The sequence below is a fragment of the Ahaetulla prasina genome, chromosome 1 (assembly GCF_028640845.1).
Source record: "Ahaetulla prasina isolate Xishuangbanna chromosome 1, ASM2864084v1, whole genome shotgun sequence".
NCBI classification, from domain to species: domain Eukaryota; kingdom Metazoa; phylum Chordata; class Lepidosauria; order Squamata; family Colubridae; genus Ahaetulla; species Ahaetulla prasina.
In genome coordinates this window covers 308,755,118-308,899,296 of record NC_080539.1, presented here as the reverse complement: position 1 = coordinate 308,899,296, position 144,179 = coordinate 308,755,118, and the positions used below count along the sequence as shown (strand labels likewise).

Genomic DNA, 144,179 nt, shown 5'->3' with positions numbered 1-144,179 from the left:
TATGTCATTTTTACCATTTCCTTGGATACCATTCTGTCATATTCACAACCCACTCATCTAATGTGAGTATTTCAGTATTTCTTGTGTGTATATTAGTATCACTGCAGTTACTATATACAAAACCAATCTCAGAGATGTCTTTTCTAATTGGCTACACTGAATAATCACAATTTACATCTGTTCCTGGACAGACTTTTGGCAATGGACATTTACAAAGGATATTTACAAAGAGACAAGACACTTGCCATCTTCACTGAGCCATCATCCACCAATTTCTAGCTTTCCTTTAGTAAAAATAAAAGTAGATGAAATGGTGTTAGGTAGCTAAAGGAGCTCAAGGAAAACATTAGAATTCATTCTGGTTTTCCATTCCAAAAGGTACTCACAGAAATTAGCAATTCCTAAACTGCTTTTTGAGTGATCAAAGGCATTTCTATCTAATATACATTAAGCAATAATTTCTGGATTTTTTTCTGTTGGAAGAAAAGTCCATCTGGGTTCAGTTCCAAGTGGGGAAAAAGACACTGGAAACATGGAGACTGCTTGGAAAGATGGTTTAATGGAGGACAGGTTCACATGGTTTGAGTTCCTGAACAGAAAAGGGATGAGATACTGACCATGCCTTGGTTTTATACTTTCTCTGAGCTTTGAACTTCCTGGGACACAGGAAGAGTATCTTGATTGGTTGTCAGAACCCCAGGGGGTGAGGGTCTTAGCTAGTCTTGCTGGCTGATGTAATCTTCCCAGGTGCTATGTGGTGAGTTTCTGTTGCTAGATGGGTCCTATTGTGTTGCAGATGATGGTCCATTGACAAAGGTGGGGAGAATGAGTTTCTGCCTCTGGCCCATTGACAAAGGTGGGGGGAGGCAGGAAGCTGCAGGGAGCTACTTTGTCCTTAAAACATGTCTCTCCATTTCTCATCCAGGGAAATATAATATTCTGCCCTTTTTAATATTTTCTAAAATATTTCATTCTTCTAGGAGAGGGGTGGGTCCTAACTTCCTACATTCCCATGCCTGATTAAGGTAAAAACATACTGAAGGAGAACTAGTTTTTGGGGGGCGGGGTGGGGGGAAAGCATAATAAAAGCAGTTTGCCATTAAGTTCTTTGGAGATTTTTTTTTTAGTTTCCTAAATCAAGCTTATATGACTGATACTAAGTTCTATTTTAAGATGAAAACTTCATTTGGATTTCTGCCCTTGAGGATTTTGCAGTGTTTTATGACAATTTATCAAGCAGTATATTTGAAACCATTTGCATATAAAAACTACAGTTAACACAAGCCAGTGTGGATGAGTTTGCAAACTATGCTGAACTACTCCTATATCTGTTTTCCAAACAGTTGCCAATTTAATGGATCAAGGGAATGCTTCATAGTATACCTAAACCTCAACAAAGCATTCAACAGAGAGCATCATATTATTCCCCTTCAAAAAGTGATTTAAAAATGGCTAGATGATATTAAATGGACTTAAGTTGGCTAAATGACCATACTCCCAAGGTATATTATGCAAGCTGTCAGCTAATGAAGTAGGCTGCCACATTAAGAGTCCTTCATGATGTATCAGACTGTGAAACCAATGCATGCAATATTACTTTTATTGTAAAGTGATAATATAAAATCTTTCAAGGTGGACTACTCTTCTACCTCCCTTCCTTTATTTTGTGTGATCTAGGGAGGAGCTTGTTTAAAATCTTGTCCCAGACTTTTATGTGACTCTTGCCTTGATAGCAGCTCTTCCTTCTATCCAAAAAATAGCTAACTTCCACAAAAGTCATTTTTCTTAAAGTTACAGCTTCTATAATTGAGAAACAACGGCAGAATACACAATTAAATACTCCATGCTGATTACATTAAAAGAAAAAAAACCTTACTTTTCTTTGTGGCAGGCATCATATGGTTTCAACCTTTGATCTTTTTTATTTATCCCTGCCATGACTTTGATCTAATCTATTGCATATGTAGGCTTGCTAGAATGCATATTATAATCTTAAATGGGATCTATAAAGTGTATCTTCTCCAAAAGGAAGAGAAGCGGAAACTCACGACTGGGTTTTATCATTCTATTTTAATGTCAGTAGTAACAAATAAAAGGTTGACCTCTCTAGTCTTTATATGTTTCATTGTCTGGGATTCTTCTTCAGCTTGATTTATATAATTATTTACACTCCATTTTTTCAGTTTGATGGGTCCCATGAACAGCTTACACTTAAACTAAACCATAAAAACAAAGTCATGTAAACTTGGTAAAAAAAAAAACATCCTGAAAACATCAAAAAAAGTGCAACAAACTAGTGTCACATTCAGTTTGGTCTCAAGAGCAAAGGCATTTCGTGAATCAGCTTTCCTTAACATATTATTTTCCAGATGTTTTGGAACTATAATTTTCAACTGGGAATTCTGGGAAAGTAGACCCCAAAACACAAATATTCAATCTATTAATCCAGAAACTTTGGAAGGAAGTTTACAATATACAAAATGACACAAGTGTTTATATTCTTCTGAAACTAAATTAAGTTTTTTACAAATATTGGTTATATCAGAAATAAAACCTGAATTTTTATTTTCATAATCTTTTAATACCTGATTTCATAATTGTCCATAAAATTATTCAGAATTTATTCCTCTATAGTGATAATTTCTCTAATTAAGTCCTACATTTTTGCTTCTTTTACAGTTTCCTGAAAGCTGAGTAAATATTCAGTTTGAAGATTTGTTCTGAAGAAACAGTTGTTAAATTACCCCTTCAACATAAATGTTCAAATCATATCAAAAAAATCCAGATCCAGTTCATGAATTTGGACAGATACTTTCCTATGTAAAAATACCCATTTTCCAAGCTATTTCCATAGTTTGAAGAAAACCAATTCAATTCAAATATTTAAATGACTTCAAATTTCTGAATCAATTTTTTAAAAAAATCCAAGGGTCTTGGATTTTCCTAATTTTTATTTTGTTTATTGTTTATTTTATTTTGTTTATTTTATTTTGTGATGCCCTGGCTTTTCTGTTTAGCAGACATATGTTATACAGATTTAGATTTAGGCTTTAAGGAGCCTTCATCACCTTTCCTACAGTCTAGAATATTTGAGACTCTTTAGCTTGGAAAAAAAGAAGCAGAGCTATAATTCAGTAGGGATGTGACTGAGACATATGAATTCTTGCCTCATGGAGCAGTTTCCCCTCACTTTTTGGGGACAGGGTGCCTTCTACGCAATACTGACTCCTGGCAATGGCCTAGATTAGTCCCTGCAGTTTTTCCAACAGCATTTTCAGAAGTAGTCTGCTATTACTTTCTTCCTACAGCTGAGGAAAATAACTGAGCCATAATCACCCAGCTGGCTTTGTGCCTAAGGCAAGATGAGAACTCAGAAGTCTCTAGCCCAGGGGTATCAACCTCACATCATCATGGCAGTGTCAAGAGATGTATCAGGATTTTTTTTCCCCCTTTGCTAAATTGGGCATGGGCGTGGCCAGCACATGGCCAGCACATCTGGCCCGTGGGCCAGGAGTTTGACAGCTCTACTCTAGCCTGATAACTTAACCACTAACAAAATTGCCTTTATCTCCCTCACTAAGGATGGATGATTATTATTATTATTTATTCAATTTTTATACCGCCCTTCTCCCGAAGGACTCAGGGCGGTGTACAGCCAAGATAAAACAAACGGTACAATATACAATTAAAATACAGATTAAAAAACTTATTATATAATTGGCCTAAAAACTTTAAAATATATAAAACTAAAAAACCCCTTAAAATTAATAATAGAAAATTTAAAACCAATAAAATTTAAGCCAGCCCCGCGCGAATAAATAGATGTGTTTTCAATTCGCGGCGGAAGGTCCGAAGGTCAGGTATTTGGCGTAAACCCGGGGGAAGTTCATTCCAGAGGGTAGGAGCCCCCACAGAGAAGGATCTTCCCCTGGGGGCCGCCAGCCGACATTGCTTGGCGGACGGCACCCTAAGAAGTCCCTCTCTGTGAGAGCGTACGGGTCGGTGGGAGGCATGAGGTAACAGCAGGCGGTCCCATAAGTATGAGATGTCAAACATGGTCTAGTGAATTCTGGACTGAGCAGGGAGGTGAATTAGATGATCTCTAATTCCTTTCTAATTGGTATAGTAGCCTACTACTATAAGTAGGGCTCTTGTGACTCACACTGTTAAGACAGTCTGTTATTAACACAGCTGCTTGCAATTACTGCAAGTTCAAGTCCCACCAGGCCCAAGGTTGACTCAGCCTTCCATCCTTTATAAGGTAGGTAAAATGAGGACCCAGATTGTTGGGGGCAATAAGTTGACTTTGTATATAAATATACAAATAGGATGAAGACTATTGCTAACATAGTGTAAGCCATCCTGAGTCTTCGGAGAAGGGCGGGATATAAATGTAAAAAAAAAAAGTACAATTCTTGGAGTGTCTCTTTTCAGAAAGTTCCACATTTATCAAATCTGCTAAGTTTACCTCTGTTTTTTTCTGCAGCTGAATCTGAATCCCTGGATTCTTTCCCTGTTCCCTTTCACTCCTTTATCACTTTGTTTTAAATATTTACACGCTATCTGTCATGCAATGCATCTCCAGGCAGTTTACAGAAACAGAAGACTTTTACATAAATACAATCATGTAAAAGCAAACATGTCCACCAGTATAGCGGTAACGCTGTATAGCTGTATATCAGTGCCTCATAAATATTTCATCTCTGCTATCATGAGCTCTCAAATGCTTAGGTGGGTTTAAAAATAATTAACAACCCTCTCCTCTGAGATTCAGAAGGCCCTACCCTTTTAGATTTCCAGAAGACTAAAAAGAGCTGATCTTCCCTAAGTGCTGGGCTAAGATGAGACTGGAGTTTAGCTAATGCATTGGGGAGTATGATCTTTGAGGCACCATGAACTGTAGTTTTGATGTTAATGTTTTTGTTTTCTTTTTATGTTTTATTGTTACTATGAACCTTCCAGGATTATGTATATAAGAGGGATGGTCATATAAATATTGAAGAGAATGAAACCAAACACTCAGCTCCACTCCTGCCTTTTCTCCAAACTCATATTTAGAAGTTCCGAATGGGAGCTTTAGCTGTGTTCCTTCAAAATGAGTGCAACTTCTCAAATGACCTGACATCTGAATTAAGCAAGATCCAAAAATTTGTCCATAGGTGTTCTCACCTTCAAGTGATTAAAAGTAGATGTTTTAGATCTGCATTGCAATATGTGGTAAGAGCCAAGGACATTGCCTGCACCACGTTTTATTATGTGATACGTTTTATTGTTTTCCACTTTGAACTTCTTTTTTATTCAAATAAATGTCAAAATGAGATTAGTTCTTGCTTTATTTCTAATAGTGTGCTCTCCAAACGTACTATTTAAAAAAGCCCTATTCCAAGTAACTCTGTTACTAGAATCAGCTTTATACATCATCTTTTGCAGTTCCCTAAAAACAAATAAAATATGTAAAATCTTTATAAGATATATATTTAATTTACTACAATTAAAATAGTGTTCCAATCCACTCCCTCTGGTTGTAAAACAAATCCAGTCACATAAGGTTAAAGTAGCCTAGGTTTGAAACTAAAGAAGATGACCCTGACAGAGATATGCAGGCTCCATTGCTAAGCATAAAGGGTTGAAGCATTTTCTAGGTTTACAAGAAGATAAATTTTGAAGTGGCTCAGGTAGGCATTCTCTATAATTCACTAGAGCATAATAAGGAGCAAGTACAGCACAGTCAGACTTTCAAGATTCAATTATGATAGCCAAGTTCAATAAAAATAATTTTAGCCTTCCTATGGAGTTTATTTCCAGGCCTTTTCTATCCTGTGCATCTAATAATCAATCAAAATCTAGTTATCAAATGAACTAGAAGAATATGTAAACTCAATTGTTCGTATTCAAACTGTATATATGGTACCTTGCTCAATAGTAGTAACCGTCAGAGGGATCTTGGAGTCCTAGTGAACAACCATTTAAATATGAAATGAATTTCCTGAAACTATTGTATGCGACCTATCATCTAACACCACACTTCGATTCATACTATGCTACAGAGCTCCTGACTACGACATTACTCATGCTAATATTTTAACCTCACTACTAACATGGGCTACCTCTTGCCCATATCCCCTCATTTTCCTGGGTGACCTAAATTTACCTCTCATTAACTGGACAACAAATGAATGTACAACTGATCCAATCCATAGTACAATATACAACGCTGTTACAAACCTAGGTCTTGAACAACTTGTAACTAACAGTACAAGACTCAACAACTGCCTTGACCTCATCTTCTGCAACAACACCAATACCATTTACGGACTACAAATAAAAGAACCCTTTTCCAACAGTGATCACTGCATGATTGACTTTCGTCTTAATATACGTCATGACTTACATCGTCATATCAATAGCATTCCTAACTACAACTTCAAAAAAGCCAACTATGACCTTATAAACAATGATCTTTCATCTCTGGACTGGCAAAATCTGTTCTCAACCTGTATAACTGCTGAAGACCACTATAGAGTTTTCCTACTTGAAATCAATAGAGTCATCAAACTATACGTACCACAAACTACCACCAAGATCAGGAAAAGCAAACTACCCATTTCAATAAAAAAGCTTCAATCTAAAAAAAAATCCCTCTGGAAAAGAAACAAAAAGGGCTATGTAGCAAATTTTAAAAATTGCTACATAACTATATGCAACCAAATAAAAACCGAATGCACAAATTACCACACCAAGCAAGAAGAGGATCTTCTGTGCACAAATTCCAGTCGTGCCTTCTATAATTTTGTCAACAACAAGCTTAAAGACTCTAGATCTATTCCACCACTAAAAGATTCTAACGGCAAAGAATACAATAACAAAACAACTAAAGCAAACCTCTTTAACAAATTCTTTGGCTCAGTTTTTGTCAACAGTGATGACACATATCCGACATTCCCAAATCGTACAAGAAATGAGTATGACGACTTAACAAATATAGATTTTACTGAAGATAATGTTGGAAAAGCTCTTCGCAACTTGAAACTATCTCTATCCATTGGACCTGATGGACTTTGTGCCTACTTCTTAAAAAAACTTTCTAGTAATTTAGCAGAACCCCTAAGTATAATCTTTAATAAAACTTTCACAACCAGTTCCCTTCCCAATCTCTGGTCACTAGCCACAGTCATCCCAATTTTCAAAAAAGGCGACCCCAGCTTAGTTGAAAATTATAGACCAATCTCCCTATGCTACGTCGCCTGCAAAGTAATGGAATCTATCATCAACCAATCCATTACCTTGCACTCAAATAAACAATTTGGCTTCAGAAAAAAATTATCATGCAATTTACAACTTCTCCAGTGTAAAAACCTATGGACTACAAATCTTGATCTAGGTAAAACAATAGATGCAATATACATAGACTTCTGTAAAGCTTTTGACTCAGTAGTACATGATAAACTTCTCCTAAAATTAAAATCCTATGGCACTTCAAGACCCTTACACAACTGGATATCTGCTTTTCTGTCAAACAAGTGGTTAAGGTTGGTAGTGCTATATCAAATCCTGTTCCTGTCAAGAATGGTGTTCCTCAAGGTAGCGTTCTTGGACCAACTCTCTTTATAGTATTCATAAATGATCTTTGTGATCACATCTCAAGTGACTATGTTCTCTTTGCTGATGATGTCAAACTTTTTAACACCACTGATAATACATCTACAATTCAAAAAGACCTTGATCATCTAACCGCTTGGTCTAAAATTTGGCAACTACGAATCTCAACCAGCAAATGCTCAGTCCTATATATTGGAAGAAACAACCCAATCACTAAGTACATGCTTGATGGACATTATCTCACAGATGACCCCCACCCAGTCAAAGACCTTGGAGTTTTTATATCTAACGAACTAAGTGCCAAAGCCCACTGCAACTATATAGCAAAAAAGGCTCTAAAAGTTGTTAACTTAATTCTACGTAGCTTCTTTTCTAAAAACACCACGCTACTGACCAGAGCATATAAAACTTTTGCTAGGCCAATTCTTGATTACTGCTCGCCTGTCCATACCATATATCTGATATCAATACAGTTGAGCGTGTCCAAAGGTATTTTACGAGAAGAGTTCTCCACTCCTCCATAACCAATAAAATACCTTATTCCACCAGACTTGATATCCTGGGTCTAGAAAACTTGGAACTTCGTCGCCTTCGACAGGACCTGGGGTTAGCTCATAGAATCATCCGTTCTAATGTCCTTCCTGCCAATGACTACTTCAGTTTCAACTACAATAACACAAGAGCTACCAACAGATTTAAACTTAATGTCAACCGCACCAGTTTAGATTGCAGAAAGCACGATTTCTGTAACAGAATTATCTATGCTTGGAATGCATTACCTGACTTTGTGGTCTCTTCTCATAACCCCAAAAGTTTTATTAAAAATCTATCCACTGTTGACCTCACCACATTCCTAAGAGGATTCTAAGGGGCGTGCATAAGAGCACAAATGTGCCTACCGTTCCTGTCCTATTGTTTCTTCCCCTATATATATATATATGCTTATACTACCTTGTTTCTCCTCATATATATGTTTATATATTGTATAATCTTTTGTGTTATGCTTGTTATGCTTGTGTATATTGTTATGACAAAATTAAATAAATAAATAAATAAATAGGGCCGCGGTGTGGCTCAGGCTGTAAGATAGCCTGTTATTAAACACAGCTGCTTGCAATTACTGCAGGTTCTAGTCCCACCAGGCCAAGGTTGACTCAGCCTTCCATCCTTTATAAGGTAGGTAAAATGAGGACCCAGATTGTTGGGAGGGCAATAAGTTGACTTTGTATATAAATATACAAATAGGATGAGACTATCGCCTTACACAATGTAAGCCGCCCTGAGTCTTCAGAGAAGGGCGGGATATAAATGTAAAATAAATAAATAAATAAATAAATAAATAAATAAATAAATAAATAAATGAATGAATGAATGAATGAATGAATGAATGAATGAATGAGCCAGCAGTGTGCATCAGCTGCCAAAAAAGCCAACACAGTTCTGGGCTGCATAAACAGAGGGATAGAATCAAGATCATGTGAAGTGTTAATACCACTTTATAATGCCTTGGTAAGGCTACACTTGGAATATTGCATTCAGTTTTGGTCGGCACGATATAAAAAAGATGTTGAGACTCTAGAAAGAGTGCAGAGAAGAGCAACAAAGATGATTAGGGGACTGGAGGCTAAAACATATGAAGAACGGTTGCAGGAACTGGGTATGTCTAGTTTAATGAAAAGAAGGACTAGGGGAGACATGATAGCAGTGTTCCAATATCTCAGGGGTTGCCACAAAGAAGAGGGAGTTGGGCTGTTCTCCAAAGCACCTGAGGGTAGAACAAGAAGCAATGGGTGGAAACTAATCAAGGAGAGAAGCAACTTAGAACTAAGGAGAAATTTCTTGACAGTTAGAACAATTAATAAGTGGAACAACATGCCTGCAGAAGTTGTGAATGCTCCAACACTGGAAATTTTTAAGAAGATTTTGGATAACCATTTGTCTGAAGTGGTGTAGAATTTCCTGCCTAGGCAGGGGGTTGGACTAGAAGTCCTCCAAGGTCCCTTCCAACTCTGTTGTTGTTGTTGTTGTTGTTGTTGTGTTTCTGTCTGCCAACTGAATGCACACAACTGAAAGAATGAATTTTCTTTCCTTCTCTCTTTAGCTTCCTAAGTTTATGTTGAAGGATGGGAACCCCCTTTGCAGCAGATTTGCAGAAGGAAGTATAAAAAAAGGGTAAAAAAGAGGAAGATGGTAGAGCAACAGGAACTTCATTCACACAACTATGGATATCAGCTAATAAATGAAGTCCATATTTCATAAATAATTCCATTAAAAATAATGAGCATATAGGTAGAAAACGCAAGGAAATGAAGCATTTGTAAGCAGATAAAATTTTAAATAATTACCTGTTTTTCATGTCTAATACAATTGCAAGGCTAAGGTTAGCTCCAAGGAAACAAGTAAACTATGGATAGAGAGCAGCATACAAATCTATTCAGAGCAGCAAATCAGCCAAGAAATCTCAACCAAGGGCCCATAACCAAAGAGGAACTTCAAACAAATGCATTTAGTCAAAGAATTAGCATGCATATACAGCAGCTTGATAGCACAGCAAATTTGCCCAAACAGTACTTGAACAAATTAGCTGAATATTTGCCTTCTAAGTTTGTCTTTCCACTATCCAAAACATTAGTCCATGTTCTTTTTAGAACAATATCAGAATATTAAAAAACACTAACAAATGAAGATACAAGCTAGAGGGGGAAAATATATATTTTGAAACATGTCTGTTATTAACTTTAATTTGACCAATTTGACCTCACACCACTCTCCCCTATCTGTCGGGGGTGGGGGTATCAAAAATCAAATCTGGGATCAAATTCAGGTTTGTTTAAAACATGGACAATCCAAAAGAGCAACTGACTTTCATGAGCCAAAGTCTTGTTCCTTGTCCAGGCTTTTAAACTTCTGTTTGCATCTCCAAGTTTTCTTAGGGGAAAAACCATTGGGTAAGGAGAAAAAGAGAACAATTTTTGTGATGCCCAAGGGTTAGAAGAATTTTAAAATCAGGATGGTAGTCACCCAATCAAAGCCTTGCTGTCATGTCTTTCTGAGATCAAGAGGAAATTGTAACAGATATACAGTAGTGCTGGGTACTCTTAGATATCTCTCTATTACTCAAAGCACAAAACCACTGGTAATCTGTCTTTCTTTGATATAGTTATTTTGATCTTTCCTGAAAGAAATGACCTGGTGACAGTCCGTTGTTACAGGCCAAGTCAGAAAACAGACACAGCAGGGGTGAAATGCTCCTGGTTCAGACCGGATCGCTCAATCCGGTAGTGATGGAAGCGGATGGTTTGGAGAACCGGTAGCAAAAATTCCTGCACCCACCCCACTGCCCCCATGCCCAGCTGATCAGCGCAATCATCAGAGGGTTTTTTTAACTTTTAAAAGCATTTTTCTTCCGCCGAAAAAATGCTTTTAAAAGTAAAAAAAAAAGCCTCTGATGATCGTGCAGCTCAGCTGGAATCACCAGAACTCTTTAGAACCTTTAAAATTGCTTTTAAAGGGATCAGGCAACTCAGCTGGGATTGCCAGAACCTTTGACATGTTTACATTCTGCACCTATTAATTCTAAGAAATAAATTTAAATTTCATTCTTTAATGAACTGTAGCTCATATTAGGAATCTCCCCAATACAGAGTTTTTGAGCCAAGTGTTCAGATTACTGCAATTCCATCCTGTGATCCTAAATGGGCATTAAAAGATAGGCAGGGATTGAATGTAAAATCAGGCAAGAAACCAGAAAGTTGCTATTGCATGATTTCTATTGGTAGCCGTCTTCCTGAAGAACTTCTCAATAGTATTGCACATTCCTTATTAATATAATGTACAAATGGTCATGAGTTCGATAGTAAATGCCAGATAAATAAAGAGAAATCTTCCCTGTGACCAGACATAGGATTGTGTGTCACATACTGTAATATAAAGTTTTTATAACATTTAAGAAATCTGGTTAAAGGTATTTGAAATACAGGTAGAAATAGGACTGCATAAGTACTCAATTTACTTGATTAAAAGACTCAAAATAATAATACAAAATGAAACTTTGATTTTAGGTTTTGGTGATTAGATCAACTTTGTGGTTAAAGAAATGTTTTATATCTACTAAAAATGTCAAGCAAAAAGTTGAGGAAGTAACTTTTTTTGTTCTCTAATGTACTGGAAAAAACAGAAATCACTGCTTTTTTCCTTTTCTCTATCTTTGCACTCTTTCTTTTCTTCTTTTCTTCTTTACCCTTTCTTTTCTGATTATTGTTTCTATTTGTATTTACAATTATAATAAACTTTTATAAAATTCTTGGGGAGGGGAAGGAAAACCCTTTAACTGCTTCTTCCCCAGAAATGTTTTATTTCAAACTGCTCGTTATACACTGGACCACTGTTCCCAATTATGGAATGGTATAGCATTGTTCAGAAAATAGATGCAACTGGTAGATTTTAAACAGCTTTCATATTTTTATTATCTTCCATATATACATATGTTCTTCATTCCAAGTCTAATGAAGGCCCAGTAATGAAAGGAATGAGTCCATCAATCTCTAAATCATCAGTCAGTTTGAGGAAGCTACCCATGAGATATAACTTTAAGATAAATCTAAAAAAACAAAATTTTCCGAACCTAGAAGAAAAAGGCAAGAGTAGACTCACAAGCTGCTCTTGCTGTGAGTGAGTAGGCAGCTAAAATAAATAAAATAAATGTCTGAGGTTGACCAATGGTATGCCAGAAAGCAAAGTGACTCACATCTGTAGGACCTTCTAAATATAATGTCTTCTGAATAGAAACACCAATCATCAGGAGAAATATGTCTACTCAGCAATACTGGGCCACAGTTGCTAGAAATAAGGACAAAAATACTTACCAGCAAGATCAATTAAGCTTTGACACTTTACAATCAACCTTGTTTATTTTCCTGAAAAGAGTCGCTGATTACACTTCCAAATTCAATACTTGTAATCAAATTAATAACTTAGGGAAAACCAATAAAAACAATACATTTTTGGAACATAAGGTCACAGTAATAATACATATTTATATTTCTATCCCACAATAATAATAATTTAATAATCCTGCAAGAACAACAACAAAAAAGCAATCTGTCTAACTTGTAATCAGTGTGGATTGAATTTGAGGTTAGACCTCAGACTATCATTCACTGCTATCGACCATGGGCAGCTCTATTTTGACTCTGGGCTGCAAAAAGTCAAATAACTGTTTGTTCTTTTGTAGATAACTTTTCTGAGAGGTGTAAAATATCACTACTAACTACGCAATTCCTATGTTCAATTCAAAGTATACTTTAAAGCCTTACATGACACAGGTTGTTTATTGGTGAGGCTACTTCCTTCAAAGGGCATCTAGGTCAAATAAACTGGGATTATGCCCAGGCTCTTCCCTTAAAGGTTATCGTATGATGAGGCTCTTTGCCACAGCTGCCACAGCCCTTTGCATATGAAATTTGAAATATCTGAAATTCAAGGGCTCCGTTCCGTTTTGGCCTTCTGAGAGATCATGAAGACCTGGGTCTTTGTCTAAGCATTGAGCTAGCTTGGAGATTGAATTAAGAGGCCAATAGTTTGATTGGTCTACGCTGGTGCTAGATGGGAGTGGTTGTTCAATTTTTATTGAATTGTTTTTATTGGTTGTTGGGAGCCACTTATGAACACTATGTGAGATGTCAGCCATATAAATTCTTTAAATAAACCTGAATGGAAAGATGATTAATCACATCTAATTATAAAGGCTCCTGAAGAATGTAAGAGTTTCCTTCTTTCTTCTTAAGAATTCCACTCCATAGAATGGAAGTGAATAGAAATGAAACAGAATAAAATAGAAATAGAATCCCCTTAAAGACAAATATGGGGGTAGGCAAACAATTGGCTTCCTACCTTTGTTTAGAGCTTCTTACATAGCAAGTAGGTGTGTGTGTAAGATATCTGTGTGGGGTTGACTTAACAAAATGTCTGTATCACATTCTAAATGTTATAACACCATTCCACAGTTAATTCACTCAGACTGTTGTTAATATAGTCAGATCACGTATTTAATGGAGAAAGGGAAAATCCAACAAAATACTAGAGATTTAATGCTGTGCCCTCTTCTTCTTCCTTCTCCTCTTTCTTCTGCCAAACTGTACAAACACAACCTGACACAAATCTTCATAGTTCTTATCTAGACTCCTAGAAGATACCATGTTTTGGACTCCTACCTACCAAGAAAAAGCCCAAGGAAGCACTCTTGATTCGATGCCATACTTCAGCATTCTAACAATAACATGGCCCCAGAAGGTTGCAGACTTCCAAGGAGAGACTTCCATGATCCAAATTATTTCTCACAAGGACAGAGATTGACAGTGGCAGGCAAAAGGGAATGAAACGCTTTTTGCAGAGCAACATTGTTCTATTAGACTTCTTACCACACATGAGATTAAATCTCTTGATTGATTACAGCTAGCTGCAACTTAGGGACGCAGTAGCTCAGGGGCTAGGACGTGAGCTTGTTGATCGAAAGGTCGGCAGCTCAGTGGTTCGAATCCCTAGTGCTGCCATGTAACAGGGTGAGCTTCCGTTACTTGTCCCTAGCAGTTTCGAAAGCACATAAAAATGCAAGTAGAAAAAATAGGGACCATCTTTGGTGGGAAGGTAACAGCGTTCCGTGCGCTTTTGGCGTTGTCATGCCGGCCACATGACCACAGAGATGACTTCAGACAGTGCTGGCTCTTCGGCTTTGAAACGGAGATGAACACCGCTTCCTAGAGTCAACAACGACTAGCACGTATGTGCAAGGGGAACCTTTACCTTTACCTTTTTAGCTGCAACTTGATCTGAGAAGCAGGTCTGAACCATGTTCCCTTTGCTGAAAGCAGTGCCTGATCTCTGGTTCTTGTGTGACATCCTTGTTTGTGTAACTTTTGGAGTGGCTGATAACCCTGACCCAGCTCTCAGAACTTTGGACTATTCTGGACTAGTTTTCTACATACTCCTTTCTGCAAGTAACTCATTCAGGCAAAGATCTGAGACTCTGTTTTGGATTGCATGCTATTATCTCTTGACCTTGAGTAAACTGAAATATATATCATAGCAACTGTTAGCTTGGAAGCCATACTAGGATGGAAATTGTATGTGAGTTAGTAATTGAAACCTGAAACAGGACAGAGAAGAGATATATCAGCCCACAGAAGGAACGGGGCCAGAGAAAGTGTCTCAGTAGGGATTCTCCGTAGTTCTCTGGACAGCAAAGGCAAAGGGGATGGAGTGCTTTCAAAATTTGCAAGACTCTGTTATGTAAACTTACAACAAAGATGGTATTACTACTTATAGTTTTAGTTTCTTGTTTGGACCATCTCAAAAAATGAGCATATGGCTTCGTCAGATTTCCTAGTGTTCTGTCACAGCAACATTTAGTGATTTGGATGAACTTGACAAAACTAAACAAAATTATTTTTTTAATTAATTAATATTTGAATGGGTGGCTATCAAGGAATCTCAGAATCATTAAGCTTGATTAGAAAGCCAAAAAAAAAAAAAAAACCATCCTGGAAAGTAATGACAAGTTACTTCCTTACCGTTTGCAAGAAAGCAACAGAGATATGTCCATGTAACCACTGTGAGTCGAGTTGAATGTGAGGAAACATTTTAAATATGAACAATTCTCTCAGTCCTTCTTATTCCTATCCATCATAAAATATATTCACAATAACCATATTATTAATATTAATAATTCCCATCACATTTTTGGCTTATTGTGACATGTTTTTTACTCTAGGTTTGGGAACTGAAGATGATAAGGTAAGTGATGAAGGAAACAGATACCATTAAATTGAGCAGATCAAAGTGGCTGTATTCATACTTTGAGGAAACTCTAGGCCTCAGGGTTTTGATTCCTTTGGGTCTGTTACTTGGAATCCTGACAGTGGCTACTTTAAGTAAGGAGTCCCTGTGGATTTTATTCTGCTACTTTTTGCTGACTACGGGGGAGGTGTTCATCTCCATTTCAAGGCCATTGAGCCAGTGCTGTACAAAGACATTTCTGTGGTCATGTGGCCAGCATGATGTCATGTTACCTTCCTACCATAGTGATACCTCATATTTGCATGCTTTTGAACTGCTAATTTGGCAGGAGCTGGGGCACAGGTGGGAGTTCACCTCATCATCTGACCCTAGGGTCTCAAACCTGGGCTGCCAGTTTTCCAGTCAACAAGCCCACTGTCTTAACCACGGAGACATCTCGCCATCTCTGATATTTTAAGAGAAATATTGACATTCTGCAGCAAATCACAACTACTAGATTTTAAAATTGTCATTTTGAATTTTGGGGGCCCATAATTAAAATATTTAACTATGTTACTTAAACATAGTTACTTAAGTCCTTTGGGAGATAGGGCGGTATATAAATATAAACAATAAATAAATAAAACAATAAATATTTTTGATGCAGTGTTCAAGCAAAAATTACTCCAAACACTAATTATTTAAATAAAATCGTTTTAATAAAAAAAATTGTTAAATGAATGGTCACTTAAAAATGAGAAAATACAGCATATGTATACTGTAAGGATATTTATTTGTGTATATTTATATATACACAAATTTGTGTATATATTTGTGTGCATGTGTGTATTTACAAAATGAACAAATAAAACTAACAAATGCCATAGGGTAAACCCAATACCCAAACACCTTCCTGCTGAGAAATGTATTTGTACATTTGTATACTCAGTACAAATTTCTGCCACATAATTACAAAAATTATGCAGAATCAAAGAGCAATTAACAGAGATGATATTGTGTATAGGTTAAAAAAAGGAACTTTAACGATGATCCAGCCAGATCAACTCTTAAGGAAATTAATGGAAATTATTTAAGTACATTAATCTTTTTTCATAGCTGTACCAACTATTTTTCAATTTTTATTTTAGTATTCCTCTTGTTTTGAAAGAGGAAAATTGTGCAAATACTCACACAATTTACCAGGCATGTGATATTATAAAACACCTTATAAATAAATCCACTGCTGGAATCAATAAAATGCTTGACAAAAGTAAATAAAAATTACTAGATTTGTTTGATTCCCTTTCGTCTCTTTTCTCTGACATTTGGGAAGAGTAGTTAGACAAAAGCTACGAGGACATTTCGGAAGAAGTCATCAGAAAACAGATACTTAGCAAGTTCATATAAGGTAGGTAGGCTGGCACACACCAAGTTCTTGGCATTGTGCAGACAACTCTACAAGGTACTCCAAATCTATCAATCAGTAGAAAAATTAGAAGCTTTGCTGGAATTCTGCCTTTCCAAATGGAACATTTTTACTTAATGGTTTTCATAATTCTGCAAATGGGCACAAAGTAGGGATTCCCCTCCCCCCTTTCATTCAATCATGTCTGTTTTGTGAACACTGCCTGGACAAATCCCAGCAGTTTTCTTGGCAAGGTTTTTCAGAAATGGTTTGCCATTGCCTCTTTTTCAGGCTGAGAAAAAATGACTGGCCCAAGATCATCCCTCTGGCTTCATCCCCAGGGTGGGACTAAAACTAACAGTACATTATGTGTTTTGTTTTTGTTATGTTGTGTTGTGTTATAAATAAAAAACTTATTAATAAAAAAACCTCACAGTGTCTCTAGCCCAATACTTACACCAAACAGTCTCTCACGAAGTAGTTAAAATTTCTGCAGCTTATTTTTTGTGCCTTAGACCAAATCAAAACAAGTAGTAATTTACACAGCAATATTAATCAGAGTGCTACAACATTCCTTATTATCAACTGTTTAAGAGAACCTCTTTCATCAAACCAGAAGTGTACTGTATATTGTGAAGTTTTATAAGTACTCCATATTATAATGTGACCACTATTAAAAACCTGTTTTTCTGTGTTACATTTATTACTTTAACATTTTATATCCAACCTTTCAAGGAAAGTTCTCAAGGCTCCACATCCCAAAGAAAATAAGACTGATGTTTATTATGTTTCATACAATGCTTTCCATTCACATATCGTTGAAGGACCAGAGGAAAACAGAGAAATGCAATATCTTTCCTAATGTGCATTGCAAGAAGGTCTATTGGGAAATACAGAATTTACTTTTCACTAAATAATGGAAATTGGGATGAAAATATACCACTATTTAAGAGTAGCCTAGTGGGAAGAAGCCACTGCTTAAATAACCCTACAAATTAATGGCTACATATTATGTTCTCAAAACAACACTAATCCATTGCAACTAAACTTGGATTTCTTTAACCATTTTTGTACAGAACAGGCCTTCGCCTTCCATATATTCACTGGTGTTGATACAGCCTAAAAGGCAAGGGCTTTAAAACATTTCTGACCACAAATCTTCATTGATGTCATATTGTGCTCACAAGCAGCCTCCACTTATAATCAAACACAGCAGCTTTATTCTACACATAGAAGCTAACACAAAAAAATTGTTGTAATACCTTTGACCGCACTGCTTTTAACAAACCATTCAGGATAGACCCAAAGGTACTTTTTCAAGAGGCAACTGGACTTTCTGATTTTTCTTCAAAAACATTTCACTTCTCATCCACGTTTTGCTTCTCATCCAAGAACCTTCTTCATCTTGAATAAGAAGCGAAACGTGGATGAGAAGTGAAACGTCCTCAAAGAAAAACCAGAAAGTCCAGCTGCCTCTTGAAAAAGCAACTTTGGGACAATCGTGACCTGGATGACTGAGAATCTCCATAGACATTCTGGATAGAAAATTACCTCCAGATCAATGAGTGCATATTAAGAGCGTATCTGCATAAGTGAATAGGATAAAGAAGACCCAGTTCAAGCCCATCCATTACCAGACAAGTTCCCAGGATGACACAAGATCAATTATTATTCCTAGCACAGACAATATTGCAAAAAGGGGCAGCAGTATATACTGTCTTCCACTATGGAAGGGGAAAGGGGATATAAATCCAGGGAATAAAATTAGAAATAAAAAAGAAAATGAGCCTCTCTTGAATTATCAGTGTGAACATTTATGCAATTGAGTCATTTTTCCAAGGTCTTCATTACTGCCCCACCAAGTGCTAGTCTCTGCTTTCTTTTGAACTGCTGCTTCTTTCCTTTTGCTAATCAATCCTAAAAGAAAGATAAAAAAATATCCACCCAATGTCACTTTTGGTTGCTGTTATCTGTTGTCATTAGTTTGGTCTTTTTAATATTTAATCACAGGTTTCTTTCACTGTATTCCTTGACTTTCATTATTAGATATTTGCAGATCATTTGTTTCAGTTATCAGAGTACTGTCACCCAATCAAGCAGGTTGATGCTTTTTCTTTCCCATTTTGAAACTACACTCAGTTTCTTGCAATCTGCCTTCCTCGATATATATATTCAGTATATAGTTTCAATAGGTAATAGAGTATACAACCTTATCTCACTGTTTGGGCTATGATTTTATGACCTATGTGTACATTTTGTGTCAGGACAATGAGATTTCATTTCATTTACTAAATTGTCTAGCCAGTCAGCACCTTGTGACTCTGGTTGGTGTACAATAGGAAAACAGTTTAATAATACAGACAACAAAACAGTAAACATCTGGAATAGAGTGGATCAATAATCCCACAACAATACCCAAGCACACAATAGATTCAAACTTAAAGTGAACCGCTCCAATCTTGATTGCAGAAAATATGACTTCAGTAACAGAGTCGTTAATGCCTGGAATGCACTACCAGACTCCGTGATCTCATCCCAAAATCCCCAAAACTTTAACCTAAGACTGTCTACTGTTGACCTCACCCCATTCCTAAGAGGTCTATAAGGGGCGTGCATAAGAGCACCAGCGTGCCTACCATCCCTGTCCTAATGTTCCCTTTAGCTGTATCCATTTTATGTATTCAATGCATGCTTATACTATATATATTATTTAATATGTATTTGACTAAATAAAATAAAATAAAATAAATAAATAAATAAATAATCTCTAAAAGAAGCCATGTGACATAGTCCAAACTGACTTTCCCTTGCATTAGCCCAAGACCCAGGGGAAAACCCGTTTTGAGAGTTTTTAACAAATCTTTGGGGGACATGTTGTTTCAGATAGCAAGCACTTCAACAGAGAAAGGCAAACTTGCTGGGTCCTATCAAATGAAACTCTTTACTGGATAGGGCCTGAAGTATGCCTAATCATGTATGTTCTAGGATTTTCTCATTTTCCTAAGGACAATTGACATTTTAACATGGTCAGTATAACCAAAGGCTTTCTCTATTAATTATGTATTAATTTCCTTTTGGGATTCTTCAGCTTTCCCAATTATTCAGCATTATGTTTTGGTTCCTCAGCCTTTTCTTAAGCTATCTTGAATATCTAGCATGATTGGGTTGTAGAAATCTTGGATAAGTTTGTTTTGGAACCCAATTTATTTCTATTTTTGTTAATGCAGATGTTCTTTCACTCCCTTTGCTAACTGCCTGTTGATGCGGAGGAAATGTCAAGGAAATGGATCATCAAAAAAATCAATCCAGAGTTCTCATTGAAGGCAGAAATGACCAGACTCAAGCTATCCTATTTTGGATATACTATGCAAAGTCCTAGCTCTCCAAAGTTCTAAATATGAGAAAGTTGGAAGGAAGAAAAGAGGAGGATGACCAGGAACTAGTGGAAGTCAGTTAAAGTAGTGATAGGTACAGCAATGGAGAAGCTAAAGGACCAGTTAGGGACAGATGGTCATGGAGAAGACCTATCTATGTGATTACTGAAAATCAATGTAGAATTGATGGGACTGAATCAATCAATCAATCAAATTTATGAAATAAGAAAGCACTTATGTGTTCTTTTTCCAGAAATACACTGCTTTTTTATTAAATTAACAGCCATACTGAAAAGGGAGTTTTCTTAAATTTAGAGAAAGTCTGTCTGTCTATCTAATCATCTATCCATCCATTCTCTAGAGCAAGATTCTCTGGTCTGTGGCTGGCACTGGTCTGTGGCATGCCAGAAACTGGGCTGCACAAGTGAAGCCCCATCTGTGGGATGCAGGCTGCGTGCAAAGCCAGCCCCCCTCCCCAGTCCGTGGAAAAACATCTCTGCACAAAACTGGTCCCTGGTGCCCAAATGTTTGCTCCAGAGGTATTCTGTATAATACTTTAATAAGCCAAATGACCGAAATCCTGATTGTAAATCAGGTGCTATTCAGTTTAATGAGATTTATTCCTAAAATGCACAGTACTGTAGTCTTAGAAACAATATAGTGTTGAGATACCACCAGAAAACCAGGTTTCAAAAGCTTTAAGATACAAAAAAAATTTATGAAAAATACTGAAGAGAGCTGCCACTGCCAAGCAATACCACTATGCAGGAAGTCCAAAATTGGGGGGAGGGCTGTTTAAACATGAGTTTCAGGGAATGAAGTGCCCCCGCAATTATGTCAGCAGGTTGCCAAGTGTTCAATTTTTGATTACACAATCATGACCATGGGAACTTTGCAATAGCTACAACTTTGGGTATTAGACATAGGTACCATTTGTTCAGTACTACCATTAATTTTGAACAGAAGCTAAACAAATGATTGTAAGTTGAGGATTACCTATATTAATTTAGAAGCCTTACTCTTAAGAATATTTTCTGAAGATTAAAAGTAAAATATTCCAAATATTTATTTATTTTACAATAAACAAATTTGGAGGCCCATTTAAAACATTTACGATTCATCACTCAGAATCTGCATCATAGCATTACCACTACATACAATTATTATTTTTAGCTCATTGCAATATCATTTCTGGGATCCATTAACTTGTGATGGCTCTAAAAAATTGTGATTTTTTTTTTTTAAAAAAACTGATAATCGTTTAAACATTTTTCTAACATGATCAGGCTAATACAGGTGGTAAACTGAGAGCTACCTGGGTTTTTTTGTGGGGGTAAGTTTTAATTGTCCAGACATTGTTGCTGGCTTCATGTTGGCAACGAACCTAAAGCAAGCTGTGTGACTCAGTGACAGTTGCAGTCCAGACACTAGAAAGACAAAGAACTAATACACTGGAAAATTGTAGCCATGGATGACTTTAGTAGTAAGAGATGCTGTGTATTTCGATTCAAAATTAATGGATTGAGTGCTCTTGCTTAAAGTAGCTATTTATCTTTATTATAGCTGAAAATATTTCTTGTCCATCTTTAAGGGGCAAAATCCATTCTAAAGCAACTTTCCCATTATAAATGGAGCAAAATATGAGTAAATCAATCTTAAAAGCAGACAATTCTATGCAATTAAAATGCCAAAGTAGTAAACATCCAATCACAACTGTAATCTCAGGCTGAGCAATTTGCCAATTCACACAACTTGATTCTGTCAAGTTAAAGACCCAATAGCTGCATACATTCAACACGCAAAACTTTGTACATTTTAACCTTGGTTAGATTTTCTCTACTTGACGGTCTTTGTGTGTGATGAACAAACCCTGCCTAGTTGTCTATTTGTGGTTCACTGTACTGTGAAACTGGAAAATGGGTTAATTCAGTAATCCAGTTAAGTGTCTTGTGCAGATCCATTCAGGGAAAAGTTTGGGTAAATGAATGGATCTTTAGAGCTTTCTTACAACCTGGAAATAATAGGCCCTAATGAATTCCAGATGGCTAGGCATTTCCTAAGTACAGGGCCACTTCAGAAAAGGTAGTTCTTTCATTAAAAAAAGATTGGGTTTATACATCACACTGGAGTATAATATGATTTGTTTGAGTTTGGCTCAAGTCTGTTGTGTGAACCAAGCCTTTATATTTATAAGAATTAATTTGGTATGTTTTGTGAACGTAGCCAATTTGGTTTGTTTAGTAAGCCATGGTTTACCAATGATTTAAGTAATTGATAATTGACATAGACATTTCTCTATGCATGACATGAAATTTCACTGGGCTCCTTTGGGAGGAATCGAAAATAAACTGAAGATAATTCAGTTATTCCTGAAGTTATTTCTGAAACTGGTAACGTTAAGGAATAGGACAAAAATTCTTTCCTATAATGGGCAAAAATAAAACTCTCCTTTGCCATGTAATCATTTGCTGCTGTGGACAAGCAAATTTCCTATAGCTGCTGTTTTTTTCTGGCGGAATGGACCAGGTGCAGGTGCAATCTCTGAGATTTTCAAGAGTACAATGACTGTTCCATGTTTCTCTTGCAGAAGTACCCAGCATAATTTTCATATCAAACCAAATTGACCCATGATCCTAAATACCAGCCTTTGCCTGAAAATTCTACTAGGGGAAATCTGGCACCTTTTTGAAGTGTTGAGAGTGCAGTTCAGAGGATTTCCTAGCCAGGAAAACTAAATGCCATGCTGGCTTGGATTTCCTGGAGTTACAGTCCAGTATGAGAGAGGCTGGTTTAAGTATCTAATTCTCTAACAGTAATCTTATTTTCTCCATAGAACATTTGTACACTGAATCCTGTTTAGAAATTTAATCAACAAGGTATCATTGAACTAGTAACATAAGCAGCTAAATACAACTAAATCTGTATTAGCAGAATCTGGGTACTGGCCAGTAAGTGGTAACAGCCAAAGGATTTTTAACTATAGGGAATAAAGTAATATTAAGGATTCAAGTCTACACAGAGTTGGGCTAATTACATCGCATCAAGGTCACCAAGAGTTTAAAAGGAATGGGATTGCAGCCGCTACTAATCATTTTCAAAAGACCATGCAGTAAAAACTATCAATCCTGATACAATAAAATAATACTTGATTGATTATCCAGAAGGTCTCTTGATGGAGGCCTTTACTTATAAGTAAAAAATGAATAAAATATTCATAATAAAATAACTACAACAAAATAATTTTCCTAAAATGGTTTAATAAATAAATAAACTACTAGATTACATGGATCTAGTAGTTTATTTGTGAATGGAAAACGTATATTCGGAACAATTCACTTACCCAATTAGGCTTTTTGTCCATTTGTATACTTCTCAAACAAGAACATGCCTGTAGGGCTAATAAACCAGTGGAATTAATTTTGTTATCAATGTTATTACATTTATCAGTAGACCAGAATGGTTGGGTGGGATGGAAGGGAAGTAAGAGTCAAAGATTGAAAACTGAACATGTGTTTTTAAGTTTTGCGTAACCTGGTAAGGAGAAAGCAGCAAATCTCCAATTTAAAGAATGGTACAGAGCAGTGATAGTTAACCTTTTCCGGACTGAGTGCCCAAGATGTGCGTACGCGCCCGAACCCCCAAATGCAATGTGTGAGCTACCCCTGCGCATGCGTGCCCCACCCCCTGCACATGTGTGCCCCGCCCCCCACATGCACCTTCTTTTTGGGCAGAGACCCAAAGAACAGTTGGCCAGAGGGAGGCACGTGCACATTCACAGCACAGCTGAACTGGGACAACAGCTTGCGTGCCCACAGAGGGTGCTGCATGCAATCTCTGGCACGCATGCTATAGGTTCGCCATTACAGGTATAGAGAGATAATTTGGAGTGAATTTGCAACTTTAGTTTGACGAGAATGTAAGAATGAAATTACTCATGTGATCTTGTACTGAAGACCTGATCTATGGGATTAGCACTTGCATGATGTCTCATGCTAGTTGTTTCATTTTTATACAGGTAGTCCTCAATTTAGGACTGCAATTAGGAATGGAATTTTTGTTGTAAATTATGATGGTTGATAAGTCAAAGTATCCACTTGACCAGACCTAATTTTACAAATGTCTGTTAACATGGCAATTAAGCAAATCACATGGTCATAAGTGCAAACTTATTCTCCTGAATGGGTGTTGTGGTCATGTGACTCTGGAAAAGCAATGGTGTGATATTTTACCACAACCACAAGTGCTTTATGAGTCATCAAACAGCCTTTCTGAGACTATCATAATTCCAAACTGTTGTTAAATAACTGGTCATAAATCAATAACTATATCTGCTTTGACAGAACAGATACATGCTTCCAGGAAAGGATTTATCTCTGTTAAAGTATTAGCAACCATTGGTAAGAAAAATTCCTTCTCCTGAGGACATCAGCTGCCTGAGAGAAACGCAATTTAGGTGCCTTTAAAAGAAAACTACAAACACTAGTGGATCACATGCAGAACAGGGCTATCAAGATGTACCATCTTTAAATGGTTTCAAAAGTCTAGCCCAGAATCAGACAGAAAATACCTAAAGGATCCAGAAAACATATATGATCCTTATGTTGTCCGTATGCATTCCCAGATGCATCTCATTGACAAAAAATGTTGACTGAAGTAGGTCTGATCCGGCAGAGGTTTTTCTTTGTAGAGTTTCATGAAGAACCATATGGTCTAGACCAGGGGTGTCAAACTCAAGGCCCGGGGGCCGGATCCAGCCCACGGGGTACTTAGATCTGGCCCATGGGGCCACCTTGGAAACAGTGAAGGACCAGCCCACAGTGCTTCTGCCAGTGAAAATGGGCTCCCAAGCTCAGATTTTGGCTGCCATGGCCTCCTGCAACCCTCTGCCAGTGATAATGGAACTCTGTTTTCACTGGTAGAGGGTTGCAGGAGGCCGTGGCAGCTGAAAACAGAGCTCAGAAGCCCATTTTTACTGGCAGAGCACTTGGGCCACCATAGGCCCCTCACAGGAGTGATGTCAAGCTGACCACACCCACTCTGGTTATGCCCCCCCCCCCCCCCGAGGACAAACACAACCCAGATGCGGCCCTCAATGAAATTGAGTTTGACAGCCCTGGGTTTTTTTTTAATTTTATTTGAATTTATATCCCGCCCTTCTCCGAAGACTCAGGGCGACTTACACAGTGTTAAGCAATAGTCTTCATCCATTTGTATATTTTATACAAAGTCAACTTTTATTGCCGCCAACAATCTGGGTCCTCATTTTACCTACCTTATAAAGAATGGAAGGCTGAGTCAACCTTGGGCCTGGTGGGACTTGAACTTGCAGTAATTGCAAGCAGCTGTGTTAATAACAGACAGACTTAGTCTGCTGAGCCACCAGAGGTTTGGACTTTATGAGATCTGTCACTGAATTTGGTTGATCAGTGGGAAGAAATGGATGCTCTCAGAAAGACAGTCAACATCTGGGCAGGCCATTAATATGAAGAAGTCTGTTTCTTCAACAGATAAAGATCAACTTGTCAAACCACATCCCTGCTGAAAAGATAAAGAACTGAAACATGTTTGTCAACCATTCTTTAAACAATCTGAATCACAAGAAAAAACATTTAAATATACAGAAATATTTTGATAGGATTGTCTTCTATATGAAAAATCTGAAAATGAAGCAAATATTAGAAAACAGTCTTGTTCTCGCTAGCATGAACTAAATCCAGTATGATTCTTCCTGCCACTGTTCTACACCTTGTGAGAATGTTTCTTCTGGAAATTCCAAAATTCTTCATATATGCTCTTTGCTTCTGCTGTGCTCCTTCTCCAACATATTGGATGACAAAAAAATATGTGATTTTCCCTATCATAGGAAGTGCAAAGGACTCACTGCGATCACTTAACAGTTGCAGTGACGGACACTGCAACCATCATAACTATGAATGAATTGCCAAGTACCTGAATTTTGATCACATGACCATGGAGATGCTACAACAATTATAAGTGTGAAGAACACTCACATTACATTTTTCAGTGCCATTATAACTTTGAATGGTCACTAAATGAGCTGTTGTAAGTTGACTATTCAGAGATAATTATTTTAGTAAGTTAGGAAAACCATGCCAAACAAGGCCTCTGGTATTTGTTCTTAATCTGATAAACTCTGGGTCATATGACTGAGAGCCTTAGAATGAAGAAGTCAGCAATTTTTGAGCCCTTGCCCAACTATCCCTCTCAAAGGGAATATTTTTTTTCTGGATTTTTCTCTTTATCAAACCTCAATCTTTCCCTTCCCACCAAAACTGACACAGCTAATAAACACTTCTCTGATCTCAATTACTCATGGTCAACTGGATTTCATCTCCAACATGACAGTGATGCACAAGAAATTGTATACTATGCTGCTGGGAGTCAGATGCCGTCAGCTGAGAAAACACCATTTTCACATCCCAGTTAATTGACTTATATCACAAATAGTCAAGTCTCACTCACAGGCTAGAGTCAAGATGAAAACACATCATAAGAACCTAGTAGGAAAATAGCTGTGATATGACTCTTCCATGGTTAAGACCACAAGAGGAAAGTTTCTCAAATTCATTGTTTTACACCAGTGTTTTTCAAGTTCAGCAACCCAAAGATGTGTGAACTTTAAATCCCAGAATTGAAACTGAAATCCACATATCCTATATGCTAGCTGGGGAATTCTTGAGATTTGAAATCCACAAAAGTTGCTGAGCTTATAAAAGACTGGTCCTACACACAGCCTCTGGCATTTATACCCAGCATATCCAGAGGTTGGGGATTTGGAAACAAATGAACACCACATTAGGAATGCTAGCAAGGACTTTAGTATTCTTTCAGTCACTCCTTAGAAATGCATGCCAAGAGTTTAGCAGCCTCCTCAATTCTAACTTCCTGTAGAATTGAGAAACGCCTCGCCACCCCACGTGGGGAGAGGAGAGAAAAATGCTGGTTACTTGAATGAAAATCGGAATGCAAGACAGGAATGCATGGCCAGGATAGGAAACTCAACCATCGCAGGGAAACATTGCGTAACGATTAAGAGCGTCCTACTCTCATCCCAGATCAAAGACAACTGCTTAGTTAAGCGTCGCGGCTGATCCACATTGCACCACTCGTCTTCAGCAGCAAAGCAACTTTTTGACTGAATTACGTGATTCAAATTACGAGATTTCTAGAATAGTAGCTTGTGTAACAGAAGGGGAAGAGTCGCTCACGTCCCAAGGGTGAGAAAATCTTCTCAGCTTTTGGACAAAAGGGAAGGACTTCAAGAATGAATACGGTTTTGGGGTTTTTTGTTTTTGCAAAACTTTGCTCCACTATTCCTGATTTCCCGTTCACCCCCACCACAACCACCCTCGGGTACATGAAGTACTCAGCCGCTTCAAAGTCTCAAGAGCCTCCCCCCCCCTCCCCTTTTCCCACTCCGGAGAAGAGCGGGTGCGCGTTGAATTGTACAGAACAGCAGATATCCCTCCGCTGCTTCCACAGTGCAACACTTCAACAACACGCACACATACACACACAAATACCGAGGGAAAGGCGAACTATTTTCAGGAAACTAGCTCGTACCAGACCCCGGGCGGTGGAAATCAATTGGCCGTCCAGGAAGGGAGCGGGGATTAGAGAATTGATTTGGATTGTCCTTTCCCTGCTCCTTTTTGGCCTCCGGAAAGCTACCCCCCCCCCAATGCACACACACAGACACTCTTATGAGAAAATTCTTGCGGTGTCGGCAGGCGGCCGACTCAAGAAGCTTCACCGAAGAGCCTTCGTAAACTGATAATCCGAGATTGATTGCCGGAGCAGACTCGGGGTCTCACAGCTCCTTTAAGCTCCTCCCTTTGGAAGTCGGCTCGGCCCGATCCATGCGGGCCTACAAAGCCTCTAGCACAGGGGTCTCCAACCTTGGCAATTTTAAGCCTTGGCGGACTTCAACTCCCAGAATCCCCCAGCCAGCAAAGCTGGCTGGGGAATTCTGGGTGTTGAAGTCCGTCAAGGCTTAAAATTGCCAAGGTTGGAGACCCCTGCTCTAGCAAGTTGAGGGGGTCCGACGCCAGTTCCCTCCCTCTGCGCTTAAGAGCAGTGCACTTACTCAAGACCCCTCCACTACCCGAACTAAACGTGCCTGAGCTACAGTACTGAGCTTTGCGGGGCGGGAGGGGGGGACGCAGCTCGCTATCCCTTCAAGGGTTGTTGGTTGCATGTGCTCGGGGAGCGGAAAAGAGCTCTATTCTCCCCCCCCTCGACGGTTCCCCGCTACTAAGTACAGGGGACCAGCTACGGACCGTGCCCGCGCGCTGCTCTGTGGCACTTTTTTGGGGGAGTGAGCGAAGCGGACCGGAGGTGCCTCCTCCTCCTCCGCCCCCCACAGCGGTCTGCAGCCGAGGGCTCGCGCCGCTCCCCGGACAGCGGGTTCCCCGTCGGCCCTTTAGCCAAGCCCGAGATCGCCTTTGGCCTCCCAGCCTTGGCGGCGGAAGGAGCTTAAAGTCAACGCTTCCGCCCAGTTCTCCCGAAGGAGGGGGCAAGGCAGGCGCTGGGGAAAGCGCCGCGGTTCCTTCTGGGGGTTGGGGCGCCCTTTGCTAAAGTTGCTTTCCTTCTGCTCCGGAGAGGGGAAGAGAGTTCTGCTCGTTCGTCCGCTTGGCTTCTTCTTTCTCAAGCACCAGCTGCTGGTGACGCATCCGCCCTCCCTTCGTCTCCGGGCTTTAAAATACACCCTCCCCCACTTTTTTTTTCCACCTTCCCTCCTCCCTCTCTCCCTCCCTCTTCCTCTCGCTCCGGGCTGAATTAGTTCCTCTCCCAGTGTGGCGTCTGCTTGCTTCCCAGAGCTCGTTTCTTCTTCTTTTTTTTTTCGCGCGCTCTGCGATTTGGGGCCGCCGGTTCCTGCTTGGAGTCTGGAGGAATTTCTGTGACTCTCCTTTTCCTTTCTGGCAGCAAGAGGGAACGGTGGCGAAGGCCGGTGTGCAGATGAAGGACCTGCTGCAGTAGCGGGCAATGTGGGCTCCTGTCCGGGTGCAGCTGCAGCCCCACAAGGACGTTGGCCGAGAGCTGCGCTGCAGCTGAGCCAAGGGCTCCTCCGCTCGTCACTCCCGCCGCGATCGGCCACCCTTTTCCAAGCGGGGGAAGAAAAAAAAAAGCAGAAGCTGCGATCGGTGCCTCTGACGGCCCCCCCCCCCTTCCTCCCGCAAAAGCCAGTCTTAGTCTCCGGAGGAAGGCTGCTGTTTTACACACACACACACCACTCAAGGATTGAGGCCATTCTGGCGGAAGGGTGCGAAGGGGGGCTAGATCTGGGGTTTAACAATGGTGGGGCTTCTGGTGAGCTCCTGCTGCGCCCTGGCCGCGTCGGTGCTGCTCCATCCCGGTTTCGGATCTCGGTGAGGAAAAAATGAACGAAGAGACGGCGAATTCTAACCATGAGTAAGTTGCCTTTCATCTCTACTGTGAATGGGTTGGTTAAGAGGACGGTCTCTTTCCCTGGTGGCCCTCGTTGCCCTGCAGCTTTTTTTCTAGCCGAAATGCCTGTCTTTTGCCTACTTAATTATCTATAGGAAATCTCGTTTTATTCGCTTGCTTTTGGAAAGTCACGGCAGTCTGGGATATGGCGGGGGTGGGGGAGATGTTTATGCTTATCCCGGATTAGCAATGGCCTATACTCCGCCTCTTGATTAATCTTTTTTTTCTTCAAGTGTATGTTTTATATTTCGAGTAAAGTGTGGGAGCTTCTTCATCCTGTAGGAAACTGGCCCTGAATTTTAATTAGATGAGTCAGTCAGTATAAATATTGTTAAACCTTCCCCTGAAGCTTAATTTTATAATGAGCTGTTAAGACTTTTCCTCCATTAACTAGAAATTGGAATAAAGAGAATGTTTAACATATTTACAATAATCGATTTCCAATCGGAAGTAAGCCCCTTTGAGTTCATTCCCAGATGAGCGGTTTTTAGTATAGCATTCAAGGGTTTGCAGAATAGCAATTTTCAAAACATTTGTTGAGAGCAAAGTGCCACATGTTTTATTTATATATAAATATATAAATATATATATATTTTGGAAAGCACGCTAGCCTTGCCACAGATCCTGAACTTGGCCAATTCTTTTAGGCAATGAACAATGTTGACATTACTTATGACACTTACCTATTTAATAGTTACTGTTATTTTAAGGAATGAATGTCATTTATTGGATATAGTTCGAATTATGAAAAAGCATTCTTCTGGTAAGGGTAATTCTCCCCCCTTCCCCAAATGTCTGCGGTAGTTAATGTTAAACATAATTCTTGGGTTTGGGTGGGGAAGGGACACTTGTCACTTACAGATGCTCTTCCGAATAAAACAATAATCCTTTTTAAGATGTGTCAGTCAGAACATTCTTCTTTTGTTAATTATGTGCTTTATTCTTAAACTGAAACAACAGAGGATTGAGCCTAGACTGCAATATATAAAGTACAAAACATTGTACCCAGCTAGTTGATAAGGTGAAGTGTTGCAATACTGCTAGAACTGCGAGGAAAGCAGCGGCCGCCATATTTTCTTTTTTGTGAATTGTTCTAATTTGCATACCACAGTTTTCATTCATAAAAAAATAATTAAACCTTCGCCACGTTTGCCATTGCTGGTCCTGCTTGACAGGGAGCGGACTTTTTGTAGAATAGTAGAAAAAGATGATTAATCGGTACAAGAGTTAGGATTCTCTGATTTTTTGTGTTGAAAAATGCTGCTTCTCTGGTTGTTGACACTGTTATGTGGGAAATATCAGCTCGGGAAGTGCTGAGAGCACGTGATCCACTCCATTCATAAAATACCTGGCTGGCCATTCACAATGCAGTGCACTGTCTACATGGAGCAATTTCCAGATCAAACCTGATATTTTTTTTGAGGAAGATAATACATCTTACTATGTACATCAGCATTACTTTTACTGGCAATGCATAGAAAGTAGTATGCTTTGAAAATAAAATTTAAGGGAATTTCAGTAAAACAGTAATGCCACTGGGGGTTGCTGCTCTTTATTTTAAAGTGCAGAATATTCCAGTATATGTTTCACTTTTAAGATATGGCACATCTAAAAGTAGTTATAAATGAGGGACAAACGGTTGCATGAAAATGGCTTAAAGAGTTGTTAATTAAGAATTAAAATGCTTGACTGCAATTCCGCAGCTCTTGACTGATATACAGTTTATTTTACTTTCAGAAATTTTAATATATTTGGCAATGAAAATTTAATAAATAGTGGTGTTTATGGCACTCTCAATTGTCAGTGAAGCATTTTCATTAAGCTGGAATGTTATAAGCATAAATCTTTTGACCAACACTTGAAATTCTGGGGTAGAAAAACGATTATAATGTAAAATACGACGTTGATTTTTTTTTTTTGTTAGTTGCACATTTATTCTTCTTTTGTTCTTACAACATACAGATGTACCATAGCAGAAGAAAATGCTAGAAGAGCCTGTTTTGGATGTTGTCAGATTGTATCCCTTCATGTGTCATTAGTTTGTTGGTCATATCCTGAGTTGTTATTCTGCTGATTCTCCAGAATATATTATAGTTAAAAGTGATATAGGTTGTTAGTTATTCCATCCATACTTAAAAAGACTGCTCTTTTTCCCTGAAATGTGGCAATCAATGATTGTAGTTAATTTTCACATAAATTTTGTATTGAAAAGCTCATATTCTATTGAATTGCACATATCTATATTGTTGGCACTTCTTATTAAAATACATATCTATTATTAACCAATATTAAATATTCTAGTAGGCACAGTTTAGCAGAATTAGGTTCTAATATAATAAATGTGTGTGTGTATGTGCACACATACACACTTCATCCAAAGAATTCACCATGAATAGCCAGTAATATTTTCCAGTGAGCATATTTTTTATTTTTACTTTTCTGCTATTTATTTATAGTTATTCAAGGTTTTTTTAAAAAACAACAACAGAGAACTGCCAGAGCATTTTACTCAGCCAGAGAAAGCATTTTATGGTTGAATAATGCTGTGCATTATGTGCGCAGAATTGACAAATACTTGCTAATTCAAGCTTGCATTGTTTGTTTAAATATCCAGATCATAGTGATTTTTTTAAAAAAAAAATACTGCTTGCTTTAAAGAATCATACTACTGGCAGTTTTAGTAAGTATTCTGCCATCGGATTCATTAGAAGCTAATATTTTTCCATAAACTGCAGATCAACTAAATACTTTTGCTTATGAAGTTAAAATGGGTCTGTTGATTTTGAATAATTGATGATATGAAGGCCATTTTAGGAAAAACATTTTATGTTTTTCACACCTTTAACTGGTTACTTTTTAGTTTCACTCCAAGCTGTCCCAAAGTACCATTCTAATTCATTCAGACTTTATTCCTAAAAACCATTTTATTACCAAAGTATAGTATTCTTAGGTTATGAATGAGAGGGTAAAATTGTAACTGTTTCCCTCTATTCTTTCAGCAAAAATCCTGAAACTTACTATTCTGTTTTCTTGTTGTCACATAAACCTGGTTGTGTACTGTTAATGATATACAGTTAACAATTAGTGAAAGGACAGCTCCTGCTCTCATTTTGATCGAGTTTGCTCTCTGATTTTGCAATGTGTCAGAAAGTCTAACTTTATTATTAAGGGTCCGATATGCTTTTTTAACATTAACTGGCTCAGAATCACGCAAGGGTCTGAGGGTAAATGAAAGACTTAAATGTTTTAAAATGAAGACAGCTATTCGAATTACTGTTGTAGGTTGGAACTATGTAGTTTTGCCAGCTGTACCCCTGTGTTGATGGCCTACATATATGTTTCTTGATTTTATGATCCAGCTATTATTATGACATGACTTTCAAGAAGTGTTTATTGTACATTTACAGAAGAACTAAAATGTTGATATTGCAGACATTTCATTGATAATGAAATTTAATCGACATTTACATTTCGTGTGTTCACTGGTTGTATGAAGTTTTAGATTTCAAGTATAAAGATCTGCGTACTTAATAAAGTTCTTCCAATAATAAATAGCAGCATATGTATAAATCATATTTAATATATCAGTACATCTTTTTTGTGATATAGACAAATGAAAAGTTCTATAATGGCAGTAAACACTCACATGTATCCATATTGACTATTAATTTGCATTATATGAGGAGAGAACTTACTTAACTCTTGTATATTTATTTATTTATAAAAATTGATTGGCCGCTGATCTTACCATAGGATAATTCTGGGCAGTTTACAATCTATACATATACGTTTTAAAAGACCAAACATTAAAATCTAAGGACATATATAAGCCTAATATATAAGGAAAACTCAACCTTATGGTATGTATTGTTAATACAGCTATTGCAAGATGTCTTCAGAAAAATGGTTTAGTCAATAAGTGGCAAAAGGGACATTTGCAATGAAAAGAACATGAAAATTAGAAAGGATGAAAGGTAAAAGATAAGTAGCACTAAAATCAGTATAAGCCGAAGGAAAAAAATAAATGGGGAAAAAATGATCTGTTAGCTTGAAGTAAGGAAACTGAGGCTATAAATTGCAGGTTATAAATGACATCAATATATGTCATTTCATGTAATTATTGTAAGGGGACATTTATATTAGATGTGATAAATTTTAAATTTTTAACATCTTCTTAAATATTTAATTGGAATAAACTGATGAAGTTAGTACTGTGTTATAAACATTTTTGCATCTGAAAAATATATAAATACGCACCATTTTTAAGAATATTTGGTATTTATAAATTTGGCATTCAAAGCAGAGTTCAGGTGCAGGATGAAAACAATCACATTCCTACATAAACACCATTTATTTTTACTGAGTCCTTCGGGAGAAGGGCGGTATAAAAATTAAATTATTATTATTATTATTATTTATTATTATTATTTATTTTTTATTTGAAATGTGCTTTTCTTGTATTATAGTATGGGATCATTTTTTTTCTGATATTGATAAGAGTCTTATGAATACCTTCTATAAAGGTATAAAATAGGAAATAGTAACTTAACCACATTTAAATATTTCTTCTTTTTTGAAATGGAAAACAGTAGCTAGAGTGGTGACATAGCCCAGTATGGTTTCAATTGCTGTGGGAGATGCAATTCCAAATATCTCTTAACAACACTGAATATTGTAATATTTACTTTTGAATATTGATAGGACTGTGCATTAAGTCTGCAGTTTTATTTAAATTTGTAATACAGGTAGTCCTCCAGTTACGAACACAATTGAGCCCAAAATTTATGTTGCTAAGTGAAACATTTCTTAAGTGAGTTTGATCCATTTTATGACTTTTCTTGCCATATTTGTTAAGTGAATCATTGCATATGTTAACTTAACAACATGGTTGTTAAGTGAATCTGGATTCCCCATTGCTTGTCAGAAGGTTGCAAAAGCTTCACATGACTCCAGGACACTGCAACCATCATAAATAGGAAGCATCTAGATTTTGATCATGTGACCATGGGGATGCTGCAATGATTGTAAGTGTGAAAAATGGTCATGCCACTTTTTTTTCAGTCCCGTTATAACTTTGAACAGTCACTAAATGAACTGTTGTATGTCAAGGACCACCTGTATAAATAAAAGACTGATTCGATTCAAATGAAAGTAAATTCAAATCTTTATCAAGTCAAGTTTAATTCCTAGCGACAAAAAGTATGGGAAGAACTCAAAACAGGCATTTCACAGTGTTACGTGCTTCACATGTTGCATCCTTCTACTTCACATGAATACTTTTGAATTCCTTGCACAGCAAAGCATAATCCTGACAACAGAGACATAGCCATGTTGTCTTTTTGATGGGATGATGGAAGTGGTTTGCCATTACCTGCCTGCAGGATGTTTTTACCAATCTTGTCAACTTCGTAAGGATTTTGTAATAGTCTCTCATTCAGACATCATCATCATCATCATCATCATCATTATTATTATTATTATTTATTCGATTTTTATACCGCCCTTCTCCCGAAGGACTCAGGGCGGTGTACATCCAGGGTAAAACAAACGGTACAATATACAATTAAAATACAGAATTAAAAAACTTATTATATAGTTGGCCTAAAAACTTTAAAATATATAAAACTAAAAAACCCCTTAAAATTAATAATAGAAATTAATTAACATTAATCTTGTGTGACCCTGATTACTGTTTCAGGATCACCCAAGATTGCCCAAGTGCTGCTATTTGCTGAAACGGAAGGATACTCATCTTCATTGAACTTAAAATAAAAGAATTGGGGGAAAACCGTTTCTATTTGTTTTTAGTTTGTTAGAGCAAATTTAATAAATAAAACCAAAGAGCAAAATGCTCTTATTTCAATCAGTCAGGTTTTAAAACATGCTGGCTCGTTAAAAGGAATTAAAATGAATACTTTTTAAAAAGCATGAATTTGCCATATTGATCGTGTAATCACTAAAATAACTGTTGCATAAGTCTTTCATTCAGGTTTTCATTTAGAACATCGGCTTCTTATTTATAAAAAAAAATTAATAAAAATGATCATATCAGAATGTCTGTTGCTAAGCAATGCTGTCGTAAAGTGTGCAATCACGTTACTGTGTTGCTTACGACGACAGTCTCCATTGCCACTGTTAAATGAATCCCACTGATCATTAGGTGGGAATCCAACCCGAGCCATTCCCGGCTTGGTTTCTTACAACTCTGAGCCTTGGTAAGGTAAGGGGCTGCCTTGTCTGCTCCTCTTCCATTCCCCTCCACCTGCCTATATCCTTTCCATCTCTTTCCTTTTGGTTGCTTGACAAAGCAGTACTTTTCAGTGGTGGAAGCACAGGGTCTTCAGCAGTCTTTTGATATGACATGTTGGAAGTGGTTTGCCGTTACCTTCCTGCAGGTTGTTGGCCACCATTGTTCCTGGGCCTCTACTTCAGCCCCAGTGCTGCTGCCATGGAGTATCTTAAGTCCTGTGCTGTAGCACCTGTCACAACACAAAGCGCCAACCACACTGCACTTCACAACCTTGCGGCACCCAGCTGATCTTTATCGTCTTCTCAAAGCATCATGAGCATGAAATGCACAAATTGGAGAAAAGAGGATGTGGCCTTTTTTGCAAGACTTCAAAAACTTTCCAAAGCATTGTGAGAATGGTACATGTGATTTGGAAAATTCTCCAAACGTTATTTGGGCAATGGTGTGAGCAATTTTGGGGAAAAGGCTTGGCATAGCCATCAGCTATTTCACATGGGGCCAGGCTTGCCAGCAGTGGGAGAATGACGGTAAAGGGCAGTAGGGCCTGAGGAGGTGGCGTGGGCTTTGCGCTGCGGCACTGGGATAGATGTCTGCAGCACAGAGCTCCTTGGTGGAGCTGAGGCTGAAGTAGAGGCCTGCGGCTGTGTTGGTGAGCTGAGACTGCTGAAGGCCATAGGCCTTTAATTCAACGTCAGTTTGCTGATGCAGACAAAGGGTGCCACTGTACAGGGCATCCAAAGGACAGAGATGGGGAGGAGATAGGTGCGTGGGGCGAGTGGAAGTGCCCCTGCAGTTGTAAGTATGGGCGGGCTGCCAAGCACCCAAATTTTGTTCATCTGACCACAGGAAGTGCTGCAGCAACCACAACTTCATAGGTATTCTTTGTTCAGCACCACTGTAACTTCAAGAGATTGCTGAACAAACAGTCATTAAGTTAAGTGAGGACTACCTATACTTCTATCTTCTTTGGGTAGAAATAGGATCCATTTCTATTCCTTTGGTTAGAAATAGAATCCGTTTTTATCAATGGATGGAAACTAATCAAGGAGAGAAACAATCTGGAATTAAGGAGGAGCTTCCTAACAGTGGAAACAACCAGTGAAACAGCTTGCCTTTCAGAAGTTGTGGGTGCTTCATCACTGGACGTTTTTAAGAGGAGACTGGATAGTCACTTGTCTGAAATGGTATAGGGCCATGATGGCAAACCTATGACATGTGTGCCACAGGTGGCACTCAGCGCCGTCTCTGTGGGCACACGAGTTATTGACCCAGTTCAGCTCTACCATGCATGCACACAGGCTTCCTGCCAGCCAGCTGGTTGTCAGGTCTGTGCCGTACATACACCGGGGCTGCTGTGGGCAATACTGGGATTCAAATCCCATCGCTACCAATTTGCTTGTGGGAGCATGCACGCTTGCACGTGGGCGTGATGCGCATGCGCAGAGGCGTCCGGGCAGGTGGACGGAGCCTCCTGCCGCTACCGGTTTACCTGATCTGGGGCGAACCGATAGCAACCCACTACTGGTGTGGGAGGGCTGCACACGCATCCACGGGGGCACACACACATTGCATTTTGGCGGTTCAGGCACGCGCGTGCACATTGGTGAGCTTGCTTGCTCTGGCCACTCCGTCCAGAAAAGGTTAGCCATCACTAGTATAGGGTCTCCTGCTTGAGGAGGGGATTGGACTAGAAGACCTTCCAGCTCTATTCTGATTGATTAAAAAAACAGATTCTCTAAATTATCAGTTTCCTTGCCACAGTGAATTGACAGACATGATTTATTTTCATTTTAGCCACTATAACCTAATGACATAACAAGAATATTTTTATTGTTGGAAACTATATTTTGCAGTCTTTCTTGTTTGATGCCACAAATAATTTAGCTGGAGTTACTGTCTTGTGAAAACTGTTTTAATTAGAATAATCTTACTCTTTTAGGTATAAATTTCAGCTAGCTTTACAAGGTAAAATTCCATATTTTAAAAAAGGGATAGCAAAAATAATGAAGGGAAAAAATATTTTTATTTTGTCCTCAGTGTCAGGTGATTTTTGCATGCTAAATAAAAGGCACTTGTCACAGTTTATTGGACTTTGGATATTCCAACTGTCTAGCAACAGTTGCTAAAATTCTCTGCTAAAATAATTTTGCCATTGAAATGCGAATTCTCCTATTTTAAGAATAATTGATCATCTTATACCTTGTCCTTCAAATCCAGGACTATGAGCAAAGTGAATATGCCATAATGAAAAACTAAATTCTGAACCGGATTACAGTCTGAATCTGAAGCCTATCTCCATGTTTCATAAATGAACTGAAGTATGCCATTTCATTCCTTATATCATCAGCTTAAACATCTTTTTTTTCAAAGCCGAACCACACACACCTATAAATGCTCACCCAATGTTGCTATGGCAATGGAAACATTTCTGCATACTTAACAAGCCAAAGTCAGGTAATAGAGGCTTTGCGAAAATAAGTTCAGTTAAGTATTTGCCTAGGGCATTGAAAAATAAAGTTGCTCATAAAAGCTACTTATCAAAACAAAAAAACCGCAGTAGATTTAATAAGATTTTTATAGTTTGGGCAGTCCTCTGATCTGCTAACAATATTATTAAGATTGGAGATTTCTCAGCAAACAACAGAGGTAAAGATATTGCTGCAGAATAACAGTTTCTTTGTTAAGAAGGTGTTGTGCAACATGGGTGATGCTGCATACAGTAATGAGATTAAATTCAATCCAGCTATCAAAAGTTGAATTACAGTTACATTAAATAAGAAGTACTTTCATTTCTGTCTATTTGCATGAGCAAGCTTTGTACAACTTGTGGTTTTAACCAAGGGCAGTAGTGTTGTTGTTTTTTTCTTTTGATATTTACCAAGACTTTATTGCTGCCTGTAGAAAAATATATTTCCAGGAAATTCATCAATCATTTTATTAGAGCTTCCCATTTTAAAAGAAGTGCTTGTTTGAAGTCTGACCTTGATTAGAACTAACCTTGGTTCATTAGTAACCAGATGTAATGTGTTTGCCTGCTTGCTCTGGTGATCAGGCTGTAGAATTCATTTTAGCAGAGCAGCAAGGGGCTCCCTATCAAGGGATCCTGAAATCCAACCAAGTTTCAAAGGAAGTACTTTATTATTAGAGGGACACGGTGGCTTAATGGGTAAGAGACACTGAGCTTGTCAATCAAAAGATTGGCAGTTCAGCGGTTTGAATCCCTATTGCCGGGTAATGGTGTGAGCTCCCGTTACTTGTCCCAGCTTTTGCCAACCTAGCCATTCGAAAGCACGTAAAAAATGCAAGTAGAAAAATAGGGACCACCTCTGGTGTTGAGTCATGCTGGCCACTTGACCACAGAGACATCTTCGGACAGCGCTAGCTCTTTGGCTTTGAAACGGAGATGAGCACTAGAGTCAGGAATGACTAGCACATATGTGCCAGGGGAACCTTTACCTTACTTTATTATTTCTTCCCCTACTGGTGCTTTCTGCTTTTAAACGTATTCTGTAGAAACTAGAGTGTGGCAAACTAAATAGCAGGCTTGCAGTATATTTTGGTTATTTCTAGTTCCCATCACTGAGCGGTGGCTCAATGGCTAAGACACTGAGCTTGTTGATCAAAAGTTCAGCAGTTTGAATCCCTAGTGCCACGTAACAGGGTGAGCTCCTGTTACTTGTCCCAACTTCTGCCAACCTAGCAGTTTGAAAGCACGTAAAAAAAGCAAGTGGGAAAATAGGGACCACCTTTGGTGGGAAGGTAACAGCGTTCCGTGCGCCTGTGGCATTTAGTCATGCCTGCCACATGACCATGGAGATGTCTTCAGACAGCGCTGGCTCTTCAGCTTTGAAACAGATGAGCACCACCCCCTAGCGTCGGAAATGACTAGCACATATGTGCCAAGGGAACCTTTACCTTTAGTCCCCATCAGAGGCCCATTTCTCCCTATCAGAATTAGTAGCAGCAAAGCTTGCTATAGGAAGGCCCGTAGTACTGCATCTCTAGTCACCAGTCCTGGAGAAAATTCATAATAACTTGGTAATATCTTCCTCAGGAACTTTCTTTTTGCTTTCATGATTGGAAATGAGACTTAGGGAGGGTTCTCAGGATTGTTTTTTTCAACAGGCATTGAAAGATTGATATACTAAAGGGTTTCTGGTTAATAGTTACAGGGATGGGAAATTGACTCATTGGTTGTATTTTCTTATTCAGTGTGAAGATGTGTAGTAAGGGCTAGTTCAGCTATTGCTGGCCCTTGAACAAATTGCAATTACCTATGTTTCCTTATTGCCTTTTAAAGGATTTGTCTCAATATTGATAGGATGAGTGTGTTCAACATTTTGGACTAAGCATTCAAACTGTGAAACTCTTGCAAATGTCCAAGCTTTATAGTAGTGAGAGAACATTTATGTCGCTGTCTTGTCTCTACTAAGTTTGAGTAATCAATGAATGGAGAAGTATTTCAAATGTAAACAGACATTCTGCAAAAGTAGCTGTAAAACTTTATTGATTGCTCTTACTCACTGAACTGCATTAATCCAGGCATTTCCTTGCCCTGGAAACCTCAGCACTGAATAAAATCACTATGCTAAAATGCTAAGATTTTACACGGCATTTGAATGGGTTTATCTGTACATAATCCTGCTTTGTTCCTATCCCTGTTTCTTTTGGCTATTGTAGGGGCTTCCTGTTTTCCCCCATCTCTCATTCATTACATGTGTTGGGTGAAGACAGTTCCCGTTTAATACTTGCTTTTCTTCTGGTTTTCACTTCCTGGTTTTGTTCATACTGCATTTTATCAACTCTTTTATCACTGGAATACAATTTTATGGTTAAATTTATGGTGGCCTTTAAAGTCTATTGTATAATATTTGTTAGAAAATATATGTAATATATTTTAAGACCACGAAACTGATCTTCTGCCCTGTACTGTGCAAATATAGTACAATAATTTTGTCTTAGCTTTATGAATGAACTATTTTTGTTAAATTATTTCCTAATGAGGATTCTGTTTTCTAGTACTCTGGTTTATAGTGCAGATCATATATCTGTGCCATGAAATAAAAATGCAACAATACCACATAAAATAAATCTTAAGTCTTGTAACTTACATTTAACTAATTATATTAAAAATGGAAATCCAGAATTGCTAATATTTTACATGTGATTAATGCTGAAAAATTATGTTTAAATAAAATGTACTACAGAACATGTTTTAAGAAGTATTTTGGTATGTTTTTCCCTACTAAATTCACATCATTAAATATAATATTAAAATCTATTCAGTTTGTGAAATGGAAACACATTTTGATTTTTAATTGTGGTGTTCTTATTTCAGATAGGCATATGCCATTCAAATCAGACATAATAGTTCTGAAGTTCAGTTTCAATTTTATTCTTTGAAAATGGGTTTTAATGCACACAAATAGAAAGTTGTGATTGAACTAACCCCTCCAATCATTTGTATTTTTAAAAAAAAATAAAACTACATAAACTATACACATTTTCATTCATCTGTTCCTATCTAGCAATTGGCATTGGTATTAGGATATTTACTAATTGAATGTACACACCATTGTATCCTACACATACAGCCACAGATATAAGAAAATAATACTATGGAGCGCCCCTATTTAGAAAAAAGTAAAGTGAAGATTACATTGAAAGAGGAATATTCTATCAATTCCTGATTTAAAAAAAATGATTTTTAGGATTTTAGATATTAAGGTTGTAGAATCTTAGGCTGCAGTTAGTTCAGAATGCGGCTGCGCGGGTTATAGAGGGAGCCCCTCGTGGCTCCCGTATGACACCTATCCTGCGCAGACTGCACTGGCTACCTGTGGCCTTCCGGGTGCGCTTCAAGGTGTTGGTAACCACCTTTAAAGCGCTCCATGGCATAGGGCCGGGTTATCTACGGGACCGCCTACTGCTACCGAATACCTCTCACCGACCTGTGCGCTCTCACAGAGAGGGACTCCTCAGGGTGCCGTCAGCTAGACAGTGTCGTCTGGCGGCGCCCAGGGGAAGGGCCTTCTCTGTGGGGGCTCCCACCCTCTGGAACGAACTCCCCCCAGGACTCCGTCAACTTCCGGACCTCCGAACCTTCCGTCGCGAGCTTAAGACGCATTTATTCATCTGTGCAGGACTGGCTTAGATTTTAGATTTTAAATTTAGATTTTAAATTTATAGATTTTTAAATTTACAGGGGTTTAAATTTGGTTTTAAGATTTATATTTATATTTTTAATATTTGGCATTAGAATAAGTTTTTTAATAGTTATTTTAATTGTATATAAATGTTTTATGTGCCTGTGAACCGCCCTGAGTCCTTCGGGAGATAGGGCGGTATACAAATTTGAATAAATAAATAAATAAATAAAATAAATAGAAAAGCACATATGTTATAAATTACCCCAGGTTTGCATAGTTCTGCATAATATAATCTTAATATTAAACAAGTTGATGACAATAAAAAATATTTTTTTCAACAACAATCTTTTAAGTTTCTTTTTTCAGCTTTAGCAGAATGCAGAAGATTGCAGATACAATATCTCAATATCTCCTAGGATTTCTCTACTGGAATCATATCTGTTCCATATGCTCTGATAAGATACTTTGAGCTCCCTCTTTGAAACAACATATAAACTTCCTCTGGAGCTATGACTAAGGTGTAGTTCTTACCTAGAGTATAATGTGTTTAGTATAGTACCCTTCAATTTTATTTGTTATGGTTTAAATTATATTTTGTTTCTTATCACCCATATTAAATCTGTTTTAAAGACCCAATGTTTGTCTAGAGGTATCCTTGTACAAAATGGTATCTAATCTTAGAGAATGAGATCTGGATTTTTCTTCATAAGCTTAGTTTAAGGAAGCAGTTTGACATGCCCTTGTTTTGTGAGTCCAGACAATTATCATTCATTCCAAAAAATACCATGCTTATTTTATTATATCTATGATTCATAAAAGTATTAATGGAGCTATGGTTAAACAATAACTTAGTATGCGTGACAAATCAGACTATGAAGTGATTCCTGACAAAGTACATTTATATATGTGTTATATTGCTGATACTACTGTTACAGCATCACTTGTAGGAGAAATCTGCAAAATTGTTAATTTAAAAACATATTTTTAATATTCCAGAAAAAGATACAAAATCAATTAAAAGTGTAAATTGTGTTGTCCCACAAATATATTTTCACTGCAAAAATATGCATTCTTTAGCCTTTTTTGCCTGGGATCGATAATATTTATTAATGTAAATGTTAATATTTATTAACTTTCTGGAATAATGCCTCATATCATCAAAGTTCTGCAAATTATTCAGATTAAATTAGAATGCAATTTAATGTGGAGTAGTCTTCCTACAAATTTCTTCCCCTGTCAGATTTCGGAAATGGGAATTTAAGTAATGGTTTCTATTTCCACGCAAATGCCACTTTTTATTCAAAAGTATCAAGAAATTCCAGAGCTGTTAGTTAGATTGAATGATTGAAGAAACAACCTCTAAAAAGTAGTGTCATACCTTTACTGAATTATTGACAAGAGGACTTGTGGCAATGTCCATATAGTAATATACAGGTAGTCCTTGACTTGTGATTACAGTTGAGTCCAAACTTTCTGTTGCTGAGGCTCCAAAATTTGATCATATGAGCATGGGGATGGTGCAGTGGTTGTAAGCATGGAAAACAGTCCTAAGTCACCTTTTTCAGTGCCATTGTAACTTCAAACGGTCATTAATCAAATGATTGTAAGTCATCTACATATGATCTACATATCAGTGGTGAAATCCAAATTTTTTTACTACCGGTTCTGTGGGTGGGGTTTGGTGGGCATGGTGTGGCTTGGTGGGCATGGCTTGGTGGATATGGCAGGAGAACAATACTGCAAAATCTCCATTCCCTCCCCACTCCTAGGGGAAGGATATTGTAAAATCTCCATTCCAACCCCACTCTGGGGCCAGCCAGAGATGGCATTTGCCAGTTCTCTAAACTACTCAAAATTTCCGCTACCGGTTTTCCGAACTACTCAAAATTTCTGCTACTGGTTCTCCAGAACCTGCTGGATTTCACCCCTGGTATATACTATAGTAATCAGGAGCTGAGTTTGACTTGTGAAACTTAATAGTTCAAAAGACAGCAGTTGAAGCTCTGGTGGGAAAATTAGGAAAGGCTCTTAAAGATATTTAACTAGAGATAAGTTGAAAATAATACTTCTGTTTTTAAATTACGGACAGTAATGGAATTGAACCAGTGTTTTATCAATAATAGAAATATAGGGTAGACTTTAGTGTCCCCACTTAGAAAGGTGAGTAGCAGGTATCAAATTCAGAAGAGCTGTTTTTCATCATTTTGAAATAATATACTTTACTATCTAAAGAACTTTAACCTGTTCAGTAAAACCATGAAGTCCAAAGTAAAAAATTATCTAACAGCATCAGATGCTTCCATTAAATATTTGACAGTGATTTAATACACTATAATAGTTTGGGCACAAAGCACAAAGAAATTTTTAGTTTTTAAACATAGCCGCCCATAGAATAATATTTACATTGTAACTTGTATTATATAAAGTTGGCCTAGTGCGTATTTACCATATAGTATGAAGTCATGAGATTAAAATGCAGTGAGATTAAAATGTCAATGTTCTGTAATGGTTAAATTGTTGTATTAGGACCAAAGAGATCTTGGTTGAAATCCAACTTCAGTCATAGAGGTTATTCGTATGACTTGAGCCAACCATACTCTTTTCAGTCCCTTCTATTTCGCATGGTTATGGCTGCAGAGATAAAATGGAAACAGGGAATTGTGTATATTGACTTGATCTCCTAAGACAGGGTCTGCAAACTTGGCTCTTTTAAGACTTGTGGACTTCAACTCCCAGAGTTCCTCAGCCAGCTTTGCTGTCTGAGGAACTCTGGGAGTTGAAGTCCACAAGTCTTAAAAAAGCCAAGTTTGCAGACCTCTGTCCTAAGAGAATAATAGGATAGAAATCAAATCTTTGGGTCTCTGGTCCAATTGCATCAACCAATAGAAAAGGTTGCCTTTATACATATACCTTTCTGTGTTCTTCCAAATCTGCTCAAGTATCTCAAGCAGATTTTTGGGAACATACAAGAGGAGGAGGTATTGGGAAAATTCCACAGTACCAAAGCATGTCTGTTCATGCAGCGTTGGATATAGTACATAACTTTTAACATTTTGCAAAGTTGTAGGTATTATGGGGACAATTATACATCTCGTAGGTGATTGCTGCTGATTTTTAAAATCCTAGCAGCTGGAAAGCCTAGTTCTCTTGTTGCAGAATGAACGTCTAGTTATTTGTTTGAATAAATAAGGAAAAGCCCATTGAAGTATTTGCACGCATGGTGGAGAGACAAGGGGATAAATGTGCCTTGTTAATGATTTATTGTGTCTATATTAATAAGGTATGCAGATTTGATGAATGATGGAACCATAATTAAGCCCCCTTCAAATGGATTAAGTTTTAAGACATAAAAGTGTATTAGCACAAGTGAAGCTCTCCTTAAACCACCCCTAAAGCAGCGATATGCTTTAGAAGAGTTATGCCACTGCTTTAGAAGTTTTCCCCAGCTTTCTGTATATGTTGTGTGAACAGACGCTTTACTTCCCTGGTGATCCCAATGGAACTATTGTCTGGGCAAATTGTTGGGAATATTCTTCAAAGCAGCAGCCTCAGCCTTCCAGAGACATGATTGTTTTAACACTTTGAGGTTGTTTTATTTATGCTAATGCACTTTCTAAAGCATCACTTTTGAATGCTGTGCAGGGCTGTTAAACGTACTCTTTTATTTCAGTCAGAACAACAGGCTATCTTTGAAACAAAAGATCTACCCATTATTTAATATAATGGGTTTTTTCCAGATTTTTTTTTTATCCTGCCTTTTTTATCTTTATAAATGACTCAACACGGCGAATATATCTTAATATTCCTTCCTCCTCCTTTTTTCTCTGTAACAACTACCCAGTGGGGTGAGTTGGTCTGAGAAATAGTGACTGGCCCAAAGTTACTCAATTGGCTTTCATGGCTAAGGCAAGATGAGAATTCACAAGTCAGTTTCCTGGTTTCTAGACTGGTACCTAACCACTAGACCAGTGGTTCCCAACCTTTTTTTGGCCATGCCCCATCTAAGCATCTCTAAAATCTTGATTGCCCCCACCCCTCCCCCGTGACATATAATTCTTACTATTCAAAAAGTGACTCCTACTCACACGGAGGAAGCCTAAAAGGACATTAACTTGGTTTAAGCAAGGTTCCAATTACCCCCATTAAAAATCAAGTTGCCCCCCCCCCGTGGGGCATGGGCTCCTTTTTGGGAACCGCTGCACTAGACCAAACTAGTTGATCATCTTTTCTCCAAAAGCTTAGAGCAGTTTATTATATGGTAAAAGATATGTCCTTGTCTGTCTTTGTAGTAGAACCAAAATATATTAGAAATTGTGTTTTGGGTGATAAAATAACTAGGCGCGTACATGGATAAAATAGAGTGTTCCTTCCCACTTCCTCCAACCTCTTGCAGCTGCTTTTGAATTAAATCAATAACTAGCTTCACACATTGTTCTGGTCCATAATGTTGTTTAGTTGCTTTAGATTTAGTGGTGATATGTGAACACAGCTGTTGTTTATAAGATATGATTTATGGTTCAACATTATGACCAGGCTACTAAAATTTGTTTAGGAAACCATGGTTAATCTGATAGGCTAACCTATCTGTGTTAATACTGCCAATAAATGAGGGGAAACCATCTAGATACCTTATATAGTTGTAGTATCAGGATTTACAAATACAGGTAGTCTCAGGGTAGAAAAAGCCATGAGTGCCGACTGTACGCAAATACTAGAACTTTTCAGTATATCACCCTTGATCTAAAAGATTGATTCTACCTCCTGACTGCTATAATTTTCAACTAAAGATAAATGATATGAAAAATCTGAAAAGAGAATCTGCTAAACGGATGCTGAAATGCTGAAATAAGTTGTGGGTAGTTTATATTCTGTATTTTTGAGAGACCCTCGGTGTAATTTATTTTTAAAGCAGTCAAATGCAACAATAGAGGAACCTTGCAACAGCATAACCACTATAAATGGAATAGCACTAAAGCAAAGTCAGAGGAGGCTGGATGGAACTGAGGGTCTCAATTAAAATAAATAAAATTCTTGATATCGGTGCTCAAAGATTTGTGTTTTGTTGCACATATTCCAGTGGTGGGTTGCCACCGGTTTGGACTGGTTCTTGCGAACCGGTACTAAAACCGGGAGGGAGGCTCCACCCACCGACCCCAACATGATCAGGAAGCTTCTGTGCATGTGCAATCCCGCTGTAAAGGTAAGCAGAACCCACCCCTGACATATTCAGCTGTATATTATTTTCTACAACATGGTTGTCCAACTTTTTTGCTTGCGTGGGCTGCATAGAGTGAAGAAGAATTGCCTTGGGTTGCATATATATAATAGATTTTATAGTTAATGTACAAAAAGATACATATTGTTAAAAGTTTACAATCTTGTAGGGTTGCATTACTAGCTGTCGAGACCTAGATGCAGTCCATGGGCCATGAGTTGGACATGCCTGTTCTAAAATCTTTTCTATGTTACTTATGGAAAAGATTTTATGTCCTGACATGCTACCCTTATTAGTGGAAAAATATTGTTTAAATGTGTCTATGTTGCTTTTATATTTGATAGTGGTATTCATTGCTGCTTTATAAAAGTTAATTGAGAAAACCTTAATTCAATTCAATTTCCATGAAAAAGAAGTCATTCTTATTTTTGTTAATGAGTCTTATAATATATAATGCTGTGGTCTTTTGTCTAACCTTGCATATTAGTAATGAATCTGAAATGAGGACTCAAGATGAAACCCAATTATATAAGCTGTAGTAGTATTTCATAATAGCCTTTGATTTTCAGAGCCATATCAGTATGCAGGATGCAAACAAGTCATAATAAGAACCAATCTGTCATAGAGGAATCTTAACTTTCACCATAGTTTTATTTGGGAAATAGTGGCAAACTCTGATTTTAAATTATAAAAACTGTACACTGCACAAAGCTTCTACACTGCTTTTAAGCATTGGTCAATAGTGGACTGACTTTTCTTGGAGCTAGCCACTTCTTCCACTAAAATATTTTTTGCGCTACTCTCAATTTTCAACACAGAGTTTATGTCTCATCTACATGAATAATGAAGATAAAATAAAATCAGGGCTTGGGCAAAAAGAGTGCATTGTGTCTGTATGTTTTTCATGGAAGGAGGGGAGAAGTTTCAAATCTGGCGGAGTTGGTGGGAACTGTTGCCAGGAAAGTTTAGGTTACTGAGAGAAGGGGGGTGTTAATTTTTTAAGCTTGAGTTATGCATTTTCCAGGCCATAAAAAATCATAGCACTCATATGGGTAGAAAAGAACTTTTTGCTTCCTTTCTTTCTGTGCTTCTTTGGTTTTTAAAACTGAAAGATGCCTTTGGAATGGAACATGCTGTTTTCTGTCCCCTTCCGACACATACATTCAACAATGACATGCATATTATGACGAGTACGTAAGGTCAAGCAACTGCAAAAAGGGGTTTTGCGTCCTTTTCCCTTTCTGGAATCATGCTACTTCAAGGCCTTTCTCCTGCTGACATTTTCTGTTTGCATTACAGTCTTCAAGTTAATAAATCAAATCCGGTCATAAGACAGCACAGAAAGACAAATAACATTTGCGTAGCTAATGTTCCTTTCTTAAGAATGAAGTTACATTTCAAAAAGGACTTTCTCTTTTTAAATGAAGAAAAGAGTTGTGCAACATACTTTTATTCATTCAAGAAAAGTCTGACTATTATGAGTGGCCATGTGTTTTAACGTACATGTGCAGAGTAGTAAATGTAAATTTTCCCTAGCATGGTGTGATATAGTTGGGTTTGGCTTAAATATCTTGTTCCTAAGGTATCTTCCCTAGAAATAGACCACAATATTTTTAAAGTATTTTTTGGAAACTGATTTATAAAAGGTAGGAACGATGTATAAAATCCAATTAAAATGAAGTAAAATTAGTTTTTGAAATCCCATTTCCTTGATCCAACAATACTGTGTTGTGTTAAAACCAATAGTATGATTTTAAATTGGTACAATTAACAGTTTGGTTATAATAACCGAAGAAATATTGTCTACATTGAAGGCAGAGATACTGCTTGCATTCAAAATGGTTGTAAGGATGTGGCATTAGAGAGGATTTAAAAAAATAAACTGAATATGCTCTACTTCTTTCTATTTATAATGATGATGAGAGTTTCTAAATTCTCCAGCAGGGCGGGACCAGCAGCCAGGCATGGGGAGTGACTCGGTCTGTATCCAATGGGATCGAGTCTGCTAGTTGAAAAGCACCTCCTCCTCCTGGTGCCTTCCAGCTTTCAGACTCGATCTGATTGGGAACAGACGCACTTCGGAGCTGCTTCCCTTTGAATTCTTCCCAAAGTAAGCTTTTCTTAAGTAATTAGGAGGGCGATTCAGCCCTATTTATTCCTTCCCAGCTGCTGGTATAGGGGTTGAGGCTCCCATTGTAGGTGAGCTCTCCCCCTCCCCAGCGAGAAAGGGCGATTCAGCCCGATACCGCTGGGGACAGCATAAGAAGCTGCTGGAAGAACGGGGAGGCTGTTAGGCCTCAATTACGCCTCCCCGTGGCTGGCAAATTCGGCGGCTGCCGAATTTAAAACACAGCCGCGTGGCGGCTTTAATTAATATTAAGTTTGGGCGCTCCCGGGTGCTTCCCGATCGCCTCGGCCTACCCATAAAAGGGTCTAGGCCGGCCAGCCTGCCCTTACCTGAGCTCTGGGGCGTCTTTAATCAGGCCATTGATGGGCCTATTTTCCAGTCACCGGATCTTCGTGGGCGCTCCCGGGCTTCATTCCCGATCGCTTGGTGACTCAGCAGGGCCTCTGCATCGATCTTCGACTGAGGCCTTCAGTCTGTCATTTCTGTAATAGGCCTTGGCTTGGGCCTCTAAAGGCTCATAGGCCTCGCATCCAGGCCTTGTCCACGTGGGGTTTGAGGCCTAACTATCGGTTAGGCCTTTCAAGATGGCCGCCGTTCCTCCAGTCCGGCCTAGTAAAAGGAAGCAACATCAGACCAGTCCAAGCCCAGGGCCTAGTGCTTCGAGCTCTCATGCACCCACAAGGTCAGAGACACTTCAATCCTCCATTTCTAAGCCCCAAAAGGCTATTTCTAAGACTTCTGAAAAGAAGGCCCTACAACGCCAGAAGGCTATGGATAGGGCCATTGCTAGGGCAGTGAGGGAATCTGCTGATACTATACAGGAACAGCAATCCACCTCCTTACCAGTTCAGCCTCCTGTGCAGTCTCCTGGGGCTCCATTAACTTTATCTCCTGATATATCTGTAGACTCATCCCAACCTCTGCCCAATTCTGATTTATTCTGTCCTATTTCTGTATCTGAAATGGAGGTTTTACCTGCAGCCCGCCAGTACTTGAGTCAGCAGAGGTTCCTTCTAGTGCCACTATTCCAATGGGGCCTGTGAGTCACCAGGCAGTTGCCCCAGTGGCTAATGACCCTGCAGTTATGGCAGAAATGATTGCAGCTGCTGTTCAGAGGGGTATTACTGCTTCCAGGCAGACAAGAACCCATTCATGGGTTTCAGAATATGTAGCATCCCAAACTAGTCACGATTTGGTGCAGGACTACTCCACACCTCAAGCTGAAGATTTCCAGGCTCATTCTCCATCTCGGGCCTCACTGGGGGATGAAGGGGACCTTAGGGATGAGAACCTCTCTGAGGATGAGGATTTGGTTCCAGACCAACCCTCCTTTGTGGGTCTCTTCAACCCACAATTATTTGATCTTTGCTACACAAGGCCAAGGTCACTCCCGGCTGGGAGTGGCCCGACCGGCCCCAATTCCCACCTCAGAGACCACTGATCCACCCATGGACTTGTTTTCAGTTCCGGTGGTCGAGTCAGAAGAGGTGCCTGCCCCCAAGCTCTTTGTGGAAGTAGTCGATAGGCAATGGAACACTCCTATAACTGGTCCTAATCCTAATGCCTTGGACCGTCGCTTGTATAATTTGGAACCTAACTTCCTTAAATTACTGCAAATCCCCACAGTTGATGCCCCAGTAGTTGCATTAGCAGGGCCATCTGTGGTCACAGGTCCTCCAGAGGAAACCCTTCGCCCGGAAGACAAACGGGCCGAACAAACCCTGATTAAGAGTCATCAGGCGGCTGCCTGGGCCGTTAGGGCCTCTTCCTCGGCCTCTTTCTTTAATAGAGCGGCCCTTTTATGGTTAAAACAGTTGCGGGACCGTTTACCAGTCACTGACTCCCGGTCACATCAGGACTTAAACAAGATTATAGCTGCCATCGAATACTCAGCCGATGCCACCCTGAATGCTTCTCGATTTGCTGCCAAATCGATTGGTTCCACAGTATCCTCACGCCGCCTTCTCTGGCTTAGGCGTTGGCAAGCCGACGCCAAAAACAAATGGAGGTTGGCCTCAGCCCCTTATTCGGGGACCTCACTCTTTGGAGCAGCCTTGGATCCTTTACTTATAGAGACCAAGGACAAGCGCAAAATCCTTCCAAGCATGTCCCGCCGTTCAGACTCCAGACCAACCCCATATTTTCGTCCCTTCAGAGCGGCTGATTCTAACTTTGGAAACCCCAGAACCCAAAGACCCTTCTCCCCCAGACAGGGTAGACAGGATAGGCAGGATAGACAGGCAGGTCAAGGTCAGAGGGGTTCCTTCAAGCGGCCCTTTCGGGGGGGGAGAGGTCGCCCATTCAGACGCTCACGTTGACTGCTTGCCCGTCCCTCCCATTGGGGCAGACTGGCGCTCTTCGCCAGCCAATGGGAGGAGTCCACCTCGGACTCCTGGGTCAGGAGACAATCAGGTTCGGTCTATCCTGGAATTCCTCTCCACCCCGGGCCATTTCGTCAGGTGCCCGTTATCTTGCAACCCGACGAACGGCTGCTCGTGGCATCGGCCATAAAACATCTTCTCTCAATTCAGGCCATCCAAACGGTGCCACGAGATCAGCACGGTCGGGGGTTTTACTCCCGACTGTTCATAGTTCCAAAGCCCTCGGGGGGATGGAGAGCAATCCTCGACCTGAAGGCTCTGAACCGCCACATAGTCTACAGGCGGTTCAAGATGCAGTCACTCCAGTCCATCTTGGAGAGCATCAGGGAGGGGGACTTCCTCACGTCAGTAGACCTGACGGAGGCATACTTACACGTCCCTATCCTTCCGGCTCACAGACGATTCCTCCGCTTCTGCCACGGGGGTCTCCATTACCAATATTGTGCCCTTCCATTCGGGCTCTCCTCGGCCCCCAGGGTCTTCTCAAAGCTAATGGCCGCTCTCACAGCGCATCTCCGGGCTATTCCAATCAGAATCCAGGCTTATCTGGACGATCTCCTTATTCAATCTCGATCAGAGACCCTGGCGGCAGCGGATTTGTCCACAACCATTCAGGTTCTAGAAGCCCACGGCTTCTCGATCAACAAGGCCAAAAGTCACTTACATCCTACGAATCGAATCCAACACTTAGGGGCCATCATAGACACGATAGAGGGCCGGGTCTATCTGTCACAGGAGCGTCTCACCAATTTACAGAATCTAGTCAGGGGGGTAACCAAGAGACGCCTTATTCCTTTAAAGACCCTTTCCCAACTCTTGGGGAAACTGGTCTCCTGCATCGGCATTGTACCTTGGGCTCGTCTCCACTGCAGGACACTGCAGTGGTTTCTACTCCCCTATCAAAAGGCACACACAGCTACGTCACCAATACTTGTCCAACTTCCACAACAAGTCAGACACTCTCTTTTATGGTGGATCTCCCAGCCCTGTCAAAGGGCAGAGAGTTCAGGAACCCCAACGCCTAATCTTGACAACAGATGCCAGTCTTCATGGCTGGGCGCCCATCTGGGATCAAACATGGCTCAGGGTCAGTGGTCCCCAAGGGACCTGACCCACAACATAAACTGGTTAGAACTCAGGGCCATTCATCTGGCCTTACTATCGTTCAGGACATTGTTCTCAATCAAGACATTCTAGTATTAACGGACAATGTGGCGCAAGGCTCATGTGAACCGCCTGGGGAACCCATTCTCAGCCTCTCTTGCAAGAGGCAGTGCAACTGGGTCTCTGGGCGGAGGCTCACCTGAGGTCCATACGGGCCTCTCATATATCAGGGTGGCAAACACACAGGCCGACTGGCTCAGCCGAGTCTCAGTCGACCAGGGGAGTGGCGACTGAATCCGGATATGTTCCTCGAGATCACACTCCGCTTCGGGAACCCGCTGGTAGACCTCTTTGCCACTCGAGACAATCGTCAACTGGATCGGTTCTTCTCAAGGTACCCAGTCCAGGGGGCGGAGGGCATAGACGCCCTGCGCAGCCCTTGGCCCCCCGGCCTCCTTTATGCCTTCCCTCCCATTCCGACAATACCCAAGGTTATCAGGAAGATGCTGAGGGAACAGGCGGAACTCATCTTGCTGGCTCCACACTGGCCTCGGCGCCCGTGGTTTGCGGACCTGGTGGCTCTCTCAGTGGCTCCCCCGTGGAAACTTCCTCAGACCAAGATCTCGCTCAGCCAAGGGCAGCTGACTCATCAGGACCCTCAGTGGTTCAAGCTGACCGCCTGGCGCTTGAGCGGAGCCTCCTGAGGAAGAGACATGTACCTGCCAACGTCGCCAACACCATCCAGGCGTCTCGTCGTAGTTCCACCATTCGCATCTACGGCTCGACGTGGCGCACCTTCTACACCTGGTGTTCAAGCAAGAACATAGACCCTACCAACGCTTCTACGATCACTATCCTGATCTTCCTTCAACACGGATTGGAACAAGGTTTGGCAGCGAACACGCTTCGACGACAGGTAGCTGCTCTCTCTTCTATTTTAACTTGCGGTGCTAAACGCTCCCTAGCCCACCGGCCCCTCATCCGTCAATTTCTGAGGGGAGCAACCAACCTTTGTCCTCCGGTAGTCCACAGGTATCCATCTTGGGACCTCACGAAGGTTCTAACATCCCTCACCAAGGGCCCCTTCGAACCTTTGCGGGAGTGTGGCCTGCAATATTTGACATATAAGGTGGCCTTTCTAGTAGCCATTACTTCAGCTCGCAGAATTTCTGAACTTGCTGCCCTTTCCACCAGGGCGGATCTCTGCGTTTTTCACTCAGATAGGGTGGTCCTCCGGCTAGATCCTACCTTCCTGCCTAAAGTTAACTCACTGTTCCATAGATCACAAGAGCTCATTCTTCCCGACTTTTCTCCAGATCCGGTACACCGGCTGGAAAGGTCCTGGCATACCCTAGATGTCCGGAGAGCCCTCCGTATTTATATCAAGCGTACCGCCTCTCTCAGGAGGACGGAGGCTCTCTTTGTGTCCTTTCAACCAACCACCATCGGCCTTAAGGTATCTTCCTCTACCATCGGTAGATGGCTTAAGGCATGCATTGCCAGAGCATATCAGATTCAGGGAATTCCTGTTCCAAGTCGCATCACTGCGCATTCTACTAGAAGCGCGGCTACTTCAGCTGCGTGGGCCACTCAGGCTCCGTTAGAGAAATCTGCAAAGCAGCCACATGGTCTTCTCCGAATCCATTCATACGCCATTACAAGATCGATTCCTATGCATCTGCTGATGCGGCGTCGCCGCAGGGTTCTCAAAGGGTCCTAGAAGGGGGTTCTAACCCGGACCGGGCGGATCCCTCCCGATAGGACTTGCTTTGGTATGTCCCATGCCTGGCTGCTGGTCCCGCCCTGCTGGAGAATGGACATTGGTCCTACCTGAATGTCCTTTCTCTGTTGGCGGGACCAGCAGCCAGCCCCTCCCTGAACGCCCGGTTCCTGTCTTCTATAGAGGTCATTCGGGCTCTCATGGTCATATGCCGGGGGGGGGGGGAGGGCATAATAGCATATTCTTGCAGTTCCTGTTTTACAGCTCAGTGCGTCGGTCTGCCGCATCATCCTCGTCCGAAAGCTGGAAGGCACCAGGAGGAGGAGGTGCTTTTCAACTAGCAGACTCGATCCCATTGGATACAGACCGAGTCACTCCCCATGCCTGGCTGCTGGTCCCGCCAACAGAGAAAGGACATTCAGGTAGGACCAATGTCCACTCTGTTCAAGAAAGGTACATTTTGTATATTATGTCAAACCTTAATAAGATTTCTGTAGTTTGTAATCTTCCTTCATTAGGGAGTGTTTATGTATTAAGGCTAGCACTTCTGGACTTCTGTGTTATCTATTTGTGTAACACAAATACATTGTGACAAGCTGCAAGTCAACTTCACTTTCAGATTATCAAAGGCTAAGTTAATTTTGGGAATGGGGAATGTAACATGACATGTATGGTGAAAAGACACAATCCCTTCTTATCATTAAAAAAAGTATCAGGCTGTAATTTTAAACATGTAGGTGAAAACAAATTATATTATAATTGTCGGGATCAAAATCAAAGTAAAAATGTTCAGGATTAACATGCAATAATCTTTGCTCTAAAACTGAATAACACATAATAATTACCAACAACTACCTTGTATTATTCATAATTACCTTTTCTTACCTCAAATTGCACAAGTATATGCGCTTTTGAAATCACTCATTCAGAACTCTTCCATGACAGCAGGCCCTTCTCACCAAATTCAAGAAATCCTTACTGAGAAATGTGAAGTGCTTAGTTTCTTCTGATCATTGCAGAAGAAACAGACAAGGTAAATGTGGAAAGAAAATTGGGGTGGTGTTTTTGTTTAGCTTGTTAGCTTACCTGATTCAGAAGGCAGATCTAGATGGATGAATCTGTTGGTCTTGTTTGCTCTCATATTTGATCAGTTTAATCTTGTGTTCTTTCTGCTTTGACATTTATAACATTTATTAAAGTGAGAATCACTCACCATGTTTATATGCCAAAAAAATAAAATTGATTTTACCTAGAGGACAGGGCTCAGAAGAACTTTTCGTCCACTCCTTGAGAGAAACCACTTCAATACTCCATCTTCTCAAAGAGAATAGTGGCATCCCATTTACACCTTCTGTTCATCCTGGAGGAGGAGATTTGAAAGAAAAGAAGAACTATCTGAAGATAGAAAGTCGGGCTGCCAAAAACAGCAAATTCAAGAATTTTTCACAGGTAGATCCCAAGACAAAGAGTTGACCACTTTATCTTAACCTTACATCTGGCCACTGAGATTGGAGAATTATCTGATCAGTAGCAAGAAGACGGCTTTCCAATATTAAGTTGATGCATATTTTTATATTCAGTAAATTGTCCCAAAGAGCTGGGAAAAGCAACAGAATTGTGTAGCAGGCAGTGCAAAAAAAGAGAGGAAATGTACTGAAGTCAGTATTGAAAACCATAACTAATAAGCCACACTTTTGGATGACAATCCCCCCAAGAGGGCAGGGTAACTGGGAATTTCTTGCTTCCCTGAGTGACATTTTTCTCCCATATCCCATCAATACTCCCAAAATGACAGTGGAAAAAAACCAATGATAAGTGCAAAAATATTTGGATTTATTAAACAAATGTATATATTTATATAACTATATTTTGGAAAAGAAGAAAGAAAGCCAATGCAGGAGACTATAAGATATTTGCAAAAAGTGTGAAAAGCCACAGGCAGATGAAAAAGGTAGAGAAACACTGAAAAGCCTCCTGAATCAGTTTAGAGAAAAACAGAGCAGAAATCTGATGCCCTTCATTGAACAATTTTATTCAAAGGTGTGATAATGGAGGGGTATCTAACTCTGTATTCTAAAAAGTAACCGATAAGAATCTTCCATTTCAAGGAACACTTACAGCCCTCCTTATTTCTATAAATTACTTAGCAGAGTACAGATGATAGCAGATCAGTCTACCTGGCTTGTGTGGTTAATGGAGGGGGGTATGGCTGAGTTTCAAAGCATCCAGTCAACCATCTGTTGTGAAAATGTATCATATTTTGGAGTTCATGGACATCTTGGCAAGAGCAAATAAAAATAAGTGAAGGATTGAAAAAGCTACCAAGGGACGTGGCCCAGTTCATTCATCAGTCTTTGAGCATGACAGGAAAAGAATTTTTCTGAAAGACTTAGAATCCATATCCAATCAGTGGAAACAGTCCTGAGGTAGAGCCTGACCAAGAACAAGTCAGTTTCCTCAGCTACATTAATTTAACAGTTCATCTGTTAAATGTGTGTAGCTGATACACCAACTTATTGCTTAATATTTTGTAACATTCACAGGCACTAAACTCCTATTTATGAACATCAGCTCAACTGGATGAAATGTGCTCTTTGCTATGTGTTCCTGAGCACAGCATTCCCTATACAAACAAAAGCATAGCAATGTAAAGGACTGTTGAAGCAATTGTGTAACCCTCCCGTTCATATCAAACACTGTAGTTGGTTTAGGATTATTCAATAAGAAAGTTTTGTTCATTGCTCCAGATATGTGGCTAAAAAACCCTATTAGGGAACATCACCTATAAGTGAATTCTATCTGAATATACTTTTGGCTCTAAGAACTAGCAAAAGATTCTGTGATGGAGAACTGTAGTCTAGTGGTCGCTTCAGTGGGGAAACTATTTTTAGGGAAGTCTTTGATGTGGAGTTAGCTGGAGACTTTTAGTCTACCGTACCTGAGTACTGTCTAAGATTGTCAGCTGACTTCCCAAAAGTGTTGGGACTCGGGCCCTGATCTAGACTTACTTTCAGTTAGGAATCCCAAGAATTGTCAAAACTCCCTTGCCTTTGCTTCCTGGCAAAGCCTGCCATTTGGCTTCTTTGTGGGTAGCTCCTGAACAAGCCACTTGCCACAGATATATGTGCAGTGGCAAGGTTGTACACTTTGAGGATAGTGATTTTACAACATCACTGGAAACCATTAATCTTAGTCTCACATTGCTCTGGCATAGAAGACTTTACATACAGTTGAAAAATTTTTTAGAGTTGCTCTCAATGGGTTTTTTTCTGAAGCTGAATTTTACTTTATTTCTGTTATGCTCAGGGCAATGTAATGCAAAAAAGAGAATTTTTATGGACTACTGTGATTGTCAGAAGTGCTTCTTTTCCTTTGAAAGTGGATTGCTCCACACTTCTCATATAGGTTGTGGGTCTTTATGCAGCTTCGCTTCAGATAGTCTGGTGGTTCTATTTTTTTAAAAAAAATTATATCGATAAATATATTACTTCATTGATTTTTAAAAAGTGTTTTTGTAGTGCAAACTTAGCTATGTTGAACTAAATCAAAATCTATATTTGGTAGGATTTACTTACTTGTAAATATATTTAGGATTACATTTGTTTTAAAATTCAAAGCAGCTTTAGAATTAGGAAATATGCTTTCATTTTAGGATTTGGTATAAGAACTCTTTAAAAAGATTTAAAAGGCAAGCTTTTGTCGGCATAATGGATTGTAAGGACAAAGTGATATGTAAATATATGTTTAAATCTTCACTTGCCATGATGTTTGATAAGATGAAATTGGACCAAAATTTAAACACTTTTTATTTGCTTGTTTTTTTGTAGATTGTCCTCTTTTCAGTAACATTTAATTAGTTCTAGAGTTTATTTGAATAGATCTAGACTTCTAGATAGAACTTTCTGGGTGAAACAGCCTGTTCGGGTAGACAGTGAGGCAGCTAAATGGAATATTTTTTTCTATTTTCACTGACAAGTGCTGTTCATGCTTCGTTTTGCAGCCATTATATTCCACAGGCAACATATCTTATGAGACAAATATAACTCCATTAGTCAGCTTGCGTGGGTTGCTGATATAGAATGCAGTCAGTAATTTCTCCTGGTGAATTTAGAGACAATCTTTTGCATCTGGTTAAGCTGCCATTAGGAAATGGCAACTTGGGCAGTTTTTTGATAAGTAGATTGTCCTATTTTGTTTCCCAAACCAAAAGTCATAATACAATTGTAGCAAGAGCATTTTGAGGAAAAACATTCCTGAGATGAAATCCCTATTAAATGAAAACTTTCAGAGGTGTGAGTTGTAGGGGCTGAAATTAAGGTAGTTTCATCAATAATTAGAATGTGTGATTTTTTAATTGATAAAATCAGGCTGCTTGCTGAAATATATATCCAAAATACTTTGAAATTGTACTAATGTGTATGAATACTTTTTATCAGAACATAAGAGGGTAGGAGATTGACATGAGAACAAGTTTGGTCTAGCTGTTAAGGCACCAGGTTAGAAACCAGTAAACTGCGAGTTCTGTTCCCATTTTAGGCCTGAAAGCCTGTTGGGTAATTTTAGGTCAATTATTGTTTCTCAGTCCAACCTACCTTATAGGGCTGTTGTTGTGGGGATAATAGGAGAAGGAAGAAGTACAGGTAGCCCTCAACTTACAACCACAATTGAGCACCAAATTTCTATTGTTAAGTGAGAATTTATTAAGTGAATTTTGTCCCATTTTATGACATTTCTTGCCATTGTTATTAAGTGAATCACTGCAGTTGTTAAGTTAGCCACACAGTTGTTAAGTGAATCTGGTTTCCCCATTGACTTTACTTCTCAGAAGTTTCCAAAAAGTAATCACCTGACCCTGGGACATAGCAACTGTCATAAATATGAACCAATTGCCAAGTATTTAAATTGTAATCGCAAGACCATGAGAATGCTGCAAAGGTTGTAACTGTGAAAACGAACTTTTCTCATGTTCGATGCAAAAGCCTAACATTTAAATAATGTAGACAAATTCTATAAATGTTACGTAACAATATGATTCATCCTGTTATCTCTTAGATGAGTGGTTTTCTTAGCTTGTGAGCAAACAAGGAGAATAGACAATTATCAATATTAAGAAAGCACATGAAGGGTATTGCTGAGATACTTCTATTAAAGAATAGGCCTTTTGGTGATGGTTTTCAGATAGTGATAGAAAAAGAAAGGAAAGAAATAACATTTAACCGACTATTGCTTTATATATATATAAATGCTACATTTGGTCCAAGAACTTTGCATTGCTTATCTCTAATATAGCATGTGATTCATTTGGGAGAACTATAAAGTTGTTGGACTGTGACCTTATAAATTTACACTATAGACTATCAAAGCTATGATTTAGGTTATAAGTAGTACAGATATCTGTTCCTACAATGTGCTGTTCTTCCCTCCTTACGCCTTTCCTGTTGTACAAGGATCAAAGGCTAAGTTCCCTATGATTAATTTCACCTTTACTCAACTGTTTTATCAATTCTGCTTAGAGATTTCAAAGTTTAAAGGTATAGTTAGACATTTCCACTCTTTTAAGAACTCCAATTTTTCTGTATTCCCAAATTAGAATGAATTCTTGCCATGTGACAAATAAACTTGTGAACATGAGAAACCATTGAAATAGCTCATTTTAGTTAATTGCTACTACAGCGTATCTGTGACATTTTAGTTTTGATCAAGCAGGCAGTCTTTATTGGATCAAAGATATGTGGGGCATTATAATGCAATTGTGGGGATGTAGTAGGATAAATTCTGCAGTTTGTCTCTGATAAGAGGTCCTACAATTGATCACAGGGTATTTATTCTTTGAAAAATTCCTAGGTTCTCCAACCATTCTGAAATGAATTTAGAACTACAAACTGCTACTTATATGTAAGAAAATATACATACACATTGTACATTTGAAGTGATCTATATTATAATTCTTTAGAGCCATGTTTGTAAAACTATTTCTTATGCAAGAATTTTCAGAAGAAACTAATTGAAGGGAATGTAGCTTGGCCTTTTGCATGACCTCGGATTGAAGAGAGGCTATCTTTGGCTAACATAGGAGTAAAATAGTTTAAGAACTATCTTCTTCTGTGCAAACTAAGTTATACTTTTGAAATGTAGTTTGAGAACTTAGTAGACTTCTCCATCAGGGATACCCAAGATGCTGGGATAACATTTACCAAGAAATCAATTTCAAAATAAAATTATTATAATCATCTTTATGGTGTTTATATACACTGATTATGTATGTGCCCAATCTTTTTTCCCCTCACCCTGAAAAGTTATGTGGGATGGTTATCAGAAATAGCTTTATAGTCCATTAGAATCTGTTGATGCAGTATTTTAATCCAATTGGGAATCACAATAAATTTCATAAAACGTAGTAGAATGTTGGAATGTATGACTACCTATATTCCATGTATGTAATCATTTGTTCTACAGATATAATGTGTGTCACCTTCCCTTTGTACAATCCACTTTTATATATAATGAATTGTGAACATTGTCTCCCAGATTTCTTCTCCTGCTGATATGTTTGCTGGTATAAGTTTTCCTTTGCTTTCTTTGAATCCCAGAGAGTACTTTTTAATATATTTCTATTGAGTACTGAAACAAAGAGAGCTAGTTTGATACAGCAGTTAAGGTATCAGGCTAGAAATCTGGAGACCATGAGTTCTAGTTCTGCCTTAGACATGAATTTAGCTACAGTGGCTTTGAGCTGGTCAAATACGTTTTCTCAAAGTGTTTTTTTTAACTGCTATAAATGAAAGTGGAATTAAATTATTAGCAATGAATTTCATAACGAATTAAGTCATTAGTATGTTTTGTATATTTTTGTGATCTAATTCATTAGCAAGCTGTATTTTTCTCATTTTTTCTAACCAAAGTGACCATAGATGTTTTGTGCTCCATCTACAAATTCAGAATGTTTTTTTTCTCTTGCATGAAATACAAGTCAATTTATTTCTGAAACCTTAGGAAGACAAATGACAATTGTGAAATGGTTTTGAACTACCTATTGCTATTATTTTAGTTAAAAAAAATATTCTCATCAAATATTTCTGTATCCCTAACCCTTTACATTATTTATAAATTAACTTAGATTGCTTGTACAAATTGGACCCCTAATTACTTTCTCAACAACCCGTTTGCTTGCCTTTCATAACACAGGCCCACTGCTTTGTTTTAGTTATTTAAATATTTATGAAAAACTGCACAATTTACAATCAGTGCTTCAAATTCAGTACCAAAGTCTTTGAAAGCATAAATGGTTTTGAATTCTGAGCTTCAAATATGGGATTGATTTTTTTTTAATTGGTTTGATTGGTATTTTAATTCTTCTTACATTATGTACCATCAGAATTGCTTGGAGTGTAGCGGAATAAATAAATAGAAACTTTAAAACAGCTGCATTGTTTGCCAAAACTCGTGGCAACCACATGACCTCTAGAAAAGACACGGTTGCCATAAAGAGTTCTGGGCTGGTGTTGCAAACACACTAAGAAGCACCCTTTTCTGAAATACTGTATTTTCAAAACATTTGCATAGCCCTACTGGAAATATCTATTTTCACTTATGAAGTATACAATTTTTGCTTAATGTTTAAAAATCAGCAATGAGGTAGAATGAACTTAAACAGATAGTGATTTCCATATGGTACTGCCACTTAAAAACTCAACTTTGGTTTACTGTAGACCCAGTGGGGATAGACCCAGAGGGGGGAAATATATGGTAGCTTGCCAGCTGTTGCTGAATTATAGTTCTCGGCAACTCCAAACAGCAAGAGCAAGACTGAATTACAATTCAGCAATATTTAGTCAGACGCAATATCGCTTACTTTGCTTTTTCCCACATTATGGAAGAAATAATTATTTCATTAAAGGCCATGACTCATGCATATTGCTGTTTTAAAATGACTACAGGACTATAGATAATGATTTTGACAGGGAAATGGTGAAAATGGTCATTAGACTGCAAATGACATAAGAAATGGGTATGATAACTAATAGCTTAGGACAGCAGTTTCCAAAGTCTGTGCTGGGGTTCTGCAACAAACTCAGAGGGGTGGGTAGTGCAGGACATTTTAAATTTTGGAAGGAAATATGGCTAGGCTTGACATCTGTTGGACACTGCATGAACTACTAGCCTAGGGGTACAATAAAAATAATGACTGAGATACTAACGGCATTATGAACTGAGACAATTTGGGATGGTCTGGCTTAAATGATAGGCATAAAATTCGATAAGATGGAGACATAGAGTGAAAATAACAGAATGAAATTTAATAAGAGAGAAATATAAAGTTGCTTAGGAAAAAGAAATCAGATGGGCTTAATTGGCTTAATATTACTTCTCACGAAAGAGATTTTGGGACAATAGTTGATTATGGACAATATGAATCTCAGTGAATATGGCTTTAAAAAGGTAAATTTAAAAGTATAGTATTTAAATTAGAGTAAGAAATTGTTTATTCTACAATAGTCACACTTCGCCTCAAATAGTGGGCCCATCATCAGAACCTAAATATGATTTAGACAAACTGAAACAGGGTTGAAGAAAGACAACAAGGGTGATTTGGGTGATTTGTGCAAAGAAAATAATGGAAAAGGAAGTGCTTAGACTTGAGAGGAGAACACTGGGGGGAATATTATAGCAGTTTTCAAATAATTTACAGGGTATCATATCACACACAAAAATATGAAACCTTGTTCTTCGCCATTGCAGAAGCCAAAGATAATAAACATTTTCAATTAGTGATTTAGAAAAGAAGTAACATTAAGAGCAAGCAGGATAGTAATGGAACCATCTTAAAAATAAGATTTAGGTATCTGGTGTGGGATGTGTATTTTAAATTCATACACAAAAATGTGTTTTTTGAATACAGTATTCTCCTGTACGCTGCTTAGAGAGTCCAAAGCAATGGGTTGTTAACTTCAGCTGATTGGCCAGAGACTGAGTTGAATTCGTTTAAACACACCTCCTCTTCCTGTTAGCTCCAGTTTATTAACTCAGTCAGCCATAGAGAGACTACCTCCTTTAGCTCCATTGCTTTGACTCTTCAATCAGCATATTTGGACCTTAAATTAAAAGAAAAAAAAATTCTCAAACCTCTCCCCTCCCCCCCCAAAAAAAACCAAAAAAAAAAAACCCCTTTTCTTTATTATTCCTTGCTGCTGGGAGCCTGAAATGAGCTGAGCTGCTAGAGCAACAGCGGCCATTTTTTTTGGTCATTTTGCCGAATCCAAGCCTCGCAGGATCATCCGGACTGCCTGGGACATTGCTGGACCTTCAAAATCGTGAGTTGCAGCCAGCGGAGCGCAGGAGAAGCCGTGGTGTCGGGTTTGCGCTTGCAGGGGTGGAGAAAGATCCGTGTTGTCGGATGCAAGCTCCCCCTGCCAATGCTGCGGTGACTAGGTGCCTGAGAAGCAGTGGTGTCTGCTTTGCGCCATAAATTTGCCCCCCCCCTTGCACCCCTCCACACAGCTTAAAGGCACTTTTCAATCCGTGGTGTCGGCTTGGTGCTAATCAGCCCTTTTCCTCTCATCTCATTCCAGGATTCTTGAATCGGGCCTATAGTGACTTGAAAATTTATTTGAGGCTTCCACTGACTCCAGGCCTCTATTCCAAGATGGCTGACCGCAGCAGGTCTTCTTCCCAGGCTTCTTCCTCACCCTCCCAGGGACATCATTCCAACGTGGCCCCAGCCCCTCATAGAAGCAGATCCAAATCTAGGGTACCCTCTACCAGATCCAAATCTTTTGCCTCTCATCATACCTCTGCTGCTGCAGAAAGGGATGCCTTAAGAAGGCAGTGTGCCCTGAATAGGCAATTTGATAAGGCCAAACAAAAATTAGCAGAGGATTGGAGGGAAGATCCTGTCCCCCCAGTGGGCATCAGAGACTCTACCTCACCTCAGCAGACTGAGGCTTTTCATCAGCCCCTATTAAACCAACCTGGATGGTCCCCCACTCTCCCAAGTGGTTCAGGAGAAAACCAGGAGACAGTCACTGCAGTATTTGGGGACACTTCCAGACCCATGCCAGAACCACCTCATCAGGCACCTTCTGCCACCTTTACCCCCACAGCAGCAGGGACCCTTCAGAGAGAGGACAGCAATCCTAGTATTCCTCAGGACATACGCCATCTTATTATTCAAACTATTTCTCAAGGCATTGATTCAGCCTTTACTCAGAGAGGTTTTCCAGCCCCTTTTCCAACTGGATCTTCAGGCCAGAGATCCCACTCTGAAAGCCATCACACCAGACAATGTGTTCAACGCACACGTTCTCCCACCCCTTCCCACCACAGTGAGGATTCCTTTTTGGGGGGGAAAGAAGACATGGCAGATTTTAACTTATCAGAGGATGAGGAATCTGCCCCAGACAAGCCTGCCCCCACTGGGCTTTTTCGCCATGAACTTTTTTATACCTTATTACAGAAGGCCAAATCACAGCCAACATGGGGGTTGCTTCACGCCAATTGGAAGGTGTTTCAGATACATCTGACCCCACCAAATTCCTTTTCACTGAACCAGTTTCAGAGCAACAGGTAATTCCATCACCTAAGCTCTTCTTAGACATCATTCAGCGTCAATGGGGTCACCCAGATACCATTCCCACCCCTAGTGGTTCAGACAAAAAAATGTACACAACAGATCAGGAGCTCGAGGACCTTCTTAAGGTTCCGACCATAGATACCCCCGTAGCCACCTTGGCCTCCTCCTCCAACATAATTCCTTCAGATGCAGCAGAGGGACTTCAAACCGAGGATCGCAGGGCGGAACTCTCCACCCGTAAGACCCACCAAGCGGCTGCATGGGCCATTAGATCAGCCACAGCAGCCTCATTCTTCGCAAGGACCTCTTTACTCTGGCTTAGGCAAATGCAAGCAAGGATTCCTCAAGAGGATTCCAGATTGCATCAGGACATAAATAAATTGGTAGCAGCTGCTGAATTTACTGCTCATGCCACCCTTAATTCGGCAAAATTTGCATCTTGAGCCCTTGCCTCCAGCATCACTTCCAGAAGATTGCTTTGGCTCAGACAATGGCAAGCCGACATGAAAACCAAGTGGAGGTTGGCAGCTGCCCCATTCAAGGGCGGTTCCCTCTTTGGGGAGGCCCTAGACCCAATTTTAGTCGAAGGAAAGGACAAGCGGAAGGTCCTCCCTTATATGTCCAGAAGATTCGACAGATGGGCTCCTCTCCTCTATCGCAGGCAGCCCTTTTCCAACTGGATCTTCAGGCCAGAGATCCCACTCTGAAAGCCATCACACCAGACAATGTGTTCAACGCACACGTTCTCCCACCCCTTCCCACCACAGTGAGGATTCCTTTTTGGGGGGGAAAGAAGACATGGCAGATTTTAACTTATCAGAGGATGAGGAATCTGCCCCAGACAAGCCTGCCCCCACTGGGCTTTTTCGCCATGAACTTTTTTATACCTTATTACACAAGGCCAAAATCACAGCCAACATGGGGGTTGCTTCACGCCAATTGGAAGGTGTTTCAGATACATCTGACCCCACCAAATTCCTTTTCACTGAACCAGTTTCAGAGCAACGGGTAATTCCATCACCTAAGCTCTTCTTAGACATCATTCAGCGTCAATGGGGTCACCCAGGTACCATTCCCACCCCTAGTGGTTCAGACAAGAAAATGTACACAACAGATCAGGAGCTCGAGGACCTTCTTAAGGTTCCAACCTTAGATACTCCCGTAGCCACCTTGGCCTCCTCCTCCAACATAATTCCTTCAGATGCAGTAGAGGGACTTCGAACCGAGGATCGCAGGGTGGAACTCTCCACCCGTAAGACCCACCAAGCAGCTGCATGGGCCATTAGAGCAAATGCAAGCAATGATTCCTCAAGAGGATTCCAGATTGCATCAGGACATAAATAAATTGGTAGCAGCTGCTGAATTCACTGCTCATGCCACCCTTAATTCGGCAAAATTTGCATCTCGAGCCCTTGCCTCCAGCATCACTTCCAGAAGATTGCTTTGGCTCAGACAATGGCAAGCCAACATGAAAACCAAGTGGCGGTTGGCAGCTGCCCCATTCAAGGGCGGTTCCCTCTTTGGGGAGGCCCTAGACCCAATTTTAGTCGAAGGAAAGGACAAGCGGAAGGTCCTCCCTTATATGTCCAGAAGATTCGACAGACGGGCTCCTCTCCTCTATCGCAGGCAGCCCTTTCGTTCCCAGGATCCCGGGTTTCAATCCCCGGCTTACCAACGATCCTTCCAGTCGCCCCCCGATAGAGCACCTGACAGACAGTCTTTCCGAGACAGGTCCAGACAACCACAGGCCAGATGCCCCTTCCGGGATCCGGTTTCCAGCCTTATAGCAGAAACAAATGACTATACCGATCAGGATCCCATCGGCGGTCGCCTCGCCAAATTTGTTTCCATTTGGCACAACACGACCACCGATGCCTGGGTGCTCCAGACACTCACACTAGGCCTAACTCTCGAATTCAACTCCGAACCCCCAAGGAGGTTCATCCAGTGCTCCATTCCCAAGGAGTCCACCAAAAGGACTCAAATGGAAGCAGAGATTCAGCATCTGCTGTCCATCAGGGCCATAGAACCGGTACCTCTACCTCATCAGGGGACCGGCTTCTATTCCATTCTATTCTTAGTAGAGAAGAAATCAGGAGGAAGCAGAGCCATCCTGGACCTAAAACAACTAAATTTGCACATCCAGTATCGCAGATTCAAGATGCACTCCCTCAGTTCAATTTTGGGAAGCATCAGAAAGGGAAATTATCTAACATCCATCGACCTCAAAGAGGCCTATTTACATGTGCCCATCAGGCCAGCCCACAGACACTTTCTCAGGTTCAGCTATGCAGGGGCCCATTTTCAATACAGGGCTCTTCCCTTCGGCCTCTCATCTGCTCCTCGCACCTTCACCAAGATTCTGGATGCAGTGGCGGCCCACCTACGGTCAATTCCCATCCGAATACAGTGTTACCTGGATGATATATTAATCCAGTCGTTTTCCTTCCAACGGGCGCTACTGGACTAACAGGTAATGATTCAAACCCTACAGGGTCACGGATTCTCTGTGAACAGAGAAAAGAGCCATCTGGTGCCATCACTCGACATAGTCCATCTGGGGGCGAGAATCAACACCAGATCTTGCCAAGTGTTCCTCTCTTGAGACCGTTTCAACAACATCAGAGACACGATAAAAAAGGTAAGGGCGCTCAGACGGGTCCCACTATCGTTGCTATCCCAGTTACTGGGAAAGATGGTGTCTTGTCTTGCAATCGTTCCCTGGGCACGCCTCCACTCACGAAACTTACAATGGTTACTTCTGCCAAACCAAAGGGCAGGCACCAGTCATACAGAAACCAGGATCCTCCTGCCCCCAAAGGTCAGGAAATCCCTGCAGTAGTGGATGTCCCCAGACCTAGCAAAAAGCTGCTCGTTTCTGGAACATCACCGCCTCGTCCTTACCACGGACGCAAGTCTCTACGGCTGGGGTGCTCATCTCCTAGATCAGATGACTCAGGGTCGCTGGACTCCCAACGACCTCAAAAACGACATAAATTGGTTGGAACTGAGGGAAGCCCATCTGGCTCTAAGACACTTCCGAGCACAGTTAGCGGGCCATCGTGTTGTTATTGACGGACAACATAACCACAAAGGTTCATGTAAACCGTCAGAGGGGAACCTGCTCTCACCTCCTGATGAACGAGGCAGCAGCGATGGGCCTGTGGGCAGAAAGGCATCTTCTATCACAGGCAGCACACATATCCAGAGTCGCCAACACACAAGCGGATTGGCTGAGCAGGACCACCATTGACCAATCAGAGTGGCAACTAAATCTGGATCTGTTTCTTTCCATCACGAACAAATTCGGCCTGCCCATAATAGATCTTTTTGCTAGCCTGACCAACAACCAAATGCCCAGATTCTTCTCCAGGTTCCACACCCCTGGAGCAGAAGGAACAGATGCCCTATGATGCCCTACGATGTCAGTGGCCCCGTGGTCTTCTTTACGCCTTTCCTCCGACCCCTCTTCTGCCAAGGGTCATTCAGAAGATCTTGGAACAGAAGGCGGAGGTCCTCCTCATAGCCCCTTACTGGCCTCGTTGGAATTGGTTTGTGAAACTGATGAGCCTATCTATCACTCCACATTGGCGAATTCCACCAGATCAGATTTCACTATGCCAAGGAGCCATTCTTCATCCAGAGCCTCAATGTTATCAACTAGCCGCCTGGCACTTGACCGGGAGATCCTAAGAAAGGAACAGCATTCCACGGGGGTCATCTCCACCCCTTCCCACCACAGTGAGGATTCCTTTTTGGGGGGAAAAGAAGACATGGCAGATTTTAACTTATCAGAGGATGAGGAATCTGCCCCAGACAAGCCTGCCCCCACTGGGCTTTTTCGCCATGAACTTTTTTATACCTTATTACACAAGGCCAAAATCACAGCCAACATGGGGGTTGCTTCACGCCAATTGGAAGGTGTTTCAGATACATCTGACCCCACCAAATTCCTTTTCACTGAACCAGTTTCAGAGCAACGGGTAATTCCATCACCTAAGCTCTTCTTAGACATCATTCAGCGTCAATGGGGTCACCCAGGTACCATTCCCACCCCTAGTGGTTCAGACAAGAAAATGTACACAACAGATCAGGAGCTCGAGGACCTTCTTAAGGTTCCAACCATAGATACCCCCGTAGCCACCTTGGCCTCCTCCTCCAACATAATTCCTTCAGATGCAGCAGAGGGACTTCGAACCGAGGATCGCAGGGCGGAACTCTCCACCCGTAAGACCCACCAAGCGGCTGCATGGGCCATTAGATCAGCCACAGCAGCCTCATTCTTCGCAAGGACCTCTTTACTCTGGCTTAGGCAAATGCAAGCAAGGATTCCTCAAGAGGATTCCAGATTGCATCAGGACATAAATAAATTGGTAGCAGCTGCTGAATTCACTGCTGATGCCACCCTTAATTCGGCAAAATTTGCATCTCGAGCCCTTGCCTCCAGCATCACTTCCAGAAGATTGCTTTGGCTCAGACAATGGCAAACCGACATGAAAACCAAGTGGCGGTTGGCAGCTGCCCCATTCAAGGGCGGTTCTCTCTTTGGGGAGGCCCTAGACCCAAAGGGAAGGATAAGTGGAAGGTCCTCCCTTATATGTCCAGAAGGTTCGACAGATGGGCTCCTCTCCCCTATCACAGGCAGCCCTTTCATTCCCAGGATCCTGGGTTTCAATCCCCAGCTTACCAACGATCCTTCCAGTCGCCCCCCCGATAGAGCACCTGACAGACAGTCTTTCTGAGACAGGTCCAGACAACCACAGGCCAGATGCCCCTTCCGTGGATCCGGTTTCCAGCCTTATCGCAGAAACAAATGACTATACCGATCAGGATCCCATCGGCGGTCGCCTCGCCAAATTCGCTTCCATTTGGCACAACATGACCACCGATGCCTGGGTGCTCCAGACACTCACACTAGGCCTAACTCTCGAATTCAACTCCGAACCCCCAAGGAGGTTCATCCAGTGCTCCATTCCCAAGGAGTCCACCAAAAGGGCTCAAATGGAAGCAGAGATTCAGCACCTGCTGTCCATCAGGGCCATAGAACCGGTACCCCTACCTCATCAGGGAACCGGCTTCTATTCCATTCTATTCTTAGTAGAGAAGAAATCAGGAGGAAACAGAGCCATCCTGGACCTAAAACAACTAAATTTGCACAACAAGTATCGCAGATTCAAGATGCACTCCCTCAGTTCAATTTTGGGAAGCATCAGAAAGGGAGATTATCTAACATCCATCGACCTCAAAGAGGCCTATTTACATGTGCCCATCAGGCCAACCCACAGACACTTTTTCAGGTTCAGCTATGCAGGGGCCCATTTTCAATACAGGGCTCTTCCCTTCGGCCTCTCATCTGCTCCTCGCACCACCAAGATTCTGGATGCAGTGGCGGCCCACCTACGGTCAATTCCCATCCGAATACAGTGTTACCTGGATGATATATTAACCCAGTCATTTTCCTTCCAACAGGTGCTACTGGACTAACAGGTAATGATTCAAACCCTACAGGGTCACGGATTCTCTGTGAACAGAGAAAAGAGCCATCTGGTGCCATCACTCGACATAGTCCATCTGGGGGCGAGAATCAACACCAGATCTTGCCAGGTGTTCCTCTCTCGAGACCGTTTCAACAACATCAGAGACACGATAAAGAAGGTAAGGGCACTCAGACGGGTCCCACTATCGTTGCTATCCCAGTTACTGGGAAAGATGGTGTCTTGTCTTGCAATCGTTCCTTGGTCACGCCTCCACTCACGACCCTTACAATGGTTATTTCAGCCAAACCAAAGGGCAGGCACCAGTCATACAGAAACCAGGATCCTCCTGCCCCCGAAGGTCAGGAAATCCTTGCAGTGGTGGATGTCCCAGGACCTAGCAAAAGGCTGCTCGTTTCTGGAACATCACCGCTTCATCCTTACCACAGACGCAAGTCTCTACGGCTGGGGTGCTCATCTCCTAGATCAGATGACCCAGGGTCGCTGGACTCCCAACGACCTCAAAAACGACATAAATTGGTTGGAACTGAGGGAAGCCCATCTGGCTCTAAAACACTTCCGAGCACAGTTAGCGGGCCATCATGTTGTTATTGACGGACAACATAACCACAAAGGTTCATGTAAACCATCAGGGGGGAACCCGCTCTCGCCTCCTGATGAACGAGGCAGCAACGATGGACCTGTGGGCAGAAAGGCATCTTCTATCACTACAGGCAGCACACATATCCGGAGTCGCCAACACACAAGCGGATTGGCTGAGCAGGACCACCATCGACCAATCAGAGTGGCAACTAAATCCGGATCTGTTTCTTTCCATCACAGACAAATTCGACCTGCCCATAATAGATTTTTTTTCCAGCCTGACCAACAACCAACTGCCTAGATTCTTCTCCAGGTTCCACACCCCAGGAGCAGAAGGAACAGATGCCCTATGATGTCAGTGGCCCCAGGGTCTTCTTTACACCTTTCCTCCGACCCCTCTTCTGCCAAGGGTCATTCAAAAGATCTTGGAACAGAAGGCGGAGGTCCTCCTCATAGCCCCTTACTGGCCTCATCGGAGTTGGTTTGCGGATCTGATGAGCCTATCCATCACTCCACATTGGCGAATTCCACCAGATCAGATTTTACTACGCCAAGGAGCCATTCTTCATTCAGAGCCTCAATGTTAGCAACTAGCCGCCTGGCACTTGACCGGGAGATCCTAAGGAAGGAAAAGCATTCCGCGGGGGTCATCTCCACCCTCCTGGCTTCTAGACGCCCATCCACAACACGCATTTATGAGGCCACGTGGTCATCCTTCCACCGCTGGTGTCTTAGACATCAAATAGTCCCGACTTCTGCTTCTATTCAGCAGATCCTGCAATTCCTCCAGGACGGATTGGACAAAAGCTTGGCCACCAACACTATCCATCGGCAGGTTGCAGCTCTTGCCACTGTCCTTTTCTGTGACGGGACCTCCACACTTTCTCAATATCCCCGTATCCACCGTTTCTTAAGGGGAGCCTACAATCTGCGTCCCCCTCCGGTCCACAGGTATCCGACCTGGGATCTAACCCTGGTCCTTCAGATGCTTACTTCATCCCCTTTCAAACCCTTGAGCTCCTCCAGCCTCAAGCTCTTAACCTTTAAAGTAGCTTTTCTCATAGCCATAATCTCCGCCCGCAGTATCTCCGAAATGGCTGCTCTGTCAGTCAGAAAGGACTTATGCATTTTTCACCCTAACAGAGTCATTCTCTGTTTAGACCCTACATTCCTTCTAAAAATAAACATGTGGTTCCATAGGTCTCAGGAGGTCATCTTGCCGGACTTCTGCCCTCATCCCAAACATCCTTCAGAGCGTCGATGGCACACGCTGGATGTACGCAGGGCCTTAGGTATCTATTTCAACAGAACAGCTCCGTTTAGGAAGACAGAATCCTTGTTTGTTTCATTTCAACCAAGGGTTCTGGGCACAAAGGTATCTCCATCCACCATAGGCAGGTGGATAAAAGCCTGTATTTCCATGGCCTACGACCAGCAGAAACACCATCTTCCAGGCCGCATCATGGCTCATTCCACCCGCCTGGGCCACTCAAGCCTCTATCTTGGACATCTGCAGAGCGGCCACATGGGCCTCTCCCTCGCCCTTTATCAAAAACTACAAGATGGACCAATTTGCCTCAGCCGAGGCCTCATTCGGACGGAGGGTCCTGCAGCAAATTCTTCCTGCAGCTGACAATTTGGATTCCTCTGTTCCCCACCCTAGGGATATTTAGCTTGGGTATATCCCATTGCTTTGGACTCTCTAAGCAGCGTACAGGAGAAGGAACATTGGCTTACCTGAAGGTTCCTTCTATGTACGCTGCGTGAGAGTCCAACCCCGCCCTATGTTCCTTTATTGTTTTCCTTGTTCTATGCAGGGGTCTGGAGGTTCTTGGTCCATTTCCAGTTCCCAATTGAGTTCGTCTTCTCAAGTACCGGTTCTTCGTTAATAAACTGGAGCTAACAGGAAGAGGAGGTGTGTTTAAACAAATTCAACTCAGTCTCTGGCCAATCAGCTGAAGTTAACAACCCATTGCTTTGGACTCTCACGCAGCGTACATAGAAGGAACCTTCAGGTAAGCCAATGTTCCTTCTGTTACGTCTATACTGAATTTACTTTCTTGCACGATATGTTGTTTAAAAAAATATTACACAGTCTGAAACACTTCATATATAGTGGCAAAAGGATTTTAGGATATTTTGTGGTGGTCTGCACATTTATTTACGTAAGTGAATTTATACAGTATTTCCATTCTTGGGAAGAAAACAGACCAGGAAGTAGCAAAACTAAATGCAGATAAATTATAGTGCCAATGTGTGTCGGAGGTGAGCCAGAGACCAAACCAGCACCATTATTGAATAGTACTGCTTTATATATTCTAAAGTGCATTAAACTGGATGATTTTACAAGTAATTTATAAATTATTATAGTGATATAAATTTATAATTTATATAAGTGATTGCATGACCTCTGCAGATGCCATATGCTAAATAAAATAAATAAAAATTTATAGGCCTTGTGTTATTTATAGGCCTTGTGTTATTATAGGCTGCATCTCCACACAAAAGAGACTTCTAATTGAATTCCTCCATTTTTCAGACAAACTTTTTCCTTTACCAAGGTATGTGATAAAACCATGCCAATTAAGGTTAGAAGTGCACCTGAATTTCTTTTGATACCATCAATGAAAAAATAAAAAAAATGGTTTATCATGCACCAGCCTATTTGGTGGATCAGGATAAAAATGTATGCAGTACCTTGTTGAAAATTGTAGTTGTCCGAAGGTATAACAACCAGCTGAGTAGTAGTGACATTCTTAGTTTGGTAATATACATTTTGGTTAGCTTAGTATTTTTTCCTAATTAAGTTGTTTCTTAAAGCATCACAGTAATGATAAAAAATATACTCAACACATTTTAAAGTATCCATTAGACAAATACTGAATTTTTTGGAGTCTAAGACACTCCAGACTATAAGACGCACCTACCTTTTTTGGGCAGGAAAACAAGAAAAAAATATCTGCCTCTGCATCCCAGCCCGTTTCAGCTTCAGCTTCAGCACAGCCTGATTAGCACAAGCAGCTGATCGTGGGTTGGATCGGCCTCCTGAAGATCTGCTGTTTCAGGCTGCAGGGATTGTCATAACCTATTGCCGCCTCCACGCGCCCCATTTTCTGGGGGGCTGGCGGGTGGGCAAGGCTATATTCAGTGTATAAGACGCATCTGAATTTTCTCCCTCTTTTAAGGGGGAAAAAGTGTGTCTTATATTCCGAAAAATACAGTATATAGGTGGGGAAATGGTTGAGCCCTTTCCCACTTCTCTAAGTCATATGTATTCTTTAATCATATACTTAGTATTTTTCCTGTACAATAAATACTGAAAGAACACTTTCCTATTGCTTGGTTGTTATTGTCAATGATTTTCCTGTGCATTTTCCTCTTTTACCATGGAATGCCTGTTATTGTTAGTTGCGAAGTCATGTCCAACCCAGCGTGACCCCATGGACAATGTTCCTCCATGCCTTCCTGCCCTCTACCATCCTCTGGAATCCATTTAAACTCACGCCTACTGCTTCAGTGACTCCATCCAGCCTCATTATTCTCTGTCGTCCCGTTCTTCTTTTGCCCTCAATCTTTCCCAGCATTAGGCTCTTCTCCAGTGAGTCCTTCCTTCTCATTAAGTGGCCAAACTATTTGAGTTTCATCTTCAGGATCTGGCCTTCTAAAAAGCAGTCAGGGTTGATCTCCTCTAGGACTGGCCGGTTTGATCGCCTTGCAGTCCAAGGGACTCGCAGGAGTCTTCTCCAGCACCATAGTTCAAAGGCCACAATTCTTCGGTGCTCAGCCTTTCTTATGGTCCAACTTTCATAGCCATACATTGCAACTGGGAAAACCATGGCCTTGACTATACATACTTTTGTTGGCAGGGTAATGTCTCTGCTTTTTGTATGCTGTCTAATAAATGGAATGCCTAATAAAGTATAAAATGGATTTAACCACAAAAAACATGATATAGCATCCTTTTTTCCTACTTAGGGGCGTATAACAATTACTGAAAGTTAAAATGATAGGCCTAGAAAGGAGAGAAAGTAATCACATACAATTATTTATATTTCTAACTGCTCATTCAACCTTGGTTTCCTGGGCTGGATGGAAATATGTAAAAATACATATAAAACAATAAAAACGACAGATATTGAATAATGATAATAATATGGCTAATAATAATATGATACTAGAGAATGCCTTGAGTAAAACTCAGATTCTGATTTCTTGCCGTTTTCTTAGTAGCATTATGGAAGTATCTTCTACAAATTTGTCATTGTCATTGTCTTCTACAAATTTTTTTATTCAACCTGCTTGCCTGCCATTTCATTGTGGAATTTACAGATGATCCCGATCCAACTACCTGCCAAAGTTGTTGTATTGCTGCAAACTAGCAATTTAATTTCCTAAATTTGTGTGTGTAGACACACATGCACACACATTTATACATAGCCTACTCCCAAGAACAGCAGTTCATAATAACCAAATAAACTGCTTGGATTCATGGTAGAGTTTCAAATAGTACTTGAATTCCTTCGATTTTAATAAATTATGTCCAGATAACAAAAGTTCAATGTTATGTTTTTGGTTAGAAATGCTGGGTACAACAGGAATTATATCAAAATGGAATATATACCTTATTGGGTGGAGATATATATTCCACTTATATATACTTCTTATCCTTTATATCTTTCATACTATTCTTGTTCCAAGCAATTGAAGAACTTGAAGGCCTTGTTACCAGCTCACTCACTTGCGAGAACAAGAGTGTTTAGCATGCCACACCTGCTCTGAAAAAGTTCTTTAGCTTTGTTATGCCTGTGTTCCTCTTGCGGCACACAGCACTCTTTAGTGCTTTTGAAATATATTACATCATAGGCATTCAGCTTCAAGTTAGTGAGAAAGCCACATTGAATTGGGGGTTGAAGGTGTTGGGGAAGTCATTTGTTATATAAACCCTAACCCTTCCAACTGTTAGTTTCTTGTAGCCAGCTAAGAATCTTTCTGTTCTTGATTTTAGATTTTTCCCTCGTTCTTCCTTGCAGAAATCAACTATCTAATAATATATTCTTAGATAATTTTGCATGTATAGCATATTTGAAACCTCCCTTCATATTTCCACTAATTTCCAATAATATTCAAATTTGAAGGCTGAAATTTTTCAAATGCCTTTATCTTTCTTTCCTTTAAGTACCAAGTAGTTAATTTAGAGTTATATTTTTGGATCGTTGCTGAATCATCCAACTACTTTTCACCTTCAGTTCCTTCACTGATTGACATCAACTTAAAGATCAAGAAAATCTCTATTGGAACTGGCCCCCAAATTGGACAGATCTGTGAAACAGAACCACAGATCCCTATAAACATTTGCCAAACTTTTGGAGGATGCTGGAGGTGTGTGTCACAAGCCCACAAGATTTTAGCATGAGAGAGAAGAAAACAGTTTTTCAGATTGTTAAACTAGCCATCTAGATTTATGATGTAAATCTAAATATATATGAACTTAGGAAACTGATTTTTCTAGTGCTACCAAGGCTGCAAACAAAGTTCTATTTTGGAATTGAATCTGAAATCTTTTGCATATAAAATATATTACCATATGAATCATAAAATGAATATGAGTGGAAGGTTTGAAGAATTGTTGAACAGTTGCTACTGAATCACTCATCTGATGATGGTGCTTATAAGTGTTGACTGCCAATAGCATGGACCACAAGTTTTTCATTCTTCATAGGACATCTACATTTGAGTTATTTTTAACCTATTTTAATATACAGTAATTGGAGTCATTGTAAAGCTGAAATTGACAATATAATCTGTTCATAATGGACTTAGTTGGAGTTGAAAGTTTACTTTGAACTGTTTGGTGTAGTGTGTATTTCCTGGTGTGTGGGAAGTCCATACAAAGAATGACTCGGACTCTGTAAACATACATAAAGATAGAAAGGTAGGTGTAATCTGGATATCTGATTACCCTTATACTTCCTTGACTAACATACAAAATACAATCTCGTTTATCTAAATTGCCCAAGGAAATAACATTAATGTTTGCATAACTAGGAGATATAACTAGGAGTGCCACTATTTTAATTTTGAGACAACTGGTTCTTAGAATCACTTCTGTCTCGGTGCTAAACACTAAATGAAGAATTAATAAGTGTAATATATGCTGATTTTCACATCTTCTGTTCATAAGGGAGATTAAAATATTTTAGCAGGGGTGCTTTTTTCCATTCCTTCAAGCTTCTCCTTCATGCAGATATTATTATACAATAATTCTTGATGATCTCAGCTTTTGGTGACTACGTTTTCTGGTATCCTGGGTTGAGAAGGCAATGGGGATTATAAGGGAGACAGGAAGGGAGGAGTCAGTTTCATTTGTGTCGTGAGGGTGCATCATTACAGGAGACATAGGGAACGATGGCTGAGATAGGCAACCACACTGAAGATGTTTGTGGATTTGTCTATGTCCTGCACTGTATGGAGCATATAGAAGTGAAACGAACAAGTGAATAATCAAGCCATTGGAAAAAGCCAAGAATTCGCAGCATGGTCAGGTTCACACATTAGATTTAAGTACATAAAGCATGAAAATGACAATCTAACCACAATGTGAAAGTCAAGTGTTCAAAGCTTCTTGGACTTTACCTGTGGTACAACTGTCATCTACAGTATTATAACCTTTAAATGAAGGTGCCCCTGCCTGAGTAGAACTTTGCTATCAAATATGTCCATATTCCCAGAGAATGTTTATTCTTGCATTGTATAGTATTTGGGAGCATATTTTTCTTAAAACCTGGCAAGTTGTTGGACTTTTCTTCTGACTTGGTTTGAGAAATCCTCTGCCTGAAGTTGGTCTAAGCCAGGACCTGCATATCCCTACTTCTGCTTTTGGCCAAACAGGATATAATAAAGATACAATGATTTGTCCTTGGTCTTTGATATCTTTTACCCATAAAAAGCAGGATAACTTAGTAGCTGATGGAAAAACCTGCTGTTTCTCTTCTATATTTGGTCAGATTGGTAAGACTCTGAGAGAAAAATACAGTAAACTGTTCATTTAAAAAAACTCGGTTTAACAAACTTTAGAAACATACCTTTTGGCCTTCTCTCCCATTAGTTTAGGCTTTTTATTTATTTATTTAATTAATTAATTTTGTCAAAACAATATATACAAACATAACACTAAAAGATTATATAATGTATAAACAAATATATGAGGAGAGACAAGGAAGTATAAGCATATATATATAAAAGAAAACATATATATATATATATATATATATATATATATATATATATATATATATATATATATATATATATATATATATATATATATATATATATATATATATATATATATATATATAGGGAAAGAAAAAAAAGGACAGGAACGATATTTATTTATTTTTATTTATTTATTTATTTATTATTTAAACTTATATACCGCCCTATCTCCCAAAGGACTCAGGGCGGTTTACAGGCATATAAAAACATCAATATACAAATTAAAATAATCATTAAAAAACTTATTCTAATGCCAATAATTAATAATACCAATTATTAAAAATAGAAATATAAATATTAAAATCAATTTAAAACCCCTCTAAATTTAAAAATCTAAGCCAGTCCTGCACAGATGAATAAATGAGTCTTGAGCTCGCGACGGAAGGTTCGGAGATCTGGAAGTTGACGGAGTCCTGGGGGGAGTTCGTTCCAGAGGGTGGGAGCCCCCACAGAGAAGGCCCTTCCCCTGGGCGCCGCCAGACGACACTGCCTAGCTGACGGCACCCTGAGGAGTCCCTCTCTGTGAGAGCGCACGGGTCGGTGAGAGGTATCTGGTCGCAGTAGGCGGTCCCGTAGATAACCCGGCCCTATGCCATGGAGCGCTTTAAAGGTGGTCACCAAAACCTTGAAGCGCACCCGGAAGGCCACAGGTAGCCAGTGCAGCCTGCGCAGGATGGGTGTTATTCGGGAGCCACGAGGGGCTCCATCTATCACCCGCGCAGCCGCATTCTGGACTAACTGTAGCCTCCGGATGCCCTTCAAGGGAAGCCCCATGTAGAGAGCGTTGCAGTAATCCAGGCGAGACGTCACGAGAGCGTGAGTGACCGTGCATAGGGCCTCCCGGTCCAGAAAGGGGCACAACTGGCGCACCAGGCGAACCTGGTAGAACGCTCTCCTGGAGACGGCCGTCAAGTGATCTTCTAGAGACAGCCGTTCATCCAGGAGGACGCCTAAGTTGCGCACCCTCTCCATCGGGGCCAATGACTCGCCACCGATGGTCAGCCGCGGATTTAGCTGACTGTACCGGGATGCCGGCATCCACAGCCACTCTGTCTTGGAGGGATAGGCACGTTTGTGCTCTTATGCCCGCCCCTTAGAGTCCTCTTAGGAATGGGGTGAGGTCAACAGTGGATAGATTTTGTTTAAAGCTTTTGGGGTTATGAGAAGAGACCGCAGAGTCAGGTAATGCATTCCAAGCACAGATAATTCTGTTACAGAAATCATATTTTCTGCAATCCAAACTGGAGCGGTTGACATTAAGTTTAAATCTGTTGGTAGCTCTTGTGTTATTGTAGTTCAAACTGAAGTAGTCGTTGGCAGGAAGGACATTACAACGGATGATTCTATGAGCTAAAACATAAATCATAGTTTTATTGCAAAGGGCAGTTAAATATTGTTACCATTGTCTTGTTTTCCCATTTCAGCTGTGGCAAATGATGGTGGTGGTGAGGATGCCTGTTTTGATCCTTAATTATAACACTGTCCAGTCTGACACAATGCAACAAAATAATTGAGAAAAGAAAATAATATGAAGTGTTGATAAATATGATTTATATTTTTTTTTTAAAATGTTACAGTATTACTCTCATTCACACTATCAAGATCCATATTAATCTGCATCTCTGACAATGAAGCTACATATGTTGATTTGCTGATCATGTTTTATTGTTAAAATGAGTAAGAATTTATGAATTTTCAGAGCCCCTGAAGTACAACTTCCAACAAGCTTGGCTGATGGAAGAGGGTGTCAGAACTTGCAGCTTACATATTTTCTTTATCTGAATAAATAATTGCATATAAATAGTAAGTGGATTCAAATTTACATAAAAAATGTGGTACTTAATTTTAATCATGTCAATATTGTTCACTTAAGGTTCACCAAGACAAATTCCTTGTGTGTCCAATCACACTTGGCCAATAAAAATTCTATTCTATTTTATATTATTTTGTCCAAGGGTGCCCAATTTGGATATCTATGTTTATAATAGTAATGAAGAATTTGGAAAATTAAAAATATGCTCAAGAAGCGTTTATTCTACTTTAGTTGCCTAGAAAAAAAAGACTATAATCCAATTTAAATGTGGCAAGTATAAAGATTGTCTTTACAACCTGAGGAGTGAGAAATCTAGGGTGTGGAGATGGAGATAACTTCTAAGTAATGTAGAGAAAGATAAGGAATGAGGTGTGAGAAAGAAGGCAAAAGAAAATTAAGATCATCCTGTATCTCCCTTAAAGAAAACGATAATGTTGCAACAGATAGCAGATAATAGGACAGAGGACATGACCTCAGTTACTAGCCAAAGAAGGGCAATATTTCATACTGCTTCCATGCTCCAGTCATTTGTGGAGGAGTGGGCTTTGCTGTTTGATTTGTGTAAATTGCTCAAGGTCCTTGGGATCGAGTAGAATGTACACCAGCTAGATAGGTATTGATTTTGTCCTATGCATTTAATCAACTTGCTCATTATTGATGGCTTGCCTTGCTTAGCCAAGCTCACAGAGCAGATGAAATGAAAGAACATTTGGCTAAGAGATTCTGCCAATTGATTGATTGATTGCTAAGATTTATAAGGCTGTTCAGTTCAAACAATGTGACTCTGAGCAGTCACATAATTAAACAAGCAAATAAATTCATAAATAAACTATAGAGGCACAAAGGAGCTCTACAGAGGGGAATAGGAACTGATCTCTTGCCTACTCATAATATTAAAAAGGTTTAAAAATGGTTTTTTTAACTTTACATTATTAAGATTTAAAAATCTTCCTGACTCTGTATGCTGTGTTTTTTGCAGCATGTTTCATGCAGCCAGTCCATCTGTGTATCTGCCCTATGATGTTATTGCCTGAGCAAGACTTGCCACAAAGAAGTTTCCCAACATATGCACTCAAGATATGTTGGGATTTTAATTACCAGAATTCTCAGTCAAACTACTGGAGGGTAGGAATTACTAGAATTATACTCCTAACAACTGTACGTGATTGAGCAAAAATAGTGATTAACCAAACAAATCTTAATACATCAGCTTGTGCATATTGCTAAGCTTCTCTAAATTATTTTTCTAAACATTCTTTCAGAGAGTCCTGTTAATTTTTGGCACTCTCTAATAATACTTTTCCATGATTGTTCCTAGTGGATTACGTATAAAAATAATTACAACTTTGACCAACAGTATATTATGTGAGCTAACTTAGTAATTTTCAATCGACTAAACTTTGACATAAAGGAAGAGTTGACTTGATTCAGATAAGACATCTGAAGTACTAACTCTGCCAGATCTGTACTGAAAAAAGAGATAAACATGGATGGCCAATATCTGAGCGCTAGCACTAGCACTTAGATTTATATACCACTTCATAGTATTTTACAACCCTCTCTAAGCAGTTTACAGAGTCAGCATATTGCCCCCAACAATCTGGGTCCTCATTTTACTGACCTCGGAAGGATGGAAGGCTGAGTCAATCTTGAGCCTGGTGAGATTTGATCTTACCAATAGGTAAGTGCTAATTTGTATTAAGCCAGGATTTTGTAATGTGCCACAAGACCTATTTCAGGGTGGATAGGAAAAATAGAAAAAGACAAGCAAAGCAGCACTTTTTAAAAAATATTATTATTTTGTTTTGTTTTTTAGAAAATATGTGTTTCTTTCCAGTTCAGGCATAGTTTGACTAGATTTTTTTTTAATGGTTGGCTTCAGTTGAATTTACCTAAGGCTACATTCCTGTGTTGTTCTTGGTTTAGTGGATTGGCTAGTACAGTGATGGCTAACCTTTTTGCCATCACGTGCCAGGAGCGGGGGAAAGGGGGGGGTCACGTCACCCATGCCCACATCCATAATTCTATGCACCCCATGCATGCGCGCGCTCCCTGCTCCTGGCACACGATGGCACTGTGGGCCCATTTTTCTCTCTCCCCAGGCTCTAGAGCCTTTCTAGGATTTTGTGGAGGGTGAAAACAGCCTTCCCCACCCCTCTGAAGGCCTGAAATGGCCCATTTGCCAACTTCTGGGGGAACCAAAAGGCCCTTTTTTTTTTTTTTGCTCTCCCCAGCCTCCAGAGCCTTTCTAGGAGCTTGGAGAGGGCGAAATCTGTGTTCAGGGAATAGAATCATTAAGTTCTAGGCAGCATAAGTTTAATACATTGTCATTATTATGATTAGTCATACAGATAGCCGGATATTTAAACTGGATTTGGCATTGTTGTCCTGTCAAATCATTCTTAAAGACTTGGGATAGGAAGATGTTATTGTCTGATAGTATTAAAAGTTATCATCGCAGGATGTAAGCTGTTCCAAGTAAAGCTTTTTTTGCAATTGACTGATGGTGATTCTGTCAAATGTTGATGATGTTCAAGCTGTTCTAACAAAGTAGGAGCACCATGATTAGCTGTACCATAATCTTTCAACTTCGGTGTTCAGATTTGATACTTTGTGATCTACTCACAAAGACAAATATTCTGTCTTCTGTTCTTCACAGTTTAACTGGTTGTGCCAAGACTATGTAAGTTTGTATTTGGAAATGCCACAATATTCCAACCTGATTACTTTCTACTGCTTTTTAACTACATGTTCCCACCAATTGTTCATTAATGACTAGTGATAACTTTTACAGAAGTTCCAAGGGAATCATTTTGGCAACTGTGTTATACTATTGTTTATAATTTATTTATTTATTTATTTATAAATAAATAAATAAATAAGTTTATAATTAGTTTGTGCAGTCTTTTTGCACATGCTGAATATATGATCTATTGTTTCTTCTGCTTCTTTGTGCAATCTGCACTTTGAATCATTTGATTTTTCAATTCTGGCCTTGATTTCATTAATTTGAATAGCTTTTTTTTCATTAATTTGAATAGCTTTTGTCTTGAGCAGCCAAAATCAAGCCTTCAGATTCTTTTTTAATGTTTCAGTTATAAGCCATTGTCAGGTTTTATCTTTATTCAATTTTCCTTTGATATTTTGTAGAAATTGACCATATAATGCTTCTCCTTGCCAGTATTCTGTTCTTGTTTTTATTGCATTATTTCAAAATTTGTATTTTGTTTCCCTTACATAGTATGTTCCAATTTTCAACTAGCACTAATGTTTTTTCTTGGCTTTCACTAATACTTGGTTTTTTATATAATCAGCCAATGCATGATTCTTATTCTACAGTTTGTTTGACTTGAAGTAAATATACCTTCATTCCTATCGGGCAGGTATTATTATTGTGGTTGGTCATGTAGTCATCCAGATGTTAAGAATGGATTTGACATTTTTATCCATCTACCAGGTCCTTCCCAAGGGTCTAGGATAAGCAGATGTTGATGTTTGATGGTGTTCTTCTATTCTGTTATTTAAAGTTATTGCCACATCCACTAACCAGACTTTTTGTGTCTTTCTTATCGACAGTTATTAAGTCTGAGTGTTATGTGGCAAGTGCCTATCTGTTTGAACTATAAAGTTCCAGAGCATTTTGTCTTCTTCATTTTTCTATTCCTTTCTCTTATTTTATGAGTCCAGCAGTTCTTGCTTGCAGGCAAATAGCATTTCTTGAAATATTTCAATTTATGCCGGTCATGCTGTTGTCCATAGTCTTATTATTATTATGGTTCATCACATAGTCAGCCAGATAGTCAAACTGAATTGGTATTTTTGTCCCTCTCAGTCCTTCCCAAAAACCTGGGGTAGTTAGATGTGGATGTTTGATGATGTTAAAGATATCATCACAAGGTACAAGCTGTTCTGAGTAAAGCTGCCTTTTACAATTGACTTTATGGTTATTTTGTCAATGCCAATTAATAATATTATTATTCACAAAAATGTGAAATCACAGCTGCCAGTTCTCTAGCTGGTATTTGACCTCCATAGAACCTAAAGGTAAAGGTAAAGGTAAAGGTTCCCCTTGCACATACGTGCTAGTCATTGCCAACTCTAGGGGGTGATGTTCATCTCTGTTTCAAAGCCGAATAGCCAGCGCTGTCCGAAAACGTCTCCGTGGTCATGTGGCCGGTATGACTCAACGCCAAAGGCACACGGAACGCTGTTACCTTCCCACCAAAGGTGGTCCCTATTTTTTCCACTTGCATTTCTACTTGCAAACTGCTAGGTTGGCAGAAGCTGGGACAAGTAATGGGAGCTCACCCTGTTACACGGCAGCACTAGGGATTCAAACCGCCGAGCTGCCGACCTTTCGATCGACATAGAAACTAGGATGTTATAGTTCAGGGGTCTGGATGCATCATGCACAGGCCCATGGTCCGGATGCGTCATGCACAGGTCACACCTACCCCAGCTCCATAAAGTGAAAAATGTGATACATCACGTGACACCATGAGTTTGACACCCATGTTGTAATGTATTGGCATGGCATGTGTGCAAATCCAAGTTTTCGTGTCTTTATTATTATTAAATGAAATATGCAGGATGTTTAAACAACATAATTCTGAAATAAAAACTCAGTTTTTGATTTATAATATTTTGATGAAGAAACCTGGCAGAAACAGAGATTAATTCTGTCCTTAAAGAGAAATTCAGCAGATATTTTTCTACTTTCTTTAGACCTATTAGAAATATAACTTGCAAATGAGCAAGTACCTGGTAATTCTGTTATTCAGTACATGAACACAATGTAATGGTGTAGAGCCGGGGTCCCCACCCACAGCCCACTACTGAGCCTTGAGCCTTCAGAACCGTTGTGGGAAATGGCAGGCAAGCAACGGGCAAGTATGTCTGTGCATGCTCCATTTGTGCTAGCGGCCGGCACGCGTTCCTTCTGCTTGCACAAATGGAGTTGCGCACGTTTGGCCACCCGCTGCTCACGTGGAACCATTCCCCTTCCCCGCTCCTTCCCACTGGTCTGCAAAGCCAGAAAGGTTAGGAAACTAGTGTAGAGCAGAGTAACGCCATTGAAAGGAGATCAGTCAGAAATGCATATCTGTTTTCATCTTTTCTGAGCAAGATGTAAAACTTAAAAGACCAAATTCCCAAGCATATTTTTATATGAAGGAACGCTGAAGGAAGGTAAGAGTAGGCTTTAGTGTTTAATTCTTTAGGAAGCAGGCAGAGGTGATCCAGTGATACTTGGACTTTGGACTAAGCCTAACATAAAAGACTAGAATAAACTGAGAGGATCCTGGGTGAGGATAGTATAGAATAGCCTTTATTGTCATTGTATATCATGTATATAACAAAATTGGTTTTAACCTCACTGGTGCAATCTATGACAAAAAAATACAAACAACGGGGAACAGGTCTGTTAACAGATTGGATAAAGAAAAGAAGCAAAGAGAATGATTATATCATAAAATGCAAGGAAAATGATACCAAAAGACTTATTTAAAAGGAATAGATTTGATTTGTTTATTTTAAAATAACTAAGCAATATTTTACCCAGGCACAAAACACAGATATGACTGTTTTTAACAATTGAATAGTGGCACATGGATTATAATTAGATTATAATTCATGTGTTATGTCCCCTTAATGATTAGGCATGGCATAAGAAAACTGCATAGAAAACTTCACATACTTTTCTAGCAAATAATACAGCCCCTGAAGAAATGTGTAATAATCATGGACTTCATCAAATTGCATATATTTTAAGATAGAACAACCACATTTTATATAGGTAATAATTTTTTTATCTGCTAGAAAACAATGCACATCATTTCAGTGTCCGATATAACTCTACCATACTTTTCAATAGGTTTCTCCAACGTTATTACTAGATAAATAAGAGAAAACAAAATGTAAGCAAATAATTGTTGTTTCAGAGAATTGTGTTAAAAAAGTATCATTTCTGAAACCTCTGGATTTATTAAATTTATGTTACCATTGTATAAAGTTTTAAACAGCCATATCTAAACTGTTAATTTAATTGCTTTAATTACTTTAATCAGCATTGTAAGATTCTGTAATGGTGGTGGTTGTAGTTTATTAGTGATAGCAGTTACTATAATACAAATTCAAGCATCTTGAATTTATAGCTTTTTTTCCTAATGGAATTAATAGCATCTTGCTCTTCATAAAAGTTTGAGATGATTCAGGAACCTCTGCGGTTAAGGAGCTAGAGCTACTCAGATAAATCTAATTTTTTCCTCATAGCTGTAAACCTCCAAAGCCCAGTTCTGTAATTTTTTCAGGATCAAAACATGTTACTTTTTTGATTCATTATAGTCACTGGTCCCTGATATTAATCAGAGTTGATTGAACTATTATCTTCGAATATTTACCTATTAACAATGTCTTGGCCCACAAGATAAGCTACTGTACAAACTTTTTTACCATAAGGAACAGTGGCTCAAATCTGAAAGAATATGATATTCCCTCTTCTCTATAGATATGTAAAAAAAAATCTTGATAGTAAATGAAAATTTTAATTAAGTTATTATATGAAGTGGTCTTTTTTTCTGTTCCAAGAAATCTAGTGAGTTGGAGCCTATAATTGTTGGAGTACCGTGTTTCCCCAAAAATAAGACTGGGTCTTATATTAATTTTTGCTCCAAAAGACACATTAAATCTTATTTTCTGGTTAGGTCTTATTTTGGGGAAAATACAATACTAAATGCACCCATCCGACTGACAACTGGGGCTTATTTTGCGGGTAGGGTTTATATTACGAGCATCGTGAAAAATCATGCTAGGACTTATTTTCCAGTTGGGTCGTATTTTTGGGGAAACAGGGCAATTTTTATTAAATACACAGCTGTCAGTTGCTTAGCTAATGTTGGTCTTCATTTGCATCAAGTTCTTCCCAAGAACCTAAGATGTCGTAATGTAGTATTTGTGCAAATCCAAACAGTGTGGCCTTTTATAATTGACAGATGGCAATCAATGCTCAGTGCCATCCAAATATTTTTTCCTTGGATAACTACTGGAATCATAATGGCCAGTTTATTATTATTATGATGGTTGATCACATAGCCAGATGTTTAGACTGGATTTGACATTTTTACCCAACTATGGAGTCATTCCCAAGGCACTGGGTTGACCGATTTTGCCAGCACCAATGGTATTCAAGTGGTTTTGAACATATTTTGTGATTGCTCCCAGGGCACCTGTTACTATTGGTACTATCTTTGTTTTTGTTTTTTTGCCACAGTCATTTAACTTCAGTTGCAAATGTTTGTATTTTGAGATTATTATTTTTTTTTGAGTGGTTATCTGGGAATTTATGCAACTTGCCTTTTACGCTGTTCTCAGGCAATATTACTGTTACCCTGTTTTCCCGAAAATAAGACATCCCTTGATAATAAGCCCAGTCAGGCTTTTGAGTGCATGCACTAAAATAAGTCTCCCCCTGAAAATTAGCCCTCCCCAAAAATATTTAAACGCAGAGCTGGAAATCAGGTGAGTTAGCAAGAGGAGCCCTATCTTACTCCATATACACCAAAATAATAAGACCTTCCCGAAAATAAGACCAAGCACTTATTTCGGGGTTCAAAAAATATAAGACAGGGAAACACAGTACTTCAGATCCATTATGTTTGTCTTACAAATTACACAAATTTGGAAAAATTATATGGGAGCCATAGGCTAGGTGCTCACAAAGAATATATACAAACGCCAACAGGTTCCTAACAGGGCTTTGCACAGGTACATAACCCATGAGTGTTAATTCATAGGTGACCACTTGGAAGAACTACAGTTACAAGTGAAACAGGCTGAGGTGGAAGGACTTGTTTATCTGTCAAACCCAACTGAGTGATACCAAAGTGAGTTCAACAGTCTGCTGTTGACAGATTTTTTTTATATTTATTTTTTATTTATTTATTTGATTTGATTTGATTTTTATACCGCCCTTCTCCCGAAGGACTCAGGGCGGTGTACAGGCAAAATAAAACCAGCAATACAAATATACAAGTTAAAATACCATTTAAAAAACTTATTTAAAATTCGCCTGAAATTAAAATTACCGTAAACTAAAAACCCCGTTTAAAAATTAATAAAATTAATAAAATTTCACATTAAAAATCCAATTTAAGCCAGCCCCGCGCGAATAAAGAGATGTGTCCTCAGTTCGCGACGGAATGTCCGAAGGTCAGGTATTTGACGTAGACCCGGGGAAGCTCGTTCCAGAGTGTGGGAGCCCCCACAGAGAAGGCCCTTCCCCTGGGGGCCGCCAGCCGACATTGTTTGGCGGACGGCACCCTGAGAAGTCCCTCTCTATGGGAGCGTACGGGTCGGTGGGAGGCATGTGGTAACAGCAGGTGGTCCCGTAAGTACCCAGGTCCTAAGCCATGGAGCGCTTTAAAGGTCGTAACCAACACCTTAAAGTGCACTCGGAAGGCCACAGGCAGCCAGTGCAGTCTGCGCAGGAGCGGTGTTACATGGGAGCTACGCGTAGCTCCCTCTATCACCCGCGCAGCTGCATTCTGGACTAACTGAAGCCTCCGAGTGCACTTCAAGGGGAGCCCCATGTAGAGAGCATTACAGTAATCCAAGCGAGAGGTAACGAGCGCATGAGTGACTGTGCATAAGGCATCCCGATCAAGGAAGGGGCGCAACTGCCGAACCAGGCGAACCTGGTGGAAGGCCCTCCTGGAGACCGCCGTCAGATGATCTTCAAACGACAGCCGATCATCCAGGAGGACACCTAAGTTGCGCACCCTATCCTTTGGGGCCAATAACTCGCCTCCAACAGCCAGCTGCGGCTGCAGCTGACTGAATCGGGATGCCGGCATCCACAGCCACTCCGTCTTGGAGGGATTAAGCTTGAGCCTGTTTCTCCCCATCCAGACCCGTACGGCTTCCAAACACCGGGACAGCACTTCAACAACTTCATTGGGGTGACCCGGGGTGGAAAAGTACAGCTGGGTATCATCAGCGTACTGCTGGTATCTCACCCCGAAACCACTGATGATCTCACCCAGCGGCTTCATGTAGATGTTGAACAGCACGGGCGAGAGAATCGACCCCTTAGGGACCCCACGAGTGAGGCCCCTCGTGGTCGACCTCTGCCCCCCTGTCAACACCGTCTGCGACCGGTCGGAGAGATAGGAGGAGAAGCACCGATATACGGTGCCTCCCACTCCCAATCCCCCCAACCGGTGCAGCAAGATACCATGGTTGATGGTATCGAACGCCGCTGAGAGGTCTAATAGGACCAGGGCAGAGGAATAACCCCTGTCCCTAGCCCTTCAGAGATCATCCACCAATGCGACCAAAGCTGTCTCCGTGCTGTATCCAGGTCGGAAGCCGGACTGGAACGGGTCTAGATAGACGTCTTCATCCAGGTATTGGGGTAGCTGTCGCGCCACGGCACTCTCTACAACCTTCGCAACAAAGCGAAGGTTGGAGACTGGACGATAATTACCCAAAATAGCTGGGTCCAGGGAGGGCTTCTTAAGGAGGGGTCTCACCACCGCCTCTTTCAAGGCGGCAGGGAAAACCCCTTCCAACAAAGAAGCGTTGATAATCCTCTGGAGCCAGCCTCGTGTCACCGCCTGAGTGGCCAATACCAGCCAGGAAGGGCACGGGTCCAGTAATAATAATAATAATAATAATAATAATAATAATAATATTTTAATTTGTATACCGCCCTTCTCCCGAAGGACTCAGGGCGGTGAACAGGCAGATAAAATATAAATACACACAATAATTTAAAACAACCCTTAAAAAACTAATTTAAATGCCCAAAATGTTAAAAACATACTCCCTGTAAAATAACACAATTTTAAAACCCATCCAATAAAAATAAAAATCAGGCTAGTCCAGCCATATGAAATAAATAAGTTTTAAGTTCATGCGAAAGGTCCTAAGGTCAGGTAATTGTCAAGTCCGAGGGAAGTTCGTTCCACAGGTCGGAGCTCCCACAGAGAAGGCCCTCCCCCTGGGGGCCGCCAGTCGACACTGTTTGGCTGACGGCACCCTGAGGAGTCCCTCTCTGTGGGAGCGTACCGGACGATGGGAGATAGAAGCCGGCAGTAGGCGGTCCCGTAGATAGCCCGGTCCTAAGCCATGGAGCGCTTTAAAGGTGGTAACCAATACCTTGAAGCGCACCCGGAAAGCAACAGGTAGCCAGTGCAGTCTGCGCAGGATAGGTGTTATGTGGGGGCTCCGAGGCGCTCCCTCAATAACCCGCGCAGCCGCGTTCTGAACTAGCTGAAGTCTCCGGGTGCTCTTCAAGGGGAGCCCCATGTAGAGAGCATTGCAGTAGTCCAGGCGAGAGGTAACAAGGGCATGAGTGACTGTGCATAAGGCATCCCGGTCCAGGAAGGGCCGCAACTGGCGGATCAGGCGAACCTGATAAAATGCTCTCCTGGAGACGGTCGCCAAATGGTCTTCAAAGGACAACCGCCATCCAGGAGCACGCCCAAGTTGCGTACCTTCTCCATCGGGCCAATGATTCACCCCGACAGACACCCGCATCTGCAGCTGACTGTACCGAGGTGCCGGCATCCACAGCCACTCCGTCTTGGAGGGATTAAGTTTGAACCTGTTCCACCCCATCCAGACCCGTCGGCTTCCAGACACCGGGACAACACTTCGACAGCTTCACTGGGGTGGCCCGGGGTGGAAAAGTACAGCTGGGTGTCATCAGCGTACAGTTGGTATCTCACCCCAAAGCCACTGATGATCTCACCCAGCGGCTTCATATAGATGTTGTACAGGAGGGTGAGAGAATCGACCCTGCGGCACCCCACACATGAGGCACCTTGAGTCGATCTCTGCCCCCTGTCAACACCGTCTGCGTCCGATCAGAGAGGTAGGAGGAGAACCACCGATAAACGGTGCCTCCCACTCCCAACCCCTCCAACCGGCGCAGCAGGATACCATGGTCGATGGTATCAAAAGCCGCTGAGAGGTCTAATAGGACCAGGGCAGAGGAGTAACCCCTATCCCTGGCCCTCCAGAGATCATCCACCAGCGACCAAAGCTGTCTCCGTGCTGTATCCGGGCCGGAAGCCGGACTGGAACGGGTCTAGATAGACAGCTTCATCCAGGTACTGGGGTAGCTGACATGCCACCACACTCTCTACAACCTTCGCCGTGGCGAAGATTGGAGACTGGCCGGTAGTTCCTAAAACAGCTGGGTCCAGGAAGGCTTCTTGAGGAGGGTCTCACCACAGCCTCTTTCAAGGCCGCGGAAAGACCCCTCCGCAAAGAAGCATTTGTAATCCCCTGAGCCAGCCTCGTGTCACCTCCTGAGTAGCCAGTACTAACCAGGAGGCACGGATCCAGTAAACATGTGGTGGCGTTCAGCCTACCCAGCAACCTGTCCATGTCCTCGGAGTCACAGGATCAAAGTCATCCCAAACCACCTCAACAAGACGGGCCTCGAACCCTCACCTGGATCTACCCAATTTTGATCCAATCCGTCGATTTTGTTGTATAGATAACCGTTAAACTCCTCGGCACGCCCTTGTAGGGGGTCCTCCCGCCCCTCCTGTTGGAGGAGCGAGCGGGTCACCCGAAACAGGGCGGCCGGGCGGGTATCTGCCGGCGCAATGCGGGAGGAACGAGGAACGCCAACCCTCATTGCCACTAGGTAGGTCCTACTATAGGACCTAACTAGTGTCCGGTCAGCCTCAGAGCGGCTGGATCTCCAGGCACTCTCTAGGCGTCTTCTCCGGCGCTTCATCTCCCTCAGCTCCTCGGAGAACCAAGGAGCTGGTTGAGACCGACGCCGGGTCAGAGGCCGCAAAGGCACAACACGGTCCAAAGCTCCAGCCGCGGCCCGTTCCCAGGCCGCAACTAGCTCTTCAGTCGAGTCGTGGGTCAGGTGTTCGGGAAACGGCCCAAGCTCCGTCAGGAACCTCTCCGGGTCCATCAGGCGCCTGGGGCGGGACCCACGCATTGGTTTCGTCTCCTGCGATGGTGGGTAGCGGTCAGAAAGTCTAGACGAAGGAGAAAATGATCTGACCATGACAAAGGTTCCACAACTAAATCATTTAAAACCAGATCATTAAACCACTGGCCAGAGATAAAAATCAGGTCTAGGGTACCTCCCCCGACGTGGGTAGGGCCGTCAATTAACTGAATCAGGTCCATGGCCGTCATGGAAGCCATGAACTCCTGAGCTGCCGAGGATGCTACGCCGGCTGATGGCAAATTGAAATCCCCCATGACCAACAGTCTGGGGGTTTCAACTGCCAACCCGGCCAGCAACTCCAACAGCTCAGGCAGGGCTGTAGTCACGCAGCAAGGAGCCAGGTACGTGATCAACAAGCCCACCTGAGTTCTACGACCCCACTTCACGAAGAGGGATTCACACCCAGCTATCTGAGGCACAGTGGTCTCCTCGGCTCCAGACTCTCCTTGATGATAACCGCCACCCCTCCACCCCTACCCTGGGCCCTCGGCTGATGGAATGCTCGGAAGCCTGGTGGGCACATCTCCACTAGGGGAACCCCCCCTTCGGTGCCCAACCAGGTCTCCGTAACGCCCATAACGTCCGCGGTCCCTTCCTGAATAAGATCTGAAATCAGGGGGGCTTTATTAACCGCGGACCTGGCATTACATAACATCAGCCGGAGGCCCAGGTCCCGATTATCCTGGCCACTCGGGTCACGGGAAATTTCTGGGGGGCCGGAGCACGCAATCGCTCGTAAACAGCGAGGGCGAGCCCCCGAAACCTGATGTGCCCCCCCCTTCCGTCATATCTGCCTCTCCCACTTACCGTAGTAATAGCTCGACCCTGACAAACTGGAACGACACCCCTCGCCATAACCCCAGGACCTATTAAGTTACCGCCGCGAACACATGGTGGACCTAGCCCTTCCCTGACGGGCCCATCCACCCCAGAACCAAACCCGTCAGTTTCCCTCCCCCCCTTAAAATTCCCCTTAAAACTCCCTGGTAAAAAACGATTAAAACAGTTCATTAAAAATCCCCTAAGCCTCCTAGATTTCGCATGCCAACTCTCGGGGTTCCAAAACCCCTCCTCGAGATGTGCCCTCGATAGTGTGGAGGGCCAGACCTGCGAGAGAGGGGAATCTCGCAGGGCAAGAAGGTCCGCAGTTGAAAATCTTCGCATCAATAAAAATACAGTACAGTCAGCAGTCTATCCAAGCCGGTCAAGATGGCAAAATGTCATTGCAGCAAGACTAGACTCCCTGGCTGGCGTGATGGACCATGGACTTCCAGGATTCCGTGGGGCCGTTATTCTACCCCCAAACCCAAACGGCCCCACTTTCCCAGGTCCAAATGACAAGCCATTCTCCTCCAAGTCAGTCCGTACGGCCTTGGTGTTACAGTCAATCTGGGCCTTGATGTCAGAAAAAGGGGGGTCTAAAAGAGGACCAGCCTCGCCTCCAACTCCTCCCTCAGCGGGCCGAACCCTCCAGTAAACATGTCGTGCCGTGCAGCCTCCCCAACAACCTGTCGACATCATTGGGAGCCACAGGGTCAAACTCATCCCAAATGGGCTCAACAAGACGTGCCTCCTCTCCCTCGCTTGGATCATCCCAAATTCGGTCCAGACCGTCCCTCAGCTGAGCGATTTTATCGTATAGATAACCACTAAACTCCTCGGCTCGTCCCTGCAAAGGGTCATCCCGCACCTCCTGATGTAGGAGAGAGCGGGTCACCCGAAACAGGGCAGCCGGGCGGTTATCTGCCGACGCAATGAGGGTGGAGGCGTAAGAACGCCTCGCCTCCCTCATTGCCACTAGGTAGGTCCTAGAATAGGACCTAACTAGTGTCCGATCAGCTTCGGAGCGACTGGACCTCCAGGTGCTCTCCAGGCGTCTTCTCCGGCGTTTCATCTCCCTCAGCCCTTCGGAGAACCAAGGGGCCGGACGAGACCTCCGCCGGGTCAGAGGTCGCAAAGGCGCGACACGGTCCAAGGCCCTGGCCGCGGCCTGTTCCCAGGCCACGACCAGTTCCTCAGCCGTGCCGCGGGCCAGTTCCTCAGGGAATGGCCCAAGCTCCGTCAGGAACCTCTCGGGGTCCATCAGCCCCTGGGACGGAACCACCGTATAGGTTCCGTCTCCCTGCGGTGGTGAATGGCGGTTCGGAAGTCTAGGCGAAGGAGAAAATGATCCGACCATGACATTGGTTCTGTTACTAAATCAACTAACACCAGATCATTTAACCACTGCCCAGAGATATAAATCAGATCCAGCGTGCCTCCCCCCGTGTGCGTAGGGCCATCATTTACTCGAATCAGGTCCAAGGCCGTCATGGAAGCCTGGAACTCCCGAGCTGCCGTCGATGACAAGCCGACTGATGGCAGGTTAAAATCCCCCATGACTATTAAGTCTGGGGGTCTCAACCGCCACAGCAGCGAGTACCTCCAACAGCTCGGGCAGGGCTGTGGTCACGCAGCAAGGAGCCAGGTACGCGATCACCAAGCCCAACTGATTCCTATAGCCCCACCGCACATAGAGGGATTCACAGCCGGCAATCTGAGGAACAGTGGTCTCCCTCGGCTCTAGATCCTCCTTAATAACAACCGCCACCCCCCCACCCCTACCTTGGGCCCTCGGCTGATGAAATGCTCGGAAACCTGGAGGGCACATCTCAACAAGGGGGAACCCCCCCTCTGGGCCCAACCAGGTTTCCGTAATGCCCATAAGGTCCGCGGACTCCCCCTGAATAAGATCGCAGATCAGGGGAGCCTTATTAACCACGGACCGAGCATTACATAACATCAGCCGAAGATCCAAGCTCTGAGGATCATGGCCACCCGAGGAACGGGTAGGGACTGAGGGGCCGGAGCACGCGATCGCTCTCAAACTTGACCACTGTTCTCCCGTTGAAGGATTTGAGGTCATTTGCTCTACATCTTTTCATATGTAATTATTGCTCTTAGGGTATAATTTTTCTTTGGTGGTTGTTTGATTAAATATAATATGATGTTTTGACTCTGTTTTTATAATCAAAACTATGACTTTATCTGATTTCTTCGAAACAAAAAATTCTGAATATTGGAATGGGCATTGCAAATTTAAAGTAATTCTATATGTCCTTATATATGGCTCATTAAAACAGTTAATAGCTTATGGGTTCTTTTATACTGCATTACATTATTATTTCTATTTTATAAATAATACTAGAAATTTAATATATGATCACTTAATATATGATTTTTCATAGGGTTATGTGGAAATAAACCATAATTTATCCAATGCTCATACATAAGATTGATTCTGTACAAAACGTTGTTCTATCTGGTCAGTTATTTTACTTAATCACCTCTTTGCTTTAGCAGATTTTTTTCTTACGGGCAAATTAGAAATTAAATTTAAAATAAACTTTCAAAAGCAATTGAAGGGCTAAAACTGGTTTGGAAATTGACTAGAGCAGGGATTCCCAGGCCACGGATTGGTACCAGCATAGCTTGTTGGGAACCGGACTGCAGAAGTAGCAAGCACGCAAAGCTTCATTTGCGCATGCACGGGACCCCGGATTAGAGTTTATTTTAAATCACAATTTTTGGTTTGCACATTGAGGCAAGCCATAAATCTGCTAAAGAAAATCTAAATTCCAATGTATTTCTGTTTCCAGCTGTACTAGAAAAAATGTGAGAAGCTGTGCATATAGTACAGGCACATCACATGTTACATCAAAACATTAAAAATACAGAGAAAAATGTAGACATTTTTCAGATCCAGGGATTACTTTTATATACCTGCCCCTTTACATAAATTGTATGCTCCCACCAGAAGAGGGTGCATAGGTATGCATGTGCATGTATTCAACCTGTTTCTTTGCTTGGTCTTTTTGTTCCCTTTAGGAGAATCATGATGTGACAAAAGTGACAAAAAAGCTACCTTGCATTTTGCAGATATTGTGTATGGACAGTGAACTGAAAACTTTACAAGGCAGGCAGAAATTAACATAGCAAGGCCAGCTTCCAAGATTTTTTCCCTGTAATTCATCAAAATGGATGCTGTCCTTGTCTCTCAGGGGTTGAATTTGCATTTATTTGTATATAGGGTCATTCTTGGCAAGTGCAGTAGAGAACTCCTTATCCTGATTGTTCCAGGAACTTTACTTTAAAGCCAGTACTGAACCTCTCAGAGTGGGAATGAGAAGGGAAGGAAACATAAGACCTGTTCTCAATCCTCCAAAGAGGGAACAAGCAGTATTGTTCTAGCAGATTCCTGCTTTTTTAAAATTTAAGCTCTATGTTCATTCTTGATGTTTTGATATTTCTCCAAAGGAGAATATTGGTTATCGTTGTATTAAAAACAGCTGATTATGAATACTGCATTTTTATGCAAGTTTAATTATAAGCCTTCCATACTTCAAGAGCATTTTGTATGTGGCCTTTAAATCTGTTTCCCAATTTTGAATAGCTTGTACAGTAGCAAATTAAAAGAAAATGCTTTCTTCGTGGACAACTAAGTCAAGAGGAATTCTTGCCAAGAACACATTGCATTCAAAGCCATTAGTACAGGTTTGAATTTTGTTTACAACTAAGTGAAGCAATTAAATGAGTTTGTCATTCCTTTTAACCTATCCCTTCATAGTCTCTCTCCAAACCTGGATATTCTAAAATATTGATTATAATTTATTTTTGTTTTATATTTTTTTTCCACCCACAACTCTCATTAATGGACGGGTCAACTTGAAGATTAAGCTAATTCTGCATTATGGTCTAATTAGTAATATTTAAATAGCAAAAAAAATACTCCACCCTCTCTTCAATTTTTTGTTTGGTCTTTGTGGTTCATGTTTTTGTTCTTTTGGGTTTTTACTCTTAGGTCTGATTTGATAGAAACACATACAAAGCACAGTACTCTATGAAGTTACACTGTATTAACATTTCTCTGGTGTTTTGTCCAAATGAGTAGAAAATATACTACTTTGTTACTTAATGAAACTTTATAAGTTAAATACTAATATGACAATAGTAAATAATTACTAAATGCATAATTGACATTCTGGTAATTAGTTGTCCTTTAAAAATGAATTAAAACTTTAAAACAAAAACTTGTGTTGAATCTGGTAGGCATGTCCGCTATCCCTATCACCAGCTTCTTAAATCAGTTGTGCCAGTTCCTGGGATCACATAGAAATTGTGCTGTGTCAGGGTGATACAGGATTGAATTAAAGTTATGGTGACAAGGCATATATTTTCTGGGGACTTTATGTTTTATTTAGCATATAGTGAGAGTATGACAAAAGAGAATCAGAGGCTGCACGCCTGCATACATGTCCAGAAAAAAAGCACATCTTTAAGGAGCCACTGATAGATAACAGTGGGCATACACACAAGATCCAAGGCAGCTTTTTGCTTTGAATTCAATATTATTGGATCCCTATTTATTTATTGCACTTTCATAGCACTTTCATAGGGCCTCTGGTGGCTCAACAGACTAATGCAGTCTGTTATTAACAGCAGCTGCTTGCAATTACTGCAGGTTCAAGTCCCACCAGGCCCAAGGTTGACTCAGCCTTCCATCCTTTAGAAGGTAGGTAAAATGAGGACCCAGATTGTTGGGGGCAATAAGTTGACTTTGTATATAATATACAAATGGATGAAGACTATTGCTTGACATAGTGTAAGCCGCCCTGAGTCTTCGGAGATATAAATGCAAATAAAAAAAAATAGCATCTAGCACCTCTCCATACATGGTTGTATTTCAGTGTAGCAATAAACATATGTGTATATTTGTCTTTATTTTTGCAGTTTTGCATGTTTAAGTGTAGTTGATTAAAGTTAGATTAGATTTCTTGTATGTTTGAATTTGTTATGCAATTGCTGTCTTCTCCCGTAAGTCATCGTAGCATGAAATTTACCCTTAGGAATCCAATGGGGATGTAGGGAGAAAGGAAATTTGTTCTACTGACAATTACTGTTCTGTCAACAAATACATATATTATTAGACAACGAATGTCCTGTTGGGTCATTATCTCAGAGATAGTTCCTTACCTAAACAGAATGACCATGAGTAGGCAAAAAGTAATGGAGGTGGGACCGACTGCCTCCATCCCTCCGTTATTTGAATTCTAGCCAGCTTCCCCATTTATTTTGCTTGTGGGAAGCTTGTGCAAGGAGAAAGTCAGTGGGGAAACCAGCAGGAAATTACAAGTCCAAGACCAGCAGGCAGTCAAATGGCTGCTGCTGGGTGGGGAAGGAAGCGAGGAAATGATGGCTTTTCCATATCAAAAAAGTGATATTTAAAAAAGCTGATTGAAGGGCATAGTCAGACTGGAGGTTTCATAATTGTTCTGAATCCGTAATGTGAGGGGATTAGACATGATACTGGTATAATTTTTTTTCCTCTACTGTTGTTCACAGGAGAGCTTCATTTAACTCTATTAACTAACAGACAAGAAAATGAATAAACTGTTCCCATTACATATTTCCATTTGCCCATAAGCAGGATGTCATGTTTATAGACTTAATAGACAGAGATAGATATAGATAGATCTCTGATTGTGCAGAATTCTAAGTAGGCTATAAGATTACCCGTTATTAAACATTTCAGGATTCCTTGTCACATCCCAGGAGATCAAGGTGAAATGCAGTGACAACAGATAGAACATAAACTTCTTTACATTAAGGAGAGTTATCCACATACTTTTTTGCTTTTTCAGTACAAAGAGTGGGTGAGCTTTCACACATTTACAGTATAGATGGCATTACTTTTTCATAATATGGGTTGTAAATAAAAGCAAAAGCTTTGGGATCCATTGTAATCTGAAGTATAATGTTTTTCAGACAATAGAATGCCTATATACAGTACTTAAAATTGCTTATAAGTAAAATTTGACTCTTTTTCTATTGAAGTAATCTTGAATATATTCCTCTGATGAATTTGCAACTTCCTGCTGGCTTTCCCACTGACTTTAGTATGGAAATTGTGTAGACATTCTTGGCCAATCTGTCAATCTACTAAAAATACTAATGAACAATATACAGGACCCTTCCAGTATGTTTGAGTGGATAATAATTGGATTCTGGTTGTATTATTGATAGTAAAGTATTTGTTGTTTTAATTTGTTTACCACATTGGATTATTTTTACCATATTGGATCCATAGTAACAGTGCAGTAAAGTTCTTGAAGAAAAGATAAATCTGACTGGTACACAGTAAAGGAGAATAGTGTTAATTTCATATTATTCTTCATTAAAATGGTATGATCTTGTGTACTTGTGCCTTCCAAAATTTGGTCCTTTACCTGATCTTTTGGCATTTTAGTACCACAGACTAGCTAAAAGCATATTAACTGTTTTCTTTTAAATAAATGTATCAGTATCCTTTTTTAAAAAAGTTTTGTTTCTCAACTGATAAACAACAGAAAAGGAAATTTAAAACCTGCCCTTTATGCTCTTTTCTTTATAATTAGATTACATTGGGGTAGACTAAATGTCCCTTTCACAATCTTTTAACTTCTCCGCCAAAAGCTTCAACTTAAATATTGGGGTGTAAAAGGATGAATACAATATTAATCCTGTTACTATTGGATTCTACTGGATGCTGACCTTCCATCATCATATCCCAAAAAGGCAGTGATGGTAAAATTAAGTTTGCATTTACTGGCAGTTAAGTGACTTTTTGCAGTTAGCAAGTGAGCAAACATTGTGATCATCTCCTACTTAATTCATGCTTTCTTGTGGCAAGTTACTCCAAACTCTGTCCGCTCCTTTCTCACCAAATTAGAGAATGTACCGCTGAATATAAACAGAATTGCATCAAATAATGTGTTGCCCTGGTTACCAGCCGTGACCAATACTGCCATGCTACACATGCTGATGCAAGACTATCACATCCAATGTGGTCTAGTAAATTTTTGAAGAGAAGATTTGTTACAGTGGTTATTTATTTATTTATTTATTTATTTATTTATTTATTTATTCGTATTTCTATACCGCCCTATCTCCCTAAGGACTCCCTTGCTTGTACATCTTGGATCCATTTTCATATAAGAAACATTGGAAATCCCTACCAATAGCATTAAGACTAGGTCACAGTAATTCATTCTCTTGATGATCCAACTAACTGGGCTTTTGCTGATAACAACATTACAAAATTTGCCTCATCTGCCCAAATATGTTCACATAAACTGTATACAATAATCACTAGCAATAGCGACTCATATATCACTTCATAATGCTGTACAGCCCTCTCAAAGCGGTTTATAAAGTCAGCATATTGCCCCCAACAATCTGGGCCCTCATTTAACCGATCTTGGAAGACAGAGTCAACCATGAGCCAGTCAGGATCGAACTGCTGGCAGTTAGCAGAATTAGCCTGCAATATACTGCATTCTAAGTACTGTGCCACCACAGCTCTTCAGTATTCAGTTCAGATTACCAAATGGATTCCCAATGCTGCTGACAATCATGGGATATCAAATGTTTTTGAAAACTGTATGATTAACTGGATGGTTTGAATAATTTAATGTGACTATGCAATGGTTTAATTTAATCATATTCATTCCCAACATAGAAAACTTAATTTTTTCTTATCTTTAATCTGTTTCAGTAATAGTTATGCCCGTGTGCGAGCTGTGGTGATGACCCGTGATGACTCAAGTGGTGGATGGTTACCACTTGCAGGGGGTGGACTAAGCTGCGTCACCATTTTCAAAGTCATTCACCAAGAAGAAAGTGGCTGTGCTGATTTTCTTATACATGGGGAACGTCTCAGGGATAAAACGGTAAAAATAATTATGTCTGTTTTGTGATATTAATTAAAGGGAAGTAACTCCATAAGAAACAGTTTGCAACAACCTATTTTTTATATATGTGTGTTTGTTCCCCTACTTTTTTCTCTTTGAGGGTGTTTATGTGTGTGTGCACATGCGCACCCATACAGACATATGTACAGGTTAATATATGCACCTAAACACATTTAGGTACATAAAATTCAGTTCATAAAATTTTCTAATAATTTGGAAAGTACTGTTGGATTGCATTAAAAGTGATTAATTGAAAAATCCATTAAAATATTCCTACTGCTTGCATTGGAAATACCTAAAAATGGTTTAAAGTGATTTGTAATAATTATCACAATAAATGTGTAAAGTATATCATAAGATTGCAAAATTTGAAAGAAATGTATTGTTGGTACTGTTAAATTTATTGCAGTATTAAATGTTAAGCCTGTGGTCTCCCATGTTGGCTGGGGAATTCTGGGAGTTGAGATCCATACATTTTTAAGTTGCCAAGTTTGAAAAATGCTGTTTTACACTTATCCATTTCAGGATAAGGCTCCTGAATTACACAAACCATAGAAAAAGTGTAAGAAGTAGTAAGCAAATAAATTGGAAGCGGAACTAAAATAAGATTAAATCTACTGCACATTATATTATTCACTATGCTTCTAAATACTTTTTCTGTCTCTGCTTCATGCACCAATTCATACATTGCCTTTAGCCTTTTAAATTTCACGTCTTTTTGATAATCTATCCTTATCTTTCCTTCATAGATCGACTTTGTAATGTGCTTCATGCTCTTTGTCTAACGAAAATATCTCAATGTCCTGCTTTCATACTAGTTAATTTTGTATTTAAACTACATTCATTCAAATCGCATTCATTTCTAACCTTATCTCTTTATTTTGCCATACATATCCTTTTTCAGTTCATAAAGTAAATCCCATTTCAATTCACTGTGTTGTTTCTCCTGACATATCCAGCCCTCATTTCCATGGAACACAATGGTCAGAATTGTGCACCTACATACATATTTTAATTGCTTTCTGTAAATACAGATTCCTTACAGTAGACCAGGTAACAGCAATTGCTTTTTTACTGGTATTTAACAGAATAATATATTTATCCATCTTTAGAAAACCTACCCTTGTATAGAATATTTTTCTATTTGTTCTTTTTTGTTGTTGTTTGAGATCCATTATCCTCATTCATACAGTATTCTGTATCTAATTTCACTGCAGTCATTTGGGTTCCTAGTCAAGAGTAGTACATCATTTGCAGCCATTTCCATGTCCATGACTAATACACTTCTAGTTTTATTTTTATTTTTATTTTTTATAAATAATTTTTATTTCCATTTTTCAACATCATATTTATGTACAAACTATTATCCATCATTAATCATTAATTTTTATTTATTACTGATTCAGGCCTGCCCGATTGCCACTTCCTTTCTTCACAACCTCCCTCTCTACCCTCTACTACTTTCCCATCCTTCATCTCCTTCACTTTACTACTTCCTCTCCTCTTTCTCCACTCCTCCCTTCTTCCACCCTATCTAACCTTCTTATTCCCCTCCTCCTTCTCTACTCTTTCTTACCTACTTTCTTCCCTCCTTCTACTCCTCTCTCCTTTTCTTCCTGAAATGGCAGTCGAGCATCCCCAATATCATTTAAAAAATTTTAATTTCATATCTTCAAAAATTACTGTACATTAATAATCAATCCATGTATCATTTCCCCCCCCCTCCCCCTCCCATCCCCTCAGACTTCCCAGAGCAAATACCGGGTATTATGACCAACAATCACAAACTAAAGTATACAAAATATACATAACCTCCCACCTTTAAAAATTTAAAACTTTAGATCCCCTCACAATAAAAATAAAAAGATAGGAAAGAATAATAAAAAAGAAAAGAAAAGAAGCAATACCAACTTCACATATTACTTCTTCTTACAGTCCATTTTTAAAATTAATCCATCTTCTCAAATTCAATTTTTTTTCCACTTGTATATTCCTTCAGATTTCATAAGTCCATTTCTCAAATTACTGTCCATCTTCTCGAACTCAAATTTTTATCACTTATATATTTCTTCAATTGCCATAACATTTAATGTCCGTTCTTCTTACAGTCCATTTTAAAAATTAGTCCATCTTCTAAAGTTCAATTTTTTTTCACCCACTTGTATATTCCTTCAAATTTCATAAGTCCATTTCTTAATTTACAATCCAGCTTCTCAAATTCAAATTTTCATCACTTATATATTTCTTCAATTGTCATAAGATTTAATATCCAATCTTCCAATACTACTCCATCAATCAAATATCATTTCAAATAAAATCTCTCAAATATATTTCCAGCTTAACTTCATAACTTTTACTATCTATAAACGTATCATTTAAAACAAATAATCATTTAAACTACATCCACAATATAACAGTAAGCAGTTAAAATCATTACATCCACATTATCTAAATTCATAAATTTCACTTTCCATCCTTCACAATTGAATAATATCATCCCATAGATTTATACCATACGAATAGCAAATAACAAAAATCCTATAATTTATATCCTAAACAAATCAATTCCAAAAATTAACCATAATCATCATATTCACATCTTAAACATTCCTCCCCTCTCCCATTCTATTTTCCATCATTTCCAAACCAATTAACTTAGCATCTAACAACAAAGGATTCCCACTCTTTAAAACATTAATATAAAAATGTCTCGCTTTCATAACTGAATTAAGAAAATACTTTCTGCCTCTAAAATTCACTGACAAACCCATTGGGACTTCCCATCTAAAATATATCTGATGTTTCTTAAACTCATCCACTAAAAAAGCAAATTCTCTTCTCTTTCTTAACATTTTAGGAGGAATTTCCTTCATCATTTTTATATCTTGTCCCAATATTTGAAATTTATTTTTATAAAAGGCTTGCAAAATTTCATACCTAACCTTTTTAGTTGTAAAATAAATAACCACATCCCTCGGTACTCTATTTTGTCTTGCCCACCAAGAATTAACACGATAAATTCTTTCAATATTAGTCTCAAAATCTTCTGGCTCCACACCCTTTATCTGAGCAAAGGCTTGCATAAAAATCTCCTTTAAATTTTCCTTCCTATTTTGTTTCAACCCCCTCACCCTTATAGCATATTCCATTAATCTATATTGTAATATTACTCTTTCTTCATCTGCCCTATCTACCTTTGCCTGTATATCTTCCATCTTATTATCTAAGTTCCAACTGTTTTGATTTTTTTGAGTTTCTTCTATTTTCCTTTGCAACTCTAAATTAGCTTTATTAATTTCTGCAAGATCATCCTCCATCTTCATACAAGAGGTCAATATTTGCGCAATTGCATCCTTTACCATTTTCATTTCCCTCTTCTGCTCTTCCACCACTTCCTTAAAATCCAACATCTTTCTCTATTTCATCAAATTTTTTATCTATTTCTAAAAAATGACTCTCCAAAAACTCCTGCAAAGAATTTCTTAATTCCTTTTTAATTTCTTCTTTTAATTTTTGAAAAATGAGCTGAGGAAATTTCAAAGTTTTTAATGACTTTTGGCACTATTTGCTTAAAAGCCATTTTTTTAAAAAAAATATAGCTTAATAATGGACCAAGAAGGAAAAAAAAATTAAAAAAGAAAAATTCAAAAAACTTTTCTTCTAAATCACTATAATCCCAAAGAAGAAGAAAAAATATAAATCATAAGATTCTCGTTTCTTCCATTTAGTCAGTATCTTCCTATATATCTTCTATTTTGACACTAGCTGTTAGTAAGCATTTCTTTAACTTTCGTTTTCAGTACACACATTCCACAAAACCGCCATTTGCTTTCTTCTCTCCTATCTTCGCAGCAAATATATCCTCAGGGGCTTGCAGTCTTCTTACAAACAAGTGTTAAAACTCCAGTTTCTGCTCCGTCCACGTTACAGTCCATCATAAATCAACTCCAGCCGTGGAAATTGGACGCCTGCTTGTCCGCCATAAAGGCAGAAGCCTCGCCCAGCCAGGAGCTTATCAGGCTATGGAAGGAGAACTCCCCGTAAGCCTTAGAAGCTTATTAGGGTGTCTCAACTTCAACCTGAATGCTCATCTTTCCTTCTTTGCCCGAAGGAGAGAATTCCAAGCTGTCGGACCCAGATTTACGATGTCCTGACAGCTCTACTGACTAGGGAGTTAGCAGCTAAATCATAGCTGCTCTCCACGAAGCGGAGCCATACCGGAAGTCCTACACTTCTAGTTTTATTGCAAGCATTCCATATATATTTATCAATAAATGCATTAACCACCAAAGGTATATCACACACCCTTCCTTTCTCTATGTTGAATCGTTTCCTTATTTTCTCGCATGCTTAACTTCCGTCATATTACATGCAGTAATCAACATTAAATTCCATATTTGCACAAATGTTCGGAAATACATTAATAAACTTCATTATATACTTTCTTTAAATCAATAAATGTATAATAATTTTTTTGCTTTTATTCATTTCTCAATTACTTGGTGAAAAGCAAAAATTGTCACTGCATACACATTTTTTTTTCATAATAATATCTTGTTACCTGCTCAGTGTCATTCTGGCAAGTGGACAGCTGTATAAATTAGTTAAATAAATAATAAAGTTTCACTATGCTTCATAAATTTAACTCATTGTCATATCTTGGACCATTAACTTCATTATTTTTTTCTTAGACATTCACAACATTAATAGTGATTTTTTAAGTTCCAATTTTCTGCAAAGCACTGTCATTCCCATATAGAATCTTCCATCATTCACTCACTTTAGCTTTATTCCAAATTATTTTATAATTTAGCAAATTATAGGAGATCTAAGAGATATATCACAATCGTGCTCATACTATTTTTAGATTCTACAGTATAAAAATTATCTCACAAGTTACTGTTGCTGTCAACTCACAATTAGGAGATAGATGATGTGTACTGACACACTATATATATTAGTATATAAAGTTGTGGGTGTTTTGGATTGTTTTATTAAACAAAGCAGCAAGAGCAAAAAAAAAATAAGATAAACCAAAAGGGAAAATAGGTATTCAAAAAGAAAAAAATAATACTGTAAAAATCAATAAAAATATTGTATTTATATCTACAATGTGTGTGTGTGTGTATTGCTATCAGCACTGAAATTTTAAAAGTTGAGATAATGTCAACGTAGACATTTAAGAACGTAGTTTGTAAAAAAGATTGCAACCAACAAAAATCTTTCTTTTTCCAGTGGAAATTTTTTTTTTATTTACATTTATATCCCGCCCTTCTCCGAAGACTCAGGGCGGCTTACAGTGGCAATAGTCTCATTCTATTTGTATATTTACAAAGTCAACTTATTGCCCCCCCAACAATCTGGGTCCTCATTTTACCTACCTTATAAAGGATGGAAGGCTGAGTCAACCTTGGGCCGGGCTTGAACCTGCAGTAATTGCAGGCTGCTGTGTTCTAATAACAGGCTTCTTACCAGCCTGAGCTACCACGGCCCTTGAAATAATTTGTGCCAGAAAAATGAAATGATAAATTGCAGGAAATCAGCAAACTAAATGGGTTATTAGTTGCCTGTTTGGTATAGAATTGTTCATTAGTATAATTCAGATATCCATTTCTTACACATTATCATGCGTATAGGTGCAGCTGGATATAACTATTCACTGAATTGCTGATAAATAAAGAGCTCTTTAAACATAGCGCTAGCTTGATGAAAGTTACATTTACATAAAATTAGGGTTACAACTCACCAGAAGGGCAGGGACCAAGACCTTGGATTGGCATTTCGATGGATTACTTTCTTTAAATGTTACCTATAGCCATAAAAGAGGCACTCCGATAAAGGCAGCTCCCACATAACTGGTAAGCCATCAGCCAGGCACATAGTAATCCATGTAATATCTGCCCCCGAGTGCCTGTTTTGCCATTTAAATTAAACATAGTTTGTGAAATTGTCCGCTTTATTCATACTCTCAACAGAGCAGCTGCTAAATAATGTAGTCTTTGAATGTATAAAGATTTAGTCATAATCATTAGTGCTAAGTATCTGATTTGCTATTTAGATGTCTGCTGATTCTTAAAATCATAAAATAAAATTTAAATTTTTTTTAAAAATGTATGAAGTGGACTGTAGATGCGGTGAAGCAAGGTTAGTTTGTAAGGATATCAAGCCATTGATAATAGAGGGTGGGGGGGTTGCAAACTAGATCCGGGTCCTTGTCTTATACTTCACATTTTTGATGCCTACTTTTCTGCCCTTTTGTAACAACTATCAATCCAAAGGTTAGTTAGGGTTTCTTAGGTTGTAGGAAATCTGCTCCATGGTTACCCTTTACAGTTTTGCATAATGTTGCCACCAGCAAAAAGGAATAGTACAGTTGATAAGAATTTATATTTGAATACCTTCAAAAGTGTCATTTTAGAACCTGAAGCAAATTATTCGAGATAAATAATGTTGGTAAAGTTTAGCGTGGGAATAGTGAAATAATTGCTTGGAATAAGCTAAATCGTGAAAAAAGAGTATTTAGTATGGTTGAGAGAAGGAGTTTCAGTGTATTGCCCAGTTCTATATGATAGTATGATCCCACGTACACAAACATACATCCTTGAAACATAACTTTCTTATTGTGCTCCTTCCTCTTTCATCTTCTGTCTTAAATTTTACCACATTGTACCCCTGGCTTTCCAACTGAGCAATGCCTTTAGTACTGTTGTTCCAATATAGTCAACAAATGGCATTGCTGCTGCCATCTTTTATTGACCCTTTTATTACCTGAAGAAACAAGGACATCTGGATTTCAACTATTTCGTTTCTTTGGAAACATATTACCTTAAGCTATCAAGTCAGAAAAAGCAGAGAATGCAAAGAAGAGGAACTACTACCAGAGAGCAAACCATAGGAGACGGAAGGAAGGGAAGATTTGGTGAAGCACTTTGCTTGCTTGCTTTCAGTGAGGAGCAGCTGTTTGTTACTTCTTCTGTACCTAGAGTTGAGCATACAGTTCAAGAAAACAATAGACATTTGCTGTTCCCCAAATGATGTTGGCTAGTTGTGGAGGAAGGAAAAAGTGATAGAATTGGAAAGTCACTATCTATGGTACTTCTATGTAAGGTGTGTCTTTATCCATTATTGAAGATGTACAAATGGAGAACAAGACGGCAACAATAATCCTTCTCCTATGTGAAAATATACTGCCATGTATACGTTTGGCATGGACTCAAAGGTTCTGAGCAGTAGAATGTACTTTTTATGATTTCTCACCATTTTGAACAAGTACAACTTCGTTTCTTTCAGTGTAATATATTAACAGTACACTATTATAAAGAAAATTTTTGTAAAAGCTGCTACTGAAACAGTAATTAAGATTGAGCTGGCAAAAAGTCTTGCTAGTAAGGCCACTATCTTGTCATTGCTGCTGTTCCTTTTGCAATGTGTTCTTGTGTGTGTGTATATATACATAATCATAAGGTAATATAATTGTGTATCAGAGGAAATTATGATTAGCACTGACATGCAGAGCCAGCTGATTAGTTTGGTGGGGTGAGGCTGTCATAAACCACTAATTATAGGTCAGACTTAAAAACTCATCAGGTAGCCCTGCCTTTGGTTTTTTTAGGAGTTGTCCTGTCATTCAGTGTGGATGGACCGGTTTCCATACTTTTATTTTATCCTACTTCTCTTCAGCCCTGAAAAGCCTCTTTGACTGGTTGACTCAGTCTCTTCCAGCCCTCCAGATACATTGAACTTCCCATCTCAGAAATTCTGGCCATCCTGGTCACTAGGTTTAGGAGTTTAATTCAAGATGCTCAAAATCATGAGTTGAAACCTCAGGTGTTAAAGTGGACTGCATTTAAAAGGAAGACAACAGGGAGGGGTTGTACTTCACTTGATTTTTGAACCTTTAAAACCTGCTTGGCATTAATGATATTATTAAACATTTTCTTGCTGTCATGTACTCCTGAAATTAAGAATAGAACTTAACTTGAAACAAACATATATTAGGATGTGCTTTGATGAATACTGACTGTCTGTCTGTCTGTTTGGGAGGAGTAGCAAGATAGAGGTCTAGTTCAGAAAAGCAAAGAATTGGAATTTAAGTAGGGGAAGAGAGTTCTGCAGTGTGACCCCATCGCATCTAGAAAGCACAAGATTAGTCTTACGCAAGTGAAATCTTTTGATTTATTCTGCTTTAGTTGAGAGTACTTGTGGCAAAATACTAGGTGTACTTTCATGAATGAGAATACTTGCTTGACATGTTTTTGACGAACAATCTGCCCTGGTATCTTGAAAAGCGATAGCACTGAGGAAATGAGTTTCACTTTGGAATGACAGAGACTATTTCTGGACTTGTTTACCCAGCTTGTTTAGACCTCTGATGGAATGTAAAGCAGTTTTTTTTTTCAGTCTTTCTTCACAAAGCACTCTTGACATAATTGCACACTTCCTCCTTCATTATACTTCCCTTCTGAGATCTGGCTCCAGCCAGTCTAGTTTGAACAATTACCTTCCACTCTAACCTGGACAGGTCTGCTGCTGTTTTAAGCTATGTAAACATTGCCGGATAGTTCCTTTTATATGAAGCATTAAGCAGGCACGCAGGTTTCAGTGTTTTAGATTGTCAAATGCTATTGCTTTTAAAGTGATACTTACTTTGCTTTCCAATTTTATAATGAGTCAGTTTGTTGCCTATTGCATATCTTATTCTCTGTTGCCTTTGTTTAATCAATGCAGATTAGCATATTCAGACAATAAAAAAAGTTTTTTGAAACTTGTACCATTAGGGCTTCCAGAATAGGAATTTGAGAAGTAAAGAGACAATTTTTAAATGTCATTGCTTGGTATCACACTTCTTCCATAATTTAGTGTGCAATGACTATGGAAATTTAGCACAATCATTTTTAGCAAGGAAAAAGGGAGACAAAAAAGATTGAAAATATTGAACTGAACAGGTAATCCTGGGCCCAGTTTTTCTTGCCTTAACCTATGTCACAGGTTAGAGCTGACAAAAATCTTCGTATTCCTCCTTGAAAGACAGGATATCATTGAATGACACTAAAAGTTGGATAATCAGGGTTGTTGTTGAAAAACCATCACTTTTTTTTCCCTGTAATTGCTAATCGTGGATGCTACCTACATATTTTGATGGGGCTTTTTTAATCTAAAATTGAAGAGGACCTAACAGCATTCTGTAGAAAGAAAAGCAGCTTGGGAACAGAACAGCTTGTGAAACAAAAGCAGCTTGTGAAACAAAAGCAGTTAATGGAAATAGAGTATGGCTTGGAAATTGTTTAGATTTGATTCTGAAATGGTGTTCACTGTGTGTAAGGGCATAAATATAACATCTGTCTACAGCTTAAAGCAACTACATCACATAGCAGGTCCATAATAAAGAAATCCCATTTTGTTTGCATAGATGCAAAAAAGTAGAAAACCTGGATTTGTTTAAATGAGTAGAATACATTCATATACTGATTTTTCTGAAATTAATTTCTTAGGGGGAAAACCTTTTAATGTATAACACTAAGAACATTAACAGAGATATTAGAAAGCAAAACCCTATCAAATTAAGGGTTTGCTTCCAATAAAGGCCAACCAGATATGTATTTAGAATTATTTATGCTACAGATCGCCCTTGACTTACAATCATTCATTTAACAGCAGTCTGAAATTACAATGGTCTGAACCCCTGAAACAACAGTCTTTTCATTCTCAAAGAGCAGCCTACCGGAGGATGGAGCTGAAATCCTTCTGCAGGCAGCTTTCATTCTGTCCACTTAATGAGTTGGGATTTCACTTAATGCACACAACTGGGAGTGCTAAGGGTTGTGGTTTTTGAACAAAGCAGTCATGTGACATTTTGTTTAACTATTGCTTCACTCTACGATCAAGATTCTGGTCCCAGATGTAGTCATAAGATGAGGACTACTTTTATTTCTACTCTGTGTTTAATTCAGGACCTCAAGGTGACATATATAGTTTTCCCTTCTCCTATATTTCTACAGTGACTAGCCCAAAGCCATCAAATAGACTTCTATTGCTAACAGTAAACTACAATTTGGTTCTTTCTGATCCTGGTTCTTAATCACTATAATATAGTTGGTCTTAGTTACTGATATCCTAGTCACATCCAAAGTAGGTTTGGACAGCCAGGGAAGAAAGAAGATAGGTTCGTTCATTCATTCACTCATTCGTTCATTCAGTTTAGACACCACCCAACTCCAGACTAAATCTGGGCGTCTCACAGGACAAGACAATGTAACAATAACAAACTACATAAAACAGTAAAAAAAAATGGCAGATCCAATCAATATATAAAACATATAATATCCCTAGCAGTGGCTTCAAACCATCTTAACCAAAAGCCTAGGGGAAGAACCAGGTCTTTTAAGGATATGCAGGACACCATTCAGATGGGAGCCACCCACATATCATTAGGAATTTCATTCCAAAAGGCAGGTAGGTGCAACAAACTAAAAAACAAGATTAGTCAGTTACCTAGAACCAATTTGGTCTAGTGGTTAGGGCACCAGGCTAGAAAGAGGGAAACCCTGAATTCTAGTCCTACCTGAGCCATGAAAGCCAGCTGACTTTTGGACCAGTCTCCTTCTCTCTCTCTTTCTCTCTCTCTCTCTTTCTCTCGACCCAAACCACCTGACAGGGTTGTTATTCTGGGGAAAATAAGAGGAGGAAGGTGTGTTGGGATGTTCACTGCCTTGAGATACTTGTAAAAATAATAAAAGGATACAAATCAATACACAAATAATTTTCTTGAGTCAAACTGGCAACCAATGCAGCTTGCAAAGCAGGGATATCAAATGGGCATATCAAGCAATCTATTCCAATATTGTATTACTTGTGAAAGATGTCACTTTCAAATCCTGTTTACTTACTTGTTTACTTACATACCTGAATAGTCCAGAATCAGTTCACTTTACAAACTGTTGCGCTTCTGTTCAGGTATAACCAAACTTGCTGGCAGGGACAAAAAAACAGGGATATCTTGATGATGGTTTCCTTTTTCTTTGTGTAAATGTTTCTGTTTCTGCTTTTGATTTCACATTAATTAAAATTTGGGATATGTGGAATAGGTTATTAAACTGATGGGCATTTGGGACTAGCTTTTAGAGCTTTGTGATTAAATTTACATTCTATATGTTAATAATTAAAATCTTTTATGGTATGACTTGTTTCCATTTTTTTTTCTGTGAAAAGCTTTGATAGAACAAAAATTGTTTAAATACACAAACACACAAAAGTCCTGTATAGTAACCTCCTCTTTTAACTTGGTTTCTTTTCAGGTGGTTTTGGAGTGTACGTTAAAGAAGGAGCTTATTTACAATAAGGTTACGCCAACTTTTCACCACTGGAAGATTGATGAAAAAAAATTTGGCCTCACATTTCAAAGTCCCGCTGATGCAAGAGCGTTTGATAGAGGAATTCGTAGGGCTGTTGAAGATATATCTCAAGGTATGCATTATTCAGGCATTGTTTTGTTTAAAAAGCTTATGTCTCCTTTTTTTTTTTTTTTCCTTTTTAGTTGTTCATTTCATCTCCTCTCACTAACCCACTTACTGCCAGTTTTAAAGAATGAAAGCCAAATTGTATCACTGAAATAAGGGGCGTGCATAAGAGCACAAAAGTGCCTACCGTTCCTGTCCTATTGTTCCCTTCATATATCAAATTGATATAGTTGATGCATTGGTTCCTCTTTTTTTTTTTTTTTTTTTTGTGCACGCATTGTGCACGCATTTTGTGCACGCATTGAAGAACACAAGAACTCAGTCAAAAAAGAGGAACCAACTTCTTCCCTGGTCCAACACCTTAAAGCCACAGGACACGATATTGACTTTAAAAAGACCAGAACTATCGCCAAAACTGAACACTTTAACAACAGAATAATCAGAGAAGCCATCGAGATAGAAAAACGCCCACATAGCATGAACAAACGAGATGATACCTCCCGCCTACCAGCCATTTGGAAACCCGCCCTTATTGACAAACGAGTCCCTAACACGAGGAATGACACCAGACCCACACTCACGAGGTCCACACAGGATGTCACCACCACACATCCACCCAGAAAGCAGACCCAAACCCACACTGATCAGGAAGCACGACCAAGGACCAGAAGCCAGACCGCAGCTGCAACATTAGCCATTTCAAACCCCTCCAATCCATACATGCAGCAGACTGACACCCACTATGAAGATGTAGCACGACCACGAACACGAAGCCAAACAGCAGCAGTGCAGCTCACCAGCTCAAATCCCCCTGCAACTCAGACTAATCTGAGCACAACCAAGCCCCCACCAACACAGGACACACCCCCAGCCAATCAGAGCACAAAAAAACCCCCATCCAATCAGAGCACAGCCAAGCTCCCACCAATCAGTTCAAACCCCACTAGCAGTTAAAAAGGAAGAAACAGCTGCGATCACACATTGCTCCCAGAAGCACGGTTGAAGCCTGAAGATGATTTAATGAGACTTCGTCAAACGTCGCCAAGACACTTCCAATTTTACGGGAGAAAACCCGAATAACCAAAGACCTATATATATATATATATATATATATATATATATATATATATATATATATATATATATATATATATATATATATATATATATATATTCTTCAAAATATGTTGTTTTATCTATGACAATTGTTTGTATACTGTTGTGACAAAAATAAATAAATAAAGAAATAAATAAATAAATATATGTGCATATATGCAGAAAGAAAACTTGCTTTAAGTCTTGAAGAAAAAAAGAACAATATGTTTAACAGTAATAAAGTCCAGTTCTTATTTGAAGAAAAAAAAACTTTGCAAATTTCTGTAGTTGCCAAAGCTTTACTTTACTTCAAAAATATTTAATTCTCACCAGTCCCTTCTACAGAATGGAGCAATGTCCATACTCTGCATGAGAACCAGTTTGTAAACATACCATGGCATCTGATGTGCTTTGTGGTCCTTGTTTCAAACTTTGTAACGTGTATACTGTCCCTTGGCCTCGAAGTGGGACATCTGGGAACAGAGCAATCACCATTCAAAATCAGTGTATTAAAATAGATCTATTCCTGTTTTTTAGCAGGAAAGGGATATGGAAACAAAATACGCCACTGTCTAAAGTGTTTCCTCACATCATGTGTTTTATTATATCCTGTATTATGATGATACAAATATTGTTCTTTATAAAATCGTTGCACTATGCTTAGTGAGAAACTCTGGAAAACAAATAAAATCGTGAAAATTTTATGTTTGTGCCTTTTACCCATAGGTTGTTCAACCTCACATGATGAAATCGAAGTGCCTGCAGATGGCTTTCCAGTAAGTCTTTCCCAGTTCATTATGTTAATTACGTTGGCTGAAATTACAATAACTCTTAATCTAAAAGACATGCTTACATTCATTTTTATCCGTGGGTAGCTAGTTTTGTGAGAGTCTTGCCTTGAGACAAGGCTGGTGGACACCACTAGGACTGCACAACTATTACGTGTCCCAAGGAAAGCTGTTAATGTTAATTAATGGTTTTGCAGACACACAAGTGACAGGCTCTATAAGCTAATTATTAACTTTTCTAATCCCTGAAAAGAAATGATTCATTGACAAAAAAAGATGCCGAAACTGGGATAGTAGTAACATATGGTTATGGATGCGGGAGGAATATAGGATTTAACAAGGCAAGATTGTCAGATATTGTGTTTTCAGTATTAGGGTTTAGCCCCAAAGCAGCAGTGTTTCTGCCTCCAAATGTCTGCCGTCCTATCAGAGCAGATTGCTGTCAGTCAGGAATTTACAGAAACAACATTGTAAAGGCTGGACCTGGATCAGTCTAAGCTTCCTAATGTACTTGTTTCGAATGCAGGTAATCTCAATTTACGACCACAATTGAGCCTAGTATTTATGTTGCTAAGAAATTTGAGAAATTCGTGAGAAATTTGTTAAGTGAGTTCTTCCCCCCCCCCCATTTTACAACTTTTCTTGCCACATTTGTTAAGTGAATCACTGCAGTTGTTAAATTAGTAACACCGTTGTTAAGTAAATTGGCTTCCCTATTTACTCTACTTGTCAGACAGTCACAAAAGTTGATCACATGACCCAGGACGCTGCAACCGTCATAAATATGAACCAGTCATCAAGCATCTGACTATAATTCACCTGACTGTAGGGATGCTATAACCGTCCTAAGTGTGAAAAATGATCATAAGTCACTTTTTTCAGGGCCATTGTAACTTTGAACAGTCACTAAACTAACTGTTGTGAGTCCAGGACTGCCTGTATTCAAAAAAGTTTTTTTAAAAAAAAAAATTTCACAACTTCATTCTGTAATGGTACTGCCAATAGTCAGGATTATCTAAGAACAAAAGCAACATTGAACTCTTGCTTTTTTAAACATGCCAGAATTTGATTAAAAATTAGGGATGTACAGGAATAAAGTTTATGGATTTCATAAAGGAAAACAACCATCCTTCAAACACCATCAAAAGAATCTGACTGGGATTGGAAAAGATCTATAATTTAAACCCTGGGGCAGTGACCCATATGACGACTGCAGTGGGCAAATCTTTGTGTATACAACTTCATTGTTTCCTGCTGTAAAGAAAAGAATCCAGCTGAGTTATGTCTGTGTAGCCTTCTGTTAAGCAAACCAATTCCTGAGAAAGCATTTAACATTTTTGGAGAGATAAGGTTTACTGCTGACACCTGCTACCATGGAAGGACTGACTCTTCTTTCTACTCTTATTGAACGTACACTAGTGCAGGGGTCACCAATCTTTCAGACCTCAGGGATCACTAAATCCATAATTTTAAATCCTGCGGACCACTAATATGCATTTTTTTTTAAAAAAAGACAAGTAGTATTTAGAGCAATATAAAAAGTGCAAATAATTTTTCTGCGGACCACCAACATTTTCTCACGGACCACCAGTTGCACTAGTGCACTAGTGCACTAGTGTGATAATTGAGCATAATTTGCCAGGGGATCTCTTTATGTCCTTACCACTCTGGGCAATGCAAGATTTCTACAAGATCCTGAACCATTGAGGATCGCCTGTAGCTCTCTTTGTTTTTGGTATTGCTTTATTTCCTCAATAAGCAAAGGAAGAATTGCTTCTGCCATCCCTTTTAAAATTTATAGAATGTTAATACATCCACTTCCATTTGCATGTTTTTTTTTCTAAACAAGTAGGCATCCTTCAAAACCTGGCTACTCTCAGCCACCATTTTTACTATTCAAAAAGTGAATGTGGAATATCTCTACAAATCTTATAAATAAAAACTATACTAATGCTTACCAGTACTTGCTTCCCCATTTTTAGAATAAATTCTATTAAATTTAGAATACCGTATATACTCGAGTATAAGCCGAGTTTTTCAGCACATTTTTTGTGCTGAAAAACGTCCCCTCGGCTTATACTGGATCGGCTTATACTGGATCGGCTTATACTGAAGTTTTTGTTTTTTAAGCCCTCGGCTTATACTCGAGTATATCGGCTTATACTCGAGTTTTTTTTCTTTTTCACATTTTACGGACTGAAGCCCTGCCGGTGCAGTGAGAGGGCGGGCGGGGAGCCGCCAGCCTTCTCAGCTGAGGGAGGGAGGGTTTCAACCGGTAGGTGCCCCATTTCCCACCCTCGGCTTATACTCGAGTCCCCAGTTTACCCCAGTTTTTGGGGTAAAATTGGGGACCTCGGCTTATACTCGGATCGGCTTATATTCGAGTATATACGGTAGATTAATTTTGGTAAGGCAGGGAGCTTTACTTGTGTCAAGTGAGTTTTCCTTGTTAGTTACAGATTTCGTTACCCAAACTAGTCATTCTGGTTTGGAATACAGTATATAAGTCACAAGGCAAAAAGAAAGTGCACAACACACACACACACACACACCAAAAGGAGATCAACATTTTCTTTTGATAAATATCCTGAACTTTTTATCTGCTTTCCTGTTTGCATATATGGTATCGAGAGGAAAAAACCCTCAAATTAGAACAAAGACAAAGCCAGTAACTTAGAACAAATTTTTATAGCAAGCTTGATAACAAACTGAAGCTTATTTCCAAAATCATCAAATTTACTGGTGATATCTGGAAAGAAAATACATGTTTCAGGCAAGTAAACAAGCGTTTTAAATCAAGTTTTCAAAGTATCTGTCCAACATGGATGGTTTTAATCAAATATAACTATAGAGGTGAAATTATCTGAAAAGGAAAAGAAATCTTCAGCTTTGTAAAAGGCAGTGAGAATCTGCCTTTCCACAGTTTTCACTTGAATATAGACTTTCAGGGTTAGTGGATTCATTGATTTCTCATTAGTTCTAAAATAGACATCTGAATATGGATTAGAGTATTGGACTAACCCCAAAGGGTTGTGTGTGTGTGTGTGTGTGTGCGCGCTTGTTCATAGTTCATCAATAGATCACATGTATTTGCAGGGCAAACCTTTATAAAGAAGCAATCACATTAACTTCCTGGTAAGATAACTTATGACTACAATTTTCATTGCCTTGGCTAAAGAGCAGACAGCCAGAGGTCACAACCATTTTGTGCCTTCCAGATATTCTGCTGAAATTCAGGAACGAAGTATTGATAGTTATAATTTGCCTCCATTGGGGGCGAGGGGTTAAAAAAATAAGGAAGAAAAAATATATTTTAAAGCTCTGGGAAGCTGTTGAGACAACAACGGCACCTTAATTGCCTCAAAATTATTGGATGATTACTTCCTTGTGGTGGGGGAAATGAGGGGGAAAATCTGTAGGCCTCTTTGAAACTTAATTCTTAACATCTCCCAGTGTAATATTTTGGACCACCCATTTAAGTGATACCTTTACTGTTCATGCTTTCTGCAGCCTTTAGAGACTAAGAAAGTTGTTTTCCACTGTGTTTTATATATAAAGAGAAATGCTAACTTGGAAATATAATTGCTTGTCTATATTTTGAAGAGTAGAGTCTTCTCTTTGTGTATGTATGTCAAACCTTTGACAATCAAGTATCATGTTATCTGAAAATCAATTACTTTGTCCAGCATTCAAATAAAATATACATATTTGGTCAGCATATGCAGATACTAAAATGTAGAAGGAAATATAATGCAGCAGTCTTTTGAGAGACTGCTCAAAGAAATTGGAATTGTAATAAAAGAATGTATACAGAACAAAACCACAAAAGAAAAAAATATTTAAAATGAACATGTTGCATATCCATATGACTACTTCCAGTCACTAAGTTACAATTGTGTTGATAAAGCATTGTATTAAAAAGAAACATTGGAGTTGGAAGGAAGCACTAATGTAATTGATCAAGTTTGTTTTAATTTAATAATGTTGAAGTATTTGTTTTAGAAAGGAAGTCTGAGTCTTGAAATAGACAACACTAATTTGGAAGGTATTATGAGTACAGAAGAAGGACCAGGAAGCTGCACAGGAAGAACTGGAACCGGAGTAATAGAAATGGAATGAAATGAAATCCTGCCAAGTAGAAGGCTATGAACTTGGAATGATAAGAGACATTTTTGTTTTTGGCTGAGAATTCAGCTGCAAGTAACTAAATAAAGAACCAGGAATCTTAGTTTATTAGAAAATGACTGAGCTATTGTAGCTGGAAAACCAAAATCAGTTCTGGATTGGTTACAGGTAGTTCTTGACTTACAATCACAATTGAGCCCAAAATGTCTGTTTTTAAGTGAGGCATTTGTTAAGTGAATTTTGCCCCATTTTACGACCTTTCTTGCCACAGTTGTTAAGTGAATCACTGCAGTTGTTAGATTAGTAGCACAGTTGTTAAATGAAACTGACTTAGCCATTGACTTTGCTTGTCAGAAGATCGCAAACGGTGATCACATGACTCCAGGACACTGCAACGGTCAGAAATATGAGTCAGATGCCAAAGCATTTGAATTTTGATTATGTTGTCATGGAATGCCACAATGGTCGTTTGAAAAACAGTCATAAGTCACATTTTTCAGTGCTGTTGTAACTGAATGGTCACTAAATGAACTGTTGTAAATCGAGGACTAGCTGTATTTTAAAATATCCAGGTAATACAGTTAAAATGTGGACTACTACTGTGAGATAGCCCAATTTGGAATGCTCATATATCGCTGAGGGGGGAAAAAAGGTTAAATTAGGAGGGTTGGTAAATAGTAAATTGTACACTATTTTGATAATCCCTGCTGGATTTTTAACCTGCCTCAAACAATAATCAATCTTCATAGTGTAAAAACTTCCTCCAGTTCACAAAGCCAAGAGAAATGTAGGTTTCCTGATTTTGTAAGGTCTCTGTAAACTACTTCTGGCAAGTCACACTTGCAAGAACAGACATTCCCAAAGGAGCACACTGCTAAAGAAATTGTGTTCCAGTAGATAGGATCTTCAGGACTAATAAAATTAAAAGCAGATCCTCTCTCAGTGGAGAATCTAGAAAAGCATTTCTTCTTTGTTTCTTTACATTCTCTGTTTCAAACATCTGCAGCTAGCCTTACATGTGACACTTGAAACCCACTTAAAAACATGTAGCTAAAATCTGCTGAGTGGTTTAAGGTCGGAAGGAGTGCTTTCTACCATTTGAATCTGGTAGCTGAAAGCCTCAACACTTGATTTCTTAAAAGTGCATCAGTATAAGAATACTATATAGGATTTTACTCAGAAGTCATGTTAAATATATAGTTTGATTAAACTGAATTTCATTCAAAAGTAGAGGGATTGATCTGGCGTTTTTAATCTCTTCATCCAATAAATTTGAGGTGATTTAGTGAAGCTTTTCATAAGATTGCCTATAAATTAAGAGCCTTAACCTAAAAGAAAAATAAAATAAAATTTTCTCCTTAACTACTTGGTTGCATCTTCATGAATCCCACTATCCATGTTTGTGGGAAGAAAGATGTGAGGATTTGTGTAAATTCAGTTTGTGATCTATAAAACTTGGGAAAGTAACTATAACTACAGGAAAGGGGTGCTGCTAAAGGCATATTCCCAGGAGGGGCAACCCTGTTCTCTGAACATCTGGATAAGGGAGTTACTTATAAACCCTATCATAAAATGCTGGCCAGCTGTTGTGAAATAAAGGCTGTTTTCATGTGTGGTTTTCAGTTTTTTTGTTTTTACATTTATATCCCGCCCTTCTCCGAAGACTCAGGGCGGCTTACATTGTGTAAGGCAATAGTCTCATTCTATTTGTATATTTATATATAAAGTCAACTTATTGCCCCCCAACAATCTGGGTCTTCATTTTACCTACCTTATAAAGGATGGAAGGCTGAGTCAACCTTGGGCCTGGTGGGACTAGAACCTGCAGTAATTGCAGGCAGCTGCTGTTAATAACAGGCTTCTTACAGCCTGAGCCACACCGCGGCCCTTGGGATAGTTGGGATAGGAGAATTTCTATTTTCAGCTTGCTTTCTGAGTATGCCAGAAAACAGCAAGACATCATACTTTGCTTGTTCTCCGAAGGAATTTGCTAAATCTTCTTAAGCATCTGAAGTGAGTGCTCTCTTACAGTGTTACTGTTTGATTGAGAGGTAACTTATGCATAAAAATAGATTTGGCCATGTTTGTAAAGAGATTCTCACTGATTTGATCAGCAACAGAGACCTTAGGCCATGATTCTGAATATCCTCACATGACAGTAAACCCACATTGTGAAAGCTGTTCAGGGAAATGAAGTAGACAAAAGGTGGCAGCTTTGATCATGTGCATGCACTTGGATCCTGAGAAACAGAAACTGCTGTTATCTGTGGTTCACTCATGCTTTTAGCAGATGCTTTATGTGGGAAACATTCTGTTTTAAATGGCTACATAAAATATTTCCTAGACCATAGGCTGCTTCAGAAGCTATTCAGGATGTTGGGCAAGAAGAATGCAACTAATTGGAGAAAATCCATTGTTGGTATTGAAAGCAATTGCTGCTGTCTGTGAAATCACAAAGTGGGGATGATTTCAAATTTGATGTTTGTGTTCTTCATCTTTTTAAAATATGTTCTAAAGAAAGGGTCTGATGAGTAAAATGCTTTTGGAAAATGTGGAAGATCCTGTAAAAGGTAAACGAGTACAGCGCTGGTACCCCTTATTTTCATTTCACTTCTTAAATTACTGCCTTAACATGATTTGCAGAAGAGCACAATGTTCTCTCCTCGGAGCTTTATCCTGGGAAAAGTATGGAGAGGAGGTTTGAAGAAGAGCAAATACCGATCTGTTTTTTATTTTCTCTGCAGCTGTCTTCCAGCTTTTGAGTTCTGCTGGACTGCTACAGCTGGAATCGTTTTATTACTCCTTTATCCAGCATCCTTTTGCTTGTGCACACAGAAATGTTTTAATAGTCTTGGAAAAAAGTCAAAGTATGTCTTAGCAACCATAGAACAGTAATTTTTATACCAGCAGCTGAGAGCAAACCAGGTATCTGCTGTGCATTAAAAATCAATATAAGTTCCTTTACAGGTGATAATGGGTAGTTTATGCCAGTGTTACAGTTGAGGGATATTGAATATAGGTGTGTAATTGCTTTGGCAGTAGAAAAGAATCAGGCATTTGTATTTCTGTGTTTGTGTATAGTCAGATAGAGAACTTAATGACCATTAATGCCGTGAGTTTTTTTCACTTATTTTACTATAAAAATGTTCGTTTAGGCTTATTTTTCACTATAACAACTTGTGTTGGGCCTTTTGTTGGAATTATGTTTCCTGATTATTATTTTTTTGTTCTGTTACTGTTTTATTACTATTTTTAGGAATGAACCCATGCAAATTCATAGTAGCCTAAACTGGAGGGTAAATAAATTGGTTTACATTACTGTAGCTCCATGATGGCGAACCTATGGCACGTGTCTTCGCAGGCACCGGAGCATCTAAAAAAGGGCCAAAAAACAGGCATGCGCATGCTGGCCAGCTGGTCTTCAAGTTTATGGTGCGTGCGAAAACCAGCTGCGTGCCGGAAATCCAAAGACCAGCTGGCCGGCATGCACATGCACACTGGCCAACTGGTCTTTGGGTTTCCAGTGCGCATGCACACGCGTTCCAATTTGGGCATTCAGTGCCGAAAAGGTTCGCCATCACTAATGTAGCTCTTCCTGATGCTTAAAATCATATAGATCAATATATTGCCATAGTGCAGAGTAAATATACTGCACGTTTTCAGGATTGCAGGAATGCTTATATTGGCCAATGCTTATAAACTGGATCTGTCCAATTTAGTGTGCAGACAGTGCTCAATTGGTTACAGAGCCATGGGGTGCAGTGGTTAGAATGCAGTACTGCAGCTAATTCTGCTAACTGCCAGCTGCCTGCAATTTAGCAGTTCAAATCTCACCAGGCTCAAGGTTGACTCGGCCGTCTATCCTTTCAAGGTGGGTAAAATGAGGACCCCAGCAGTATGCTGACTCTATACCACCTAGAGAGGGCTGCAAAGCACTGCGAAGCAGTATAATAAGTCTTTATTGCTATTGCTACATTCAGGAGGCTGCTTGTAAGTCCATTTTGTTTGCAAGTCCAAACAAACATGCCTATGTGGCATCCTGTAAACTAACCATCCAGGACCTTCTAGGTTGGAGTTGCAGACAGGTTTGTTTGTATCATCAAAAGTTTGTAAGTAGAGTAATGTCTGTATGTTGCTGAATTGAGCACAACTACTGCCTATAGTAATGAAATTTACATGCAGCTAGATTTCCTTCAGTGGGACATTACCACAAATAGGACTGTGTCTTGGCCTCACTTGTATTGATATTTTTTTAATCAACAACGTTTTAACTTTGAAGAAAGAATTTTTTGGATTTAAAAAAAATGCATTTTGGTAGAAAGCTGACTACCTTTGTCAGTGCCGAAAAGGTTCGCCATCACTAATGTAGCTCTTCCTGATGCTTAAAATCATATAGATCAATATATTGCCATAGTGCAGAGTAAATATACTGCACGTTTTCAGGATTGCAGGAATGCTTATATTGGCCAATGCTTATAAACTGGATCTGTCCAATTTAGTGTGCAGACAGTGCTCAATTGGTTACAGAGCCATGGGGTGCAGTGGTTAGAATGCAGTACTGCAGCTAATTCTGCTAACTGCCAGCTGCCTGCAATTTAGCAGTTCAAATCTCACCAGGCTCAAGGTTGACTCGGCCGTCTATCCTTTCAAGGTGGGTAAAATGAGGACCCCAGCAGTATGCTGACTCTATACCACCTAGAGAGGGCTGCAAAGCACTGCGAAGCAGTATAATAAGTCTTTATTGCTATTGCTACATTCAGGAGGCTGCTTGTAAGTCCATTTTGTTTGCAAGTCCAAACAAACATGCCTATGTGGCATCCTGTAAACTAACCATCCAGGACCTTCTAGGTTGGAGTTGCAGACAGGTTTGTTTGTATCATCAAAAGTTTGTAAGTAGAGTAATGTCTGTATGTTGCTGAATTGAGCACAACTACTGCCTATAGTAATGAAATTTACATGCAGCTAGATTTCCTTCAGTGGGACATTACCACAAATAGGACTGTGTCTTGGCCTCACTTGTATTGATATTTTTTTAATCAACAACGTTTTAACTTTGAAGAAAGAATTTTTTGGATTTAAAAAAAATGCATTTTGGTAGAAAGCTGACTACCTTTGTCTGTGCTGAATACCTGATCTTAATGGCTCTGTTAGAGTAGCCTTCAACAGCTGCATTCTGGGAGAACAGAACTTGTGAAAAAAACATTTTCATACAGATAGAGCAGCGTTCCCCGCCTTGAATACTTATTTCCTGATGGCAGCTATTTTTCAGTTCTGCACAGCTTTACTTCAGTGGCAATTCCAAATAAAGTGTCCTTTGGGCATACACACACTCAGAGCATAGGGAAAAGGCTTCTGTGCAGCTGTGATCAGTGTACCTCTAAATGTATTGCACAGCCCTACAAAATAGCCCATCTCATGGTGGAATTGATAGATAATTTATGTGGCTAACTTCTCTGTTAACAGCATGAATGCTACTATAGAAACATTTTGATAATTGATGAAACAGGTGACTTTCATATCACTAGCTCTGTTATAAAATGTAGACTTGGTACCAGTAGTGGTATTCACTTACCTTTGCTATTGGTTTGCAAATGTGAGCGCATGCGCCACATGTGCAGAGCCTTCTGCGCATGCGCAGAGCATCCATGGTGATGTCCGGGCGGGTGGGTGGAGCCTCCTGCCACCGCCACTGCCGGTTCACCTGAACCACTGCTTGGTACCCATGTATTCTTGAACAGACAAAGAGTTTGTCTGAAGTGTCTCAGAAATTCATCATTGTATATCTAGTGAAGAATCTTTATGCCATGTCTAAAGCCCTTTCAAATAATTTGGGTTTTGGTGATTAAGGCTTACAGGGTCTTCGTATTAAACTTGGCACTTTTTCTGCCTATAGCCTAGAAACCCTTTTTTATGTTTATTGGTCTTGGCTTGGTAGCAGTTATTGACAGTGTGGTCAATAAAGTGGCGGTTGTGATTAGAGAGAGCCTGGAGCCGAGGGAGACCACTGTACCTCAGATTGCCGGGTGTGAATCCCTCTTTGTGAGGTGGGGTCATAGATGTCAGGTGGGCTTGTTTGTCACGTACCTGGCTCCTTGCGGCGTGGCAGCAGCCCTGCCCGAGCTCCTGGAGGTGTTGGCTGGAGTGGCGGTGGAGACCCCCAGACTTATTGTCATGGGGGACTTTAACTTGCCATCGACCGGCCTGTCATCTTCAGTTGCTCGGGAGTTCATGGCTTCCATGACGGCCTTGGACCTGACTCAAGTAGTTGATGGCCCTACTCACAGTGGGGGTGGCACTCTGGATTTGATTTTCATCTCTGGACAGTGGTTGAAGGATCTGGACTTGAGGGATTTAGTCATTGAGCCTTTGTCATGGTCAGATCACTTCCTCCTTCGCCTAGACTTTCTGACCGCCACTCAACACCGCAGGGAGACGGAACCAATTCGCTGGTTCCGTCCCAGGCGCCTGATGGACCCGGAGAGGTTCCAGACGGAGCTTGGGCCGTTTCCTGAGGGTCTGGCTCACGGCACGACCGAGGAACTTGTCGTGGCTTGGGAACGAGCCGCGCGGGGCCTTGGATCGTGTCGTGCCTTTGCGGCCTCTGACCCGCGAGGTCTCAACCAGCCCCTGTTATCCAGAGGAGCTGAGGGAGATGAAACGCCAGAGAAGACGCCTAGAGAGTTCTTGGAGGTCCAGTCGTTCGGAGGCTGATCGGACACTAGTTAGGTCCTATACTAGGACTTACTTAGTGGCAATGGGGGAAGCGAGATGTTGCTACGTCTCCTCCCTCATTGCGTCAGCAGATAACCGCCGCCGCCCTGTTTCGGTAACTCGCCTCCTTCAACAGGGGAGCGGGATGACCCGTTGCAGGGACGTGCTGAGGAGTTTAGTGGTTATCTATACGACAAAATCGCTCAGCTTCGGGACGGTCTGGACCAAAATTGGGTAGATCCGGTGGGATGTCTGAGAGTCGTCTTGTTGAGATTGTTTGGGATGAGTTTGACCCTGTGGCTCCCGAGGACATGGACAGGTTGCTGGGTAGGTTGAATGCCACCACATGTTTACTGGACCTGGTTGGTGCTGGCCGCACAGGATGTGACACGAGGCTGGCTCCAGGGGATTAAAAATGCTTCTTTGTTGGAGGGGTCTTCCGGCCGCCTTGAAAGAGGCGGTGGTGAGGCCTCTCCTCAAGAAGCCTTCCTGGACCCAGCTGTGTTAGGTAATTATCGTCGTCTCCAACCCGCCGCGGCGAAGGTTGTAGAGAGTGTGGTGGCATGTCAGCTGCCCCGGTACCTGGAGGAAACCGTCTATCTAGACCTGCTCCAGTCCGCTTCCGCCCGGTTACAGCACTGAGACGGCTTTGGTCGCGTTGGTGGATGATCTCTGGAGGGCCAGGGACAGGGTTATTCCTCTGCCTTGGTCCTATTAGACCTCTCAGCGGCTTTTGATACCATCGACCATGGTATCCTGCTGCACCGGTTGGAGGGATTGGGAGTGGAGGCACCGCTTATCGGTGGTTCTCCTCCTATCTCTCCGATCGGTCGCAGACGGTGTTGACGGGGGCAGAGGTCGGCCCCGAGACGCCTCACTTGTGGGTGCCTCAGGGTCGATTCTCTCGCCTCTTGTTCAACATCTATATGAAGCCGCTGGGTGAGATCATCAGTGGTTTGGTGTGAGGTACCAACTGTACGCTGACGACACTCAGCTGTACTTTTCCACACCGGACCACGCCAATGAAGCTATCAAGGTGTTGTCTCGGTGTCTGGAGGCCGTACGGGTCTGGATGGGGAGAAACAGGCTCAAGCTCAATCCATCCAAGACGGAGTGGCTGTGGATGCCGGCATCCCGGTACAGTCAGCTGCAGCCGCGGCTGACTGTTGGGGGCGAGTCATTGGCCCCAATGGAGAGGGTGCGTAATCTGGGTGTTCTCCTGGATGGACGGCTGTCTTTTGAAGACCATTTGACGGCCGTCTCCAGGAGAGCCTTCCACCAGGTTCGCCTGGTGCGCCAGTTGCGCCCCTTTCTAGACCGGGATGCCTTGTGCACGGTCACTCATGCTCTCGTGACATCTCGCCTGGACTACTGCAATGCTCTCTACATGGGGCTCCCCTTGAGGAGCACCCGGAGACTCCAGGTAGTTCAGAATGCAGCTGCGCGGGTGATAGAGGGAGCCCCTCGTGGCTCCCATGTAACACCTCTCCTGCGCAGACTGCACTGGCTGCCTGTGGTTTTCCGGGTGCGCTTCAAGGTTTTGGTAATGATCTTCAAAGCGCTCCATGGCATAGGGCTGGGTTACTTACGGGACCGTCTGCTGCCACCGAATGCCTCCCACCGACCCGTGCACTCTCACAGAGAGGGACTCCTCAGGGTGCCGTCGGCTAGGCAGTGCCGACTGGCGACACCCAGGGGAAGGGCCTTTTCTGTGGGGGCTCCCACCCTCTGGAACGAGCTTCCCCCAGGACTTCGTCAACTTCCTGACCTTCGGACCTTCCGCCACGTGCTTAAGACACCTTTATTCATTTATGAGGACTGGACTAGGGTTTTAAATTTTTAAATGATTAAATTTTAGCTTGGGTTTTAAATTGGGTTTTATTATTTATATCTTATTTTAAATATTTGGCCTTTATAATAAGTTTTTTAGTTGAATGTTTTTATTGTCTACATTTGTGTGTTTTTATATGGCTGTACACCGCCCTGAGTCCTTAGGGAGATAGGGCGGTATAGAAATACGAATAAATAAATAAATAAATAAATAATAATTTTCTTTGGAAAATTTGAGTTCACAGCCTATCACAAGATTTGTTTTCTGAATGGAAGTTTCTTTGCCTTTATTTTTTTTCTTGAAATTTTGGCATCCCCAAATCTATTCTGAAAGTTCACATGCGTTTTGGAGCAAATTTTGGGGGGAATGTGAGAAAGCTCCACCACCAACCCCCCACCCATCCCTGTTTTAAAGAATGGGATTTTCTTTTTTTGAGAAGCATTAATTGGAAATTATGTTCCTTTACTTTTCATCTGACAAAATAAGATATCCGTGATCAGTATGATGCTTGATTTCCCTCTTTTAGTTTTTTTTAAAACATTTTATGGTCCATGATGTTCATTATCATATTTGTCCAAGATAACAAGGATTGGTTACATTTGGAGTATGTTATTGATCTTTTTTCCTTTCCATTGTTTTTTCCTGTTGTGAGTATGTATGGTTTAAACATCACACTATGTTTTGCAAATGATATTTAGAACAAAAGTGAATTACATTCTCTGTCCATGGAATGAATCATGTCTGTTCTATTTTTTATATGCATTACATTTCTATCCCACTTCTGTGTGAAACCTCAAGGGGGATTATAGGAGGAGGTCTTCCCTAATTCATCTCCACATCAATCATTCATTTCAAAGACAATTGTGTTAAAAGAGGAGAGAGAGAGAGAGATCATCCAACGTGTTTTGTGACCAAGAGATGATTTGAACTGACTCTTTACCTTAAAGTAAATCTAACATTTTTACTGCAAAGGTTGGGTTCAATTCTGTAATATGGATGTTGGACATTTCTAAATTGATCAAAGTATTAGCTTCTATTGAATTAATAGTGTTTTCTCAGAACTTAGAAAGGCTATATTGTTTTGAAGCCTATTGGCCAAACAATAAATACTTTACTCCAGATTATTATAATAATTGAAAATGTGAAAGTGCTGGCAAGTATACAATATTCTTTGAAGATGGACTTTGCCAGGTGATGTCTTCTATATTAAGACATGATCAAGGCATTTATCTGAGTTACAGTAATTATAATGGAAATGTTTGTTCTGCTTATAGTAATATCTAGATCTCCCATCTAGATCTCCCATTGTTTTGGGAGATCTAAACAAGGCAAACTTAAGGAAAGAACTACCAAAATACTTTCAGCATGTCAATTGTCCCACCAGAGGCAAGAATACTCTAGACCACTGCTACACAACACTAAAAGATGCCTATCGGTCTTTACCACGTGCAGCTGTAGGACACTCTGATCATTGCATGATTCACCTTGTACCTGCTTACAGGCAAAGACTTAAAGCCATAAAACCAATAATTAAATCAGTGAAAACCTGGACGGAGGAATCTGAATTAAAGCTACAGGCATGTTTTGACTGCACTGATTGGAATATTTTTAAAGATACCTCTGCAGACCTGGATGAACTCACAGATACTGTAACATCATATGTCAGCTTCTGTGAAGACCTATGTGTACCTACAAGGAACTTGCGAATACACAGTAATAACAAACCTTGGTTTACACCTAAACTTAAGCAGCTACGACATTCCAAAGAGGAAGCCTACAGAAAAGGTGATAAAATGCTGTACAATCAGGCCAGAAATGCACTAACAAGGGAGATAAGAGCAGCAAAAGAAGCTACTCTGAAAAGCTAAAGAATCAATTTTCAGCAAATGAACCAGCAAACATGTGGAAAACTCTTAAAATATCACCGGCTATGGCAAACCTCCTTCCCAGGCTGAAGGTAATCAACAACTGGCAGATGACCTGAATGAGTTTTACTGCAGGTTTGAAAGGAAACTACAGCCACCTATCTCCACAACCCCATCTCAGACACACCAACAACAGCCAAGCCTCCTACAACTGACCCCATTTCATTGGGTTCACAACCCTAGTGATCACAGAAAAGGAAGTGCAGGACCTATTTCACAGACAAAAGCCAGGAAAAGCTCCAGGCCCAGACAAGATAACTCCTTCTTGCTTAAAAGTCTGTGCTGACCAATTGGCCCCATCTTCACCCATATTTTCAATAAATCACTAGAGATGTGCTATGTTCCTTCTTGCTTCAAACGCTCTACCATCATCCCAGTGCCAAGAAGCCCACCATCAAGGAACTGAATGACTACAGACCAGTTGCTCTAACATCTGTAGTCATGAAAACCTTTGAAAGGCTAGTGCTTTCCTACCTGAAAACCATCACGAATCCGCTCTTAGACCCCTTGCAATTTGCATACCGAGCAAATAGATCAACAGATGATGCTGTTAATATGGCTCTGCACTACATCCTACAACATCTTGAGTCTCCAAAGACCTATGCAAGGGTCCTTTTTGTAGACCTTAGTTCAGCATTCAATACCATCATTCCAGACATTCTTCTAACTAAGCTAAACCAGCTACAGGTACCGGAACAGACTTGTAAGTGGATCACAAGCTTCCTAACAAACAGGAAGCAGCAGGTGAAGCTAAGCAAGATCACATCAAATACCTGTACAATTAGCACAGGGCCCCCAAGGCTGTGTGCTCTCCCACTTCTCTCTCTGTATACCAATGACTGCATCTCCAATGATCCATTTGTTAAGCTACTGAAGTTCGCAGATGACACAACAGTGATTGGTCTCATTCGAGACAATGACGAATCCGATATAGACGAGAGGTCGAACGACTAGCCTTGTGGTGCAACCAAAACAATCTGGAACTGAACACACTCAAAACCGTAGAAATGGTGGTAGACTTTAGGAAAACCCTTCCATACTTCCACCTCTCACAATACTTGACAACACAGTATCAACAGTAGAAACCTTCAAATTTCTGGGTTCTATCATATCGCAAGATCTCAAATGGACAGCTAACATCAAAACATCATTAAAAAGGACAACAAAGAATGTTCTTTCTGCGCCAACTCAGTAAGCTCAAACTGCCCAAGGAGCTGCTGATCCAATTCTACAGAGGAATTATTGAGTCTGTCATTTGCACCTCTATAACTGTCTGGTTCGGTTCTGCAACCCAACAAGAAAAACACAGACTTCAGAGGATAATTAGAACTGCAGAAAAAATAATTGCTACCAACTTGCCTTCCATTGAGGACCTGTATACTGCACGAATCAAGAAGAGGGCCGTGAAAATATTTGCAGATCCCTCGCATCCTGGACATAAACTGTTTCAACTCCTACCCTCAAAACGACGCTATAGAGCACTGCACACCAGAACAACTAGACACAAGAACAGTTTTTTCCCAAGGCCATCACTCTGCTAAACAAATAATTCCTCAACACTGTCAGACTATTTACTGAATCTGCACTACTATTAATCGTTTCATAGTTCCCATCACCAATCTCTTTCCACTTATGACTGTATGACTATAACTTGTTGCTGGCAATCCTTATGATTTATATTGATATATTGATCATCAATTGTGTTGTAAATGTTGTACCTTGATGAACGTATCTTTTCTTTTATGTACACTGAGAGCATATGCACCAAGACAAATTCCTTGTGTGTCCAATCACACTTGGCCAATAAAATTCTATTCTATTCTATTCTATTCTCTGTTCCGCAGGATTGAGACTTCTTAACTACATCATTCTACTCGACTACTGGCTACTTGAACTAGGGAAATTCTTGATTGATATCCTTGATTATCAAGCAAAACAGTCATAATGCTAATCAGGGCTTGGGAAAATGATTAATACTCATTCAGTTCTAGAGCAGTTTTCTATGTGGCAAATATAAGAACAATTGTATGGTCATATACCCATATTGTGTGGCTTTGATATTTGTAGATCTGGATCGTTGCTTCCTTTCCTGCACCTCTGATAAAGTATGTCCACTGAGCAAGTACCTTTAAGGAGTGATATCCTCAAATTAATCTGTCTTCTTTACTTCCTCTTTCACTGCTTCAGTTGACAAAGGACTTCCAGTGTATTCATTAAATTTTTATTTTGATGCTGCATAAACACTACCTCCATTTATTTAAAATAGTATGTATGGTGCATTTTAAATTAAGTATGAAATGGTTTCTTTGAGTATCATATGCAACTTACTAACTGAATTTCTAAACAACATTGCAGTGGATAACTTTTATATAGGGGAAGTGAAGAAAAATAAACCGCTAACTATGTATTTTAATATATAATCTTTTCCAGGAAATTCCAGAAAATACGTCAAGTTTGCTAATGAAAGATCCGATTTTCCAACATGAATCTCTAGCAAGCAACGATCCTCACAAAACCTTATGTATAAGACCCTCGGTCTTTGAAGATTTGAACACCAGAAGATTGTACTTCCACAACCAGCCAAACCAGGTAATCCATAAAAAGCAATTCGTATATTTTTTTAAAAAAAAATTAATATAATACACACGATACATATTTTGTGGACAGTGTATTGACTGTATACACTGTATACCTCTTCTTCCAGCAGATGGCTGTTCTGCTCTCAAGTCCAACATTAAACAGTATGTCAAAAACAACTGATTATCCAATAAGTCCAGGGGGTTTAAAAATACAAATAAGCAAGATAGTTTGTCCCAAAAATCACCTTTCAAATTGTTTAAACAATTTTCTAGGCTTTCTATATTTTAAACCTTCCCTTGGACATTTCTTTTGCCTCTTAATTTTCAGTCTTTAATCTTCTCCATGTGTCTAATCACTGCTTTCTTAACGCTTAGAGATTATCTTCTAAAATTCTTGTATTTAAATTAAATCTTTGGAGTAAAAGTTGGAAGTTATCTCATCCAGTTTCAATGCTTTGTCCACAGACCGCCCCAGCACAAATCTTACGGTCCCAGCTGTCCCAGCTTGTGACTGCCAAAATGGCCGTCGTCCCTGTTGCTGTTAAGGAAAGCTTGCTTCGGATCTAATGAGGAAATTGCGAGTTCCTTGAGGTCCACGAAGCACCTCTCCTTTCTTTGCCGCCCCTAAAAGGTGGCTTTGACCCCTTTGGGCCGCCCAACAATGGTGACCAGCTAAATTTCGCAGGGCTTGATGGAGCCCTCTATTTTCCAAGCCTTTCTTGCTACGATGTCAACTGGAATCCGAAAAGCAACTTATATATTGAATGTATCAAAAGATACCTCTGAAATGCTACCAGAATTATATCTAGCAATATCACTGCTCCAGTTCAGACATAACAGAATAGAGATTTCCCTGCAATGATGTGAAATGTCATGAAGGAGTGGAAGTTTATGCTTTCAAACAAATAATAATTCTCGCTATGATTTGGCCGTAATGAGTAACTGTTGCTTGCTTAACAGCAGAACTAGGTGCTTTGAACTTGCTTCTCTGGTTTGCATAATTAACTGATGTGTTGGAGACTCCTCTATCCACATTCTATGACAGATTTCCGTTGTTTTTTCCCTCACCTTTTCCCCCTCAGCTGTGGGGGAGGGGGCGCAATGGCTCAGTGATTAAAGACGCTGAGCTTGTTAGCTGGAAAGCAGACAACCCAGTTCAAGAAATGATGGGGTGAGCTCCCGTTACTTGCCCCACTCCTACCCACCTAAACAATTCGAAGGCATGCAAATGTGAGTAGATAGTTAGGTACCACCTAGGTGAGAAGGTAACAGCATTTTGTGTACCTAAGCATGTAAATCATGCTAGCCATATGACCATGGAAGTGTTTTCGGACAACGCTGGCTTCTCGGCTAAGAAACGGAGATGAGCACCACCCCCTGGAGTCGGACTTGACTGGAAAGAGGAAACCTTCACATTTACCTTTATCTTGCCATCAACTAGCCTGTCATCTCACCAATGTCACACTCAGCAACCATTTGAAGTTTCTAACAAGCCATGAAATTCATAATTTTTATGGAAACTTTGAATTTAGGCTGAGAAAACTGAAATGCTTGATATTAAGTCTCTTCCAGTGCCAAAAAACCTTGATGAAATAAGTCTTTAAAGATAAGGACATTCTGTAATTCTATAGTGGTGCTGTGTTTTATTTCTCTTGCATCTGTTTGTGCCGAAGCATGGTAGAAATATCTCACACATTGTTTTTTTCTGTTTGGATTCAATTTATTCAATTCTAGGCAAGCTATGTTCTTAGGTGAAGATCATACTTCCATAAATATTTGAACAAATACCTTTTGTGTTTGTCCAAACTTATACTGGCTATTTGGTTCTGAACAGCATTATAAGCCAGTTTACATCCATGAATCAAACGATCCTTTTGTTACCATGCACACTGATTTTCCATAGTAATGACTGAACTACTCTGTAATTAAAATTTAGCACTATCTGTAACAAAACTTTTGATTTGCATGCCGTGCTTTAATTGAGAATGGAACTTGAATTAGATTCTAAAGAATTCCATATTTAGCTTGCTCATTATGTAGAGAGTTTGAACCATTTGGCAAGAGTGATTTTCATTAGTTTGAGCCAAGTAAGTCATAGTGAATCTCAAATATCCCAACATAAGGTTGCTCTGCCCTATAATAGAGCATCTTGTCTTTGCCTTTGGCAGGGATAGGAGACGGCTATTTGCTTTTTAATCTTTACTTATAAACTAAAATGTTATAGCAAACTTACTTAGTGAAAGATGCTTCTGTCATCACCAGCCAATCCTTTAGAAGGCTATGGAAAAGTTATTTCTGTCTCGGTTTTGTGGATTTCCATTGGATGCCAGCAAAGTGAACAACTTCTTTGGTCCTGGCTACAGTTCCTAACACAAGTGTTAATGTATTTATTAAGCAAGTACTTCAAGTAATCGAGGGGTTTTTTTCCCTTCTAAAAGCATTTTGAAATAATTCAGGCCTGAGCTCCAAAGTTACTTTTACTTCTGCACCTGTACCAAACCTTACCTCTGTAACATGATTTAAAGCTCATGTTCACAAGGAACGTTCTAGGCTTAGCTCAACATGAATCACTCAAGACCAAATTCTTTCTTTCAACCTTCCTAATTTAGCAGTGGATGTTTGAAATTGTAGTGCTACAAATTTAGGAAGAAATCAAACTGGGGGATAAAAAACCTTCTGAATCCCCTCATGTTTGAGATTTATGTGCTTCAAAATTTCAAGCAAAATTTGATGGTTTCTTTTACTGAATTAGTTTTTACTGACAGTTTTTATCCCTCAGATATTGACCATACACACAACTTATGGAGGTAGGGGAGGAAATACCAATATGCAGTTTCTACTCGCACATAACTGGATTCTGCCTTTATTATTATCAAATTCTGCTATAGCAGAAAAAGCAGTTAATATCCTCAAAACAACAGCAGTAGATAAAAATAATTATTGAATATAATAATAAAATCATTGGAATACAGACCAGTATTTAAAAAGCAAGAGAGAAACCATGTGGATTTGAGGGTGGGGAGAATGAAAGGTCATTCCAGGATTATTACAGCAACAATTGCTATGTGCTCAACACTCAACTTGATGACGTTCACAGATGGTTTGGAAAGTAGGATCTTGGGTATTGTATATAAGCTTACTTTCAGATTGTCAATACCAATATGACGGATTGGTTCCAGATATGAATCAGTTGTCTATATAATTACAACAGAAATACGTACACGCAAACATACACAAAGTTGAAATGTATGCACTTTTTCAAAGGATAGCCTCATACAAAGTGTATTACTGTAATTCAGCTGGGATGTAACCAGAATTTGTGTCACCAGTGCAATTAAATTCATTAAATAATACTACATTTGGCAAGGAGTCCAAAGCTGATAAATGGCATTGATGATGCTTCCTCTTCCAACAAAAAGAGCCAAGTCCAGGAACACTTGCCAGTTGCATAATTGGGCTTTTAAAGGAAATGCAAATTCATCAGGTATAAATGTAAAGTATTATCTGCAGAGATCCTGGCTTGATTAAGGTTCAGATTATTCACCATTCTTCCTTAAATTCCTATTTCCAGATATTCAAGGGGGGGGGCTTTCCACCATCTCCTTCAGTTTAAAATAATGTTAGAACTGCATATCACCCACAGCTTGACGTGATCCCAGTTTAATTTTTAGATGCCTTCAAGTGATTCATTTGACCGTTAGTTTTTAGACACGTCCTTTACTTTAAAATGTTTTGTGTGTGAGAGAACATGAACTTAATATACGGATTATCAGCACTGCAGTGCTTGGTTATTTGGACTGTTGAAAAAACATTAAATATGGCAGATATATTCAATAAATTGCTCTCTTTAAGAAAAAGGATTCTCCTGAGACATAAGGTGGTGTGACTTAATACTTTGCTTGTTTTAAGTAACACACTCAGTCATCAATATGGTTATGTGTAATATTAAAGGCCCCTCTTTTCCCTTCTGTGTCCTTTCCTCTTTTGTAGATACCCCAGAAACCAGTCAGGAGCGTCACTTTTCAGGACGAAGAAGAAATTGTTCGGATAAACCCTCGTGATATTCTAATACGTCGCTATGCAGACTATCGGCATCCTGATATGTGGAAAAATGACTTGGATAGGGATGAAATAGATTCCTCGCTGCACTGCCCTAAAGCAGACCATAAAAAATCGGACTATCTCTACCCATCTGGAGATGGACCTAAACTGAATTCCCTAAAAGATTCTAAGAGTTCTGTGGTACTCAAAACACAGCCTTCTTCTATCAAATTGAAAAAATCCAAAAAAAGGAAAGAGGATGGTGAGCGCTCTCGATGCATATACTGTCAAGAAAGGTTTAACCATGAAGAGAACAGGCGGGGCAAATGCCAAGATGCTCCAGATCCGATTAGAAGATGCATATACCAAGTTAGCTGCATGCTTTGTGCCGAGAGCATGCTCTACCACTGCATGTCAGACTCTGAAGGGGACTTCTCTGACCCTTGCTCCTGCGACACGAGTGACGACAAGTTTTGCCTACGATGGCTGGCCCTCGTCACTTTGTCATTCATTGCGCCATGTATGTGCTGCTACCTCCCGCTGAGAGCGTGCCACCACTGTGGCGAAATCTGTGGATGCTGTGGAGGAAAACATAAGGCTGCAGGATGAATCAGTCCGGGTGCAAAAATGAGCTGACAAGTCTTTATTGCTGGGAAGTATCTAATTCATGGAAGCACTTGGCATGCAGAAGGGAAAAACCCACCCTCTAGGAAAGGCCTCTTGTGGAAGACGTGTCTAAACTGCGGCATTTGACCAATGCAAGCCATGCCTAATCTACTTTTTAAGTGCATAGACAAGTGGTGAAGGAGTTTTTGCAACCTGAAAGCTTTTTCTTCTTCCGACTGGTCTTTGAAAGAAGTATAAACTCTGCAGTTTACTTCAGCACTCTGTACATTTTTGTGCTATAGGTGATGGGGAGGGGGGGAGAACACTCTTTTGAAATAATCCATTTGGCAGAAAACTTAACTAAACCTGCACTAGGGAAAGCTGATTGAAAACTAAAGGAAGTTAATGTCTTGGCAGATATGAAAAATTAAATTGATTTTCAGTGCAACTAAATTACTTATAAATAGTTTTGGGAAACAGTTTTATGTACAAATAACAAATGTTTATATTTAACAAAATATATGGTACAAATTGTTAAATCTTTCTTCCACTTTCCAGTTCAGCAGTTATGGACCTTGTTTTCCAGGCACATTCCGTGATAGTATTTCTCAGTTTTAAATACTTAGTATTTTTATTCAAATAGAGAAATCAATATTTTCAGTCTTATTTCCCTTCAACTACATTTTTGTATTAATTTTCTTCTGTACATTCTGGTAATCTGAAAGCCTTTAAATATTAATTATTGTAGTCTTGAATGACCAATGTTTTGTTAAGCACAGATATAATTGTCTAATGCTCTTATGAGAACATAACATTTATTTTTATATATAAATAACTCTAATTTCAATGTAATGGCAAGATTTTACCCCTCCCTTTCTCACAGCCAGCAGATTTTCTTTTAGGATTTCCTCCTAAAAATGTTGATGACAGATGTTTGCGAAGAGAAAATTACCACTTCAAAATTGTTTAAAATATATGCTTATAACTTTGTTTCAACTTGGTGCCAGTTATTTCTTTATATGTTTCCATTATTTTACTTTTATTTGACCTACCACAAGTTAAACTTATGCTATATGACAAATTGTAGTCCAGGTAGGAAAAAACAAGTTAATTTCTTGTTGAATGAAAATGGATTTTATTTTGTCTTTGAGTTGTAGCATATTAATGAATATATTTAACTTAACATTTGGCTGTGTGTTCTAAATGCCATTTCTGGTAATTCCTAAATGTTATCTATCATATGGCATAATAACATAATTAAACATAGAGGATTTTTATTAATAAAAGTTTAAAGCAGTGAAGCAGTCATTCATTCAAAAAAGTTAAAGGATGTGGAGAAGGGAGTAAAATATGTCTTTAATATGTTTTTGGATTAAAATTAAAATTTCACAATTTTTAATATCTGTCTTTCTTCAGAAAAATATACATATTGATTTTGTTTTCTTTGGATCATGTTCCATCATACAGTTCCACCTCCACTATACAATTTACATTTCCCAGAGCCCAGACATCCAAACGGAACAATTGTACATAACTCTGTTTGTAAAATATCTTTTTAAAGGGGCATTTATATTTTGTACGACAGCTTGAACTGACAACATTATGTACATATATCATCTTGAAGTATTATTTCACATTGAAAATAAGAGAAATATATTGATAAGTGTTGAAGTTAAGAGCTTCTTTCTAGTTTTGTACTTTCATCTAGAATAAATAACCAAAGTCAGCAATTGTGATTCTTTAACAGCAGTTGCCTTTCCTGCATTTTATATCTTTAAAAACTGCTGCATAGGATGTCTTTCATGTTTCATATAGTCATTTAGTTGGCTAACTTGGTTGCCTAGGCAGAATGTTCATTTTTTTCCCCAAACAGAAAAAGAGAGAGAGAGAAAAAATCCCTAATTTTTATTTCATTAATGGCATGAGAACAGCATGAATTGTGAATAGCAATGATTAAAACATTCTGTTTTTTATTGAAGTATGGCATAGCAACAAATAGCTATGAAAAGTATTTGCTGGTTGACCAAAAAAGCGCTTTGGACTTCTGTGTGTATATTTGCACACATACATATTTAAAAATTTAAAGATACAGCAACTCTTATGTCTGATGAGCACTAATCAACATAATACATCAGTTCCTGTAGTGTTTTTCACAAGGAATTAGATGCCACAGCCCATTGCTGCCTCTGTACATCATGTTTTTGGCCCGTTCCAGGCGGCGGGAATCACCGCCGCTGCCGCCACTCCCCACCGCCTGGAACTGGCCGAAAACACAACACGCAGAAGCCAAAAACAGGCCTTGCGGAGGCTGAAAACGCGACGCATGGAGGCGGTGATCAACAGCAATGTGCTGTGGCGATCACTGCAGCCTGGACCGTTCCTAAAATGGAACGTGCGGAGACCAAAAACGGCCGAAGGGAGGGGGCCAGCAAGTGGGCGGGGCTTCAGAAAAATTCACTGTTATAAGACTGCATAGACATTTCCACCCATTTTTTTTGTGGGGGGGTGCGTCTTATACACTGAAAAATACGGTATATTCACCTCCATTTATTTCAGTGTGTATTTAAACATTTTGCTGGTAAACTTGTATTATCCTTTACTGAATAAATTATGTTCCTTCTTGGGGAAGGAATTGAAATACAAACTATAGGATTTTAGTTTCTTTCCTCCCCACTGAAATCATCTGAAGTAACAGCATTGGTCCAATATGTATTTTGTTTTTTTTTTAAAAATTGAGATATTTAGAATTTAGGACTAAAGCAAAGTCCCTTAGAATAACCATTAGATTTTAACTTAACAATCTACTGATTCCTATTATTTAATGGATTTATTTAATAGTGTTTAATCATACATTTTCAGTGGATGTTTATCTGTAAATTAGATGCATTTCTTCTTCCTGTTTTTTATTTTCTTCCTGCTTTGTCCAGAAAAGTATGATGAAAAGCTGTATTTTATAAAACATCAATTCAGACGCTTTTTAATAGATAAAGTTGCCTGTTTTGATAAATCTCTGAATGATATTTTTAGGCCTGAAAAAGTTCTTCTTAGGTTATTTTACATGAAAATAACTGTTACTCGGGCACCACCTGCTGGACAGACATGATTTAGAAATTGTGACGAGTCATACAGCCCTTCAAGCATTAATTTAGTATAATCTTCCACCAGGTGGGCAAAAGTATACCAGGATCTGCTCATAAATATGCAGGTAATATGCAGCAGATCAGCAAGAATTTCTGGTTTTAAAAAATAAAAAGAAGGACTAGGGGAGACATGATAGCAGTTTTCCAATATCTCAGGGGTTGCCACAAAGAAGCGGGACTCAAGCTATTCTCAAAAGCACTTGAAGGTTGGACAAGAAGCAATGGCTGGAAACTAATCAAGGAAGGAAGCAACCTAGAACTAAGGAGAAATTTCCTGACAGTTACAATTAATCAGTGGAACAACTTGCCTCCAGAAGTTGTGAATGCTCCAAAACTGGAAGTTTTTAAGATGTTGGACAACCATTTGTCTGAAGTGGTGTAGGGTTTCCTGCTTAAGTAGGGGGTTGGACTAGAAGACCTCCAGAGTCCCTTCCAATTCTGTTGTTCTGTTAATTCAACAATCGTGACAAAATCCTCCCTCCCGGCTAAATTAGGATATTGAAAGAAAAAAACTGCAACAAGGGTGGGAGTGGGAAACAGTAGCTTTATGAGTCATACAGTTTGCTTGCAAGCTTCAGCTGGTTTATTTGGAAGACCTTTGGGGTTGTAGAGAAATGAAATAAGACAAGCCTAAAATAATGTAATGTACCCACTCAAACTAGACCATGTGTATAGAAGATATTTTCTGACATTTGGCTCTATAGTGGAGGTCAATTCCTCCTATTTAGCATTTGCAATTTCATTCTTTCTAATTCAATGTAAACATCATTTCTGAAAGGGTAATAAACGTATAATCGCAGATTTATCAAGTAGTAATACCATTGTAACGTTTTCATGCAAAATCCATGTGCTTCAAGAAAAATAGTTATAGACTAACCTTAAAAAGTTAAGATTGCTTTCTCTGGAAAAGTTCTCTTAAGACTAAATATATTCTTTAATCCAGGGATTTCCAACCTTGGCAACTTTAGGACACAATCTCAGCCAGCATTGTGCACATGCTGGCTGAGGAATTTTGGGAGTTCAAGTCCACAAGTCCTAAAGTTGTCAAGGTTGGAGACCCCTGCTTTAATCGACCTTATTCCCATTTCGCCAAAAATCAGATCTGTGTTGATGGAGAAGAGTTTGGGAAGAAACTAGGAAGCTTTCTTGAAGAACGTCCCCAAATAATAGCTATGAACACCCACACTCTTTCATATCATTTAAAAATAAGTAGCTCAGAACATTATTTTCTTTGCCTTGGATCACAGAAAGCTTGTCTTATTTCTCCTTAAAAGCCAAGGATGATTTTTCATACACATCCAGCTTGTCGTGTCCCACTCCTCCGCTGACGGCCGGGTCAGGGAAATCCGAATCAGGCTTGCCTCTGCAGCTCTGCCCAAAGTCCTAGCAAAGTCCTCAGAGCAGGCAGGAGACCAGTAAGTGACTTCAGCAAGATAAGTTCGACTTTGCCTGACTCAGAGACTGCCAGAAAGCAGATCCTTTATATAGGCCATGGGGTGTGGCTCCATGACTCAGCACTCATTAAGGCCTGCCCCTCTCTTCCTTCTGTTGCCTCCGCCTATCCAATCTTCTGATGCGAGGGTCACTCCAATCAGCTGTTGGTAATAAACCCTCCTCAGGCTCACATGCTGTGGAGGAGGGGGAGGGGTCTAGCTGCTCCGTTTGCCTGGGCATGGAGTCAGGGCTGGGGCCGGGAGGTGCTCCTTCTGCAGTTTGTCTGGACATGGAGCCAGGACTGGGGCCGGGAGGCATACATTCCTCCGTGTTCGGGAGCAGATAAGAAGGCCCCGGCTGCTCTGAGGGCGGGCAAGACACAACACAGCTTATAAAAGTTTAATGTCTGAATCAATGTTTCTGCAAGGTTGGCAGCTGGAATATAAGGTAAAAACAACTGACAAACATCTCAAATGTCCTTCCCTAATCCAATGTCCTACAAAGACTATGCTCCCATCCTATACATCTGGAGAAGGTTGCACCTGGAGAAATCGACCATTAAAAAGACAAGAATAAAATCATTCTTAACCAGCTTGGTTCCTGACTCATCTTCATCCACGGTAGCAATTTCAGAAGATGCGTGTATGTTGAGATAATTCACATTTTTGTTCCTTCTCAATTTCTATATTTTGCCTCTGCGCAAGAAAAATTTAACTCATTTGAATCGCGCGTAATGTTTCAATTTATTCTACATGAAGCTACAATTCACAAATTTCACTTAAGTATTGTGATTACGACAAGTGGGTGGTTAAAATATCCATATGCATTTTAGTGCCACTAAATGCCACTTAAATTGCGTTAAATGGCATTTTGCCCCAGAGATCCTTAATTTCAATAGTTGTCATTAGCTATGAGAATAGAAAAAGATCCAGTGGAAGAACTTGATATTGGGAGCTGCAACGTAACCTATATATAATTTTCTTCTTTTATTTGTGGATTTTATTTTGGTTAATGCCATTTGTTTTTCACTTCTCAGAAAGTGCCTCACTTTCCGATTATTTCCATTTAAAAATTGCTGTATCTTTGTACTAAACAATGTAGGTTTTAGTTTCAATTTCATGCCATATATGTACCAATATTTCTTTTATGTTTAAAAAATATAACTGACTATCCATGAGTACATAATGTAAATATATATGAGTTTTAACTGTTTTGTTACTACAGTACACTTGTTGGAAGTTGACATACTGGATAATAACATAAAACATTTTTAAATGTTTTTTGCAATTATCTGAATAAAACTATCAGGACATTAAACAGAGTGAAGTCATGGTTATTGCATTTAATTTGGGGGACTATTCTGAGTAGGATATCAGGAAAATACTGCAGAAAATAGTTAGCATTATGTAGCTTTTCCATTAAGTTGGCAAAACTAGTCTGTTATCTTCTGCAAGGCCTTGTATGATTCTTGTAAAACAAGTGCTCTGCTCACTTATATAGCAGGAACACACAATGCTATAATTCATAAATCTGAAGCCATCATACAAAGATAGTTATATAAAGCCAAGCAAATGAAATGCAGATTTTTTTAAAGCTAAAGCCAGCCAATGACAAACAAATGTGAAACTTCTGGAGAAATAAAAACATTTTAATTTGGTGATAAAAAAATAAGCAATTCCAAGTAAGTTCTTCAGGGAGCAAGAATGTACTGCTAAAAATAATTCTCAAATAGTCCATGCTTAAGAATGACGTAGCACATAGAGAAGGGCTTTGAAAATGACTTCTGTTTCAAATTGTTGTTAGTTGCGAAGTCGTGTCCGACCCATCGTGACCCCATGGACAACATTCCTCCAGGCCTTCCTGTCCTCTACCATCCTCTGGAGTCCATTTAAACTCATGCCTACTGCTTCAGTGACTCCATCCAGCCACCTTGTTCTCTGTCGTCCCTTTCTTCTTTTGCCCTCAATCTTTCCCAGCATTAGGCTCTTCTCCAGTGAGTCCTTCCTTCTCATTAGGTGGCCAAAGTATTTCAGTTTTATCTTCAGGATCTGACCTTCTAAAGAGCAGTCAGGGTTGATCTCCTCTAGAACTGACTTGTTCGTTCACCTTGCAGTCCAAGGGACTCGCAGGAGTCTTCTCCAGCACCAGAGTTCAAAGGCCTCAATTCTATGGCACTCAGCCTTTCTTATGGTCCATCTTTCACAGCCATACATTGCAACTGGGAAAACCATAGCCTTGACTATATGCACTTTTGTTTGCAGAATGATGCCTCTGCTTTTTATTACGCTGTCTAGAATTGCCATAGCTTTCCTCCCCAGGAGCAAGTGTCTTTTAATTTCTTGGCTGCGGTCCCCATCTGCGGTGATCTGGGAGCCCAGGAAAATAAAATTTCACTACCTCCATTTCCTCCCCATCTATCTGCCAGGAATTGAGAGGGCCAGATGCCATGATCTTAGTTTTCTTAATGTTGAGTTTCAAGCCAACTTTTGCATTCTCCTCCTTCACCTGCATCAAGAGGCTTTTTAGTTCCTCTTCACTTTCTGCCATTAGAGTGGTATTATAAGTGGTATTAGAGTGGTATTATAAGAAATAACTACATCTCTACAGAAATAGAGCACAACAATGATGAAAATCATCTTGAATGTATTTGGGTCAATATAAAAGGGGTGAAAAACAATATTGCCATAGGTCTATACTATAGGCCACCCAACCAAACAGAGGAAGTAGATGAACTTTTTGCTATCAGCTAACTAAGGTATGTAGGAAGCACATCACAGTAGTAATGGGGGATTTTAACTACCCTGACATCAACTGGGAAACAAACTCTGCACCAAGTGGAAGATCCAACAGGTTCCTAACAAACCTAGCAGACAACTTTGTTTCCCAAAAAATAGAGAAGGCGACAAGGGGATCAGCCATACTGGACTTAATTCTCACTAACAGAGATGAAATGATAGAAGGTGTTGAAACTACAGGAACCTTGGGGGCAAGTGACCACGCAATATTGGAATTCGACATTAAGCAAATACAAGTAGTAGAACAAAGTCAAACTAGAGTCTTGGACTTTAAGAGAGCTAATTTCAATAAACTTAGAGAGAGCTTGAGAAGGATTCAATGGATGAGAATCCTCAGAGGGAAAACAACTCAAGAAGCTTGGGAAATTTTGAAAAGTGAGATTATAAAAGCGCAGTCTAACACAATACCAATGAAGAAGAAAATAATAGATCTCAAAAGAAACCAGCATGGATGCATAAAGAACTATCTGACAAATTGAAAGACAAAAGGACAAATATAAAAAGTGGAAAGAGGGCAAATAACTAAGGCAGAATATCAGCAAATAGCCGAGCCTGTAAAGATGAAGTGAGGAAAGCTAAGGCTCACAATGAACAAAGGCTAGCG

The 144,179-nt window shown here is 39.8% G+C and overlaps 1 protein-coding gene across 1 annotated transcript; it reads left to right on the top strand.

Moving 5' to 3' along the window:
- Positions 1 to 29,007: 29,007 nt before the first annotated feature.
- Positions 29,008 to 138,653, top strand: SPRED1 (sprouty related EVH1 domain containing 1). The gene is made up of 6 exons (XM_058162150.1): positions 29,008 to 29,583; positions 100,854 to 101,028; positions 112,344 to 112,512; positions 114,327 to 114,376; positions 131,411 to 131,569; positions 135,550 to 138,653. The coding sequence occupies exons 1-6, from the start codon at positions 29,552 to 29,554 to the stop codon at positions 136,207 to 136,209; spliced, it is 1,245 nt and encodes a 414-aa protein (XP_058018133.1). The 5' UTR covers positions 29,008 to 29,551; the 3' UTR covers positions 136,210 to 138,653.
- The last annotated feature ends 5,526 nt before the right edge of the window (positions 138,654 to 144,179 follow it).

Excerpts from the sequence above, each read along its gene's own strand:
- SPRED1 (XM_058162150.1), top strand. The coding sequence starts at position 29,552 with ATGAACGAAGAGACGGCGAATTCTAACCATGA. Across the intron at positions 29,584-100,853 it reads ACGGCGAATTCTAACCATGA|TAATAGTTATGCCCGTGTGC; the intron begins GTAAGTTGCCTT and ends AATCTGTTTCAG. Across the intron at positions 101,029-112,343 it reads AACGTCTCAGGGATAAAACG|GTGGTTTTGGAGTGTACGTT; the intron begins GTAAAAATAATT and ends GTTTCTTTTCAG.